At 39.2% G+C, this 124,933-nt stretch overlaps 1 protein-coding gene and 1 pseudogene across 1 annotated transcript; one reads left to right on the plus strand and one right to left on the minus strand.

Annotated features, from left to right (window-relative positions):
* The first annotated feature begins 22,239 nt into the window (after window positions 1–22,239).
* On the plus strand, window positions 22,240–22,388 carry LOC118704049 (annotated as a pseudogene).
* A 15,470-nt stretch (window positions 22,389–37,858) lies between these two features.
* On the minus strand, window positions 37,859–120,370 carry MARCHF11 (membrane associated ring-CH-type finger 11). Its single transcript, XM_036410828.2, has 4 exons — window positions 119,765–120,370; window positions 118,392–118,547; window positions 58,121–58,313; window positions 37,859–38,517 (listed from the first exon to the last, which is right to left on the minus strand). The coding sequence occupies exons 1-4, from the start codon at window positions 120,299–120,301 to the stop codon at window positions 38,195–38,197; spliced, it is 1,209 nt and encodes a 402-aa protein (XP_036266721.1). The 5' UTR covers window positions 120,302–120,370; the 3' UTR covers window positions 37,859–38,194.
* Window positions 120,371–124,933: the final 4,563 nt, after the last annotated feature.

Consider the following 124,933-nt stretch of genomic DNA (forward strand, 5'->3'; position numbering starts at 1 on the left):
TATTTGAATATTTTCATATTTTCCTGCCAATACTTTAAGCTTCCCATCCCCTTATCTTTTCTGTTATCTATAGTTTTAATAAATTCTTTAATCCTAAGGTGTTAATAACTTAACATATTAATCTGCATCTGGGCTATTTGATAAAGGGGACTAGAGGAAAAGGACAATATTTAAGGCAAATAAATGAATTTGTAACAGTAGAGTTTCAGGTACTGGTCCCTAAAAACAACCCATGCTTTGGGTTCAGGTATTTTCTTCTCAGCCTTCCAAGAGGTTGGTTGTATCCTTGTGGCTGGTTAAATTATAGTAACTGGTATTCAAAATGTTGTGATTGGCATTATAGTTCAGAAGTCCTCATGGTATAGACACAATTCAGTGAAAAAATTCAGCTTCCTTGGATTTGCCACTCAATACATGTCATTTGGGAGGTTACCATTCAGTGTCATGGCAGCAGTTTACTAAGTGAGACTGTGGAGGACCAAAGACTAAAAGTCAACTTCTAAGAAATTGTCTTTCTGTCCACAGAGAAACACATGTGCCTCTGAAGTTTATGACAGAGCAGAGTTTTATAAAAACATAGCCAGACTTTTCTGTCCTAATTGTGAACTATGAATGAAACTTTGAAGCCTTATGCTCAGCATTGTCACAACCTCAGGTGCTCTCAGGGACCAAGTCCTGCCCCATGCAGAGGAATCTTTGTCCCAGATGCAAAGCCCACAGGCACTCACTCCAGGGAACCCCACTCTAGCCACACTACTTCTAAGAAAAGGAAAGGGTTAACCCACTTGCCTGTGAGGATAAGGCTCTCTCTTGTGTCTCTCTGCCCCTTGCTAATGACCAAGCATTAAAACTAATCTCATCAACTACTAAGCACCTACAATATACTGTGTGCAGCACCAAGCCATGGGAATGTAGAGATGAATATGAAGGAGTCCTAGTTCATGAGATGTCCCAGCAAATGTGTCGTACCTGCATTCCCTGGCTTCATTCAATTTTTTCACCTGGCATGGCGTCTGGCTCTGGCTAACACAGTGAAAGGAAAACAAGCATTCTTAAAATGTATCTGCTCTTCTATTCTGTCATTAGCAACAGCAGGACAAGTACTAATCCCTGAAAATCACTAGGAAATTGCCTGTATTTTCTATACAATATCTACATTTCTACACTATGCTGGTACTAGGCAAAGTATGTAGTAAGAAGTATTAGAGGATTCTAAAAATTCATATTAAATGAGTAATGATTTAATAACTTTCTCCTTCAAGTGCCAACAGCAAGAAATTGTACAGTTTTATGGGAACCCCTGATTTATTCGTACTGAAGATTGCCTCAGCACAGCCAGTTTGCCTCATAATTTGTGGGAAAGAAATAAGATTAAAAAGAAATGTGAAGGGGAAAATGTGAGTTGAGAAAAATTGGCAACAGGGCTCATGTAATATTGATTGTAATTAAGAAGAGGCCATCCCTGCCAAATGTAGGGATCATGTGCTCTAATAGGACTAGTGTCCCCTAAACTGTCTGAAGTATGATCATTGCTTTTAGTCAGATGGATATGATGAGTAGTATATGTTAACATGATATTCTCAGTAATTATAAAATTAAGCAAAAAAGATGAAAAAAATAATAATGCAACACCTATAAACACCATAAACTCTGAAAGGTGTTGAGTTGTTTTCTTTCCAAGTAGGACTTGGCGAGATGGTGTGTGAGATGATGGAGGAAAATGAATACAAATGTACATAAATAAAATAAAATATTGAAACATTTTATCATCTTACATGTTGACAAGGACAAGAACTTTCCAGAATATGGAAACACTCAATCTATGACCTATACATAGTAAACAAAGACAAAGAACAAGACAACTGGCCAGAACTGCATATATTCCTAGATCAGTTGATAGCAATTCAATCAAGAATTATGGGGTTTAAAAAAGATGACAAGTCTGAGTTATATACTCATAGCTCTGTGTAACAATATTATCTGCTAATCAAAATGCTGCTGAATTTTAGCTTGCTGGAAAAAAGTAGTTCACTTCATTTTTTGCTATATAGAAAATTTATTTTAATAAATACTAATACTTTGCCTAGATAGGACTTATATTACCAAGAATATGTAATTGCTTTTGTTACCAATAGATTCATATTAATAATTAGACAGTTTGAAGCAATTGCTTAGATTTCTCAGGTTCTATTTAAAAAAGTAAAGTTGTTAAATTATGACCCATTTGCTATGAGTTTATGAAGCACTACAGTTTCAATAACATACCCTATGTACTTCAAACATAGGCCAGATTTTCTACTTAGACTCTTTAAGAGCAGCATGGATGATCAAGGTTCTAAGAAGTTAAGGCTTTTGCAATCATTGCTGCAGAACTTGGGGCTAGAAAAAGCCAAAAATCATCAGATCAGCTTACACAAGTGGAAGGTAGCCATGATGTGCCAGAACTCTCCAGTGCTGTCTATTCCCTGTTGGTTCAACTCCCATGCCATTTCTTAATTATCTTTAACCTAATATATTCACTAAGCATTTATCTAATTGCAGATTTTAAGACTTTCTAAAAATTGTCCAATCTATTTGAGGGCAGATTTAACTATTAAAATGATATTTTCTTACACCAAGCTCAAATGTTTATCTTTCAGCAATTATCATGGTCAACATTGGTCCTAGACTACCACATTAAAAACATTTGATGTGTGTGTGTGTGTGTGTGTGTGTGTGTGTGTATACTCACTTCAGAGACAACCCTCGCAATATCTGTACACAGCTAACCAGCTTTCATTGTCCAAGACTTGAGATATTTCTCAATAGACTAAATGATTCCATTTCTTCACATAACTTAGAATTAAATCTTTTCTCTAGCAGAGGATTAACTTTGATAATGGGCTGTTCCTCTGTTCCAACTATATTCCTCATTGTCCATATGCATTTAAATGATGACATTCAGAATGCCAGCAATAACCACTGTCAGCTGATCTAGTAAACAGAGACATTACCACCTCTTTCATTCATATTTTTAATTCAACAAATTTTACTGAGCAGCCACTATGTGTTGGACACTGTTCTGGGTGTTGGAGGTACAACAATAAACCACAAGATACAGCCACCACTGTGGTTACATATGAGCTTCAAATGAATACACACTAATAGGCATGTGTGTGATAAGTAAAATGAAGACAAAGGATCTGGGTGCTTTAAACAATGATGAAAAGAAGTAAGATTTTTCTAAGGAAGAGACATTGAATCTGAGATCAGAAAATGAATGAGATCATTGTTGCTACTGTATCAATTAAATCAGGCGTCTTCAAACTACGGCCCGCGGGCCACATGCGGCCCGCAGAGGAGTCTGATCCGGCCCGCCAGGTTTTTTGGGCAGTGAGCGCAGCCGAGGTGTTACAGTAGGAATTAGTAGTTCATATAGTCCGGCCCTCCAGCTCTCTGAGGGAGCGTGATCTGGCCCCCACTTTAAAAAGTTTGAGGACGCCTGAATTAATTGATTCTTTGGCCAAACTAATTTTCAAATGAGCTATATCAATGTGAGATTCATTTTGACCTTATTCTCAGATTATGCATTTACTCATTTAAAAAAATATATTTCTTGAGCACCTATTATCTTAAAACAAATAAACATACACATATATGTATTTTAAACCTTCATGCTAAGCACATATAAGACTCCCTCTACCAGGGTGGTTATATATCCTAATGTAATGCCTGCTCTTAACTTTTCAAAAATATACCTCAGACAAGCAAGGCAGTGGAAGATAAATCATTCACTTAATAAGCCTTCTCAGAAATCTGCCCCAGGTAGAAGTCATCTGATTGGCTGCTTGTTTTAAAAAACTACAGTGTTTATCATGTTGCCAATGGCATTAACATTTCCTCTCTCTTTTTTTCTCTCAAATTCATTTCTTTATTGACTGATTCCACTTTTCATTCTGGAGCACAAACCTCTTTTGTGTGAATGAGGATGTTTCCACTTCTAGGCAGAGGAATTGCAAATGGACCCTCTCTGGTAGACCAGAAAGAGAGAGGAGCCCCTTCCTCAGAGCTGTCACAATACCACTGCAGGGACAAGGCCTACCCATGAGCAGAGATGCTACTTCCTTGCTGACACTTTTTTTCTGCCACCCTTGTGCTCTATTCCTATCCTAAAAAGTACCATTCTTTTTCTTCATAATACCTCAGAGAGCATGAGAAATGATTTACCATTTTCATTTGCAAGCTTTCATTACAACAGTCTGGAACACTGGCTTTGTCTTAACTTTGCTTTTTGCCCCTTGGAACAGGTCATCCAATCTCTCCAAGCTGACTTATATCACATGTAAAATAAGGATACTAATGAATACCTACTTACAAAGAATTTAAGTAACAATTACATGAGATAATTCACATGAAGAACTTAGCACAATGCCTGGAACTTTGTAAGTATCCAATAAATCACAGCTATTATTACTTCTGGTCCTTGGAAGGCAGTGGTCAGAGCCAAGAAAGTACAACAGCCAAAGTTTCATTTTCATTTATTCATACATCTTATATTTCAGTCTCCACATAGCAGTGAAGGTTCTTCATGTTTAAACTACAAATAAAAGATAAAAAAAACTCATCGAGGGTTGTGATTTTACTACTAGATGGTCATCCAGCAATCTAACACGATTACATTGGGTGTGTTCAAACTATAAAACCATCCCTACTATGGTCATTCTCTTCTAAAGAGAATTTAGAAAGCCACTGTTGCTGTCATTAGGGTCCTCTTAGTCTATTCAGGCTGCTATGACAAAAACTTCCTAGACCAGACCAGTGATCGGCAAACTGTGGCTCTCAAGCCACATGCAGCATTTTGGCCCCTTGAGTGTGGCTCTTCCACAAAATACCACACCCTGGGCAGGTCAATTTTGAAGAAGTGGTGTTAGAAGAAGTTTAAGTTTAAAAAAGTTGGCTCTCAAAAGAAATTTCAATCATTGTACTGTTGATATTTGGCTCTGTTGACTAAAGAGTTTGCCGATCACTGTCCTAGACTGTACAGCTTATAAACAACAGAAATGTATTTCTAACCATTCTGGAGGCTAGGAAGTCCAAGATCTAGGTGGGGACAGATTTCCTATCTAGTGAGGATCTGCTTCCTGATTCTTCTCAGGAGAAAGAAAGGACAAAGAAGCTCTCAAAATCTCTTTTTAATAGAAACTAATCCCCTTTATAAGAGTTCTAGCTTTATGACTTAATGACATCCCAAAGACCCCACCTCACAATGCCATCATATTGAGAATTAGATTCCAACATATGACTTCAGGACGGGGCAAATATTCAGTCTAAGGCAAGGGTTTTAGTCTCACTGACACAATTCTGAAAGGTTATATTTACCTTGGGAATATAACCTTTCTTCTTTTCTATTTCCTACTGGTTTAGGGCTACATACTCAGAATTTGAGTGTTAGTAGTATCCCAACTCTCTTGAACCCTTTCCCAACCAATTATCATACATGCAATTATCCATTTATTTAAACCTAGATTCCACTCCTACCAAGTCTTTTCTTCCCAAACTATAAAAGCATATCCAAAGTAATGTAGGCATGTTCGATAATGAGTTCTCAAACTTTTTTTTAAATCTGCAATCAAATCCTTTTGTTCACCAGAATTGAAGCTATAGAAGCAATTCTACTATTTATTTCTTCTATCTTTGGGAAACCTCAACTTGTAAGATAAGCTGATAAAAATTGTATCAGACATTCTACTTACACCCCAATAATACTCCAGTAGATGATTATGAGATTGCATTCTCACAAAGAATCCTCCTCTGGAAACCTAGTACACTGTTGATGGGAAGGCTGATTGGAAAATAGTATGGAGTTTCCTCAAAAGATTAAAAATAAGCCTGTCTTATGACCCAATGATTACACTTCTGGGGATTTATCTGAAGAAACCCCAAACATTAATTCAGGAGACCATAGGCATCTCTATGTTCATTGCAGTATTATTTACAATAGCCAAGCTATAGAAGCAATCCAAGTGCCACTGTATATATGTTATACATATATACAATGGAATATTACTGGGCCATTAAAAATAAAATTATACCATTTGCAACAGCATGGATAAACCTATAGGGTATTTTGCTCAGTGAAAAAAAATCTCAGGATCTACTTCCCAGGGTGCTCAATCTTCAATAGACTCCCATATTTTACATTTACAAAAAATGTGACTAAAATATTTGCCAACTTTATTTCAACAAATGCTAAAAGAACTTTTCATATGCTCTAATAAGTCCAATAGTCTGGCCCAAACTGCCCAGTGCAACCATATTGGACAGCACAGCTTTGTACCAGTCACTGTGGCTTTGGTCCTGAAATAACGATTGGCTCACTTTGATGTAGGTATCCACTCTTATACCTAGGTCTTGGTCAGTGAGACGAGATTATGTACCTTCCATTTGCATCTCAAGAGTAGAATAGGGAGAAATGATTTCCATAACTAAGTGAAGAGAATAGCACAGAAAAATGACACTGGGAAGACCCATGGGAGTCTGACACTGTTCTGCCTCCTGCTGTATACCTCTGTTTCTGTTGAATGTATAGGCCCATATTCCAGTTTTGAATTGTATTCTATGCAGAGTTTAGACCATGCCCCTGTGTTCTCAAGCTCATGTTGTTTGTATTAGTAGTCCCTGTATTGCCACTGAAGCATATGTGTATATGTTATTGGCTACTATTTAAAAGGTATGGAAATTTTATCTTGATTATATTGTACTAGTAAAGAAATACATATTCTCCAGAAGGAAATCTGCCTCAGCCATACAGACTCATCCTGGCCAGGCCCATGAATGCTTGTTAGTAGATCTATGCCCATGAGTTATGATGGACAGCCTAGGAAGAATGACTGTCTTCTGCCTGATGGTGCCACAGGACTAATTATTATTGCAAACTCTGACCTGCCGCCCTTCCCAGACCAGGCGTCTTCAAACTACGGCCCGCGGGCCACATGCGGCCCGCAGAGGAGTCTGATCCGGCCCGCCAGGTTTTTTGGGCAGTGAGCGCAGCCGAGGTGTTACAGTAGGAATTAGTAGTTCATATAGTCCGGCCCTCCAGCTCTCTGAGGGACTGTGATCTGGCCCCCACTTTAAAAAGTTTGAGGACGCCTGGAACTTTAACTGAATTACGTACACCTCAAAACCTTTCAAACAAATGCACTCAGGATCTAGGTATAATCTCTTGATTTACACTGGGGAAATGACAAAGGAAATGGGCTTACGAGTGTCCTGGACATTGAAATGTCACTGTCCACACAGGGAGTCAGATGGGGACTGAAGGGAACTTTAAAACCATGACAGGTATTATGTTCTCTGACCCCACTGTAGTGGGTGCTCCTTTCTAAATTCAAAAGGATATCCCAAAGCCAAGGCATTCAAAATTGGCCCATAACTCAAATCTAAAGAAAATAAAATTGCTTCTAATCTTCTTGCATTATTTTACTCAATGTATATATTCCTCCTGCCAACTTATCCTTATTCTTCCTGCCCATTTGTCAAATTTTGTTCTTCTAAATCCCAATGTGCTGTACATTATTAATGGCTGTTAAATTATATAAAGGTTAAATTTATCTTAATAGATCTCAAAGGTGTAGTAAGGGGGATGTATATATTATCTTAGAAATTTGGCCGTTTGCTTCTGAAATTACAAAGAATGGCACTAGCTGTGAGGAAAGCAACAGAAAGAAAAAAAAAAACTGCCATCAAAAGCTACAAAAATCCCAAATCTGCTTCCAATAGGCCCATCTTTCCAATAATAATAATAATAATAATAATAATAATAATAATAATAAAAATACCAAACAGCTCATGTTTATAGAGTTCTTACTATGTGTCAAGGATTATATGAGGCACTTAACATGTATGATTGCATTTTTCCCTTAAAATGATCCTATGAGGTGGGTAGATCCTTTACTAGTAGCTAGCTCCATTTTGCAAATAAGAAATCCAGTAAATTGAAGTACCCCACCCTATCCCCCAAGAGTTAAGAGCAGGGGCAGGAATTAAATGACTCCAAATAGGAGCTGGGCTTTCTTTTGCCTGCCCAGGGCACATAGTCATTTGCTAGCTTTTCTACAGAATTACACATTTGAAAGGCTTTTGTTCTGTTTGGAAAAAATTCAGATCTAGTCACTCAAGAATCTTATTCATTAAAGCGGTCAGAAGTTACTCTTCAGGCTGTGTGAAGCAGATTAAAGGAGCATGTGTCCTTGAATGGACAGCTGTTCATGAAGTTTATGTTATGTTTATGTTATGCTCATGGGACCATAACAATCGAAGGGAAATAAAGAACAAGTTTCTTATCATATTTTTTCTTCCCTTTTGTGTTTATTGGTTTAATCCTTAAATTACAGGCATTTTACCCTTTTGGTGTTACAGACCCTTTGAGACTAGTGGAAGATATGAAATCATTTTCTTAAAAGAAATTCTATATTCATGTGCTTAATTAAGGCTACTTAAATATTTAAAAATGTAGAGAAGCCCTAAAAAAGCCTGTCTGAATGCTCACTAACCTAAACAACTCATTTTTAAGTTTAGTAAAATAAGCTCAAATTCCTCTCTTATATCCACAAAAACACCAGAGTGAGAGAGCCAGAAATCTTATCTTCTCTTTCCATCTCCTTGGTCTCTCAGGATGAACCCAGAGAAGCATCAGCCCCAACATTAGGGTCACCATAGCTGAGCCCTATGCAAGGGTGACAGACCAGGTTGATGAGTGGGGACTGAGAATAGCTCATGTCCTGAGTGCCAGAACTATGTATTTTAACACTGGGCTGCATCCATCGTGACTGGGCTTCTTCCTAATGTTTATGACATTGTTTGTATATAAGCCAGTCAGTGTCTTACATATCCACTCCTACCATGGACTACATATGAGCCAGAAATGCCCTGACTTATGGAGAAAGGCCCCCAGTCACAACATCAAAAACTCCTAATTCCTCACAAAAATTACCTTGAAATTGATTAAAGACTTAAATATAAAATCTGAAGGCATAAAAACTCTTAGAAAAAAAAAAAACATGTGGGGAGAGGAAGCTCCTTGACATTGGTCTTGACAATGATTTTTTTGGATATTACACCTAATATTCAAGCAATGTAAGCAAAAATAAGCAAGTGAGACTACAAGTTTATGCACAGCAAAAGAAACACTAAAAAGACAAAAAGGTGGAAACCCCATCCCATCTGTAACTGCGAAATGCAACAACAAAATAGATCACAAACGAAAGAAATGGAGGACAAAAAGCGTCTGGATATAGAATTCAAATCTACGCTTATAAGGTTTTTCAAGAATTTCCTAGAAAAGATGGATAAGGCCTATGAGGATATGAAAAGAGATCAACTAGAATTAATAAGGAGTCAACAAGAAATGATAAGGGATCAACAAGAAATAAAGAATACATTGTCTGAAATAAAAAAACATTTTACAGAGTCCTAAAAACAGAAGGAAAGATCACAAGAATCAAGTCAAAGATTTGGAACATAAAGAGCCAGAAGACACTCCTCCACAGAAGCTAGAAGGCAAGAGAATCCAGAAAATTGAAGATAATGTAAGAAACCTCTGGGACAACTTCAAGAGAACCAACATCAGAATTATGGGGGTCCCAGAAGATGAGAGAGAGCAAGATATCGAAAACATACTGAGAGAAATAGTGACAGAAAACTTCCCCCACCTGGTGAAAGAATTAGACTTACAAGTCCAGGAAGCGCACAGAACTCCAAACAAAAGGAATCCAAAGAGGACCACACAGAGACACATCGTTATTAAAATTCCAAGAGCAAAAGACAAAGAGAGAATATTAAAAGAAGCAAGAGCAAAGAAGGTAGTAACCTATAAAGGAGCACCTATACGATTGTCAGCTGACTTCTCAACAAAAACCATGCAGGCCAGAAGGGAATGGCAAGAAATATTCAAGGTAATGAATAGCAAGGACCTACAGCCAAAAATAATCTACCCAGCAAAGCTATCACTCAGAATCGAAGGCCAGATAAAGAGCTTCACTAATAAAAAAAAACTAAAGGAGTTCATCACCACCAAACCAGAATTATATGAATTGCTGAAGGGGGTTCTTTCAGAAGAGAAAGTAAACAAAGGTAAAAATTATGAACAACAAATATGTAACTATCAACAAGTGAATCTAAAAACCAAGGAAATTAAAAAAATCTGATGAACAATATTAACTGTTGAATATAATAGAATCAGAGGTATGGAAGGGGAGTGAACTGACGATTCTTGGGGAAAAGGGGAGAGGGGGGCGTGGGAAGAGACTGAACATAAACTGTGCACCTATGGATGAGGACAATGGGGAGAGGGGAAAGGGCAGAGGATGGGGTGGGAACCTGGTGGAGGAGAGCAATGGTGGGGGGGAAAAAGAAACATTTGTAATAATATGAACAATAAAAACATTAAAAAAAAAAAGACAAAAAGAGTAGCCGACCTACAAAATGAGAAGAAACATTTCCAAACCACATATCTGATAGTGAACTCATACAACTTAAAAGCAAAATAAGTAAGTAAATAAATAAATAATAAAATTAAAAATGAACAGAGGGATTGAATAGACATTTTTCCCAATGAAAACATACAAATGTTATATTTTTTTCTATTTTAACATTAGTTATTTTTATTAATCTCTTACTGTGCATAATTCATAAATTAAACTTACTCATAAGTACTTATAGGAATAAACATAATATATTTAGGGCTCAGCACTACCCTTGGTTTTAGGCATTTATTGAGTGTCTTGAAACATATCTCCCACAGGTAAGGGAATACTACTGTACTGTATGATCTCTCTTACATGTGGAACTAAAAGAACTTCACTTATAAAGACAGAGTACAGATTGGTGGTTGCAGGAGTGGGGTGCAGGGAAGTGGGGAAAATGGGTATAGGTGGTTAAAAGGTACAAACTTCCAGTCATGAGATAAGTAAGTTCTGAAGATACAGTATAATGTACAGCAAGAACGTCAAACTTGTGGCCCGTGGGCTGCATATGGCCCACAATGAATATTTTTGTAGCCCAAACAAATAAAAATATGTAAGAAACATTTTAATAAAAAATTTGTAACTTAACTTTTATAATATCCTGTTATACATAATTATTAATAATGAATTATAATATTCGCTAATGACTGATTACTATAATCATGTTGCATTCATTTTCCTTTACATGCAGGCACACCATTTCTCTCCACTAATACTAGCAGCAAATATTTTAGCAACTGATTACCACATCTTTAGTCTTGTACTGACTTGTTTGTTGTGTGCCACAGAAAATATTTAGCTTTCAGAGAACAAGAAAAATAGGTTTATTTGCTTATTATGCTTATTAATTTGTGCAGTTATTCAGTGTTTGGTAAGTTAATGTTCCAGAAAAAAAATATTAATTTTTATTAAATATTAATTCAGTGTTTGGTAAGTTAATGTTCCAGAAAAAAAATATTAATTTTTATTAAAATTTTTATTTTATGTTAATGATTACTCATTTAGTTCAGCTCTTTGTATTCAGCATGTTTCTATTGAAATAAGCCTATTTTCTATAAAAATTGAAGCTCTTATTTTTTTGTGGCCCACATAAACTTAAACCTTGTTGATTTGGCCCCTGTTAGCCTTTGAGTTTGACATGCTTGATGTACAGCATAATGGTGATGGTCCTTAATACTCTATTGTATATTTGAAAGTTGCTAAGAGAGCAGTTTTCATCATAAGAAAAAAATAAGAAGGTATAACTATGTAAGGTGATGAATTATTATTGTGGTAATTATTTTACAATATACACATATACCAAATCATTACCTTGTAAACCTTAAACTTGCACAATATTATATACAAATTACATCTCAATAAAACTAGAAAAAGTAAAATTAAAATGATTTAAAAACCCAAATTCATCCCTCTCTCCTAGGTCACTTGGCATCTGAAGACAATCTCAGTCCATAGAGCCAGTTACCAGGGCCCAGTCTCCTCCCTGCACTAAGGCAGCATTGAGATGGCTATGTAATATTCTTGTTTATTAACTCATTGTTATGGGCACAATTTGCTAATAGCCATTCTTCAGAATATGTTTGATTTGACCAAGGAGGCTTTGCTCCTTTTTTCCCCCCACCTGCTTATTCACCACAGCTCACATCCATGAAATATTTTTTTCAATGAAAACCACATTTCCTCCTAATGAGGGTCACACTGGATTCCAGCTTCCAGGAGTAGACAGACCCTGCACAGTGAGGTTTTTCATTCCTGGTCTTTTTATTATTATTATTATTTTAATCCTCACTAAAGAATATTTCCCCATTGATTTAGGGAAAGTGGAAAGGAGGGAGAAAGACAGAGAGACACATCAATTGGTTGCCTCCTGCACCCACCCCAACTAGGACAGGGGAGGGAGCCTGCAACTGAGGTACATGCCCTTGACCTGGATAGAACCTGGGACCCTTCAGTCCTCTGATTTCTCTAATCTAGTGGATAGGCTGATGCTCTATCCACTGAGCCAAACTGGCTAGAGAAATGCTTAGTCTTATAACGATCATTAACAGACCTAATCAGCTGTGAAAGTGCCAAGGATCTGGATCTGAGTCTTTTATCCATACCACAAACATTTCTAAAATACCTACTGTGTTCCAAGCATTGGAAAGCTCAGTGAAGGGTAGAGGTATAAATAAGTGCTGTTGTCCACCTTGGAAAGGCTAGCATAGGATCCATGTAATTAAAACGGATAGACAAGACCCAGAAACTTGCTGGTAAGACACTCTCAAGAAGAGATAACCTCCTGACCACATTGTCTGCTGGGACCTTAATCTCTCTGCTTTGACTTATGAAGAGTAATCTTGGATGGTTTAGAGAGATCCGTCTAAAAGCAAGAAAATAATCCAAATGGCCTCTGAGGTCTCTTAGTCATAATGCTGTAAACCAGGCATCGACAGACAAGCCAATCTCTGAAGTTTTGTCACTTGCTGGGAGGAGTAAGCAGGAACAGACTTACTTTTATGGAACCCACTTGTTTAAGTAACCGAATTAAGACATGGAATATGTTTGCTGCCATCTAATTTCAGACCTCCACTTTTGACACACACTTTATACCAAGCTTCAGGGCAGATGAGTGCAGTAGCACAGGATTTCTCTAATCTACCTCATTTTAAACTCAAATTTCATTCCATCTCTGCTTTCTCTGTGTCTTGCCTCTAACCTCTGATATTTTGCAGCCTTTCTTTTATTTTCAGGGTTTTTGTTTTTTGTTTTTGTTTATCCCTCCGGATTCTGACTCTCATGTTTTTATTTCCTTGCACAAAGGGTGTCTTTTATTGACCCAGGATGCTTAGTGCTAATTCCAGTGAAATGCCTCTCTAACTGAAAGGTCCTAAGTCCTATTCAGGTCCCAATTCCCTCACCCCAGTTCCCCCAAGGCCAGCACTAGTAGAAATTATCTCCCAGGCTCCCAGGGTGTGCCTGGGAGATACAATTGGCCTACCAATACAAACGTCAACTTCATCCAAATATATCCTCACAGACACAGCCAGAATAATGTTAGACCAAAGGTCTGGATACATCATGATCTAGTCAAGTTGATATATAAGATAAATCATCCCCTCCAGGCTGTTTTTAACCATGACCTGAAGTTCTCCTAGGGCAGTGGTTGGCAAACTCATTAGTCAACAGAGCCAAATATCAACAGTACAACGATTGAAATTTCTTTTGAGAGCCAATTTTTTTTAAACTTAAACTTCTTCTAATGCCACTTCTTCAAAATAGATTCTTCCAGGCCATGGTATTTTGTGGAAGAGCCACTCAAGGGGCCAAAGAGCCACATGTAATCATGAGCTGCAGTTTGCCGGTCACGGTCCTAAGAGACTAATTCCTATTTGTAGCTCCCTCTTTGAGGAGAAAGGGCATTGTGTATGCAACAGGGAAGTTCTGCCCCTATTCTGAATTTAGGTTAGAATTGGAAGATTGGTCAAACAGGTCCTACCCCTTCCCACTTCTGTCCCTGTGTGGAAGTCCATTATAGTTGTCCCCAATTCTCTTTCTTGATGAATATAGGGTCATTCTCTAAGTCATTTAATGGATAAGATATTTGGGTTCAACAACAGTCAATAGAAGTCAGCATGCAAGATGAAATATTTGCTATCAAGATGCTTAGCCAGGTCCAAGTAGCTCAGAAAACAGATGTTTTATGTGCTGCCTCCAATATTTTTTAAAGGACAAGAAACATATTTATAATCTGCATAAAATTCTAGGTGTTACTTCTCAAGAATCATAAAGTTAAACCATCAGAGATCATTTAATTCAAACTGATCATTTTCCAGAAGAGTAAATGGAATCCTTTTGTAGACAGTCTGTCTGTCTCTGTCTCTGTCTTGGGCATCTGAAACGATCTTACAAATGGATGATTCTTCAGTTCATGAGTCTCAGTGGAAGGCAATGCTTGCCTCTCACTACAAATGCTGAAAACCCCAGGCTTGTAAATTCTCATCCTCTTTTGCAGCTAAGGCATGGGCTTGTGTCCAAGGTTCCCCCAATCAGATGTACTTGCCCCAGATTTGGAATTGGGAGCTTGAGGTATGAAGAGCAGGGAGAGTCCATTCTGCTGGTGGGTGGTAACAGCAGTGTTTTCAGAAACTCCAGGCTCAATGCTGCAGTGGTGGCATTCTTGTTCAGTTCCAGAGGCAGCAATGATATCCTGACTGGTTTTGCCTCATGGTCCTAGTTGCTGCCAGCATTCCATGTTCCTGAGCAAGCCTTACTTTATGGCCCTCCTGGTTATTCTGAGAGCTACCCCATGTCTTCTCAATAAAATTCTTATGTGCTTAAATTAGCCAAAGGTTTTATTCTTGGTTTGTTTTTTAGTTTCTTGCAATTAAAACCAGTAGGTGGTATGTGATCCAACCTGACAAGCACTTAACAGGTCTTGTGACAGAGCTGGGATCGGATCCATGTAACCTCCAGCTCTGTGTGATTTACACGGGGCACAAATCTTCTCTACCTTCCCTTGGGAAGCACCATACTAGTATAGCACATAGGATCCGTTTCACTCAAAATTGTGAGTAACAATTTAAGAGCCTGTATTAGTGAAAAATAGGTTAAACAGCAAGCAACATAAAACTCATAATATCGCCGAAACCGGTTTGGCTCAGTGGATAGAGCGTTAGCCTGCGGACTGAAAGGTCCCGGGTTTGATTCCGGTCAAGGGCATGTGCCTTGGTTGTGGGCACATCCCTGGTGGGGGGTGTGCAAAAGGCAGCTGATTGATGATTCTTTCTCATTGATGTTTCTGGCTCCCTCTCCCTCTCCCTTCCTCTCTGTAAAGAATCAATAAGATATATTAAAAAAAAAAAAAACCCTCATAATATCAATAGCTTAAGTAAGATAGAAATATGTTTCTTTCTTACATAAACTAGAGAAATACTCGTGGGAGCTTTGGGGCTCCAGGCTGTTAGAGATCCAAGCTCCATCCCTCTCATTTCTCCTTCACCCTTATCACCAGGGGACCAGCTTATAGTATGTTGTAGTCAAATCTTCTTCTTAAATGTTTCCAATCCAACCCTTGCTCTTTTTTTTTTTTTTAAAGTATGCAGACACTTGCTAAAATTCTTCTTCAAGCTGCTATAATAAATATCATAGACTGGGTAACTGAAACAGCAAACTTTACTCACAGTTCTGGAGGCCATGACGGCCAAGGTCAAGTCATCAGTCAATTTGGTGTCAGTGAGAACCCACTTCCTGGTTTGCAGATGGTGCCTTCTTGCTGTGTCTTCATGGCAGAGAGAGAAAGAGCTCTAGTCCTTTCTTCTTATAAGGATGCTAATCCCATCATGGGGGCTTCAGCATCGTTACCTGATCTAAATCTAATCATCTCTCAAACAGTCCCACTTCTAATACCATCACTTTGGGAGTGAGGGCTTCAAAATGTACATTTTGAGGGGACAAAAACATTCTGCTCATATACCATCCAAAGCCAACATTTTGCATGGGCTCCTTTCTTGGTTTATATGGACTCAGCATAGGCTCTTATGGCAGCGGGCGGCAGGGCTACAGAGCAGACATCTCTGGACTCAAGGAGCACTGACTATGCGGTTCTGACCCACTAGTGCCAACCAGAGGTGGATGAGTTCGTAGAGCGAGGATCAACTCTCAGTCCAAGGGACAAAGCTAACGCAAAAACAAAGTCCTCTCTCTGAGTGATATGCAGCACAAATATGCCTCTGGGCACAGATGGAAACACTGGGCACAGACGCTGCAGTGCTAGGAAATGGAGGCTTTTATCTTGAACTTTTCCAGCCAAATTTAATCTGATTGTATAAAAGGATTGCATTGTAAATCTTAAGTGCATAAAGAATTCTGACTGTCTTGGCCTTGGTTCCTCTTGAGATCATTATAAATTACTCTGTATTCAGTATCTTCAAAACTCCCAAGAAAAATAAAGGATCTTCAATACTAAGAAGGAGATTATTTAACATCTCAAAGCCAAGATTTTATCTACTAGTAGTTTCATTGATCATTTTCAACTCTTTCCTCATTTACTTGCTTATCACCAATTCAATCCGGCACAGGTAATGGGTGGTATTCATGTTAGTGACTAGTATTTTGTAATGGAATATGGTCTCTCTATCTCATGCCAATGCACATACATGATAATTATAAAAAGCCCTTTGTTGATAGGTTTATTACTGATGCTATCCTGTAAACAGAACAGGTATAACTTAAATTTTAATTATCTTCTCCTCCTTCAGATTATGAAAACAATTATTTTAATCTATGGAATCTCTATGACATCTATCATTTTTAGAGGCAGGCCTCCCCCCTCTTCAAATGCATAAAGAGTGTTTCTTTCCCCCTTAACATTGGTCAGTCAAGGTTAGCTGGTAAGAGTTGAAATCTTTTCACCTCTCAGTAATTACATCTTCCTCAGTCTGGGGAAGGAGTGATAAATAACCGTAATGAGAGCAATAGAGATAGCAGTAACTATTTGCAAAACACTTTAGCAAATACAAAATGGTTTTACCTGACTCATAAAAGTTAACAACCTAAATCTCCCAACCCTACTTTGTGTCCCTTGATCCAGCCAAAATACCAACCCTGAGCAAATAATGTTTATTGCATTCATTTTGTTTAACAGGGAACATAAAAAATCCTATAGTGGTCTCAGTAAAAGTTCAGCAACTATTGTCAAAGAACAAAGAGGAAAATAGCTGCAAGTATGTTTGATGGACATTAATTGACCAAGAAGGATGAGCTGAACAGAAAAGATTACATAATAGGATGCTATGAAAATTGAAAGCATCAATTTTTTTTTAAAGGCAGAGTACGGGCTCCCAATATTGGAAAACAACTGATGCTTCTAGTCTCTGGCTGTGAAACAGGAAGCAAGCTTGGCAGCCACATGAATTTAGGGTGTTACTACTGCTGTGTCTACACAGGGAAAGGACTGTGGGAGGTGATGCAGCTCCCTTCGGAAAAAACACAAGACCAGCCTCTCAGCTGCGGCTCTACATGGCACTATAGCACATCTCTTCCAGCTTTTAGACCTGCTGAAATGCCATGAAAGGCCTTCCGTCCTTTGTTGCATTGGGTTCCTGAGCTTGCGTTAGCTTGTGTCAATGAGAGAAAAGCTGTGTTCCCTGACACTGACACCTTAAGAACTCCCCAGGAGATCGGAGTCTGGAGGACAGGTAAATAAGTGTAAGCCAAAGCTTCCTTCTTCCCATAGTTGACATCACAGACACACAGACAGTTGTCTCCTAGCGACTGGCAGAGCAACTAAGCTGAACTGCTGGAGGAGGGGTGGTCCCTCACACTCTCCTCAGTGATGGTGGCAAGTGGAATGCTGAGGCAGCTGGCTTTTTTTTTTTTTTTTTGGTAACAAAGTTTATTGTGTTTAATTTATAAATGTTGGAAACAAACCAGAAAGATAAACTGAGTTCATTTGAACCCAGAAAAGTTTCTCTAAAATAATATACACATGGTTCCATATAACACTTATAAAATTACTGGTTTATCAATTACCATTACTTTACAAACAAAAGTCACTTTTATGGCTAGAATATCAATCTTAGAGATTGTGAATGGCCTTAGGAAGCGTCATGTGGTTTCTGTCCTACCCTTGGCCTCTGCTCACCTCTCCAGTTTCAATTCTTGCCTCTCCTTCTTCCCTTTCCATGTTGCTCCAGCCACAATGAACTTCCTTTTTCTGTAAACACTGTGCTCATCCTTCCTATCGCAGATTTTGCAGATTCTGTTTCACCTATCCTTAAATCGCCTCACTTTGACTGCCCACCTTCCATTCCATCTTTGGTATCTGCCTAAAGCATAATTTGCCACTCAGTTTCACAGGCCCTTGTACTTCCTTTGTCTTTACCATAATAATGGCAGCACAGGGTTCTAGGCCCTGTCCTAAAATATACATTCACACATAACACACATGTGTGTGCCTCTATGTCTATATGTATCTATCATTTATCTATAACTGGGGTAGGGATCATACAGTCATATAAGGCCTGCAAAATCATTTGGTCTGTTCCCGCCAAGGCATTAAGGGGTGAGTTAATTAAATGTTTGACCAAATAAAGCAGGCTAATTTTTAAGTTGATAATTTTGTATGGCCCGTGAATGATGTCATAAATATCCAAATGACCCTTGGTAGAAAAAAAGGTTCCCCACCCCTGATCTATAGGAACAGTAGTCAGATATAGTAACAGTCAAAGCAGAGGAAATAAGAACATACAAAATATAAAACAAGCAGAGAAGATTTTCAAAGCCTAATAAAATGGAAAGAGAGAAAAAGAGCACCAGCCAAAAGCACAGGTTCTTTTCAAAAGAAGATATCATGAACTTATGATTTGAACTTTTAAAAATTGCTTTATATTTTGTAACTGGAAAAATTATGTAAGTTTTGAACTAGGTCTTTCATATTTCTTCCAAGTCTAAGATTCTCTATGAAATCCCAAATGGCTATGTAGTGATGAATAATTTTGAAAGTAATAAAGTGTTCCACCAGCATTCCACTCTTCATCGTGTAACTAAGTTGAAACATTTATGCTAATAGACTCATCAAATATGTGCACAGATGCACACACAACACACTCATACATGCTCATGTGCTGACATTCATGTACATGTTTTCCTGAAATATCCAGTGAACAGAGATTAAGGACATTTGGAGGATGTGAAATGGGGAGGGGCTGGTTAATCTGTTAATTATTGAACACTCTCCTTTGCAAATGAACTGAATAGAATAAAACATTATATTTGAGAAAATATTGATACATTTGTATGTGTAGAAAATTTTACAGATGTAAGAGAAAAATGTTACAGATATAAGAGAATCAGCGTTACTATAGTGTTTTGAGAGTAGAAGCATGTTTTCAATTATTCCAACCCCCAGAGCAAAATATTTAAATAAAGTATGATGTCACCATTGACCAGTGAAATGCTAGCATTCCTCTGCTGCTCTGCTCTGGGTGGGGCCTGAGAGGGTCTAAATCAAGGGCAGTGAACAGAGCTCAAGGCCAGTAGTGAGACAGGAGAAACTGTTTTGTTTCCAAGTATGTTTATGGAAATGAGGCGCTTCATAGTGTCTCTCTGCAATAAGATTAGGCAAAGTGCTCACAAGATAGAAGCACCCCTGTTAATGCACTGGGATTTTTAATGTACTAAACACAGCACTGAACTTTCCAGGGTTATGTGTGTGAATCCGAGCCTGGATGCCTAAAGCAAACAGGAAACCCAAGGCTTTTGAACGGTTTTACACATCTTTGGCAGAAAAATCAATGGGAAGCCTTTTAAACATACAGATATTGGGTCCCAGTCCAAACACACATGAAGTAGAATCCTCAAACTCCCTGGCACCCACCCACACCTACAAGCCTGACCAGACTGGGTCATCTGACTTTGGCTTTAAAGGTTCTCTACAATTGAGGCAAAATTCTTAGCTGAAGATCAACTCTTTGTTTGACCTTTAGTTACCCTTCTCTCCCCTTCCTTCATCCTAGAAATCTTTTTATTGAGCACAAGTATGGAGAATCACAATTTATATGGATATGAAAGTGGCCTACTTTGACAAGTGTTGTCCATTGTTCTTCAGAGCTAATTGCTTGATCTGGCTGCTCAAGGGGCCCTAACTACATGGAGCGGTCCAAAGATAGATGGTACTTATTTGTAAGGAAAGTGGGGGGAGGGAGTATACTTTTCTCATAGAATCCCCAAAATTTTACCTCTTTAATGTGCAATAATATTTTTGTCCCTTGAAAATGGCACTTTGCAGCTTGAATATATTGTATTCCCTGCAGATTTTCTTGTGTGTGCTTTTTTCTGCAACCAACCCCTACATTAAGATATAGGTTGTGTACTTTAGAAAAGTCATAATTTACCAGTGAAATTTAAAGTGTTTGCCATTTTTTACTCCATGACACATGTAGATGAAGTTAGGTGCATATTTATTATAACTTTGGACCTAAACATTCTGAGTTCAAATCCTGGCCCTGTGCACTTGCTAGTCTGTGACCTTGGACTTCATCTCTTGGTACCTCCGTGTTTTCATCTATGAAAACTATAAGGCTGTTAGGAGAGTTCAGTGAGCTAATATTTATAAAGTGCATAAAACAGCCTGGAAAGAGAAGTAAGGACCTAATATGGGTTAGCTTTTATTATTATTTTCTTTTATATATAAAAAAGTACTTCCTGCCCTGCATCCTTTTCCTTAAAACAGAGCAACAAATAAAGAACTCAATTCCTCCACCTATAGATTGGAAATGGGAGGTCAGCCAACCTTTAGATTGAAACATGGGTAGATCTGGTAGGATATAATAAGCCCTTTTCACAAAACCCTGGGTGGTTGTTTTGTTTGTGTTCTCACTGAGGATGGGAGCAGAAAAGGACTTTACTCTTCACATTATAAGGACCCTCCCACTCAGAGGATATTGGAGCATTAGACGTCAGTTACTCATCTCAGCTGTCAATAAGAAAGCTGAGGAACAGCTCTGTATATCTGTAAGTTCTGAGAAAACTACAGGGAAGACAAGTCAAGGGGAGATGAAGGAAGCAGGAGAGAAAGCAATATTTACTGAGTGCCTAACATATGCCAGGTAACATAATACACTTTTACACATTAGCTTTTTACAGAGCAGGGTCCAGTGCTCATTTGCAACTTAGAGACTACAAGAGAAGACCAAGCTCCTTGAAGATGTCCCCAGTACTCCCTTCACTCCACATGTCAACTGCCTCACTCATAGTATGCTTCCTCCTACCTCCAGACTAGAGGGAAATTTGCCAGCCAGTGAGGGTAGGTTGAAATATTTTATTGGATCAATGAGATATTTGGGGACCATGTGATTCCCAGAGAGAATATTCATTTCTTGGATGAAGAACTATATTTCTGTAGTATATCTCAGCATATTAGATGCTCTCAGGAGTCTCTTTTCAAATTTTAGTAAACACATCTTTTCTTTCTTTTGGGAGGAAGGGCATATAGAATATGATTTAATAATATTAATTATTCATTTTCATATATATTGACCTGTACATAGTCTATAAGTTATTTTTGTACCTTTCAGATCTTCTATTTGTAATAAGAGAATATCTTATAACATAGAACAAATAAAAATGGAGAGAAAAACAAAATTTTGAGTCATGCCAGCCACATATTTGTTCATTGGGAAGCAGCCAAGCCACAGATTAGGGACATAGTCCTGGAATAAAGCCAGGGGACATGATGACAAAGGACTCTTTGTTCTTCCCATGGCCAGATATGTACATAAAGTACATCCTTTTTCCATATATTTACCCAGGGTCCAGGGGGGAAGGTTGATGCCTGAGATATTTGAGTAACCAAGCAATTTTTCTAGTAAGACTGATCACTATTTAAGTGGAATCTTTAATTCATAGAGTTTGATTTAAATTGTTTAAATTATTTTATTTTATATTTATTTTATTAAAATAGTAAGCTACTTAAGTTACTTAAAGTATAATATTACTTAAAAGTGTACAAAGTGATGATTTGATCTAAATATACATTGTTTAAAAATGTATCTTTCTCATAGTGCAAAATGAACAGATTTTAGAGCAGAATAATTGTGAGATATTAAGGCACTATGTGAAGAAAATGGGCATTTTATAGGATAAGAAATGACAGAATTGCCTAACACTGCTAGAGCTATCTTGAGTGACTTGTGCTCATATTTTATGTAGACACCGAGTTGGCCAGTAAGAAGAGTGTTTAAAAATATGAACTTACAGACTTACCTGGCAGCGGAGATACCGTGATCACAGGGCAGGGCTTATCCATTGCACTCTGGATGTGCTGACTCCTGAGATTTCCCCAAATGTGGGAAACTAGACTGCGTAACTTGTGGCAGTGGGGGACTGTGTTCGAGCTCTCCCCTGAAAAAGAACTTTCACCTAAATTCAATACTTCTGCTATCTACTCAGATACCTGGAGGTGACCCAAAGATGGGGCAGAAGAGGAAGCAGCTGAGCATACCTATGTCCTAGGAAATGACCAGTGCCTGATGAAAAACAACTACCAGATTCCCACTTTCACACTAGTTTCCTAAAGGAATCCATATTCAAATTCCTGGAAGTTCTTTGTACACATAAAGAAAATGTCAGGGCAGTATATTATGCTATTGCTAAAAAATAAAAAACAAAAAACAAAAAACAAACAATAAAAAAAAAACACACACACACATTGACTCCAAGTTCTCATCTTCTCTATTTCAATGGTTCACATGTGAGCCTATAAGTACATGTTTGAGTGTTTAGTATAAAGGACCTGGTAATATTCATTTAATATAATTTATCATTATAATTATATCAAATATAATTTATCATTATAAGTGATAGCTACCCTCTTCTCCTGAATAATAAGCCTCACTATCCTGGCCTACACTTAATGGGGAAAAGGCTGCCTTATCCAAAGGGGATATACAATGATATTACAAAGCATTATCCTGCTAACCTACAGTTTTCAACATAATAGTTATGTTTGTTGGCTTCTTGTGGAGTTTTGAAACACAAGAAAACAGCCACAACTGAACACTTAGAAGTTTTACATTTGGAGGAAAATTATGAGCCAATATTGCTTTTCAGATTTCTTAAAGTGACATCGATGTATAGACAAACCAGACTTTCTGCCCACTATCCTGAGAAATATTCCCATTTAACTCTGGATATCCATTGTCCTAAAGGAGTACCTATTTTGGTGATAGTTACCTCATAATTCCCTGTGTTCATAAGACAAAGAGACTCAGGTATTTTACCCACAAATAGATTTTGGAGCATAACAAACACACGAAAGAGCTATTTCTTGGCAGTGGTATCAGACAAATGATGAACAGGGGAAATAACATTTGAAGAAGCCATCCACCTAAAATAAAAGCCAAACTGGAGACATAATTTAGATACCAAAGGCCAGATAAAACTGCTGGTTTCATAGAGAGAGAAAAGTAAGGGGTTTATTGAGGAATACAAACATGATATTTCTTGCCAAAACAAAACAAAATCATTATCACAGAGGTTTGCTTTTGCAAGCAGCCACAGCTGTATACAATATGCAAGTATGTGTCTCAGGCTCAAAGCACACAGGGAAATCAAGTTAAGAGTCTGGCTTATATTCATCAAAGTTTGGATAATGTCAAGGTTACGCCAAGTCTCCCAGCCACAGAATAGGCCGTGAGATGCCACAGCTCCTCAGTCCATCTGGTTCTTTATATTGGGTTGTTTGATCACCAGTCATTTTGGATCCCTCCACACAGAAGGTCTGGAAAGCAGAGACTGGGGTTCAAGAGTCCACTTTGGGTTTTTGCCCTCCACCCTCACAGGAAGTTCTGAATGTAGGAATGAGCCACATGCTTTCTAAGCCTTTGTCTTCAAAAGAATTGCATTTCTAGTAAGAACTTTTTATTTAATTTTTTTTGGGTGACATTCTATACAATAAAAGGCTAATATGCAAATTGACTAAACAGTGGCACAACGGGGTTGCTATGACACATACTAACCACCAAAGGGCAGATGCTCAATGCAGGAGCTGCTTCCTGGTGGCCAGTGTGCTCCCACAAGGCAAGCACAGCTCAGTCAGAAGCCGGACTCATGGCTGGCCAGCACAGCAGTGATTGCAGGAGCCTCTCCCGCCTCCATGGCAGCACTAAGGATGTCCGACTGACAGCTTAGGCCCGCTCCCTGTCAGTCAGACATTCCCTGAGGACTCCTGGACTCTGAGAGGGCACAGGCCAGGCTGAAGGACCCACCCCCTATCCCAAAGCATGAATTTTGTGAACCAGGCCTCTAGTTGGTTAATAAGATTACTATCTGTGTTTCAAGTGTATAAAAAAATCTGAATAAAAAATAACAGTGGTATTCATCACTGTGCCTTGGTGGAAATGAAGAGGGATGTAAGATCAGAACAAAGAAAATCCAGGGAATGACATTATGGGATTCCTGTCCTAGGGTGTAGATTTGGAACAAAAGGAAATCTTCAATGATAGCTAACCAAGTTCTGTCTTTGAAATCGATTTTGGGGTTTTCTGCTGGCTGTGGGGATGAAGAGAGAAAAAGATTTTGTTGTGGAATTGTGCATGAATAAATAGTACAGTTGATGGAGGCTTCAAAGTGAAACTAACACAATAACAATTACATGTTGATTATATAATTGTTCTCTATCTAGGTTTGTCATATACCTTTCCACATAAACAATGTCTGTGCAAGCAGAGGAAACATTGTCTGATCTGACAGATCTTTTAACTGGATGGCAGTGACTGCAGAAGAAATTGAGATATTGAGGCCAAGGAAAGAGATATACCTAGAAGAGAACCTTCCCTTGTGACCATCAGAGGCAACCAACTTGATGGCACCTTGCTTGATCTTGAACTTTAAGAAAATAACTTTCTGATATCTAAACCTCCCATTCTGTAGTGCTTCGCTATGGTAGCCAAGAGATGAGAAGGGTGGGGAGGGAAAAAGGAATGTGTCCATGGAACCATATAGAGGAACTGACATCTTCCCCATGAGTTGACCTCCTTAAACTACCTCAAGTAACTCCATCTTTGTGGCCTCAGAGGGGTATCATTGTCTTCAGAAGTCGGGGAGGAAATTCTGTGAAGAATCGCAGCTACTTGTAGACAGAGGAAAAGGAGAGTGCCCTTCATCAGTATCAATTTATAGACTTATTTTAGGAGACTAGGCTTCAAATTATACCCCAAATAACACAAAACACAAAAGCACTCATTCCCCCCAAGGCTATTCACCATTTGCAAGTATAAATCAATAAGGTGGTTCTAAACACCTTGTTTCTTTTATGAGTGTCTTGATTTCCCCAGCCCAAAGGAGCTTAAAGTTTAGAAAACAATAAAACAAGCTGGGACAATATGTATCTGTATCAATTCCTGGGACCTAATCAGTGCAATCAGTAAACAATATGTTCTGAATATTTAATTACACTGAGTAATATATGAAAACATGTAATCCTCACTACAGCCTGCTATATATATCATTCCCCAGTTAAGTCCCATAGGCTAAGAGGAATAGGGCTTCAAGAAATATGCCTGAGTGTTATCTCAACAAAAACAAAAATTCCACGGAGATCTAATAGTATATTGCTGCCAATATCGGGGTCTTTTATTGCTAAGTGTTCCCTTTCTTTTGCTTGTGGCATAGTTTTAAATCACTAGTGCAGCTTATGCTTAGGAAAAAACCAAATGATTTCTCTATATCCTGAGGTGAGACCCCAACAGCCCATCAATTAGCACTCCACTGCTATGGGCTATGCATGTGATGTTTTAAGTACTCCATTAGTCTGGGGTTTTGTTGCCTGGGGCTTCCAACTAACAAAGGGTATAGTGGGTGCTTTCCAAATGTTCCCCTTGTTTTAAATCATTGTTATTAAATAAAAGCAAGCTGTGTAAGAAAGAGAAGCTTAGGATGTTAGATGCTACCTTTGAAATCTTTCAGTCCAGGGTGGCAAAGAGATTTTAATTGTTAACTCTCATCCATCAATGGGTTATGGCTACCCAGAGCAAGATGTTGGAAATCCGCCAAGGCCAAATGTGGTCTCAACAGGAAACAAGACTGATATTGATGTCTGTTGTGATGTCTGTTGTAACCCTTTTCTCTTACAGATGAGAAGACTGAGCTCCAAAAAGTAAACAATATTAAGATCACAGCCTATATAATAAAAGGCTAATATGCAAATAATCATCACACCCTCACGCTGTAACAACCAATCAGCAGAAGGCTACATGCGAAGCTGGTGTGTGTGGGTGGGCAGGGCTGCGTGCACCGCAAGGCATTTGTGGGGACTTGACATTGCATCCCCATGGGTGCTGGTGGGGACTTGACCAGGAGGTGTCTCAGGGGAGTCCCGTGACGCTTGCCCCATAGGGCAGGACTCCGGGAGTTGGGGCCATCCCTCGGTGCACCAACCCTACAGGGCGGAACTCAGGGCAGTCCAGTGGCGCAGGCAAGGTCTTGGGTTTCACGTGATTTTGCATGCTGGGTCATTAGTAATTACATAACAAAATAGTCACAGTCAGAATCTAGACCACTGAAAAAATCTTAGTAGCTTAATTCTGTCCAACAGATGGTAACACTGGTCTGTCTTCCTACTCCTATGAAACTGTAATCCTAAAAGCCTCCTTTTCCTAACATGCATTTATCCATTTTTGCCTCAAGGACATTTACTTTGTCTTTGCTTAGAATTTTCTCCTGAGGCTCTTTTTATGTTAGAAATTCTGAAATAAACGTTGCCTCTCAGTACTATTTACTCATCTGTAAACCAGGAAAAGTGATACTCAAAGTCTAAATTCTGCATATTGAATTTAAGTCTCTAAAGTCCTTTGAGTTTTTCAGAAAAGGAATTCAAAATTGAGTTTCTTTTGTTACCAATATGCCAAATACAGGGAGGAAAATATTAATGGGTATTTGTGAACATAAAATATTCTGCACTTGAATTGAGCAAATTATAGGGGGTAAGTTTTTTTAAAAAAAGGTAAAAACAATAGTGAACTTTTGTGAAGGACAAAGAGCAAGGAGTTAAATTCTAATTCCTTATAGCCATTACTTACTTCCCCTTGGGGAAGGACATTAAGAACCTTGTGCTGCGATGCCATCTATTTTTTATTGCACCAATGAGCAAGTACATCTTTCCAAACTGCCACTTTTCATTGCTTTTAAATAAGAATAGATGAGTTTGAAAAGATATGAAGATTCATTAGTCCCTGCTCTAAGTGTTGCAGGTGAAATCATTTCCATCCACTACAGCCTACTGCAGGTGAAATCATTCCCAGCCACACAACACCCTTGAAAATTCCATTCCCAAAGAATGGGACCCCTGTGGGGACAAATGCAAAGGCATCAGGGGCAGACTTGTTATCTCAGCCTGATTCTGCCAGATAAAGAATAACATTTTATTTCATAGGACGGAATCCTTTCTGTATGTTAGGAATACCCAGCCCAGCTGGCGTGACTCAGTGGTTGAGCGTCAACCTGTGAACCAGGAAGTCATGGTTTGGATTCCCAGTCAGGACACATGCCTAGGTTGTGGGTTTGATCCCCAGTGTGAGGCGTGCAGGGGGGTGGGGTAGGGGGGAGGCAGGGAGTGGGGGGAGGGAGGGAGGTGCACAATACTTATGTGGAGAGTGACTGACTCATTAGATGAAAGAATGGGTGGATAATAGTTCATTGATGGGTATCCTCAGCTGCCGATCTGTTCCTCTGTTTTCACTCATCTTCTAGCACCTGAACCACTTCCCAAACAAAAGTTCTACCTTCCTCCTTCTACTACTCACCTGATTTGCCTTCCTCTGTGTTACCTCCTGTTGACTTGACACTAAGTAAAGAGGACTCAAGGAGAATGACTCAGCTCAGTACCACATCTAAGTTTTTCATGACCTTTTTCTCCTTCATTTGTTCATTGCCAGTCTGAGTGACTCAACTTCTGGTTTAATGGAAAAGGTTTGTAATATCATATATATGTACATAGTGACTTCTCACCCAAGGTTATTTTTCCATTGATTTTTAGAGAGAGAGGAAGGGAGGAGAAGAAACACAGAGAGAGAAACATTGATGTGAGAGAGACACATCGATTGACTGCCTTCCACATGCATTATGACCAGGGCTGGAGATCGAGCCTACAACTGAGGTACATACTCTTGACTGGAATTGAACCTATGAGCCTTTAGTCTGCAGGCTGATGCTCTAACTGCTGAGCCAAACAGCTAGAGCTATAACATTTTTATATAAAATAAAATTTTAAGGACTCTCCCATAATCACTATCTTATTTGATCAGTGAGAGGTGAAAATGGCAGCATTTCTGATCAGTCCCAGTCTGAGGGTGCTCTAGGTCATGGCTTTCGTGTATAACTAAGACAGAGTAAGAAGTACCTTCCTCAATTTCATGAGGATCACACTAGCCACCAGAAGGATGAACTATATGGACTTGGCATGTGGTCCACTTGGCTATGTAACAGAAGTTTTCTCCTTAAGGTCAAATCCTGCCCAACCCACAGGGAAACTTTCTCCCCGGCTCCTACTAAGGGCATGACCTTAGATGGGAGTCACTCATTGGTAATTATAATGAACTAGAGGCCTGTTGCACAGATTTGTGCACTGGTGGGGTCCCTCAGCCTGACCGGCAGGGATCAGTGGATCTCTGAGCCGCCACAGCCCAGCCTTACCTCCCAGCTGGTCTGGCTCCAGTCTGCTATTTGCGACGATCCCACACAGCACAAAATAGTACAGGAAGCAGCAGGTAACTGGGGAGGAGATTGCTGGGAGTTCTCAACTTCTTAAAGTGAGAAGGCTGGGCTGTGCTGCTCCCACTCATCCTGGCCCCACTGTGCCTGCTACTGCTACTGCTTGGGCACACAGGGGCAGTGTCAGTGAGAGAGGCTCACAAGACTGTAGCTGTGTCTGCCAGCCTCCAGCCATGAGCCCAGCGTCTGGTGCCCACCTGTCAGCTGAGCACCACTCCCACTGTAGAAGCAACTGACCACCAGGAGGCAGCTCCTGCGTTGAGTGTCTGCCCCCTAGTGGTCAGTGCATCTCATAGTTACCAACCAGTCATTCAGTGTCTCGTCACTTAGGCTTTTATACAGAGAGATAAAAAGGGACCCTGGGAAATTTTAAGTGTGAAATTGGGCTTTGTTGAGCAATAAGAGCTGGCACTTTGAGAAGCTGGTAGAGCTTACTGTCCCAGCTCTTGGGTCTACTCCATGCTGTTTATGACTTTTAAGCAGCTCCTTCTCACTTTAAGAAGCAGTTAAGAACTCCCAGCAGTCTCCACTTGAGCCCAGGATGGAATAAACCAGAGTTCCCAAAAGGCCCCAGGGCCTATATTATATTATTTGAAAATGATCTGTGAGACTTGGATGGCAAACCACTGATGCTGAGAGGACCTTTTTGTCCTCATTTGGATTAGACATACTGAGCTCATTTCTTCCTCTTCATTTTGCAGAGGACCCATCACTAAGATGAAGGAGAGGAAGCACGTCGACAGAGAAGGGGATACAGAGAATGTCCCCAAATAGGTTAGCATTCAGGTTGGTGAGGACTGTCGAATCCATGCTTGTAAAGCCCAGCCTTAGTCAACAGCATGCTTGCCCTTTCATCTGACACCCCACTGGCCTTTGCACCACCACTGACCTTGGATAGCTTTTCCTTACAAAATGAGTCCTCATGCCCTCCCCGTGCATTCAGCACAGCAGTACGAACCCATCATTGCCTATTAAATCTTAAAACTCCTCAAAAATGAGAAATACATAAAGCGAGCATGGTAGCAGTGTGGCAGATATGCACCCAGAATCAAACTTTTTGATTTCTGGTAAAAGTAAATCAAAAGCAGACTCTTACTTCCCTTGACTACAGAGGAGGCGATGCCCAGAGCTGGATAACAGCAAGTTGCTGAGCCTAAAAGAGCACATAAAATCCAATTGTAGGTTGGCTGACAACAGAGCACAACTGGATTCACTTACTGTTAATTAGGCAGAATAACAAGAGACGGGGCAATGTGAAGCTGGGGATTATGGGTAGTGAAAGCTACTTGATGGGAGGAAACCAATCTTTCCTGGTATTTTGGAAAATCACTTTATATAGTGTCTGGTCTGACATTTGCATGTAGTAAGAGCCAAGGTATTTCTGATAAAACTACACTCCAGGAATCCCAATCTGAAGGGGCCTAAAGGGTTCCAACCAGGAAGGATGAGTATGTTTGGCTCTCTAATAAAGAATGGCTCTTCTGTTCCTGGCCAGTATGGAAAGACAGTTTGTCTTCTGCCCCTCTTCCCCCACACCAGGTTATAAAATGCATACCACTGAGCAATGCTCTGGATACTGTCTGCTGAGGTTGCTGTGACGCCCAAATAGCCCACTCAATTACCATTTTATTGGTGCCCCCTCGTGCTAACTTCTCTTTCTTTGGGTGAGCTCACTATTCCTTCATTCTATTTTAAAAAGAAGTGAGCTTCTAGGTTCGGGTGAGCTATAATACTAATAGGAGCTAGTATAGGGAGGTGTAAGACCAGAAGAAACCAGTTAGACATAGTGCTGGTTGATGATATAAAGGAAACACTTGTGGAAATTCTTGCTCCAAAATGGTGAAACCTGTCTTTGCCCCACTTTCTGACCAGGAGTGAGATGAGAGACTTATTTTAATCTTAACTCTATTGAGGTCATTGGAGTCTTCCAAAAAGAAGGAGAGTTTTGCTGAATCTTTTGAACATTGATTCCAGATGGACTTTGTTTGTATCATTTTTGGAATTGTTTTCTCTAAATGAGACCTAAAAATAGAATGTACACATTCACCAAAGACTGAAGGATGCTGAAATATTAAGCAAGTAGAATGGCAAATCTAGATGTGTTTAGGTGCCACTGTGGGCAAAAGGCTTCAATTTTCAGTTTGTTCTTAACCCTGGCAAGGTAGGCAAATTCACCCAATGGATTGGCAGAATCTACTCAGGTCCATACTCAGGTGCATATTTTTGCAATAATAAAGAATGAATTTTATTTCCAATTAGTTTTTTTAATATATTTTATTGATTTTACACAGAGAGGAATTGAGAGGGGCAGAGAGTTAGAAACGTCGATGAGAGAGAAACATCGACCAGCTGCTTCTTGCACACCCCCCACTGGGGATGTGCCCGCAACCAAGGTACATGCCCTTGACTGGAATTGAACTCAGGACCTTTCAGTCTGCAGGCCGACGCTCTATCCACTGAGCCAAACCAGTCCCGGCTCCAATTAGTTTTAAGAGTAATTATAATGAGAAGTGTGTGTGTGTGTGTGTGTGTGTGTGTGTGTGTGTGTGTTCGTGTTTGAGAGAAGAGAGGAGCGGGAAGAGAGATTCTACTGAAGAGGCCAATATTAAAACCAGGGTTGAATTCCCGCCCATGTTCTGCTTCTAAATTGCTTCAAATAATCACCATGCAATAGTGAGACTTGAGAGTATTGGTACAGCCCCAACCCTGCTCAGAATGGATGCTAGCTGTAAACTTTCAACTGGGCTGTAACTTGCTTTGGGCGAACATCAGCCATGAATTGATGTTCCAGAGACTCTGCACCCTTGCTACACCTATGGCCGCAGTGGAAGTGCATGTGTTGTTTTGCTCTGTACCATCAAACAATAATATCTTGGCTGCAACAGATTGACTCCTCAGCTACCAGCCACACAACGAATGTAATAGCCCGGTGGCTTACAAGCTGGCCAAGTGCCAAATAAGCGTGCTTCTTTTTGGATTAAGGCCCACCGACTGAGTAAGAGCTTCTCTCTGGATTAGTTGAATGAGTGATATAAGAAGCAGAAGAAAGAAACAGAACAGGACAGCCAGAGAAAACTCAAGACTAGAGAGATAAACAGCCATGGCAAAAGCTGAGTGCTAAGAATGGCAAACTTACTAGAGAAGGCCCCAACAGATGCTGCTGACAGAGAGGACGATAGGGCACTTAAGCTCCTGAGGATCTGGCCTAATGCTTTAGTTCCTGGGACACCTACTGTAGAAACTTAAAATGGTTTTCTGTCTCTCCTCACTTCACCAAGTGTTCCTTGCTAGATCCCTATCATCTGAAATATCTCAAGGATGTCACTTCTTCTTACAAGCCAACGTAATTATAATAATAACTATAATGATCAAATGCTTACTACCGTGTTTCCCCGAAAATAAGACCTAGCGCAGGGAAAGATAAGACATCTTCTGAAAATAAGACCTAGCGCAACTTTGGGAGAAAAAATTAATATAAGACACTGTCTTATTTTCAGGGAAACAGGGTATATACTAAGTGTTTGAAGATTTCATGTTTTGATTATTTCAAAAGCATTTTGAGATAAATATTATAATTGTAATATCCATTTTAAAGATAAATAAACTGAGACAAAAGAGGGTCAAGAGCAATGGAAGCCTTTTTATTAAATGCAGTAAGTACTAATAGTCAGTTCATTGAAAATGCAAACTGAGGCCTTTTCCAGGTAGCTCAGAGCACTGTCCCATTATGCCAAGGTTGTGGGTCCCATTCCTGCTCAGAGCAAATACAAGACCCAACCACTGAATGCATCTAAAAGTAGAACAGCCAATCAGTGTTTCTCTCTCTCTACGTCTCTCCCCTTCTCTCTCTCTCTTCCTTCCTCCATTCTCCTCTTTCTAAAATAAATAGATTTTATAAAAAGAAATATAAATTAAAACAAAGAATTGTTAAAAACTGATTCATGCATAGCTTAGAAATTTTACTTTCTTTGAAACATACTAATAATATATATCAAATTGGCAAGGTTTTTTCTTTCAGTAGAAATTGCTAATTGGAATTTAGCACTGTTTTTCTGGCAGAAACCACACACATAGCATATGCTCAACATTTCCTAGTTTTAGTTTCTTTGATGCAAAAATGAACCTAGAGAAATGTGTGAAGCAATCCAATGCAGAATCCTTCTAGACTTCTTTTTTTTTTTTTTTTTTTTTTTGGTCATCTTTTATAGTTATTCTTCCAACATCCAATTGGCATGGCTCTTACCAAGTCATTCCAAAACATTTAACCTATTTTTCACAGGGTAAAAAAAAAAGCATCTTTTTTCACTCTCAGATTTCATCATTAGTTATATTTAATTAAGTTATGTGATGGCAACTGTACAGGTTTGAGAAATAACTTAGACAAATTACCTAGTAAAAGCAAACATTTTTGGGTCTATTAGAGAGGATTCTATATTTCTAGGTGGTCAAAATTACATATACCACCTCACATTTTCATTTAGCATCTATGCTAGATGATTTTCCCCCAAAGCTGGAGGGGACTTGGTGACCACATATACAGAGTATGGCAAAAAAGGATACTACCTAAAATCCAAGCTAATTCCAAGCTAATCTTCTTAGCCCATAGTCCTTACTGAGCTCCCAGCTGACACCAGCACCAACTTGCCAACCATGTGAATGAACTATCTTGAAATCAGATCCTCAAGTTCCAGTCAAATCACTCTACATTGTACCATGTACAGTGGAGATGAGCCATCCCTGCTGAGCACTTTTTGATTACAGAGTAGTGAGCAAAAGAGAAGATATTTATTTTAAGCCACTAAGTTTGGGTGTTTTTTTATGTAGCAGTAGATAATTGGAATGAGTGCTTTGGATGCAATTGGAATGTTTCACAGAGGGAATGGTGAACATCTATCAACCAGTTAGTCTGTAAATTAAACTTTCCCTGAAACTTCTCTAGTTTAGATTTAAAAGATAAAGCCCAGTTTTGAACTCAGAAGATCGTGACTTTAGGATTATATTACTACGTACCAGAAGCCTGGTGCATGGGATTCATGCACTGGTTGGGGAAAATGGCCTGCAGGGATCAGCCTGCAATGGGAGCGTACATCCTGGTCAGCCAGGTGGCCCTCCCACTGTGGGAGTGCACTGACCACCAGAGGGACAACTCCTGCATTGAGCATCTGCCCCCTGGTGGTCAGTGCATGTCATAGCAACTGGCCGACCAGTCCTGGTTGTTCTGCCATTTGGTTGCTTGGCTTTTATTATATAGAATATGTTTGAAAAAAATGTAGAAACCCTTCAAAACCATACACAGTAGTGGATGATATATAACAATTTTGTTTGATTTCTTAACTCAATGCTTATAGACAACATCTTCATATTTACAGAGTCCAAGGCAGGAATAAAATTTAATACCAAAAGTCTAATACTTAAAGTTAAAAATGAAGTTAAAAACTGTTAAATAAAATAAGCTTTATCCCCTTAACTTTACAGACACCTTTGTGAAATTTAAATTGTCAGGTCTGTGTTCTTGGACTCCATGGCTTTGCCCTTTTTCTTTCTTCCCCTGGATCCTCTCCTCACTATAGGGCCTTTGATTGCATATGTGTAACCTACAACCCAGACATCCAAGCTTTATTCACACATCCTGCTGTCCCCTCAGCTACCCCTTTGCCAGCCCCAGATCCTTGGGATGGCCATGCTGAGCACTGGCCAGCCCCAGAAAAACAAACCTAGAGAAGAAGTTCATGTAGGCTCAGAAAGTGGACTTGAGCCATTTGTGTAGTGCCTATAGCATAGTCTAAATGAAAAGTGGGCTCTGGATAGACTCTGAGTGGACATGTACCCTTGGTCCACAGTCTTTTTGTTCCATGGGGAGTTCAGAGGTAGAGGGGACTAAAGCAGCACCCTGTAGGACATCTTTTCATTTCTAATGACAGTACCACCCCCATGTCCCACTTGGTGTTTCTCTCTAAACCCTCTCCTCAATTGTCCTTCAGTGTCTGGCACATAATTGAGAATCAATAAATATTTACTGGATAAAGAAGCCTTATTCCCAAAGGCAAGTCTTCCATTTTCAATATTGGATGCTGCTGGAGTTTAAGATGACCAGCCCTGAGTTGTGTCACAAAGCTGGGATAGGAGCCAGTCTTTCACACACCTCTGAGCACAGTTAGAAAACTGATTCTAAGTGCTTCCAAGGGGTAAGCACAGTGGATGACAATTTGATTTGGCTCAATGAATGTTGACACAAAGCAAGCATCAGACATTGGAGAATGAAACCAGAGCACTGATTGTCCCAACCTTTTGTCCTGAGAATGACATTTTCCACTGACATTGACAAATTGCTGCCATCTCTCCCCCACACCTGTGCCCATCTCCCTACCCAATATGCATATTCTTCTGGTAATGACAACCAAGTCAAGTGGAAATTATTAGAGCTAAGGGCTACTTTGCTGCTCTGTAGAACGTTACAATTGCACATTTAAGAGATTTATTTGAAGAGAACAACTCACTGTGATTATATCTTCAGAGAAGCCTCTGCAGAACCACAGAATCTTCCAGGTCCAACACAAGTAATGGTAGTAACATTATTATTCACAGATAGTCACAGATCTTGTAAGCTTGTGTGTCCACTTACTATTTTCATGTTGTTTCAAATCCATTCTCTGCTATGTCCATGAAATCACTACCCATGGAGGTAGATGTGTTATTTAATCAGAGCTGCTTTATTTATTTTCAAGTTTTTTACTTTAGAGAGAGGGTGAGAGAAAGAGAAAAGAGAGAGAGAGAGGGAGAGAGAGAGAGAGAGAGAGAGAGAGAGAGAGAGAGAGAAACATCTACTTCTTGTTTCACTTGTTTATGCATTCATTGGTTGTCTTGCATGTGTTCTGACAGAGGATCTAATATGCAACCTTGGCTTATTGGGATGATACTCTAACCAACTGAGCTACCTGGCCAGGGCTGAGAGAAGTGTTTTAATACAATTTTAGTTCAAAACTAAAGAACTTGAATCAAAACATTTTATTTAAAGAAACATTTGCCTGTCATTTTGATTAAACTTAGTCCTACTAGCCTCAGAAAAAGATCAATATGAGTGATAACCTAGGGAATTTTAAGTAAAAAGTGAAACAAAAAGTAAAAGAACATGTTCTTTCTGCAATACTGTCAATAAATATAATTTACTTTTATTTAGAAGAGGGCTAATTCAAATTCTTCATAAACATGGCTGTGGGGAGATTTCTAATGAAACAAATATTGTTGAGGCATAAGTCCCCTGAGGGGGAAATTCATAATTTCACTTAGAATTCTTTTTCCTATAAGGCTATCACATCCAAAGCCAGCACAAAGATTAAACCTGTGAGAAATGAATGTCAACTCCCTCCCTGAACCTTTTTTTGACATTTAAAACGTCCCTCAGCTTCAGAAAATCCATCTTTGCCTGAACTCAGAAGAAGGGCTCTGGGCCTAGATGTTGACCAAGAATTATATAGATTAATGTTTTCATCTTTGTACTTTCATCTTTACAGATTTTTGAGGGTTTCATTAATTTGAGGGAGGTGAAAGTAAACTGAGGGGAAGTAATGTATTAATTATTAACTATTAATTAATTTCCCCCTCTATGACCATGGGAAACTAACACATACAAAAATTATCATCTGAATTTTCTTTACTATAATTTAAATTTTTTCTCTCCTATTTTTTCCATTAACTAAAAATATGCCCAAATAGCATTACAGGAAGCACACCCAAAGGCTGTGTTTGCATCTTTATCTTGTTGTGGACAGTTTTTTTGTTTATTATTATCATTAATATTCCTGAGGATAATTATCCCAGGTCCTGGAAGAGATGGGAGGTGAGGGAAGAGTGGAATAAATGTGTGCTAGGCCAAAGAATGGCCCCACAAATATGTCCTATATTTCCTACGGGGGCAATCTCTTAAAATAACTTTGAAGTCTTTGATTAATTTACCAGATAAATCCACTGCATGTAAAATGGCATCCTCATGAATGCAATGTATTAATCTCTAAGGTTCCACTGGGGCCTGGAACTTTGAGCTTTGCTATAAATTACACCACCTGCTGTAATGCTTTATCTCACACACATGATAGAAATATTTTTTCTGAACTGAAAAATTAGGACTAAAGTAATCTTTAAATCATTGTGACAATTTTTTAACTGGGAAAATATTTCAAGTGTTGGTAGAATTTGCTATGTAAAAATCATGTTACCTGTAAATATTCCTATTCTTTTTTAATCATACAAAGATTATTATTAGAAAGTAGGGTGCAAAGCATTTTGTTTCATATGCTTTAAAATCTGATCAATTACTTTAAATGACCTACATGCTCAACTCATGTTTCTAAGGAAAGCATGACCGCCTGCCTCATCTATTCTGTCTTTGAGATTAAAATGTGCCATTTACTTCCATTAGAAGGATAAAACGGTGGAAAATCTCGAGGTTCCACTAGTTAGAAACCTGATCCTGGGGAGTCAATAGCCTCATTTTTCCTCTTTTCATTTAAAAAATACTTATTTAGTGAAAGAGAAACACTTCTCATTGCTGGTGAGTGTATTTCCCCAGGACTTCATTAAACCAAGTAATGGGATTGGTGTTTAAATGATTAAGTAGGCATATAAGCTTTTGCAAAAAGAAAATCTAATTAAGACAGTGCTCATAGAAATCAAGACACTAACAGTTTGATAGGTCTATGAGAGGTTTATGCAAACGTGAGGCAGTATTATTATCACACACACAGTGATGCAATGTTTTGATGAGCTTTTAGAGTTATAAGTATGCAGGATGTTCTATGTTATAGGTTCTGGAGTAAAACTATTCTACTCAGCTTATCTTTATCTTTTTACAAGCTCTCTGTACTGTTTCAGAAGTTAGAAAACAAGCCATAATTCCTAGAATCTACTTTCCTGTTGACAGGTATATCCCTCCCCCACACCCGGCCCCCCAAATAAAAAAATCATGGTCAAGTTTGGCAACCAGCATGAGGCATGGGGAGGTCAGTGCAGAGCCTCGTGGCCACTCAGTTGATAGGCAGTTTAGAACCAGTCCACAGAATTCTACACTCTTCCCCATCTGTAGCATGTCTGAAAAATAACACATGGAGCACAAAGTTTGATAAAAATATATTTAAAACAAGCAGGAAAAAAATAGTTTGGGCCTTGAGGATAACTTTCATCATTCTTTTAACCAAGTAGAGTTAAATTATACAGATTATGATTTCAAGTATCAACTTATAAAATGTGTGATAAATCAGAAAGCAAACAAGAGGACTCTTTTTTTTTTTCCAGAAAAATGTATTTGCAATTCAAATGTTCATATAAAAAGCATAAATTTTAAAAAGTTCATAGATGTGTGTTTTTAGAAGTGTTATGGTTTTGCCATTCATTGCAATTACATTCCAAAATGTGTAGGATGGTCCACACTGCACCGTCCTATACTCTTGTCACACTGAAGTCACTCTCATCACAACTTCTCCTGAGCTGTTATCTTCTGACAGGTCTTCATGGGGCCTCATTCGATTGAACAGGTGTAATAACATGTAGCCACATTGAAACCTCGGGGAGGTTAGCTGTGTGGGGTGGACCAAGTTCCTGTTTCTCAGAGCCGTCAATGGCAACCATAAAGTCCTGCTTGTAGAAGACTCTCCCCGGCTACTTTCTTCGATGTCTGTGGCTTTGTCATAATTTAGTACATCCCAATGTAAGTTAACAGCTCGCCAGCGCTTAAATACTCTGTAAACTGCAGCTCCTTCGTGGACAATCAGACCTAAAATTCAAAGGAAAAAAAATCAATTTCAAAGACTGGTCATAGCCCAAAGTTGAGAATGTTATTTTGTATGCAATTAGGAATGAAAGAAATAGTCAACTCTTTGTTACTCATCTTCTTTAAAAATATGGTATTCTGACCACTCAAGTATTTTGGCAAATGGCAAACCACTAACCATATTATATGGGAACAATCAATATTCAAAAATTAAGAGTCCAATACCATTCAGAGAATGTAGTTATCGTGGATATAATTGACTTGCTTCATTATGGCTCAGAACATACTCTGGGCATTTCATTGCCTTAGGAGAAACATTGGATTCATTTATTCACTCAACATGTACTTAACATATATTTCTTGAGCCAAATAATATATCTGGCCTTGATCCCAGTAGACAACTAAATTTTTGGAAAAAGGCATATATTAAGGCCAATGCCATCTCCCCAGTTCCTAAAACAATGCCTGACACAAAAGGAGGTATGATATAGCTTTTTGTTATTTTTACTCTCCAGACAGTTCAACAAAAATTTAGTAGGCACCTACTTCAAAGCTTTATGTATATTCTTTCACTTGGTTCTCAACACAGCCTTATGAAATAATTACAAGCATGTTCCCTGTTTCACAAGAACACAAAACCCCAGGCAGGTGAGGGAACTTGCTCAAAAGCAGATGACTAGCAGCGGTGGATCAGAAATTCAAACCCAGCAGGCTGGCTCCAGGGTCCTTGTCCTTCACTGTCCCACAGTGAAGTGGATGTTTTCTGAGATAGACTCTTGGGAGAATAAACTAGGCAATACTAGAACCTTAGAGACCACAAAGTAGTAGTCAGTGAATCAGATATGGTGCCCTGAGACATGGCTTCATGTCCATCATCCACCCAAGGTCTCATCACACCCTGCATTCTTCACCAGTTATATTTCACCATGGGGTGCCAGAGCTTTTGAATTTGTGACCACCTCATAAAAGGAGTCCCAGGGGTGGAGGGATTCAGATAGAAAAGTGCGGAGGAGCTCTTCTCTTTTAGGAGGTGGAAATTCCAGTGAAAGTTGATGGAGAGGCCAATGAACTCTTTTTGTTTTTTTAATGGAATATCACCTGAAAGTAGAATGCTTCAGGTAATAACCATTTTTTTGTTGTTTTTTAAATATATTTTGATTTCTTACAGAGAGGAAGGGAAAGGGATAGAGATTTAGAAACATCGATGAGAGAGAAACATCAGTCATCTGCCTCCTGCACATCTCATGTGCCCCCAACCAACATACACGCCCTTGACCAGAATTGAACCTGGGACCCTTGAGTCTGCAGGCCATGCTCTATCCACTGAGCCAAATCGGGCTAGGCAACAACCATTTCTTAACAATGAGTTTGAAAATGAGTAGATCTACCTCCTCAACATTTAGAATCTTGGGTATATGCCCTCAAGAAACTCTCATAAATGTGAACAAGGAAGCATATTCAAAATGTTTATTTATCTATTTGTTTGTTTTTCAGAAAATAAAATCACCACAATCTCCAAGTCTATCCTTAGAACAGTCTGTGGTGTATGGATCCAAGGGACTTCCACAATGAAATAGTAAGAAACATGGCCATGGTACTAACATGGATACACCTTAAAACAACAGTGCAAATCTCAAAGCCACAGTTTAAAAAGAAAAAGAAAGTTTTAGAAATAAATGATTAAAGATATAATCTACACCTTATGGATACAGATATATATATGGTAAATAAAAGTATAAAACATGCATGAGACTAATAACCATTAAATTCATAGTAGTGGGGAGGGGAAATGAAGTGAGATCAGGTAGAAACTTCAAAGGCTTCTAACTGCATCTCAAATGTGTTTTTTAAACTGTTTGCTGGGGATATGGATGGTCAACACATTAGCCTGTATACTTTTTATGTGACTGAATAATTCATAATTTCAAAAATCACAGAGAATGAGAAAAATTGATGTAAGATGGACTAGGTGAAGTAGGAGAGACAATAAGGAGGTTACCCATATAAATGTGAGAATTAGAGTGGTGGCAGTAAGGAGAATACTGAGGGACTATCATAAACTTGTCAGAAGAAAAATGGACATGAATAGAAATATAAAGAAGGGGGAAATCAGAGTCCCACATTGTTAAGGCTCGAAGAAAAGATGATTGAAAGAATGAGTACAGCCGAAACCGGTTTGGCTCAATGGATGGAGCGTCGGCCTGCGGACTGATGGGTCCCGGGTTCGATTCTGGTCAAAGGCATGTACCTTGGTTGCTGGCACATCCCCAGAGGAAAGTGTGCAGGGGGCAGCTGATCAATGATTCTCTCTCGTCGATGTTTCTAACTCTCTATCCCTCTCTCTTCCTCTCTGAAAAAAATCAATAAAATATATTTTTTTTAAAAAGAAAAAAGAAAGAATGACTATAACAAGTAAGGGTTTTAAACAAGTTTTTGATGGGAGATTCTTTCTTTTTTTTAGACAACTAAAAATGCATACAGTCCAAAAAATAAAAATGTCTTCAACCCAGTGAGTGTACACCAAAATGATATGAGGAAAATTAAATATCCATTAATCACAGCAATTCCAAATCATTGTTATGATCAACTTCTTTTTCCTAAGGAATCATCAGAGTTGGCCCAACTGAATGGATGATTTTGGGAAACAGCCAGAATTAGAAGCACGACTACCAGGCTTTAATGGATGATTCTATTATTAGCTTTCTGAAAGCTCTGTGGCCAGTGATTTAACTTTTATGGTTCTATTTTTCCTCCTTAAAATGCAATTGTAATACATAATCTATATATTCAGCAGAATAGTATGAAGATAAATTGGAATTCATCAACTAGCACTCAGATTTCCTCAGAGATGGTAACTATATAAATACAAGATATGATTATTAATTAAAAAATCAATAGTGAATCTATGTGGTGAGGAACATTCATTCACACTAATCACAAAACCATTATAGCTTGCAGCAGGTTCATTGTAGATAAGTGCCAAATAGGGGGACAGCTTTAGCAGGGAAACCACTCATTTTATAAAATCTTCTTTTTTTTTTTTATTGATTTCCTCTGAAAGGCCAGAAATCAGATCTTTCGCTAGAGCTTAAAGTCACTTTCTTGACATACTCTCCTGGGTAGCCTTTTTCTGAATACATAAATCTTCCCAGTGTGCAGAAATAAAACCCACAGATCTTCATAGAACATTTTGAACCAAATTTAAAGAGAGAGAACTACTCGACGTTTTCATGAAGACACAGCCCTCTTAAATTTCCAGCTCTTTCTTATGTGCTGCTTAATTGCATTTCAATTAAGAATAATGCTTAGATGGTGTTTTATTCTCCATGAGCAGTCAGAATTACTTATTGCCTTCTAGAAGCTTAAATTTTACTGAAATATGAGTAACTCTATCCCACTCCCAGGATTGTCCACTGTAATGGAACATTTTCTTTCTATATATTCTGGAGTTGGAGCAAATGCTCTCTGTACTAGTGGTTATGAGAAGACATGATGACTGTGATCATTTAAATCCAGGGGTAAGCATTCATTCAACTCTAGCTCTTATGTTGGAAAACCCAGCTACTCAAATCCATATTGCCATCCTTTCTTACTGATCGGTCTCCTCTAGTTTCATAATGGGAGCTCACTTTCTCCAGTGGCTGTCACTCTCTGAGTAATACAAGTTAAGCCTTAAAAAGGATTTATCACCTTGACATTTTAGGTCATATGAGAACAGGCTTAAATTTACTTTTCCATCTGAGTCACTAAACCTGAAGGAAAAATCAATAATTTCTATAAAATGCAAAAAGTATTAAATACTTTAGGATACTTGCTACATTGTAAGTGGCATGGATATCAACAAGGTGCGATTTATGGGAATTTGGGGTTTTAAGAGTTGAGCTCTGTGTGTGTGATTGGTTTTTATAATTTTCTTGCCAGTAACATTTAATTGGAGCACCCAGTTATTAATGTGAACATTTTTGTTAGGGAATTATCTTTTAAAACAAAGCAGGACTAAATAGTTTCTGGTTTCATTGAAATAAAAGCAACTGTTTATATAGGTAAAAGATATCCCAGATTTCGATGGTGTATTAGTTGAAATTCTTATATAGTACTGGAAAATGAGCTAATTATGCACAGAAATGATGGGGCAAACTATTAGGTACAAAATTTGTGCATGCACTTGAATACATACATACACACACACACCATATGTCTATGTTTATTTTAAAACAAACAAATGGTGTATTATAATTAACAGAAACTTTCAACATTTTTTAACAAATAAATATTTTGATATTAATGACTAAAGCACTTTTCAAACTTTTATTTCTTATGTTACTAGTCTCAGCTTTTGTCCAAATAAGCTTGGTTATTTTCATAATTTAAAAGCCCAATTTTTATCAAGGATATATTTTGATAGTCAAGCACTGTGCTATGTGCTTTACATGCATGATTTTATATCTTGATGGCGACTTTACAAATAGATACTGTGATTGAACAATTTCATGGTTGAGGAAATTGAGACCGACAGAGATTTAACTGGTCCAACATCATGAAGATATAAAAATTAGAGATGAAATTAAAGCTCAAATCTGACTATAAGCAAACATTGAGTACTATAGTCCTACTCATGTTAAATGTCCAATGTAAGGTAGTCTCTCCTAGTCATACAATGATGACCAACTAAAAGAGATCTTGCTATCAACTGAAAGTAGGTATTTCCCTAAAATTCATGCTGAAGCCCTAATCTGTGATGCAATTGTATTTGGAGGTGGGATCATTGGGAGGTAATAAAGATTATATTAAGTCATAAGAGTGGGGACCTGGTGATGGAATTAATGTCCGTATAAAAAGTGAGAGAAACACGAGTGTTCTCTCTCTCTCTCTCTCTCTCTCTCTCTCTCTCTCTCTCTCTCTCTCTCTCTCTCCCCCCCCCCCCACCCCCTACTCTGTTGTGCATACATGGAATGGCCATGTAAGGACATAAGGAGAAGATAGTTATCTGCAAATCAAGATGAGGCCCTAACCAGATGCTGAATCAGACAGCACCTTGTCCCTAGACTTCCCAGTCTCCAGAACTGTAAGCAATAAATGTTTGTTCTTTAAGTCACCCAAACTGTGGTATTTTATTTTAGTAGCTCAAACAAGCTAAGACAGACCTTGTAGATAAACTACATCACCCTCATTTAAAATATGAGTCAATTAAGTCCTGGAGACTGTGGCTTGGGCAAAGTTATGCAATTAGTTGCCATTTTTAACATCCTTGTGGGTCATTGTCAGTTATATCTCTAGGACTGCCAGTAAAACAACTCCTTTCTTCCCTCCCTCCCACAAGAGGGAAAGGGATGTGAGCCTTATTTGAAGGCAACACTGTAAGTGGTGAGAGCTTCATCTGGTGAGCTACAACCCCCTTGAGCCTTCCCAGGAAGTTCAAGGCCCTGATGAAACCACAGAGAAACACAGGTTAAAGCCCTGTGTGCTGTTCAATCAAAAAGGCTCTTGGAAAAGCGAAAGAACTCGTAACCCCCAACAGATATTTGGCCTGAAAATATCTTTGATTGTGAAAATGTCCAAGATTTATAGATTAATTTTTACTATTCTCCCTTGTCAAAGTTATTCCTCTCTCTCCCTCTCTGAAATTTGCACACAACCAAACTCTACAAATATTACCCTGTGTCATTCCTAGAAGTCAAGGTGCACCAAAGAATGATCACTTTGGGTCCCATTTGATTCCGTTTAAGAACAGTAGTTTATAGTCAATCTCATAAAGTAGCCCCACTGTTGACATCTTAATTTTCATCCCTACTCAGAAGACTACAGCATGCTTAGACCAAAGAGGATTAACTGAATGAGACTTTGGTCCAAGATACCCTTTGTTGCAATCATCTATGCTAGAATGTAATAAAATGCATTAATCCTCCTGGCACATTTTTCCAACTGACCCCAAATTTAAATGCCCAACTATCTGGAAACATAGATGTGAGTATAGAGGTGATGATTTTAAAAGTCACTCCTCCATTATTGAATCTTGTTAATATAAACCTGGGGGGGGGAAACCATAAGTCATTGTTGCTATGTAGATTGAATGTTTTTGTTTGAGTAAACTATGGATGAAGCTTAAAGGAAAAAACAAAAACAAAAAACACCAATGAAAAACATATAAAACTTAAAGAGATAAAGACTGAAAACAATACACAAGTCATCACAGAAGTCACTAAGCTCACAAAAAAAGCAAAGCTATAGTAAACTGATAACTTAAAAGCCAAGTCTCTGGAAATGACAATGTCCTGATTGCATATGGAAATTTTTGTGAACCCCTATCTGAACAAATAATGAAAAGAAAATCCCACATACAATGCACTTCCATCTATAAAATATGGGTTGATTTTTCTATTGTTGAATGTAAATTTTAGATATACATTCAAAGAATCAAGTTGAGAATGGCAGACTGTTCACGGGAGCTTAATGCTTAGAGGCTCAACACTCAAACCACCAGTAATAAAATTTGAGAGAGAGAAAAAAAAAAACATTATAAGGAACACACATTATTCAGAAACATCCCATGACATGAAAATATTTGGCATTAGAGGTTGGGTAATTTCCAAATATTAATGATCTAGCCCCAAAATAGATCACAGAGCACATGAAGAAATGACAATTGAATAGTGAAGACCTTAAATGGCTGTTTCTCCAGAGCACACAAAAGAAAATTCATGGCTGTTGTCCTATGACACTGCCACTCTCTCTCTCTGCCCAATGAAATCTGCCTTCATCAGGTTGATGCAAAGAGCACATTTGTGCTGCATCTTTAATGGTGGTGACATCACTGGCTGGGAATAGAACAAGATGGCAAAGCCAAATTCCAATAAGAAGTGCAATATTTTACTAACTAAAAGGTCTTGATGTAGATTGGAATTGCTCTTGGACCTGCCATCCTTATTTCTCTGAATGACCAACCCCCAGTTCAAGTCAGCTGAAACCTGAGCGTCACCTAGACTCCTCTATTCTTTTGCATTCAATTCTGCTGATTCTGTCTACTTAGTAAATCTGAGGGGGAAAAAACATCAATCAGAGAATCCCCTGAAAGAAGCACTCTCCAACATTTGCATGATGAAGTATTAAACATGCTTCAAGATCCAGATGCTCTCATCATTTTTTTTCTGACTCACTCAAAATTAATTACTCCCTCCTGCCTTCTACCTCTCCACACAAGAGACGCCTGCACTGTTTTACTTATTACCCATATTGGAACAATTTGTTTATATGCCTGTGAACCTCGTCAGCTGTGTGCTTCCAGAGGACAAGGAACCCTATTCCTACTTCAGTGACTAGTACACAGTAGGAATTCAATAAATCTTGACTCAATGAGAGGAAATGAGAGCTAGCCATAATTGGAATTTAAAGGATAACAAGAATTAACTTTATCTAGTTGTGACTGCCATGAAAACAAAGAGAGATCGCAAGTATTATTCTATGAAGCCTGAGTACTATTTTGATCTCAGGAACAAACAGATGCACAGTACAAGATTAGAGATGGAAAAGGTCCATATTTTATGACAGTGGACTTGGGTCATGGGGAGAAGGTGATGATGATGATAGTGAATGTGTGTGTGTATACACACACGGAGGATCTAACAGGAGTAGAAGAGCTATAAAATTCTCTACAAGGATTTGTTTTCAGTCCTAATAAATTATAGCAGCCTCCCCCATAGTTTTGTTGACCTGATCATTAAGTGTTTGCCTGCATCAACTAATCCCCAAGCCACAGAGTTACAAAATAGTTGCAGCTAGGCCTAAAGACTATAAGACAGATATGGATTCCAGACTAAGTGGGAGAATAAAAAAGATGCTGCCTCCTCATCTGACCACTTGCTTTCCTAAAAAGCCAATCTATCACTTAATCATTTTAATGATTTATTTATTCCTTAGTAGATAAGAGACTCCTAACCTTTTGATTACTAGCCCTGGAGCACTAACATACCATTGATATATTTACAGAATATTCATCAAAAGCTTCAAACTTTATCATATATTATAAAACACATGATGTTAATTTTTTTAAATATTAAAAAATTCACTAGAGAGAAATGTTATATCATCATTTCTATCCAAACTTGCTTGTGGTCAAGAAAAACTACAGATATAATCATTTCAAAAACAGTAATAAAGGAACAAGCCCAATACTTTAATAGATAAAAAAGATATCCTAGAGTTCTCATAAAACTAGGAGTGTGGATTAGAATCAGTTTAATTTCAGATGAATGCAACTTCAATCCTGTCCTTTAATTCCAGAACAGACCAAAGAAACCACATGGTTTGGCAAAGGGTCCATGGTTAGTGTCCAAGCCCAGAATGAGAGCCAGAACCTAGACACCTGGTCCAGTGTGCTCACTCCCCAATCACTCAGACTGCAGCAGCCATCCTTGGGCAAACCCAGTCCTCACTGTGTCTCTTCAGCCCAAGGGATATTATACCAACTGTGAAGTAGCGTGAATCAAAATCCCTTTTCAATAAAACCAGATGTGGGGCTGTTAAGTTCTCCTCTGGCCTTTATCCTCTTGGGTACATTGCAGCATTTGGATAGGAGATGGGAAGATTACAGTGACCCTCACAATCCTATATACAATAATAAAAGGGTAATATGCAAAATGACCCTAAAGGAGGGATGACCAGAACAATTGCTGGGCCAGTCACTATGAGGCACAATAACCACCTCTTGATTCCCTTCCCCAGCTGGCAGGCTCTGATTGCCCGATGGTGAAAAGAGAACCAGGGGTGGGTGGTGGGGGGTACAAGTGGTGACAGACCAAGGCCCCTGCCCCACCCATCACCCCACACACAGAGGGTGACCTGCAGCGGGGGCAGGGCTGGTGAGAGGGTGGAAACAGCCAACCTCTCAGTCCCTTTCCCTGGCCATCAGGCACTGATCAACCAATGGCAAAAGGAGAAATGGGGGGAGGGGTTGGCACCAGCTATGGACATCTGGGAAGATGGCCCTGATCACTGGCCAGGCCGAGGGACTGTACTCAGGCATGAATTTCTTGTGCTGGGCCTCTAGTTATAATAACAAATCTCTCTGCAGGCCCAATGTAATAGTATGTGGTTAAAAAAATGATCAAAATCCATCTTGTGTGTTAATTAAATCTATTTGGATCAGTAATCTACTTTGCTATATCTCCATTTACTGCACACACTCTAGTATATGAACCAAAGCCAGTTCTTAGAAGGGAAGTAAAAATAAACACAATGCATTTTCCCTTTTTTTCCAACAATGGACAATCTACTGCAAACTCACAGAGCACTATCTTCAGGGTAAAACCAGACATGTATTGGCTGTTTTATTTTTCAGGGTGAGAATAATATCTTTAAAAATATAAATTGAAGTATCTAATTAAAACCTGCTTATCTTTGTTTCATTTCTTGTGGCCTTATTTTACATTTCTCTTAAATCATATAGGCTGTGTGTAAAAATTCCAAATGTAAATAACATTTCTAACTCTTCCATTTAATTTACAACAGTCAGGTTTATATAATTGCAAATATTGATAAAAATTTTTAACCTGAATATAAAAATGCTCAGACCTCCTTAATATTTTATTCTGTGATCTAGCAACTGAATGTTTACAATTCTCATAACCACTCTCTGGAAAATAGTAGAGTCACAAACATAGTCAAGTTGCACACATACACATATGTCCCCACATGCACCCAAAGTGAGATCACTAGAGCTTTTGTCTCCTGACCTCTCAGCTGCTCTCCATGATCATGGAGGATGCATCCCTGATTCTTGGATGTTGTCAGCTTCCTAGACCCACACACTTCAGGTCCCTGTAGATGATAGCCAAACCTGGTGTGCCTAACCCTTCCCTCTGCTGTTCCTCCCTCACTCCAGCCTAGAACTTTCCTTTCTACAACCCATTCCCAAGTACAAGCTCTGAAACTACCACCCATTGCTGACAACCACCATCTCCAATGCCTCTCACTCACTGACTTTCTTAATTTCAATGTATCCTGTCCCATCTCCTGAAGAGTTTGAGCCCCTGGAGTGTGTAGTCTCTCCCCACTCTCCCAGCTTTTTTCTGGCTATGGCTCCTTTCCAGCAGCTGAGAAAGCACACCCCATTCTGTAATCACACTCCCACCACTGGAGGTAAAAGGCAAGGCTGATCCTGCTGCTGTCTTCTAGCAACTCTGCCTGCAAAATCCCATCATAGCTCAATCTCACCATTTCATGCTCATCCCATTGGGTAAAAATACACAGCCACATAGCCTTGTGGATGGGGACCACTCCTGCTCTCACCTCAGGAGGGCGCTCAATTTTGCCCAACAAAGTCTCTTAGCTCAGCTTCCTCCCCCAAAGCTCACGAGGCTCCCACCAGAGTACTCATTGACAACACATGAATGGATATTTCTGTATTCCAATGAAGCTTTATTTATCAGCACTAACTTTTTTTTTTAACTTTCTTTTTTTTAAAAAAAATATATTTTATTGATTTTTTACAGAGAGGAAGGGAGAGGGATAGAGAGCTAGAAACGTCGATGAGAGAGAAACATCGACCAGCTGCCTCTTGCACACCCCCTACTGGGGATGTGCCTGCAACCAACGTACATGCCCCTGACCAGAATTGAACCTGGGACCTTTCAGTCCGAAGGTCAACGCTCTACCACTGAGCCAAACCGGTTTCGGCTATGAGCACTAACTTTTATATTTGATGTAATTTTCATATGTCATAAAACAAAATTCTTCTTTTGATATTTGTCAACCAATACAATATATAAAACCCATTCTTAAGTCATGGGCTGTACAAAAACATCCCTGTGCTATTTATATTTCTATTCTGCACTCCAGGCTTTCGACACAATAAATGGCCAAAAGATGACTGACACCTCTTTGGCTAAACTGCCCAAATTGAGAGAGATGGCTCAAAGAGTCACACCATGTCCTAGGAAGAAATAGAAGGCAACAATAACAACATATTTGGTGAGCTACGCTGCTGATTATGCTGATATTTCTCCAAAAGAACTTGAACTTTACAAGGCCAAAGGAAAAAAAAGGTATTGGGTTGAGTTTTCTCTTCAGAGGAGGCCCAAAATGTTTATTTGCTTCAAGAGACCATGAAAGACGAGTAACAAAACAAATTCCCTTCCATTTTATTTCCTGGGGTTTTAAAAGCAGCAATATCACCACAACTAACATGATAATAATCTTTAGAAAAATTGGTAAACATCAGTATGACTAAGACATACTATAGCCTGTAATTTGTACCTCCAGAGCAAAGAGATAATAATAGCCTACATCTCAAAACATATAAAGAATACACATTTGTTTCCTCTCTAAGAATTTTGAATTACAAGCAGGCACTCTGCCTCTCCCTCCAAAGGGCCTGACCAGGATGTGCTCAGAAATTAGAAACCTAAAGGACCAAGGCTGAGGCTGGTGTTGAAGAACAGACTTCTGACTGCCTTGCGTCAGAATCTTTGTATAAATGAAATTGTGGCATTTCCTGGGACAAGAAGCTCACTAAGATATTCAGAAATTGAGAAATAATGGCCTGTGCTTATAAAGGAATTCTGTTCTAAGAAGTCGTTCCAAATAAGCTAGCAGAACATGCAACTCTGGGAACAGTCATGGCTGCGAGGTGACAGGCCCCTTCCCTTCAGCATGGCCAACCTCACAACCCAGTCCTCAGCCTGGGACAGACTTTGAAGGGAAGCCCAGAGGGGCACTGGGCCAGAGTGGAAGGTTTCTGTCCACCCTGCACTAACTGGCAGCTGTGCAAAGGCCTCCTAAGTAGCCAAATTATAGCACTGAATGAATGAAGGTCCCTGATCAAATTGTAGGTCAGGACATGGAATCATTTCCTGGAGCAAAGGTGACTGATAGCCTTCTTGTGTCAAGAGGAAAATTATGATAGAAAGATTCAACAAAGAAATACTGGGTGAATCAACTTTCCTAGTTCTTTTGCCCAACAGTGTTTGAGTTTGTGTGTTTGTTTTTCACACCCTTATGATGCTTGCAGACTTATCCATATTAGTGCTTCCCCTTGAAACTCAGAATGAGACAAGGACAACACCTGCTGCAATGCATTTTCTTGCACTGTAATGAAAAGTGCCAACCTCCCATTTAGGCAGCTTTCTGCATCACTCTCTGTGGCTGAATGCTGACCTGTTGACATTCAAAGCTGCTTTTCTGAGTGAGCTCAGTGCTCAGATCCCAGAATTGGTGGCGGTGGTGGCAGCAGCTATGGAGGTAGGAGGGGTGGAGTGTGATGAAAGATTGAATCTGGCTTCCAATATTTTGTGCTTTTAAAATATTGACTGTACACAGATTGGAAGCCTTAGCATAAAACTTGCTGGCAATTTTGAATTGGGTGAGGCAGGTGTGGGGGTGTAAGCAGCTGACAGCTATTGTCTCTACTCCCCACAGGGAAAGTATTTTCAATGTGGAGATGGCTCGAGTCCAGTCACACTGGATTCTGTGGTCCCAGCTCTCCTTAAGGAAGGTAAGGAGAGGCCTTACTCTATCAGACATCCACAAACACCTCTGTGCAGGACAGCACTGGAGCGGGCCCTAAAAAATGCCGCCAACATCCATGTTCTCCTGGTAACCTTATATTTTCACTTGGAATATTTAGTAATTTTGTAGATATCATTTTATATTTATCTATAAATATTTGGCAGCTTAAAAAATGCTCTCTCTCTACAATGACCCAAGGGAGGACATTTTGCAGATATGGCCGACCACCGCCCTTTGAAGCACATTCATCTATGTGGTTGCCGACCCCGTGTGGTGGCTATGCAGGAACTGGGGGCTCTCCTGTGCTCTCCAGCCAACCCATTTTTTTTCTGCTCTAATTTTGGCATTTCCATTCCAACGCTAATCTCTTTCTAACTTTTGCAGTAAATGTATTTTCATCTAAAATACTTTAGAAAATATTGTCAGGTTCTGAATCATGCTGAGTGAGAAGTACCAGAGACTCTGGAAATTTTAAACAGGAGGGAGTCTAGAAGTCATATTTTGCTTGGAATGCGCTAGAATTTTTTTCTTTAGTTGATTTACTTTCTTCATTATGCTTTGCTTAAGCTAATTGCTTTGTGCTTGTGGACAGTGAGCCATGGGAAGAAAGATGGCCTGAAAGCACCATTTCAGGAGGAAACGACCTGGCATCAGGCAGGCAGACAACTGGTCACCCTCAATGGCAAGAACTCATTTGTGGTAACGGAAACTCTGATTATCCTAAAATTATTTGTCACACTTCTTCATCTTTCCTCATCCACTATCAAAGAATTAGGAAATGCACATTTAAAATTTTATGTCCATAAAATGTTAAATAAGGTGTTCCTTTTAGCTGCTTTGCCTGGAGGGGGGGAAAAATAAACGAAGTGAAGTAATATCAAAGGCAAGAGAGAAACATTAACTTGGCTTTTAAAATGTAAACACATATCTGATATCATCAGTCTAAAACCATAGGAATATGTTGTGTTTATTTATTGTCCTGAAGTTCTATAATGAAATGTGAATAAAAGTTACCGACTGGAAACTCTAAATAGTTTTCCTGTGTGTACAAGTTTCTAAGTGTCTTTAGCTAGATATGTTACCAACTATGAGGAACAGATTTTCAACAGGGCTACAATAATAGTGATAAAATTCACATGGATTTTTAAAAATGTATTTAGATTCAATATACAGTAAAATAAAACTTTATTTCGGAGAATATGGCATTTCTGTTGAGGAGCATTTTTTCAGTATTGACTATAATTGATACAGCAAGAAGATATTTTAATCAGATCCTCACTCTGGTACAACTCTATTTTTTTTTTTAATTCCCTAATCATCTCTGCAGCTTTCCAAAGCAAGACAGCATAAACAATCATAATATACTTTATTCCAGTACTTTAAGAGAGCCCTGAGAAATAGTTGTGGTTCCTGATGGGAAAAGTGTGTGTGTGTGTGTGTGTGTGTGTGTGTGAGTTTGTCTGTGTCATGCTTGTTTTAATTTGAGAAATAGAAACATACAGAAAACAAGCATTAACAGAACCAGCACTTTAGCCACAGAGCCAAGTGACTGAAAGAAGCAATTTTTCGTAAAGCAATTTCAGGGATCACTTTCAACAACAAATAGAAAAAGGGATAGATTGAAGCATGAAATCCCTTCAGTGTTACAGTATAACAGAAGAAACTGGCCAGGATCTCCTAAGGGCTCGGGGGAAGGCAGGGTTTGTGAGAGGTGCTGATCTCTGACTTCGATCACCCCTGCTGGGTTTCATTTTTCAGAAAAAAATAAGTGGCGTGTTAACAACACAGATCATTGGTTGTGTCCCTGCATATCACACCCCTGGCATCGAAAGACATCAGGCAGGGTGACCTGCATATTCACATGGCCCAGTGTGGCCACTCTTAGATAAAACTGCCCTATAGACTGAAATAGTCACAGAATTAATTAAGAAAAATACTATAATGGTGTTAAATATAGTTGCAGCTAACAATGGCAACATAAAAAAGTGACATCTAGGCTTGTCAAGGTATGGGGAAATTGGAACTCCCGTGTATTGGGAGTGGGGAGGTATAAACTGGTAAGCCTTTTTAGGGTGCAAAATGTTAACATGTGCACATTACTCAAACCAGACTTTCCACTCCATGGAATCTGGCCTTCAGAAATACACAAGAGGATGTCCTTCACAGCATTGTTCGTAAAGCCAAAAATATCCATCAACAGAAGAAGAAAGTTCAAGTAAATCACATATATTCGTTCTATTGTGAAAAGAGATCGAGATCATATTGTTGAATAAACACGACTATAAATAAGTTTTGATCCTGCTTATATGAAAAATGTGAATGTTAACCTAACGAAAAAGAGCATCAGGATGCTGAGAGGGGATGTTTCTTCAAATGGTCCATCTTAAACTTCAGAATTATAAATACAAAGGTGACTTTTAATTTGAATCTGTATATATTTACATGGACAAGAAAATTTTTAAAAGAACAAAAGTAACCCAAGTTTTTAAATTGTGTAATCATAATTAATTAATTGCTTCCTTTAGTATCTCAGAGAAGACTTTCCAGGCATGGACTTGGCACCACATTGTGGTGTTAATGAGATTAGGTGTAAGCACTGCTGTATCTATTTCAGGAATCCCACTAATAGGGTTTCAGTTTCAGTTCATTGCTTCTACAAGAAACTCAACTGATCTCTACACTACCAGACACTAAGTGATTTGGATACTGCCCTCCCTCTTCAGATGCAAGTGAATCAAATGACTCCCTGTCCTTATGGCCATCACTTAGTCCCTCAGTCTTTGAGTCACTCAGAAGCACATTCCTCTGTGGCCCAAACTTGCTTTGAATCGCAGGACCAATGGAAGTGAGAGCCTTCTACTTTCTCTATGTGCAAAGTGCGGAGTAAAGAACCAGATGCTGTATGTACCCAGTGCCATCTGCCAAGCACTTGCTCTTCATTTCTGAGTTTGCTAACCTTCCTTTGTCCACTGTGCAAATCTTCTTGGGAGGGAATCTGTTTTGCTTATTGCTTCTCCCTAAATTATTGGCCCTGGGCTACCACATTTGGGTGGTTTCAATCTTTTACCCTGTTTCCCCAAAAATAAGACAGTGTCTTATATTAATTTTTTCTCCCAAAGTTATGCTAGGTCTTATTTTCAGGGGATGTCTTATCTTTCCATGTGCTATGTCTTATTTTCAGAGGATGTCTTATTTTCGGGGAAACACAGTAGATCAGTTTTCCTGGTACACAATGATAGTCTGAATGCCACCTATTTAAATATTTCAAAGAGCTCCCCAAATATAATGTAAAGTGTTCTCTTTGTCTACCTCCATTTCCATATGCCATGTCTCCCTCTTATGGCTCTCCATCTACCTCTTCACCACCACCATCTCACCGTAAGTCCCTTTCCTTCTCTTAATCCTCTTGAACTCATTTTCACTTTATTCATCTCTTGTGGAACAGTTTCTTTATCATGTAGGAAACACAACCTACTATATGGACATGATGCAGCTTGTTAATCAAATTTTTATGTATATATCATTCCATTACCTAGACATCTGTCCAATATAGTAGCCACTACCACATTTGGCTATTTAAATTAAATTTAAATTAATTTAAATAACATTAAGTTTAATATTAAATTACTCATTCTCACTAACCACATTTCAAGTGCTTTATAGCCAAATGTAGCCTGTGTCTATGGTACTGGACAGCACAGATGTGCAATGTTTTCATCATTGCAAAATGTTCCATCCATCGGACAGTTCTGATTTAGATATTTCAACTCTAATAGTACCCAGACGCTTGGGAAAATTCAAAACTAAAACAGCAAAAAGAAACTGGGTCTCAGGAAAGCAGAAAACTTATTAATAATGAATGAAAGCAACAACAGGGTGTCTGGAAATAAGTAAATAAATTTCCCATGTCAATAAATTTTCTACAAATACTGACATTTCTATTTAATAATCCAATAAGACTCTCTTCCTAAACATAACATACACTGGCTGGATTATAACAATTTTTTATTGTGGAATAATCTGTAGATTTTCAGAATTACTATTGAAAAAGAACATTTATGAAGCTGCCAACCTGCTCTTCTCACTTAGGTATAAACAAGTCTGAAAGCTTGGATGGATAGGAATGTAGGAATGTTTTCAATTACTTTAAAGCCCTCTGAATGGCGAGCCAGTCTTGCATCCTCCAACAGTGACAGGAGACCATCTCCCCATTTGCCAAGCATCTACTCATCCCTCAGCCTGCTTGGCTCTCACTTCCCTCCATGAAATCAGCCTGCATCCATCCACTCCCTACATACCACACCCCAGCGTTAATCTCTCCCAGCTTTGTCCAACCACCATCTCCTGGGCATACTCCCTACTGTGCACAATTCACTGCATTCTGGTTACTTACTTACACGTCTGACTGTCTTGCCTATGGGCTAGACGCTCCTTGTGGGCAGGAAAGTTACTGAGTCTTACTTTTATTCTCAGTCTCTAGCATGATGTCTGGCACATAGAAAGCGCTCAATATACATTTATTAAACTGAACTGAGCAAACTGGGCTCAGAGCAGTAAACCTGCTTTTCATTCAACTCTGACTTGAAGTCTTGCTGTCAGGAGTATTTGAAGTATAATCAATATAATCTACTTTGTCACTGTCTACACTTAATTAGCAAACATTTGAATGAATCTGAAATGTTAGCTATGATCTATTTGGCTATTGTTAGCCTCCCTGTATTTGTTTTCTTTACTATAGTAGTTTCCTCATTTCTTAGGGGGGAAAAATGAGATTTTCTGTGGGCCCAATCAGACTAAATAATAAGATTTCCAAGTAAAATCAAGAATGTTGTTCAATCTGGATTCTTTCGTATTTTTATTTTTATTTTTTTAATAAATCTTTATAGTTCATATTATTACAAAAGTTCCTCATTTTTTTCCCCTCCACCAGCTTCCCACCCACCTTCTGCCTTTTCCCCATTCCCCATTGTCCTCATCCATAGGTGCACAGTTTATATTCAGTCTCTTTCGTATTTTTAGAATATACAAATAAATAATTGAATAATGGCACTTATATTTGATGAAGCAAAAAGCAACAGTATTATCAATATTTAAAATGTATATAAAAATTTACTCTCCAGGGTATCTCCAGGAAAATGTCCATTGGTTTTTGTTCTTAAGAAATTTGAGTTTATAAAATGGGAGAAGCCTATATTTCAGAACAGAATTCCAAATATGTGATATATTATTGAAAGATCAATTAGTTCAAATATATGTGGTTTTTAAAGCAGAATTCTAATATTCCTGATTAAAAATCTGGCATTAGCAATCAAAATTTGAGGAATAATACACTAAATTCAAGCTGTAGAATTTAGGAAAATAATTTCCTGACCAGAAAACACAGGGCCCTTTTTAGTTAATATCAAGAAAGTCAACTGGAATTCTTTTTCCCCTCTAAGTTGGATTGGGAGCCTAATGGTTCCTTTGCTTTTTACCTCTCCTTTGAATATTAATGGGACACCACATTAATGCGGAAACACAGAAGAAACACTATCTCTGAATATGTTGAGGGAGTTGTAGAATAATTTTGTAATTCTCTTTATTTAGAGCACTACCCTAGAGATTACATTTGTATAGAGATTTAGCATTTCCAAAAGCATGCATAGGCATTATCACACTTAATGCAAACTGTTCATATACATGATTAGCTCAATTATTCAGGCAACATCTGTTCAGCTTACATATTATTCATGACATTTCTCTGCCTTCTTTTTTTCCTTTCTGGACTGAAATTTGATCATTTTCTTTCTTATTAGCTTTGTACTAGTGACAAAGGAGAAAAATAAGATAAGGAGAGGAAATTCAGGCTGATCATATTTTAAAATTTATAGAGTTCTTTTAGAAAAAATGACTTAGAATATAAAACTGTGGCTGAATTAAGGCTCTGGTAGAGGCCATCATTTAAGTTATTTAAATTATTTCAATGTTTGTGATTTACTCAAATGCCCTTAATTTACAACTTGCAATTAATAACATTACTTATTAGTCATTATTTTCCTTATTTAGGCCTGTGAGCTAGGGATGATTGCTCCCATTTTTGTAGGTGAGAAAACAGGGATATGGACAAAGTTGATGTGTCTAAGCAGAGGCCAGGATTAGAGGCCTCATGATCTGATCCACGCTGAGCATCCATTCCCTGAAAGCAGTGCATATGAGAAGGCCTGGGAGGCTCCTACAACACAAATAGGCCTGAAGTTTTTGACTGGGAAGGTCTAGGGTGGGGCCTGAGAGGGTGCAGATGCTGTTACTACTGGTAGTCATCCGACCACACTTTGAGAACCAGTTTTAAAAACCATAGCTGCTCACCTCAGCTCTTTCCACATCCCCCTAACTGTAAACCACATCCGAGCAGGGAAAGTCTCCTTGGTAGAGTGTTGCCCTCCCCATTCCTGCCCCCCGTTGTCGACTGGTCGCCATCAAGGCGCCTGGGGCACCTCACACGCCACATAAACACTGTGTGTATGAGTCTTCTCTCATTTCTCAGGGAAACAACAGATCAGTCAAGCGTGGGTTCTGTTTAAGCTAAAACGTTTGATCCTTTTTCTCTTTTAGGCTACTAAATTTAATAAGCAAAACGAAGAGGCACAGGACAGCAAAGAAAACTGCCCCTGAGTCCCTGCCCCCAGGGGAATCTGAGTCATCATGCCATGAAGTGAGACCTCCAGGAGTGGGTCCTCTCCCCAAATGCACATCATCACCGCTGGCACCCATCAGTGCTATCCCAGCTTTGTGAAGGGCGACTGATTTGCTCTTATTCCTTAGAAACAAATGACTATCCTTCCATAACCCACCCTAAAAAATTTGACTCCTCCTTCCTTTACATTGCAAAATTTGTCACTTAAAATGGGCATTTTCCTGTTCACTTTTTTAAACTACTTGGGAATGTAGATGCTATGCTTTCAGAGAAAGGTGGCCAGGTGGTAAGGCCCCAGGTAGTCATCAGTTCCCTAGAGAACCAAGATTGTGCGAACCACCACATTCTACATCACATCCAACGGGCGCAAATGTAATAGCTGCAAGAAATGGGTTACTGACAGTTTGTTAACGTGTAACGTCATGGTCTTACCTATGCACACTAGATCCATAAAACCATACATTCCATAGCAGATTTGAAAAAGGATGTCCTTCCTCTGCCACACTGCATAGGGGCTGAAGGCGGACCAGAGGAGCCAGGTCACACTCGCTATTAAGAACAGGGATCCTAGGATTACAGCAATCATCTGAACTTTCTCAACCAGTGTTATAGAAATGCTTTGCCACTAAAAGAAAAACAGAGGCATGTAAGAAAAAAGGTGCTGTGTATAATTTGAAAAGCAAAAAAACAAGAAAACAAAAACCATTGTCAGCCCCATGTTTCTCTTTATAATGTTAGACCCTTTTCAATCTGATCGGCCCCCAAAGGAATTTCCCCATTTCATCCAAGCTGTACAAAATAGAGAAGGAGATAAATATTAATGAAGTGCCTTAACTGCATTATTTTCAGTAATTCGCCATTCTGTAAATTTAATCTAGTTTTAGTCCAGATAACAGCACCGACAGCGAATGGCTGAGGAATATTTGGTACCTGGGAATTACATTACCATCTTTCATGCATGCAGAGAATTAAAAACCCTGAAGGAACACAGGGAGGACACCTCGGTGTGGAAGTCTGTTTTACACTTATCTTATTTGGCTACTGCAACAAAAGGAATTTCTTATTTTGTGAGGAAATGTGAAAAAAAAATAACTAGGTGAAATTAGCAAAAGCTGAAAAGGCTGTTTAAGGTAAAATACTAGAATAATTATAAGGGAACTATAAAATGTTATATTATCTGTTATTTATAAATTTCATATACTCCGATATTGATTTTTAATTATAGGTTAATCCACGAGGCCATTTTTGTCAAGATTTAGAATTTGTACACAAATGGAGAATCTTTGAAACTCACAGACTGTATAATGTTACACTACTCAATGGGGAAGGTAATTTGAGAGAATTTACAGTACAAATGATGAAAAAATGTTTAAGGGTTGACTAGAGATAATTAAATAGTCATGTTCTCACTTTTGTATCATTGAAACAGAAACAACACTAAAGTTGCTTCCATGGTTTGCCAGTAAACAGTGAAACACAACCTGTAGAATTGAAAGAGCTCTGGCCGTTGCAACGTATGGCGTGTCAGAATTCCTGAACAGTTTAAATACCTTTAAAGCCAAAGGAGCTTAAGCAACTGGGTGAATCTGGTATTTTCTTAAACTCTTTACTTACCTGAAGTCTGAATATGTGCACCCCCTACTCTATCACTACCCACAACTTCCCTCTCTCCCACTGTGTCACTGTCTCTTCCATCATAAAAATTTTCATATACTATTTACGCATTTGACCAGGCATATTCATGATACTCTTAAATTCTACATTTATGAAAGATTACATATCAAAATGCATGAGAAATATTTAATTTTCTAAAGTCATTTGTGTGTTTTTTCCCCTTTATAAAACAGAACCAATAGACAAAGTTTGGTGGAAATTCTATAAAAAAAGATATTTCTAACCATCTCAAGGCAAAGATGCATTTATTGAAAAATGGTTCTTGCTTTTCACAATTCTGAAGGAATAATAATTAACCTGGATCAACATTATTTGATCATTACCAATCAACCAAAGTTGTATTTCAAGCATGTATTTGAAGTCAGCTTTTCACTTCTTGCCTGACATAATTTTAAGCACATTAATTTCAAACTGCTGGGCATTTGAATTTTAAACCATTTTAACTTTGGTTTCACCAAACAAGTGTGAAGTGTCTGTATCAGCTGCTTTTGTTTAGTTTTGATGCTCACTAAAATTTGCATTGAGTACACATCCACATGGTAAGCAATACAGAAAACTACTTCCAACTTGCACCCACCCTGGAATGGGTACTACCCTGTCTGTATGTATTATGTCACCCTCTATCAATTTATTAAGCACATCAGATAGATGAAAACACAGCATACGTTTGAATCCATGAGGCAAAGGTGTTTGCCAGTAATCCTTTATATCCAAGCTTCATTACAAAATTTTAGTGGAGTTAAATTTGGACAGCTCATTAATATGGTTAATTATATTTAGCTTCAATTAGGCTTACTAATTAATTGACCCAAGACTGCCTGCATGCCAATTCAGTAACAAATGGTGGCGGGAGGCTCTAATAGACACTTGGTGGGGATGATTTGATGGATGCGGCGAAGCTGTCTCCTGGGACACAGGAAATTGTGGTGGCTCAGTCATCAGCAAGACTCTGGGAGTTTATTGGGGGGGAACCTCAGGTGGCAGGCTTCTGACACGTGAGGCTTAGCTGTTCCTTAACAGAAAAGGTGAATGATTAAAGGGACAGACTTACTAGGAAAAAGACGTTGATGGTGATACCAAATTTAAAATGGCTTAAAATTCAACTACCTGGCAGTTTGGAATCAAATTTATGTCAGGAAGCAAAAAAAAAAAAGAACTCAATGACAGTACACTGGGAAAGCTTAATTGTTTACTGTAATAATATCATAAACATAATTTCTCCTTGTGGCTCTAAGAATTTGAGATTTTTGAAGCTTATTTTTAAAAAAAAGAATAAACTGCTCATATCTATAATGAGCTCACTGAAATTTTCGTTTTATATCTCTTTGCTAACAATCCAAATCTGTGTGGAAGTTCATTAATGTTTTTCATAAACCGATAAAATTAACACCATTTCACTGAATAGCCAATAAGAACAAACTATTATTAAAACCAAAATTATTAAACCAATTGTGAAAATAGGCATCTCCCTTTGAACACTGAAAATATCTTGGCAATTTTTTTGCCTGCCAAATAGTGCTCTTTCTTATTTTTGCCCTTATGTGCAAAAAAAGAATGTGTTCACATTCTTCCCTCAGGAAAAATAACACTGCTTCCCACCTCTAGGAAACACCCACCTACATCCTGGCCCTGTATATTATCTACAGGCTCAGCCCAAGGAACTGCGCTAATGGACCGTTAGCTTGGACAACAAAAGCAGAAGGTGAGTCTCTTGAGCCCCTCTCTTTACCCTGACAGTATCCAAAGCCAGGATTTCAGTTTGTAAAACATTTCTGAATCTTAAATTTGCCAACTGTTGAGCACCCGTTCCTCCTCTACAACTTGAGATATGTGTATGCACATATCGATATACTTTTTCCACTTAAATTTCTTCCTAAGATTGAAAAGGGAAACAAAAGAACAATAACCAAGTTGGCTCTAAATAATTGCTGTTATTTTACTTCCATAACATTTAGATATGTGTTGACACTTTTATATTCCTGAAGAGCTGTTCAATTTTACAAAACTATGGGACTTGTTGTTTCTAGCAAAGTGAGGCCATTGGCTCCTCTTTTGGAAGTTCAGCCTCATGTTGTGGACTGGAAGTCATTTAATATTTAAGTAGAGCTGATATATGCCAGGCACTTTTCTAAGAGGTTGCAAGTCTGAGCTAACTTAACCCCCATGACAACTCTGTTAGGGAGGTACCATAATAATCCCCATTTTCAAAATAAATAAACTGAGGCAGAGAAGTTACACAATTTGTCCAAGGTTAATCTTTAACCTAGTGAGAACTGGGAACTGAGATACAAATCCCAGTAGTCTGACTCCTAGGGTCATGCTCTTAACCCTTATACTACATTGTGTGATAACTCCACTGAGCTCTGATAATAATTAATTGTGCACGCTCTGTCTTTACAAGTGCCAAGGCAATTTTCCTGATTAAAAGCATGGAGTCTGTCCTCTCTGTGAATCTACTGAAATAGCTTTCCAGCTGTTCTTCTAACTGTGAATCATTGCCGGGTCCTCTGTGTAACTCCCAAGTCCATGTTGCTAATGAAAGAACTGCCCCTGCTGGGTGGACTCTCAGCTCCATCAAGGAGGGCTCAGTGGTTATGGTTCAGCACACATTCCCAGTGCTGGCACATAGCTGTAGCAGGAAGGATAAAAGAAAGTGTGGAGAACTATTGTATTACGAGGGAGAGAGGGAAGGAGCAGGGAAGGAAGTTGGAAGGAAGAAGCCAAAAGGGTGGGAGGAGAGAGGAAGAGAGGCACACTCTGACTTCTTTGGATTCTCCCAAGTGCTATGTGCTTTTTACTTTGGCCCCTCTCTGCCTCTGAGCATGCTCTGTCCTCAGCGCGCAATGCTCTTCTCCCCTTTTGCACCAGATGAGATCTTGCTTCCATTTGCAACAGGCTCTAGTGCATCTAAAGCTACCTGCCTCGTGCTGCTCCTCTTTCAAGCAGAATCCTTGTCTCTCGGCCCAGCAATCCAATGTTTATACTTCAGTTTACTTCTGATCTCTTTCTCAGTTGGGTCCCGGAGAGGTGTTTAGCTACTGTTGTTCATGGACTGCAGGTTTCATAACAGGAGAAGAGCAGTCTCATCTCCCTTTTTTGTTCACCAAAAACTGAACACACTGCTGGAGCTCAGGGTAGGCTGCCCCAAATGGCATATTGATTACTTTGAATTGAAGTTACTTGATAAGCAACCAGTGCAAGAAGGGCATGCAGATCCTCCCTGCCTTGAATGCAGGATATTAATCTCCCCTGTGAAAGAGGACCTCCATGCCCTAGTGGGAGGGGGGTGGGAGGGGAGAGAGTCCTGAGAGAGACACTTTACCACTGAGTTAAGGAATCCAGGGCTGAGAAACATTGTTACTCCTTTCTACTCAAGCTCAAACTGTGTTTAGATTCCTCCCCAATGAGCATACAACCTGTGTCTCTGTTCTGTCACTTCTTCACAAAGTTATTGTTTCTTGGACTAAAAAGTATTTAAAAAGCTGCTGGCTGGTCAATCTGAGAGTATCGTTTTTTATCTCTTGTGAGCACATACTACATTGTTTTTTCTCCTATTAACCTGGCCTTTTTCAATTTTATTATTAGTCTGGTCATAAGAACTCAAGAAGGGGAAAGGGGAGAACACGGAGTAAATGCTTTAAATACACTGTCTCCTGACTAGTTTCCACCGTCTCGTCTCTCTGACTGCCAGACTGACATCCTCTCCACATCCATTCTATCACTACCCACAGGATCAAGGTACACTCTGGCCAAACCACTAGTAAGTAGAGAATTGAGAATTTAAACCCGGCCAGTCTCCAAAGCCCAGGTTCTTTCTAAAATGCCTTTCTCTCTGTCTGGACATAATTATACCTATCTAAAAGGTAGTTGTAGAAACAGGAAAAAAAAGTTAAATATAAAAAAAAACAGCTACTCAGAGTGCCAACGAAGTCTGACCTATAGCTTTCTAAATGGTATCCCCAAATTTCTTGAATCTGAAAGTTGCAATTTGTTAAATGAGTATTAACATAAAGACAGAAATCTCAAAGAATTCTTTCTTTTTAATTTTAATGATATTTAAGAGGAATTAAATAAACTCATGTTGGAAATTATTTAATAATTTACATACAACTGTTTGAAGATATATCAAGTAAGGTTTACTAGTTATAAAAAGATTCAAGTAATACTCATGGCTAGAATTGAGTACCATTTTGTGTGAGGGCCTGTGAGAAAGTAGACAGGTCTAGGGGTGTCGAACTCAATCAGAGAAGGGGCCAAAATCTAAAATCCAGCCTAAATCGCGGGCCGAATGGTTTACTGAACAGTCATAAACTGTCATTGTGATGGGAACGCAGCGGAGTGCAGTGATGACAGCGCGATGCGGGCCACATTGCAAAGCCTGGCGGGACGGATTTGGCCCGCGGGCCTTGTGTTTGACACATGTGCAATAGACTATAGACTGTGAAACCATGACAAAAATCATTGCCCTTACCAATGAAATCTTACTAATCAACACAGGTTTATTACTACCTTCAGAGAAAAAAAAAGGATAGAAAAGAAAGCTAAGAATTTTTTTTTTTTTTAAATGATGGTAGCCTAAGCCAAGGTAAGACCCACAGTTTCCCCTGTGTATGAATGTATTTCACTCAGTAAGTTAAGAATTGAAGGAAGGCATAACTCAATGAGGCCACCAGGATGCTATTTAGAAAGCTGTACCTGTCACTCCATTGTCTGAAAGAGGTTATATACCTTCTCAATTTAGATCTCAATTTTCTCCCTAAAAATAACAAATGCTCAGAGAGAACGAGGCTGAACTCCGAGAAAGTAGATTCATTCAGTGTGCACTAAATCATTGGGGCTAAAGCACTGTATCCTTTTTGTTTTAACAAGGAAGGCTAGATATGAATCATAAGCTAATAGATTTGTAGTAGGATGATTTATTGTATGCAGGTGACAGGTGGGATTACTCACCATTGTCACAGGAGAGAACACCTGCTCATAAGAAGTGTCTTCCTCAGTAAAATGAGTTTAGCTAAAACCTATTTTCAATCATCTTTAGATGGTTTTTAAATTGAACCACTAAAGTTGGGACTTGAAATGCTGGCAGAAAAAATCTCAGTGTGTAATCAATTTGACATGTGGATACGGCATTCAATTAATTATGTGCCTATTCTTTGTAGAATTGTATTTCTAGGCCGCATGTTAAAAGTGATTTCATGGTGTGGGCTGTGTCCTCTCTGACTGAAAGACATCTTCATAAACTTACCAGAGCTGAGTTAAATGTCAGACATAGGACATTTGCCTTGCCTCTGAGAAAGGTGAAATCTAAACAACCTAGAGAAAATAATTAGAAACACATAAAACTTCTTCTTTAAAATATTAATAAAATTGGTGAGATTCTAGCAAGACTAACCAAGAAATGAAAGATACAATCACTGATCCTACAAATAAAAAGAGGGAAGTTTTATAAAAACTTAATGCCAATCAGTTCAATAATATTGATGAAATAGACACATTCTTTGAAAAGTATAATTTATCAAAATTGACTCAAGAAAAAATAGAATGTATGAATAACCTTATTTAAAATAAACTGAATTTTTCATCAAAAGCCTTCCACAAATGAACAAACACCTCCGGAACAAGATGCTTTCACTGGAGAATTTTATCAGACATTTAGAAAATATAATATTAATCTTATATGAATCATTCAGAAAATAAAGGGCAGAACATTTCCCAACTCATTTTTGGGGGCCAGCATAAACTTGCTACCGAAACCTGACAAAATCATTATGAGGAAATAAAAAATCCAGACCAATATTCTTTATAAGCATAGATTTTTAAAAAGCCTTCCACAATACATTAGCAAAGCAAATCTAGCAAAATACAGTGAGTGAAGTTTATCCTAGGAATGCAAGGTGGAAATAACATTCAAGTGTAAGTCAATGTAACTGACTTCATCAATGAACTAAAAAAATATATATTCTCTCAATAGATGTGGTAAAATTATATGACAAACACCTATTTATGATATTTTTAAAAAACCAAAAAACTATGAGCAGAATAAAAACTCCTTAAGCTGAAAAAAAATTGTCTACAAAACACTTAAAACTAAAATAATACTTATGGTGAAAAAAAAAATGCTCCCATACCTTCCCAAGATCAGGAACTACACAAAGATGTCTACCTTTATTCCTTCTATTATTAAACTAGATGTCCTGGTCAATGGAATAAAGCAAAAATAATAATAATAAGTATAAATATTGTAAAGGAAGAAGTAGAAAAGTGTTTCTATGTGTGGATAACATAATAATCTATATAGAACTTCTTAGGGAATTGATAAGAAAACCTAATAAAATTACGGAATTAATTTAGCAAAGTGTGAAAATATAAGACCAATAAACAATGATCAATAATATTTAAACACCAGTAGCAAAAATGAGTAAAATACAATATAAAAACAATACTACATTAAAAACATCATGAATCAGAAATTAGAGGATTAAAACTTTTAAAAGTTCACCTACAAATCATTGCTAAAAGAAATTGAAGAAGACTCAGATTCCATTTAAGAATTAGAAGAATCACTACTGTTCAGAAACTCACTCTCCCCAAATTTAACTTCCACACTTAAAATAGAAGAAAAATAGTATCAGAAAAACAAAGGTTTCCTACGTGTTTACATTATTTAAGGAAAAAAAAAAAACCTACACCTTTAGAATAATCATCAGTTGACATTATCAGTTGAATTTTAACTCAACAGTGATTTTAAAAGAAAAACATTTCCAAATTGTTGGTTGCCATTTCCACAAGAATTAGGCAAGAAAAAACCCTATGAACCACTTTCTTGTGGGAAACAATCTTCACAAGTGCTCTCCTGGCTGTTGGTAATTTGTATTCTTTGAGGGACAGTGCCTTCGCCACAGATCATTGCTTTATTTAATTAAAATACCTGGAACTAGATCATGTGATCAACAGAAATGCAGAGAGGTAGATGGGCAGCTTCCCATGAGGGGTTCACATTATTGTACAGAACGCAGAACATCAATAATATTTTTTCTTCCAGAAATCCAAAATCCCAAGAGGTTTGATGATCTATGTTTCATGACTATGAAGGTGTGCTCAATGTGGTTTTCACCTCGAGGCCAGGGTCACCTTGTAGGTTCCTGGGGTTAGTGTCTAGGACTGTGGGCCTGAGTCCTAGGATTAAAGGAGAAAATTTGTCTTTTCCCAGAAAGAAGTCCCTGAGGGAAGATGAGCTCCAAGAAGACTACACTCCATTACTGAGATTCTTCCCAGCTTTCCCCACAACAACTGGGCTCAGCTGGGGTGGACATATGAATAGGCAAGGCTACCCTTTGACTTCAGAGCCCAAAGAATAAAATCCCGTTTGAATTCAAACAAAGGTGAAATGGGCCTGAGGCCACATGCAGCCGCAAAGGGACTAAGAACCCAAGGGTGGGCCAATGTGATCCAACAAGCCTGGACAATTTGAAAATTCAATTCCAGAAGGGGAGGAAATTAATTCAAAGTGAAGGCTTATTTACTAAGTGAGAGACAAGACTAGCAGAGCCCAGAGACATGGAGTGGGAGGGATGCTAAATGGGAGAGGCCCGGTGAATGGCCAGGGCCAAGACACTAATTGCACAACTGAGATGAGCTTTTCTAAGAAACATCCGTCCACAAAACCCTTTCCTTTATTATTCAGATGCCAAGTCTGTGGAGATAGGAGCCTGAGTCCTGAAGACTACCTGGCTGTCTCCAGATTCCCAGGAAGTGGTAGACCAAAGGGGTAGAAGATGTGATGGCTTCTTATAAAAGATGAGTATCCTTAGTTAGAAGGTTCCATCTGACAGAGAAAATTTCTCAACTGACTATTAACAAGCACAACAACCTTCCAAACTGACTAACAAGCAAGATTAATTTAGCAACTACGGGGTAAGCCTACATAAGGAATACCAAATTCTGGATCTCCGTTAAGAAAACACGTATTTGCCTAGACCGGTTTGGCTCAATGGATAGAGCGTCGGTCTGTGGACTGAAGGGTCCCAGGTTCAATTCTAGTCAAGGGCATGTACACTGGTTGTGGGCACATCCCCAGTGGTGGATGTGCAGGAGGTGGCTGGTCGATGTTTCTCTCTCATTGATGTTTCTAGCTCTATCCCTCTCCCTTCCTCTCTGTGAAAAATCAATAAAATATATTTAAAAAAAAAAAAAAAGAAAGAAAGAAAGAAGAAGAAAACACGTATTTATTCCTCCATTTTTTTCCCTCCAGAACCATCCATTTCTCATGTCTTACATTTCTTGTTCAACTATTTTGATTGTTATGGATTTTCATACTTCTCTAGGGCTTGTCAGTCCAGATTCAGCAGTGCAAAGCTGAAATACAAACATATTTTAGCTCTTCAGTGTTCAAGAGCTTATATGGTCTTTCCCTCTGTGTGTTAATTTCTATATCAAAAGCAGGTGCTGTGCATTATTTCAAATCAGGGAAATTTAGCTCAAGTGTCAACTGTCTAATATAGTTAATCTTAGTAACTAGATTTTGTCCCAGATGATTTAAAAGTGTGTGTCTGCATAAAATGCATTTTTGTTTCATTACTCTTCCCAATACTCAGTATTAATTATGTTAAACACAGACTCTTCAGGGAATCTCTATCTCAGTAATTAGTAGGTGGTCATAATCCTATTGGTTTCTCTCCATGAGGAGTTGAAAGCTACCTTTGCTAAAGGAGTTTATTAAAACTCTCAATGCTTGGGACTGTTTTCAACCTTGCTTTTAGAGCAGAATTTTCTTAGAAAGCAACTACCTCCACATTTGAAATACTTCAGTTCATTTCCAGGGGTCCTCAAACTTTTTAAAGTGGGGGCCAGATCACGCTCCCTCAGAGAGCTGGAGGGCCGGACTATATGAACTACTAATTCCTACTGTAACACCTCGGCTGCGCTCACTGCCCAAAAAACCTGGCGGGCCGGATCAGACTCCTCTGCGGGCCGCATGTGGCCCGCGGGCCGTAGTTTGAAGACGCCTGAATTTTAGACCAAACACTCTTATTCTCTTGGTGGTCAGAACAGTACACTTTGTAAGGACCACAGCATGAGACATATCACCACCTCCATAGGCTATAACCAGAGTGTTTACAAAATGGCTTTCTCTTGGTGACGGGGAGACAATGAAATGTGCTGAGACAGAGCTGTGAACTGGCTCTACTACCAAATGAGGTATTCTTCTCATGAGGACCTCGGTACGCAATTATTCTGAGATAACTATGCCAAATGTTATTTTATAGAAAAGAACATTGAGGTCCTGTTACTGAATCAGTTACTTGATGGTCTTACAACCACTGGTTCAGTCCCCAGAACCTCATTAAGGAAAGAGAGCAAGGTATGAAGGCAATTCTTCTAAGATAACTATGTCAAGTGTCATTTTACAGAGAAGAGCATGAGCAAACAAGCTGATATGTTTGGGAAGCTGTGAAATTTGTATTGTCACTAACTAGTAGAATCTGTGATGGTTTCCAACTTCAAATAGCCCATAATCTACTTGAGTGATTAGACCAATGCACGGGAAATAGAGGGACCATACAATGAGGCATAAACTGTGTAAAAGAGATTGTGAGTTTAATAATGGGAGTTTGGAGGGTAGGCATCAATACAAGCTAAATGGCTTTCTGGGGGAGGCAGGCCTCCCTGTCAATAGCAGGGAGAATTTGAAAAGTCTGAAATAAGACCTTCTAGGCAGGAACAACCTTAGCAAGGCTCCAAGAAGGGGGACTAAACAAGGCACGCTTCTGTGGTACCCAATTTAAAATAAGACTGTGTCTGCAGAGGCCCAGAGGAACCATTTGAGAAGTGAAACATGTGGTAAGGGTCTGACAGATTTGGCTACATACCTAACATCCAGCAATATGACTAATTTTCTCCCTTTCAGTCCGTGGATGTATGATTATCTGTTTACACAGTGAGGCAGGGATTGTGCCTTATTGATGTCTGAGCCTTTGTTCCTTGGCACAGTGCCACCGCACATTAGCAAAACTTAAGAAATATTAGATCAATGAATTAGGTTTGGTTTTACTTAGTCTCTCTACGTGACTTGTTTTGACAGCATGAAGGGATCCCAAAAGTCACTTTAACTTTCTAGTTCTGGTCCTGGGGTTCTCAACCAAGGCCAATTTTCCCCATTTCCTTCTCAGGGGACATTTGACAATCTCTGGAGACCTCTTCAGTTGCCATGAATGGAGATGGTGCTACTTGCCTCTAGGGCTAAAGGCCAGGGATGCTGCTAAACGTCCCACAATGGACAAGTCAGCCCCCACAACAAAAAAACTGGCCCAAAAAGTCAATTGTGCAGAGGAAGAGAAACCCTGTTCTAGTCTGTCACAGGTAAGACTAGAACAGACGTTGTGTTAGGATTTTTGGGTGCTTTAGTTGTATTCTCTCTGAACTTAAAGCAGGCTTATATTTTAAAATAAATGACGGGGGAAGAGCCCAATTCTTTTCAAGATAATTGCTCTTCGTTTCCTGGGAAACTTAACAGCAGTGATATCCAAAATGTGTCACAGGTCATCTCATCAACCTGAACCCTGCTTTTTGTGGTGACTGTGGCCAGGAAATGCATGAGAAATGGATGGTGCAGAAAGGACAATGTCAGATAGTGACTAATATGCTGATGTATTCAAGGTGCCTAGATAAAAATAAGTTCAAATTCTTTGTGATTCTGCCTGCAATAACCTACATGTATATATTATCACAGCATGCTGGTTTTTTTTTTTTTAAATAATAGCTGATTCAATGCACTTAGATGAATAAGGAAAAAGCATTCTCCTAAAGGAAAATTTTCTTTATAACATAGAGATGGATGGATAAGAACAGAAGGAGGAAGGGAGGAGAGGGAGGAATGGAGAGAGGAAAGAAGGAAGGAAGAATGGATAGATTATTGATAAATCAATAGACAGATGTACAGACAAATGAATAGGCAAGCGAATGGATGGACTGACAGAGAGGTGGATGAATGGACAAACTGAGCTGCCTTCATCCCAGGCCATAGATTAAGATCACTATAACATTTTTCTGTATGGCCATCCTGCATTGTGTCTTCAGACACTATTATCTCTCACATTTAAATAAGTACCGTATTTTTCGGACCATAAGACACACTTTTTTTCCCCCAGAAGTGGGGGGGGAAAGTCCCTGCGTCTTATGGTCCAAATATAGCCTACACATATACTTTTTAAAAAAAAGTTTTTTTTACTTGCCCAGCTCTGTGTGGTCTCTGTGTGCTTGCCCAGCTCTAAAATGGTTCTAAATGCTGCTGTTTACTTTACAGGGTTGATTACATGTGTTTATGACTGTGATGTTGGGTTTTAATGCACATAAAATATTTTAGGACACTATTTGTTTCAGAATCTTTTTTTCTTCATTTCCCTTCTCTAAAAACTGGTGCATCTTATGGTCCGGAGCATCTTATGGTCCGAAAAATACGGTAGTTGGCCTTTTCTGGTTTTGGATGGGAACTGGGAGAAAGCTATCCAAAAAGTTTAAGATGATGCTAACATTCAGTTGCCAAAAAACTTCTGAATCAGCCACCTTTAGGTCTCAGTTAGTTCTGGAGGCTAATTCCAGCAGGTCATAAATGCAAAAAGTTCATCAAAAGGTTGGTGGAACTGAAATCAGTTTGGCTCTGTGGATAGAGTGTTGACCTGTGGACTGAAAGGTCCCAGGTTCAATTCCAGTCAAGGACATGTAACTTGGTTGTGGGCACATCCCCAGTAGGGGGCAAGCAGGAGGTGGCTGATCAATGTTTCTCTCTCATTGATGTTTCTAACTCTCTATCCCTCTCTCTTCCTCTCTGTAAAAAATCAACTATATATATATATATATATATATATATATATATATATTTTTTTTTTTTTTTTTTTTTTAAGTTGGTGGACCTTGAGGCTTCAACAGGGCTGAAGACAAATATTATGGCCTGCTGGAATAGCTGAAAGCATTTCCCCAAACCTGAAAACCTGCTACTGGAATAGCCAAAGGCAGTTCCCCCAACCTGACAATGCTTACTATATGCCAAACCTTACCTCTGATATGTATATATGCTTTGCTTTAGGGCAATTTGTGTTAATAAAAAGCTAGGGGGTCCAGAGATTCAGAGAACTTGGTTACTGAAGCTAGGTCTCCTATGGCTCCCCAAAATGCCTTCCAAGTTAATATTTAATATCTCATCTCTTTATTAATTTACTTGCAGCCCCTGGATTTGGCTCAGTGATCCTGTTACTCTGCCATGATGTCTCTGAATTTACCCTAAAACATCTTTATTAACTGGGGCATCTTCTCAATGCAATGGGCTCATGTAATACTCACTCTCAATTTCGTCTTACCAATGCAAGGGAGCCAGCCCATTACTTATGACAGTGGCAGAAACCTCCTGCCCAGGGACCCAAAACATCAGAGGTGACGGGAGGAAGGCATGGGCCCTCAACTCCAGCAGGGGCCTTGCTGCAGGGGAAGTCTTCACAAAGCTGCACCTGTCCTTCTTATGAAATTTCTGCCTATCTTAAAAAAATTCCAAAATAATGAACATAAGGGGTAAATATGAAATAATGAAATAAGGGGTAAATATGAACTTACCCACTTGACAACTAAACTAGCTTTTAAACTACCTATGAACAAGATTTATCTGATAAACGATGCAAAGAAACATTTTCTACAGTTTTCCCTCCTCCAGGATGCTTAGAGTGAAAAAATAAACTAAGTGGTTTGGAGAAAAAGGGCCTGAGGGAAGCACTATTGATTTTTAAGATAATCTGATCCAGTACTATTGCTTTTTAGGAGGTTATGTCCCTATTCAGGGATAATTGATTCTTCCACAAATTTTGTTGACCAGAGTTTTGTAATCAGAAGTAGGAATGCACAACTAGAACTAAGCATGCTTTGCAATAGAAAACTTGTACCCCCAAATGATCAGTAAATTATTAAATAGCTACAACCATGTGAAATGTGCCCCCACTAAAACGAATGAAGCCTCTATTGGACATTTTGGGGCTAAGAGAGCAAAGAGGGAGGGCAGGCCTGCAATTGCAGTGGGAGCTTAGAATTTGGAAGGTCTTGGGAGGAGGAAGGGGACCTCTGGAGACAGAACCAATCCTAGAGCAGGACAAGGTCCTAGCGGAGAAAAGGAGCAGAAGGTCACATCTGTTCCTTTGTGGAAGCCTCAGCCAGCCTGGGGCAGGGAGGGTGGGGGAAGAGGGGCGCTGCAGAGCAAGAGGTTCAGAAACAGCACAATTGGGAGATGAGGCCAGCTGATCCATCCTTGTTGTTGACAGGAACTTAGAAGAACATGTTTTCTAAGATGGGACTTCACTGATGTGTTCCCCTCAAGATCCTGGGAGGAAAAACATGGCAGAACTGCCTCACTGCCCAACCAGTAGATTGGGGGGATCACATGGTATGTGTACAAGAGCTGACATTCTTGGAAGTCTTTCTTTTATAATCAGGAAAAATGGGAGCCTTCATTATTAACATAAACATGAAATACAATGTGGTTTCTCACATTTTCCCCCTGATTAAATTTACTTTGATTATTTGGATTATTGTTTTAAGAATTAAAAACAAAACAAAAACCTGTGTTGTGAAATCAAAGGCATTTATCTAAGCTTTTCTAGTCGATGATATTTACCCAGCGCCCTTAGCTGCACACCACAGCTCACACTGCTGTGTGTACTTCCTCCTTTGGCAGTGACTGAACGCCTGTCACCGGGGAGGTTCATGAGTAAGATTATGAGTCTTGACGCTGCAGTAACATTTTAACGGAGGCTGAGATGTGACTTTGTAAAGGGCATTTTACAATAAGCATAACTTAAAATGAAAGATTTGGCCCATCAGCTTATTAAGATAAAGTCTGTGGATCTGATTTAAACCATCACTTTGTGAGAAGTGCCATCTCATTCCTTCATTTGACTGCTGCCCTGACCTGTACATTCACATACATGCACTTCTTCCCGTGTCCTCAAATGAAGCACTTCAATCACGTGCAGCTTACTGCCTGTCTGTAGCCACAACATTGAATCTATCTCTATAAGAAGAAACTGATGCACTTCAGCGCCAGGACTTGGGACTCTCTCCCGCTGGGGAATACTCTGCACCCACCCTCTGCCTTCACACACATGCCCCGACGAAAAGGGGGCTGGGATTGCCCACGTTCCCATGCTTCTGGTTTCATCAAACAATTCTGAGCAGCTCAAATGGGTCTGTTCAGTGCAACCCCAGCCCCTGAATTGCAGAGGACAGTTATGACACGTGATTTAGAAAATAGTTCCTGGAAGAAAGCAGTGCTGAGCTATTGACCTCAACTTGTCTACTCTGACGGAGCAAAAGGACTCTATAGCAACTTGAGAAAAGTTCATCTTAGGCTACTGGAATGATAAGAGCTGCTATTTGGAAAAAATAAGTAAAAGCTGCTACTTGGGCCACTGGAATAATCAGTAAAAGTTGCTATCCTCCCATGCGCTATGATAACACATATTGGAATATTTGGAAAGAATATGAAGTATAACCTCAAACAATGGAAAGTTGGCACAGCAGTACCTAAACCTATGAACAAATGTTTAAGAAGCTGAGGTTTGTTACGATTCGCACAGAAGGTGCTTTCTCAGACACAGTCCCACCCCAGTAGTGGGAGGTGCTGAGCCTTTCTTCAGGCACGGAGACTAAAGCTCAAGAGGAAGAGTTGACCTTGACCAGCCTGGACATTTGAGAACAGAGATAACAGGAGAGAACTAAACTCTAACATAATGTCATTCTAGCAATTAGAATCTCAGAGCAATTGTTTAAATTTATTTTATTTTTTTCATAACCATTTATCCCCTTTATGCCCTCTACCTCCTCCTTTCCCATCCAACAATCACCTCAGTGTTGTCCATATCCATGAGTTCTTTCTCTTTTTTCTTTTTTGCTCAATCCTCCACTACCCACCCATCACCCAGTCCCCCACCTATTAGAGCTGCCTGCCTGTTCTCTGTCTATGAGTCTGTCTCTATTTTGCTTGGCAGTTCAGTTTGTTCATTAGATTCCACACCAAGTTAGAAACACACTGAGAAAGGAGATGGGTGAACACTGCAGTAGTAGACTTTATCAGTGGAGGAATAAGAGCATGAGAAAGGAGAAGGGTTTACAACTGCGCCATCTGAAAAGAATGACCGAACTTAACACACTGAGGGGGCGGGGGGGGCAGCTGAGCCCCAGGATTGCTCTGGAAATTTTCTCAAATTGATTTTCTTCAATATGGAGATAAATAAAATATGACTGAATCGGCTGTGCTATAATACGGCTCACTTGGGAGGTTGTGAATTATTTATTCATGAGTATGTATCCATTCGGCTTATTTATTCACCAACCCTTTAAAGCCATCTGATAAAATCATGCAAATTTTTCTTAACTTGACTCATTTGGGTAGGCCTTCTTCCTTTCAAGGGTATGTCCGGGGAAAGGCACTCCACTGGGCAGCAGGGGACAGTCACACCCATGTTTGGACTCAGTCCCTCAAGAAAGCCACAGGCCCACAGAAAGTGGTGACTGCTCTCTTTAAATTCAACTGCTTCCAAAATAAAGTAAGAAATACACTTCACCCGCCCCTCCTGTAACTTTATGCTCACTCCGTGCCTGGCGCTGCACATATGTTGGTGCAAAGCAGGCAAGCTCTTCCTCAAGTTCCTCCTTACAGACTGGCAGAAGGCACCGATGTTAGACCAAAACATGGCAGAGGAAGGTGGCATGCAACTGTAAATTGTGATGAGTACTATGAGAAGGCACTGCTGCTTGAAGAAGCAAAACTGAGAGCACTCCTTTGGGCTTAGCGGGTTCAGGGAAGCCTCTCTGATCAAAGAGCACTTTATCCTGAGACCTGAGGGATGGGTAAGCATGAGCAGAAAAGAGGGGACGGGTGTGCCTGGCAAAGGGAAGAGCATCCAAGGACTTGTGGTGACTCAGAGGAGCACGTGGAGCTGCACATGGAATGTGGCAGGTGAAGGATGAGTGACATGAAAAGAGCTCCAAGACACAGACATGGATGGCCTGGGTTGGGCAGGCCTGTGCATCCTTTTAAGGATTGAAGTTTTCTCCCAAGATCACTGGGGAACCAGCCACTAAGGGAGGCGCTGTACCCTTCACTGCTGTATAGAGAATGGATCTGAGCAGGGGAGAAGTAAAAAATCCAGTTAGAAGGTCACTCAACTGTCCAAATAAAAGGTGGCCATGACTCTGGCCAGACAGTGGCTCAAGAAGGCAAGTGGAGATGTGGTACACTGAGATGGGGAGACAGGAGAAGGAGGAGGTTTGAGGGGAAAGACCATGAGTTCTGTTATAGACACTGGGTTTGAAATTCCCATGAAATCTTCCAGTGAGGATATCAGGTAGATTGTTGGATTTATGGGTGGGAAAGAAAGAACATGTCCAATGAAAAGGACAAAACCAGATAAGAATTAAAACAAAAACAAAACAAAACAAAGAACCCAGCAGTCAGAGAGTTCAATCCCAGAGATAGGAATCAAGAGGAGAGCATTACTGGCTGTGTCGTGTCTGAGATGTCTGAGGACCCCTCTTCCAGGCCATAGCTGGCTTTAGCAAGAACAGCTTTAGCAAAGTAACAGAGGCAGAAACTATCTTAGAGGGGGTTGAAATGACAGGAATTGCAGAAGTAGAAAGAGTTAAGTGTGGGCTACCCGGTTTACCCTTGAACAAGGAGGAATTTAGAAGCACCGAAGCAACACTCAGTTGAAAATCTGCATATAAAGTTTGACTCCCCCAAAACTTTACTGCCAACAGCCTGCTGTTAACATAAACAGTAACCAACACATTTTGTATGCCATATGCATTATTACTCTATTCTTATAACAAAGTTGGAAAAAATGTTAAGAACATCATAAGGAAGAGAAAATACATTTACAGTATTTATTTATTTTTAATCTGCATATAAAAGAACCTGGAAGTTCAAACCTGTGTTGTTCAAGGGTCAGAGTATGGCTCAGCATAAAACAGAGCAGACTGGGTGAGTCAAGGGAAGTTCTGTTTGTTGGCCTTTTGTTTTTCCTCTTCTCTTTTTCAGATTGGGGGAGGGGACTATAGAACTCCACATAGCTACTCCTGGGAATAATCCGACAGAGAGGAGATCCTGAAGAGTCAGAAAAGCTAGGAGAGGCTCAGGAGCAGCAACCCTGAGCTTCTGAGCACTGCCAGGAGAAGAGAGCACTCAGGAAGTATCACCCTGGCACTCTACACAGGACCTGAAAAAAAATTATTTTAATATTTCCAAATTTCCAGGGCCATGAAGACGGGAAGCCTTGAGAATTTAAAATGTTAAAGGATGCCTACTACTGAACATTATGTGTTTGGGATGCTGAAGTCCTATCAGCCAGCAAAACAATTTTGCTTACTGACTTGCTGACAATACTATTTAAGAACCCTCAAATTCTGAGTTTATTTGACCAATTATTTCTCTAATTCAAAACAACCCGAGGCTTTGTGTTTTATTACTCCTATTTATAGTAATAAAAATTCAACCCACAGATTCACGTAAGCATGAAGAATGCAATGAAGTAAAATGAACTAGCTTAAAATGCATTACTAAGTAACCCCTTGCAAATGGAGTCCCCCAGGCTTTATGTCCATACATATGCTGCTAAGTGCTTAACTCAAGGACACTCCCATGCCAGCAGCCGTTCCAAGGACAACAAACTCAATTTATAGAGCCTATAAGCAGAGGCCTGCATCTGCACAGCATGCTATGAGCGGCCAGGAGTGAGCAGGGTCCTCTACAGAGATTCTGAAAATGGGGCTATATTTGTTTCTGAACATTCACCTTTTAAGTCTTAAGTACCACTCATTCACTCATTCAATAGATGTATACTGAACATCTACCAAGTGCCAGCCATGGCTCAGTGCTAAGGACTCTGTGTAAAATAGAAAAATTCTTCTTGCCCACAAGAAGCTTTCACTCAAGGTGAGAGGGAGGGTGGAATGAAGGGAGGGAGGGAGAGAGGGAGGGAGGAAGGGAGGGAGGGAAGGAGGGAGGGAGGGAGGGAGAGATTAAGCAGGAGAAGACTGAAGACATTCAATGCATATCTTGAATGTGGCTACTTCTCACCACCCCAGTCCAAATCACCCTCAAGTCCCACTTAGATTATAGCGGCCTCCAAACTGGTCATTCATTCGACTTCTACTTTGCCCCGCTATGATCTCTTCTCCATGGAGTAGCCAGAAAAAAAAAAAAGTACTTTTCAGTTAAGTCAGATCAGGTGTAAGCTCTGCTCCATACTTTCAGATGGCTTTCCAAGTTACATGGTCCTCTTACATTAATGAGTGAAATTTAAACTTGCATTTATAACTTATGAGCCTTTACTTCTCTCTGTAGCTTCATGCCATGCCACTTCCTTTAGGGTAGATTGCAAAATGACCACAATATGCTTTCCAAAAATTTCCACTAAGAGGAGGGGCCAATTCTTCTCCCCTTGAATCTTGTATTAGCTATGAGAATTGCTTTGACCAAAAGAATGCAGCAGAGTGATTATAGTATTACTTGTTGGTGGATGACAGAGCAATATAGACAAGCCATCTTGTCTGAGATTTTTTAAGACCAATCAGCACTCAGCTTCTTGGCTGCAAGAGACACATGAGTGAGCCCAATCAAGAACAACAGAACTGACCAGCTGTGCACAGCCACATTCCTGACCAAGAGGCTACTGAACTAAATAAACAGTAGTTGGTTTAAACTACTAAGCTTTGAGGTAGTTTGTTACGCAGCAAAAGCTAACTGATACATCTCCCTTTATCCATCTTGTTCCTACCTCACCACTTCTTTACTGATACATAAATACAGAAAATACACTTTGCAGCTGGGGCCTTTGCACTTGCTATTTCCAACATACAAGAGCACACCTCACCCAGACAGCCATATATATCACTTCCTTGTGATCTCTGCTCAACTGTGACCTATCAGTGAGGCCTTCTCTGAACATACTGCATGGACTTACAAACTCACCAGTCCCCTTTACACTCTCTTACCTCCCCCTACTCCCCTTTTCCCTCTGGTAATTCTCATACTATTGTCTATGAATTTGGGTGGGGTTTTTGTTGTTGTTTTTTGCTTAATCCTTTACCTTTCTCACAAAGCCCTCAAAGCTATGAGTTTGTTCTCTACATATGTGAGTCTGTTTCTTTTGTTTGTTAGTTTACTTTGTTCATTAGATTCTACATATAAGTGAAATCATATAGTATTTGTGTTTCTCTGACTGGCTTATTTCACTTAGCATAGTGCTCTTCAGGTCCATCCATACTGTTTAAAAAGGTAAGATGAAAGGTCCTTTATAAGACCTTCAAAGAGAGTCAAAGTGCATCAGTAAAAATGGTATGCCCTTTTCAAACCTGTTTTGAAACTATCTTTCAGGAACAATGTAGGAGATCTGTCTCCCTAATTTGACTATTAAGTTTTGAAAAGGTTTTGGTATTTATGGGTTTACAGGTAAAGTTCACAAGTTTCTTGGTTCAAGGAGCCCTTAGTGTCACAGTAAATTTTCTCACATCAATCATATGCCAAAAGAAACAATATACAGTTCTGTTTATTTAGTTGAATTCAGACAATTTCATGAGTACTTATATCCTAACAACTTAACTATTTAAAAAATAATATAGGTAAATGTCATTATTAAATGACCACAATTACTTGTAATGGGACAAGTGGCCCTGTTGGGCACTGCACAGCTTTTCAAATTTTGGACTCAAGTAAGACACTTCCATGTCCAATCCCTGTTCCAACTTGCTTTCCCTGGGGCACTTCATTTTCTCAAACAATCACTGAACATCTGGCTTTCACCAAAGGAACCTGTGAGAACTAATGTTGAAACCTGAAACCCTGAGCTACCTCGAACTAGCAATTCACCCTCTTCCCTACAAATGGTGCTATAATTTCATTGAAAATTTACAATATTCTGGGACACCCCTGGGGAAGTCTCAGGGCATGAATTTCTAGGCCAGGAATTTTCATTAGCTTATTCCTCAGATACAACAATCCACTTCGGGACAAGTTTTATAATTAACAACAGTAGATGAAAACCGACATTTCCAATAATTTCTCAATCATTTCTAAGTTTTTGGTTGACTTCATGGCAGATCTGATATTTGTCAGATTTTTCCCCTGGAAGCATGGCTGCAGTAGTATAGAAAACTAGAGGCCTGGTACATGGACTTGTGCTCCAATGGAGTCCCTCAGCCTGGCCTGCACCCTCTCACAATCTGGGACCCCTCAGGGAATGTTGGACTGCCAGTTTCAGCCCGATCCCCACAGGCCAGACAGAGGGACGCCACCAGTGCACAAATCTATGCACCGGGCCTCTAGTATGCATATAAGGTGTTTGGTTAATCTCTTCCCACCTTTCCCCTTTCCCCTCCTCTCTGAGATTCATCAGTCTGTTACATGTTTCCATGCCTGTGCATTGAGGTCTGCCCCTAGTGGTCATTGTGCATCATAGCTACCAAACAGTCAGATAGTCACTTAGGCATATATATACATATATGTAGATGTCGGGTCTGCCATGTTTTTATCATTTGATTATGTTTGCATTATGATAATTGCCTTTGATCTAAGGTTTTTTTGAATGAATATTTTTCAGCCTCTTGTCAATTATGTGATGGTAAAGTGGAATTTAAACCTCATATTGTATACTATACGTCCAACTCCACAGCCTGATAACTATGACATGTCACATTGAGGTGATGTGCAACAAGAGTAAGGGTGGCGGGGCCAACTGCTCATTGACTGGAACACAGCAGAGAGCACACTATGACCATCTGACACACTGAGCACTGAGCACAAAAGCCAACCTGGATATTAAACACAGGTAAAGCTTCCATTGTGTGCATTGAACTGGGGTGGCACATGGTTCAAGTTTCATAATTCCTGGTATCATCATTGTCCTAGAGCCCATGGTTCTGTGAGGAGTCCCTCAAGTAATCCCCCACCACATGGCTTGTAAAGCATGGAATAACTTCCCAGCAATGCTTCCACTGCCATGAAGAATACAGTCCCAACCCTGGCATCCAGGGAGGTTGTAAACATAGCCAAGCCCTCCACAGACACCACAGCTGGTGAACCCTGACTGCCCTGTTCTTAAGCTTTTTAATGACCATATCAAAGGAACCCATATCAGGAAATACAGAATATGGGGCAATATTACAACAGTTGCTCTATTGGGAGGGGGGAGGGGGGAGAAGAAGCTACACAAATAAGGAGAAATTTAATACTAATCACTTTCAGGATTAGATGATAAACACCACGTAATCCACACTTGTATTTTTCTCTATAATGAGGCACAGCAAAGATGTGTTGGCCCTGAAATCTGTATATACTAAGTCAATATGATGAGAATTTTCTTATTCTGACTTTTGAACATAAATTATTGTTTGCAAATTTTTAGAAAGCAATCAGAATATGTGCTCAATGTAAAGGATTCAAATAAATCCACTAACTGTTATCGTTAGTTTGAGTTTCTTAAATAATATAATTCCAGCAGTTATTAAGCATTGCAACCTGATGCAGTCATGGAGAAATTGTTAATTAAGGAAGAAAGGATTCATCATTGTAATGTGAACCTTGGGTAAGTTGGGGTGGTAGGTGGAAGGGGCCCACAGGGTTTACTTGACAAAGGAAAATAAAAAAGTTAAGATAAACCAGGGCTGGGAGGATAGATGAAAACAATGAAGGGGAATAAAAGATACAAACTTCCAGTTGTAAAATATGTAAATCACAAAAATATAATGTACAGCACTGGGAAAATAGCCAATAATGTTGTAATAACTTTGTATGGTGACAGATGGATACTAGATATGTTGTTGTGATCCAATAGTAAGGTATAATAAATGTCAAATCACTATGTTGTACTCCTGAAACTAAGATAACATTGAATGTCAACTATATCGGAAAATAAATTAAAAATAAAATAAAAAGAATTAAGATAGATAATTTTCTTTTTTGCACAGTGCTCACCATTCCCATAAAGTCAGATACCAAGAATGTATCATGTAAATGCTGCTAATTAAAAATGAAATCATTTACAAGAAAACACTGGCAGACTAATTTTTAACGCATGAATTATTTGCACTTTATTTCAAATTATAATACTTTGCAGAAGGAATGAAACTTAAGTTATTGATTACAAAGTCCTTATTTGATATTGTTATCATTATTGTTACAATAGCTAATTTTTAATGACCTGTATAGACATTTTATGAATAAGAACTAAGTGCTTCTAAGAATATTATAATTAGCATTCTATACTGGTCTTATGTTTCCTAAGGCAAAAAAAAAAAAGCTAACATATATATTCTTCCTTTGAACCTCTGTCTTTGGTCTTAAATATTTGGTTTCAAGTATTTCAAAATATCTCATGTAATGGGACATATAGAGTTATGATTCTAATTGTAGAGTTAAGATTCTAGTAAGTACTGACATTAAATCAATTTACCATTTTAACTGTTCACCATAATATAATTCATTCTTCTAAACTTAACTTAAAGATATGGCATCTTCACAAGTCTTTACAAGTTCTGCTTTGCCAGGCATCTACTTTTAATAGGCATGAATATTTTATAAAGAGTCAGATTAATAACTTGATCAAAGCATTAAAAGTTGAAGGAATATTTTCAATATAAATCTATCTACTTACATAATCTCAACTCAGTCAACAACAACAAAAAAACTAAAAAGCATCTCCCATAGTTCTTATAAATAATGTATGGTCGAGATAATTAAAGTCTCTGATAATTCAATAATTAGATAAAGTAGCATATCTAGAGTAACTGGTTAAACATTCAAATTTCACCAGGTCTGATGGAAATTAATGGGCATGTATAAACATGGGGGACGAGTTTTCAATTCACATGTGTTAAGGAATCCAGCTCACTCTAAGTCATGTCCATTGATGGCTTTCAGGCTCAGAACAGAGACTTTTATACGCTTCAAACACCTGTCTTTCTTTGCAGTTAGGTTGGAGCCATGTGACCAACTGACCAATAGGATGTGAGTGACCAGATGTCAGCCACACCAGCCCAGGCCATAAGGCCCTTTTATGTGATCTTATCTGCTACTCTGGTATCTGAAGACAGATAGTCTATCCTCCATGAAGGAAGGCACTTGATCCCTATTGGACCACAACATTCGTCAGCAGTACTCTCTGCTGTGTTAATGCACTGAGACTTTGGGGTTTTGCCCTCAGAGCACAGCCTCTTTGACTAATACAAGGTGTGCCTGGGCAGTCTGATGAAATGCCGGGGTCAACACAGCAGAAGTTTATTTACATGATTAGACAACCTTCTGGACAACTACTCAAGTGCCACAATTACAATGTGTCATTGTTCCACAGAGAAGAGGAACTGTCCTGAGTGTGGATAAGGCATTGGCTTTGCAGATTTCTACACTGACACAGCTTATAGGACCCATGCTAGTAAGACATGGGAGAGGGCAGAGGGAGTGACAGGCTGGGTGCCAAATTACTCTTCCTTTGATCTTCCAAATCTCACTTGTGTTTGTCTTGCCCTGTTCTTTATAAAATCATTGCATTAGCTCCCCTGCCCTCTGTCTTCTGATTGGATGAGGGCAATGGGAGGGGCCTGCAGAAGGTCAGAGGGAGAGAAGGAGGGAAGTGAAGTCTGGGCATCTGCTCTTTGTGCTCCCTCCCTTCCTGATCATGATCCTGGCAGTGGCTATATTCTTCTACACCCTAATGTATCTCCTTTTCCGCATTACAGCTCTGAACAGACAGGGCTTGATGTCACCACCTATGTAACCCTAAGCTAGAGTGGTCTGGGGAGATCATCTTTCTTAGAGAAGATGATGTGGAAAACTATCTCCTCACCAAAGAAATAAGTAATCCCCTTGAGATGAATTTCAAGAGTTTAAGTCATATACCAAAGTATGTATGTGAAAACATCACTTCAAATATGTATTTCAAAGTCCATAAGAAAACTAATCATATATTTTAAAAATCAGCAAAAGCTTGGTCATCTGTTCATACAAGTAATTCATAAAACATCAGTTCCTGATGAGTATTTAAACCTTATTCACTTGTTCTGCCCTTTTTGTGCCCAGTTCTTTCCATTTTCAAAATTGTCACTTGTTTTGTATATAAGATATCCCTTTTCAGTGTTTATATTTTGACACAAAGATCTACCATTAACCCTTGACTAGCAAGGATTGATTAGAAAATGATTTTATCGATACTGCCCAATGTCCCTGATTCTAACACCATCATTCAACCCTTTATGTGGCAACCAGAACTTAAAAATTGTTCACCACAGTCCATGCAATAGGCATGTAATTGACATGCACTGCTACTCTGCTGCCTGAACACACACTTTTTTCATTTCCGAAGAGTCAGATGTCTTACAAATGTAACAGTAAACATCCAACCATCCAACCATCCAAAGACATTTACAAATTACCTGAAATTGTAAAATAGCTGGGGGTGTTTTCTATCACTTTTGCACTATTGTCGGGATTTCTTTGCTTACACTTTCTGGGCATTGCTCAGGAAAGCTTTTTCTAGCCTATAGTTTGCAAAGTCATAGTACACAATGGGGAAAGAAATTCCTTATTTTTTAAGTTAAGTGCTTTATAATGAAGTAGTATTCAAAGTTGATTTTACTTAATATAAAGATGTCCAAATAAATATATTTAAAATATTTTAGAGTTACTTTATAGTCCCATTATGCTTTAAATAAGTAAATTATTTTTTAAATAACCTGCTGGCTCAGCAATACATATTTCTACAACTGTGTTTCACCAATTCCAAAAAAGACTATCAACGTTAACTGGAGAAATGAGAAAATTATTGTAACAGCCTTCTCAAGTTTGTTTTCAGGAGTTTCTAAAGAGAAATAGTAATTTCCAGTTGACATTCATTTCAATGAGTTACATGAGTCTTTTGTTTGAGGTCATTTCATGTCACCTTCCCAACTTACTTTACACAGAGCTGGGGATATGTTGTTACCAGAGTGATCAAAGCCTACCAGTGAGATGAAGGCCAAAAGAAAAATAAATCAATATATATTAAAAAAAAAAAAGAGTATATAGTCAAATGTCTACTATGAAATACGAATGGATAAAATGTTTATGTCTTCTCATTTTTGTATTTCAAGATATATTTCCTAGAAAATTAATAGAGACAAAATATTACACTACAGGAAAAAAAAAAAGATAGATAATTAGTGCCCTAAGATTTTGTCTAACTGCATTATGTAAATATAGGTAAACTAGTATTTGAATAAATTCAATAATTACATCCTGATTCTATTTTAGAAATTTGGCCCTCTGCTCAGCTAACAATCCATATGAAGGAAGTCAGGAGTGCTTAAGATATACTTCTAACTCATACTGTAATTATTGGGAAAGAAAACAGCCATCATCACAATAAATAAACCCAGTGTCATGGCCTGAGATGGAACCATGGTTGACAGTGCATCTCAGATGTGTTCATATTGCAGGCACATTGTACATTCTCAATGAAATTCGCTCCCTAAATCCTCTCCTATCTGCCACAATTTATTTTAGTCCATACGCCTGAAGACTCATGTTAATTTACCAGGCAAATATGATCTAATAGATCCCTCGTTTTAAATAGATAAAAAAACAATTTTGATATTTACACAGGCTTTTAAATATACATGTTAAAGCCAGCAGTAACTTGACTATTCCACTTAACAGAGGATAGCCTGAAGAAGTAGGTAGAAGGGAAGAGTAATTAACATGAATCCACACAGAATATTAAGGAAAGTGCTACAAGAGTCGAAAGTCATTCATTTTAAAAACCTCAGAAGTCTAATCTTAATGCCAATAACTCCTGATTAATTTGTCAGGAAGAAAATAAACAATCATTCTAAAAGAAACACTACAAAGTAATGTAGCCGGTTCAGTATGCAGTAATGTAATCTCATTAGAATCACCTTCTTTGAAGAAATGGAAGAAGAAAACAGTAAATTTCAGTTTGCTATTTATTATTTCCAATTTTGAAACATAATAAACACACAAATGTGTAATTATTTTAGCAAAAGGGTGGAAAAAATGGACTTGGTAGTAGAAATGGAAGAAAAATGTAATCTAAAACAAAATGTAGCCCAACTGGTGTTGCTCAGTGGTTGAGCATCAACCTACAAACCAGGAGGTCAGGGTTCAATTCAAGGTCAGGGTTCAATTCCCCAGTGAGGGCACATGCCTGGATTGTGGGTTTAATCTCTAGTAGGAGCTGTGCAGGAGACAGCCAATCAACGATTCTCTTTCACCATTGATGTTTCTATCTCTTCCTTTTCCTTCCTCTCTGAAGTCAATAAAAAGATTTTTTTTAAAATAAAACAAAATGTTAGCAAACAATATGAAAAACTGGGGAGAAATAGAGACTAAACACATCAGCAAAGCATTATGAAGAACTGGGGGGAAATGAAGACTAAAAAGGCAGCAGATTGAGAGGATCTGGGTATGAATCTTTTCTTTCAATGAGCCACTCTGGAATCATGAATGAGTCAGTCTAGCCTCTCTGGGGTTCAGTTTCATCCGGTCGAACTACATGATCCCTCAGATCCTTTCCAGCTTAAATATTCTGGGAACATTTCCATTTCACAAAGGACAGCTCAAAAAGTGAGATTAATTTACTTTCTGCTTAGCAATTGGAACACATGTCCTGTTTTTCCCCTAAAATACCAACTCAATTCTAACTGATGCCAACCAGATCTGACTCTGTGACTTGCTTTTGCCAATAGAAATGTTATAAATTGCTGTGTATCAGTTCCAACCCTTTCTTGGAACCCCGTCATTTGAATAAGCCAAAAGCCAAACTAGCCTGGAGGAGGAAAGAGTGCCCAGTTATCCTAGTCCAGGCCAGAGTTCAGCCAGCCTGCCAATGCCCCAAATGTGAGAGTTCTCGGCTAAGATCCAGAGAAGCATTTCTCCACCCTATACAGAGAGGCATTAGCGCGCCCATCCATGACCAGAAGACCAAGTAGACTACCCAAAGATTAACACACAATAACAAAGAATTATTGTTGCAAGCCCCTGAGTTTGAGGGTTTTGTTACACAGCACTAGCTAACTAATTCACTTAAATAGGGACAGAAAATTGTAACATGTATAGATACACACACACACTCACACACACACACACACATATTTGCTAAAGTATGAAAAATGTTAAAATACTTAAAATACCCTTAAAGGAAATAAGCAAGAATTGAGTACTCCAAAAGCCAATTGATTAAACAAAAATTTGTCTCTTTAGACAATTCATAGAAAAATGCAAATGGCTAGTAAATATCACAATCTACTCAACTCTGTAGATAAAATAAACAGCAAAATTTAATAAATGCTGAGGTTGGCACGAGAAGGCAACCATTCAACCTGCTCCTGGTGACAGTGTGAAGTGGCACCGCCATTCTCATAACCTACCTAATATTGTATCTTGATATGAAAAATGCTCAGACTCATGTTTTATACAAGTATTCCATAATAAAATACTTTAAAAAACAAACAAAAAAGACAGAATCAAAAAAATGTCCACTCTCTTTCATATATTAACTCTACTTGGACCTTAACATAATGAAATAGTTATAAATATGAACAAAATTTGATGTCACAATAACTTCAAAAATTAGGAATATATATTCTGGTATAGGCTTTAATTAAGAACTATGTAACTATTACAAAAACCATATGTAATGAGTATTTACAAAAAATGAAATTAAGAACAATACAAAAAGATAAACATGGTTCTAAATTTTAGGTATATAAACCATGTCTACAATTTAAAAAATTGTACGTGTGTGTTTATTTAAGACTAGAAGGAAACACAAAATCATGCTAAGTAATATCTATATATATACAAATATCTCTGGCATACACACACACACACACACACACACAGAGAGAGAGAGAGAGAGAGAGAGAGAGAGAGAGAGAGAGAGAGCTTTCAAATTCCCTTCACTAAGCATACATTAATTTTATAACTATAACCAATAAATTTGCTTTTTAACTATTCAATATAGCATTGGGAGAATTTAGTGATCATTTCCTGGCTCGGCACATTTTATAATCTATTCATCAGTGACTACACATCGGCACAGTATATAAACTTAATAGCTCTGGATCTTTAAGCAAACCAGGAGACTCCATGAACCTGCAACCACATTGTTAAAGGCTGGGGTGATCAGAAATAAACAGGATGAGATTCCAAAGGGACCCCTGCTGGGTCATTACAGAGGATAAGCTAATTACAATTACGCAGTGCACTGTAGAGAACAGTGTAATGTAGAGAACGAGGGCAGGTGGGTCTGAAATAGATCTAGGAGGCAGTGGACCAGAAATTAAACATTAATTAGAAAGCTGTGTAGAAAATCAAGTTCATTATTGAAACGTAAATTGACAAAACATGAGAATGATTCCTCCCCACCCTACTGGCCATGTATAGTGTTTTATGAATATCATCTATATAGTTTTTGGATCCACAATTTGACAAGAGGGGTTCAAAGGAAAACATTATAAAAAATAATATGTCTTTAGAAATGAGATCATGTAGCCAAAAGAAAACACTGTTGAAAAGATTTAAAATCTCAGAATAAATGAAAAGTGATTATTACATAGCTGGCAATGGCCAGGTGGTCTCCATGTCTACTGAAAAAAAAATGCCCCCCAAAATAATAATTGAATCCTTTCTAGGAAACCAGCATAACATCCACACCAACATGTGGCAAATACAGCACACTCACACACAAAGAAACGGCAGACAAATTCCACTTTTTTTCTTAATTCAGAAATCTCAAAGTAAGTATGTGCAAGCCAAAGTCTGCAACAAGTGTGCAAGGACAGTTCGAGTTAGAACATAAGTCACTATAATTCTTCATATAATAAGTGTATGCAGAGCCAAGGTTGCAGGACTCTTGGTTTATTCTGGAAGTTGGAGGAATCACCTAATTGCCAAACCAACAGAAGAAGAACCATCTAAAATCTCCCTCCCAGAGTTCTTTCGACACTCTGGACAGGATGCCTTGACCGAGTATGAAGCACTTTGCTCTACCTACTAGCTGATGTACAACACGTCAGATGCAGACAAATTCTTCTGATGTGCATAGTCACCAGTGGCTGCCAACACTGTCCTGGGTGTTAGAGGTATCCGAGCAGAGATAAGCCTTCCTCATCTAGTTCACTTTCAAGGAATAATTTAGCAGCATGAGTCCTTTTTATTGGTAGTTGACTTTGTTGTCTGGGCACTGAGTAAAATAAAAAGAAAAATGTGGCTCTTCCCTGAGGATCTCACAGCATCCACGAGGACATGAAGGCCATCTGGAAACTGGTGACCCCTAAATAACCGTCATTTGCTACGGGCAAAATAAGAGCAGGAAGACCCTGGAAAGTCTTCAAACTAAGATGTGAGAGAAACACATTCACTGGCAGCTAAGCAGCCTGGGACACCATTGTGTGCACAGCACATTCGCTTTAATATTTTTGAAGAAAATTGACATTTTTTTAAAGCCAATAAAATCTATTTTCCATTCTCTTTCAAAATGTGAATTGAAACTCAAGAGCCCAGAAACATGAGAACAATATATTCTGACCTTGTGCAGAAAGAGTGGCTCTGCCTCCAACACATCTATGCTGCACAAAGTACATTCCATTCTCCAGGTGTGTCAAGTTCATTACCGCACAGCACAAAGACCCCTCAAGGCCTTCAGCAATTAGGATGGTGCTTGATTTTCAGAGAACTTTTTCCCCCTGTTTCTGGTAAATCACTTTAACACAAACATTTTAAAAGGTAAAACAGAGCCCCCCTATGATTTCCACATGACTCACTGCCAAAAATTGAGAAGGAGGCCTTGTGATCATTTCTAAAAGGAAAAATAGCAGATTCTATCTGCATCAAAGCCAACACGACTAAAAGGGGGAGTTGATGTCAAAGATTCTAAAACTAAAATAATTAACAAGTAATTAAAATGGGTGTAAAATATTAAATCATACTCTACTTTACAAAGGCAAGCCGTTTCTAAGAAGAGATCTTTAAGAGGCAAAAGCATCCAAGAACTTACAGTCCTAATATGGTTTTCTGAGTAACCTGGTACCTATGTCATCATCTCCTCCACTCAAGCCCACTTTCCTTGTTAAAATGACGTTAAAAGTAATTCCATTCCAGGACCATTGAGGCGGATGTCAAAATCCCTCATCTGAGCCTGACAGAGTCTTGATCCAAGTAGATGGCTCATAAAGCAACCAGACAACAAAGTCTATCCTAGAGGACTACCAGGCAGCCGATTGTGCTCTGAGGATTCAACCTGTCTACAGTTCTGGTTGCCAACACTTCAGTGGAGCACAGCCTGTGTGCAATCCAGCAATCCCAAGTCACCGTGACTGCTTCCATTGACCTCCTCTCCTCTGTTAGCTCCACTCAAGGGAAAGTGTCCTCTTGACACTTTGTGCATTTTACCTTGGAAGTATAAAAACAAACTATATCATATGTTAAAAGGAGCAAAACACCCTATGTCCGTATCTCCTCCTTCTCCTCTCTCTGTTCCTTAGTGTCTTTACCTGTCCTTGGCTCTTCCTTCTATCAGATGCTATTTAACTGATCACTTTGTGTCTCTATTCCTGACACTCAACACATTGCAAACAGAACACGAGAATTCTCGTGCTTTCTGTTCTAAGGTTTGTGGTCAGTCATACTTTAAAAAGATATTAGCTCATAAGAACATGTAATAAATAACTTCAAAATGCAATAGGTATTTAATTTTAAAGTGTGCCTTTAACATTTAAGTAAAACGTTTTTTGTACTAATTCAATAGAAACTTATCTGGCCACTGGGTAAAGCTAGCAATAAAACTACTGGTCTGCAATAAGATAGCATAGGGAGGTGGAGGGGAAGAGAGCACCATGAAGATGGTGGAGCCAGGGAGGTAAAGTGGGGTGGGAGAAGACAGCTGATGGGGGGGGTGGGTTGGAGGGGACTTGTCTTGACCTGCCTCCTGCTCCTGTTCCCCAGACTTCCTCTCCCTCTCCCTTTAACACTCTATGTTTGGTCCCCTGGGCCAAGGCAGTCTGGTCCACCCTTGCTGAAAGCCAGTTTCAGCATGTCATAATTACAAGAGTTTCATCAAAAGGTTGATGAAGCTTGTGAGGGTTCAACAATGGCTGAGCTACATTTGTAGTTTACCTGTTGGAACAGCTAAAGAGCATCTCCCCCAAACCTGAATAGGATTGTTTACTGCCAGACAGCCCAGGGCATCTTGATCTGCATAATTTTTTGTTTTGTTTTGTTTTGTTTTGTTTTGTTTTTGTTTTTTTTATTTTATTATTTTAAAAAAAAAAATATATATACATATATATATATATATATATATATATATATATATATATTATTGATTTTTTTTACAGAGAGGAAGGGAGAGGAATAGAGAGCTAGAAACATTGATGAGAGAGTCATCAATCAGCTGCCTCCTGCACACCCCCTACTGGGGATGTGCCCGCAACCAATGTACATGCCCTTGACTGGAATCGAACCCGGGACCCTTCAATCCACAGGCTGATGCTCTATCCACTGAGCCAAACCGGATTCGGCAGTTATTGCCTCTTGTTGGCCAAACACCTGAACAGCTGTAGGCTAATCCCCAACCTGACAATGCTTCTGTAAACCCTAACCTTTGAAACCCTACTCTTTGAAGTGCATTATCTCCACCTTGCCTTAGGACAAATTGTGTTAATAAATAGCACAGGATCCTGAGTCAAGGGGAAACCTTTAGCTACTGTAGCTGAAGCTCCTCTGATCCCCAATGCCTTTCAAAACTGTCTTTCGTCTTTGGACTCTTTCTTAATCATCTACACACAGCCTTTCTCTAGCTTGCTGAACCACTTCGTAATGCTGGGACAAGAACCCCAGCATTAAAAGCCACCCACCCAGGGGCACCAATACACCCTGGCTGGCCTGTTCCTCCTCCTGTTTCTCAGGAGCTGGCTCACCATGCTACTGAATGTGGATATTCTCTCCCTACAAAATGAACCCGCCTTACCCTTCGTCTTTAAAGTTCTGGTAATCTCTTGAGCAGCTAATCTGATACACTGTCCAACAAGAAAGTGCCCATGGAATAGAACTGTTCTAAGCAAAAGCAAGCCCAAGGAACACAGGCATTTTCTTCCTCAACTCTAATTCAGTCTTTTTGCTAAGCCAAAGAAACCACTTGCAAAACAGAACAAGACCAGTTGCAAAGAAGGGGAGGCAGGTATTTGAGAGAATTTTGTCTAGGTCTAGGGTAGCAATTTTCACCTTTTTCATCTCATGGCACACATAGACTACTAAAATTCTGTGGCACATTAAAAAAAATGTATTTTTTGCTGATTTGACAAAAAATAGGTATAATTTTGATTCATTCTCACTGGACAGCTATTGTTGTGTTGGCTATTATCATTTTTTTATTTGACAATCTAAAGGAAGAGAGGTCAGTGCCCCTGACTCAGGTATCGCATGTTTTAAAATTTTTGTAAATTAAATTTATTGGGGTGACATTGGTTAATATGATCATATAGGTTTTAGGTGTGGATTTCTATTTATAAGATCTGTATATTGCACTGTGTGCTTGCTACCCAAAGTCAAATCTTCTTGTCACCATATATTAAACCCCCGCTACCCCCAATCCCCTACCCTCTGGCAACTACCACACTTCTGTTTGTGTCCAAAAATTTCAGTTTTATATCCCACATATGAGTGAAAACATATGGTTCTTAGTTTTTTCTGACTGATATATTTCACTCTTGTGGCATCGGTTGAAAATCACTGGTCTAGGGGAATATGGGTGTGAAGGGGGAGCTGCAGTCAAATCCTCAGGCCTGAGTTTGGGTGAGTCCCCCCAAAAAAGAAACCTAGCTTAGACACACAAGTAACAACATACTGGCAGGACTTCAGAAGGCGTTTGATTTAAATGGATTGCAGTGGATTTGGGTGTAAGAGCTGCAGCCTGGAGACCCAAATGCAGGACTCCCTCTGCTCCAGGGTCCCTAGCCGTGAAGGCTGCTCGCTCCATGTTAACAAAACCTAAGTGACTTGAATCAAAACAAGCCGAAATGCCTGGTTCTTTATTTCAGAACAAGAGATCCAGAATGACCTGCCTCAGTCTCAATGTACCCATCTGTAACATGGACTAAAGATAAAATTAACATCAAAGATTTTTCTTAAGAGATTTGGGGGCTAATGCATGTGAAAGCACTTTATAACATGGAAAAACAAGGAAATGTTAATTATTATTTCTCAAAGAAAATCAGAATAAACACTGTAAAATGAGTTTAGTAAATAAAATTGAGGATATGTTCTTAAGTACTCTCTAAATATTCATTAAGATGACTAAATGCCCTTTAAAATGGGGTTTATCAAATTGCTCTGTGATGTCCATAACCAACTCTTCCCAGTGTGTTATTCATCTTGATGTATAAAAATCAGCAGGTCCTCACTGCCCTCTCCATAACAGAACACTTTCTAACCGCATCACCCTATACATGCTTATTCTCTCTTTCCTTAATTTTCTACCACTAACTGTTAAACATGTGCTCACTGACCTTCTCATCCTCTTTATCCCATATCCTACCTCTTGTTTTTCCATCAGCCAGTTTGATTGATTTGGGGGTTTTCACATTTAGCTAAAGTGTGGATTCTGATTATTAATCAAAGCAACACATTGCAATCTATTTATCCAGCACACAGAGGAATGCTCAGAGATGAGTCACATGGCTCCATTCTGCAATGAAATTATATTTTAATTTCATAACAAAGTGAGGAATTCATGGCACCAGAATAAGTATATCACTTAGCACAGCCAAACACTGTGATTAAAAATAATTTTCAGTTCATTACCTGAATTTTTAGGCTATTAAGCAAACATTTAAATTAAATGGAAACATGGGGATTGATAACTAAATTTTTCAAGCTTAATCTTGATTTTTAAATGTCACCTGCCCACCACATAAAAAAAAAGCAAAATTAAGAGTGACAGCTGATGTAAGTGAGAAAGTGAAAAAAATATATAGTACATGGAGCTTGTAGCACTATCATTACAGAATCTTCCCATTCGAGTTAGAATAAGGATTAGAATCAGGATTCACTTAGACATTGAAGGTTAGTAGAAAGGAGCTAAATACATTCATTTAATAAAGTCAAAGATCCATCTTTGGGGTTGCACTTACTGACTTGTTTTCAGAGAGTAGATTATGGAGGAAGGCAGAGGGAGGAAGTAACCTTACAGTAGAGGAACCTAACAACCACTACCTAAACCAGGTGATTGAGGTCAACATCAACAGTGATTTGTACCCTTAATATGTGATGAGAATGGCACTTCACCTCTATAGGTCTTCCTCCCAAAAAAATATCCAGTCTACCTTAGAGAAAAACACCAACAAACCCAAATTGAGGAACATTTTAAAAGACAAAATACTCCTCAAATCTGGAAACTGTCGCACCTAAGGAGACGTGACTAAATGTAATATAGTATCCTAGAGAGATCCTCAAACAGCCAAAGGATAATAGTGGGAAATTAGTAAACATTTAATAGTGTGAAGCTTAATCAATAATAATGTGTCAATATTTCTTTCTCTGTTACAAGAGCATCATAGTAATGATATAAGAAAAACTGGGTGTGAGGTACAAAAACTCTCTGTACTATCTTTGCAACTCTCCTGTAAATATAAAACTATTCTAAAATAATAAGTTTATCAAAATGTCAAACATCACTAACTGTAAAAACTAAACAAATAGATGACTTTTATTTGCAAACATTTGGTAGGGCTAGAATAAATAAGAGGCAGTTATATTTTGTTGTTGTTTCTTCTGTACTTTCAAAATTCCAGATGCCACATCTCTTTCATTTTTTCTTATCTTCCTTTGTGTCCTGGTGCTAGCTGTCTGCCACCAGACTTCTACGGGAAGGCCTCCCTTCCTAGACAGCTCCCTACCACCCGACCTTCAACTCCCTTTCCTGACCCAGACCATGACCTCTTCCTATTCTTCTCTAGAAGAAACTGATCCATTCATTGATGTTAGTGTTATCAACAGCTCCTAAATAATCTACACACCGCCTGGAGTAATGTTTAAAGGCAAATAAGTAAATTTTATTTGAAAGGCCCACAAATCTGGGGGCAACATGAGCTGTTCTGGACTTTTCCATCATGCCAGGCAATGGGAAAGGGCCCATTCTTCACCAAGACACCTGGACAGAATTAGTAAATAAATCTCAGTGTCCTTCCCAGACTTTAAATAAAATGGACACCTAAAATGCTTTCATTTTGTAGTTATCTACTGAAGTCCAGAAGTAAGTTTTTGCTATGGAATGAATTGTGTCCCCTACAAAATCCTTATGTTCAAGCCCTAATCCCAAATGTCACTGTATCTGGAAACACAATCTGTAAAAGTTAATTAATGTTAAATGAGGTAAAAAATGGAGTGCTAATCTGATGATCTGATAAGAAAAACATTCTAGATATGAGGGCACAGAAAGAAGGCAGCACTACAAGCCAGAGAGAGAGCCACACCAAGAATCAATCTGCCAGCACCTTGATCTTGCACTTCTCAGACTCCAGAACTGTGAGACATAAATTTTTGTTGCTTAAACAACCCAATCTGTATTATTTTATTATAGCAGCCAAAGCTGACTAATACAATTCTTTATGAAAGAAAATGTGATTTTAGAATATAAGACCAAACAAAGTTACTCTCTATAAAAAGGATTCATGTGGTGAAAAGATCAGTTTGCTGATACTGGTAGAAGTGTGATTTGTGCCAGGTAAGAAAAAGCTAAAGGAGTTCATCACCATCAAACCAGTGTTATGAAAAGTTAGAAGGACTTATTTAAGAAGAAAGGAAAAAAAGAATGAAAATGTTAATAATAGCCCTGGCTGATTTGGCTCAGTGGATAGAGCATTTGCCTGCAGACTGAAAGGCCCCAGATTCTGGTCAGGGGCATGTACCTTGGTTGCAGACACATCCCCAGTAGGAGACGTGCAAGAGGCAGCTGATCGGTGTTTCTAGCTCTCTATCCCTCTCCCTTCCTCTCTGTAAAATATCAATAATATATATATTTTTAAATGTTAATAATAAAATGGAAATAACTACATATCTATCAATAATTACTTTAAATACAAATGGATTAAATTCTCTAATCAAAAGACTGAATGAAAAGAAAAAAAAAAGACCCATGCATATACTGTACTGCCTACAAGAGACCCATTTCAGATTGAAAGTCACACAGAGATTGAAAGTAAAGAGATGAAAAATGATATTCCATGCAAATAAAAGGAAAAGGAAAGCTTGCATAGCAATACTTATATCAGACATAATAGACTTTAAAACAAAGGCTATAACAAGAGACAAGAAGTTCCCCATCCCCACACACACACCGCCAATTCCACTTCTGAGGAAATTCAAAACACTAATTCAAAAAGACATTTGCATCCCTATGTTAAGTGCAACATTATTTACAATAGCCAAGATATGAAAGCAACCTAAGTGTCCATTGATAGACGAATAGACATGGTACATATATACAATGGGCTATTTATTCAGCCATAAAAAATTTTTAAATGTTACTATTTGCTACAATAAAGATAGACTTAGAGGGTATTAGGCTGAATAAGTCAGAGAAAGACAAATACCATGTGACTTCACTTATATATGGAACCTAAAAAATGAAAAACCAAAACAGAAAAAAATATATATTTTGGAAAAAATATATAAACCATGTTCTTTGGCCTCATTCTAGTTCATGCTTTTATCCAATCAACTGCATAAAGGTGTTTTTAAACATCCTAGTGAATATCATTGGTGCTACTTTTCACAGAATTACTATCTCCATATTTCTATATCCATGCGATACATGACCCTGAGATGGGTGCCCTAATAGTAAATTTCCTTCCATTTCTAGATAAGTTTTGTCCATATTTGCCCAAGGGAAATAATTAGATAAACTTTTATCTTTTTTATGCACTGGATCTTTAAGAAGGTTTTCTGTTGAAGCAATTCAAATTCCTTATGTCAAATTCAATAATACCACCCCTTCAAAAAATGTTCATAAATGGGATGTATCATGCAGTTGTATTCAGTTAGTGGACATTGGAATGCAAAGCTCATGGTAACTTTCAAGGACGGTGGAAACTGCTTGATTTTGAAAATAAAAGAATTGGTACATAAAGTCAACCTCCTCAATCAAGAGCAGGTGATTTTGAGAATCTCCCTGTCTAAAGGCCAAGACCCAATTTGCTTCTATTTTATTAAATTAAAGGGGCTTGCTCTGGCTGGTATGGCTCAGTTGGTTGGGCATCATCCTGTGCACCACTTCAGGGTACATGCTTAATCCCCAGGTGGGGGTGGGGGGTTGCAGGAGGCAAATAATAGATATTTCACTGTCACATCAATGTTTGTCTCTCTCCCCCTCTCTTTTCCTCTCTCCTTAAAAAATTAATTCAAAATCTTAAAAGTAAAAATGTTTTAAGAGGCAGGGAGAGTCCCAGTAAACTCTTCCAGGGGTTTTATTTATATTATACCAAATATTCTAACTCATGAAAGTTGATATCATAAATAAGCAAAAAAAGGTACCATTAAGGAAAGCCTTTACAAAATATTTTTATTGATTTCAGAGAGAAGGGGGGAGAGAGATAGAAACATTAATGATAAGAAAGAATCATTAATTAGCTTCCTCCTGCATGCCTCACACTGGGGATCAAGCCCGAAACCAGGGTATGTGCCCTGAACGGGAATCGAACCATGATCTTTTGGTTCATAGATTGAAGTGCAACCACTGAGCCATGCCAGCTGGGCATACAAAGCCTTTAATTTGCTAAAAGCATTCTCCTTTTTCCTCCTTTAGCTCTGATGGTTGTAATAGTTTTTAAAAGAATATTCAGCCGAGACCGGTTTGGCTCAATGGATAGAGCGTCAGCTTGGGGACTGAAGGGTCCTGGGTTCGATTCCGGTCAAGGGCATGTACCTTGGTTGCGGGCATATCCCCAGTAGGGGGTGTGCAAGAGGCAGCTGATCGATGACTCTCTCATCGATGTTTCTAACTCTCTATCTCTCTCCCTTCCTCTCTGTACAAAATCAATAAAATATATATTAAAAAAAAGAAAAGAATATTCATGCTAAGGGAGAAAACCCTCCACTCAAAATTACAGAATTCTCTCTGGTTCACTTGGAAAAGAGTGAAAAGACCCCTGAACTCAGGACCAGTACGTGTTGGCTCACTCCACCAGCTCTGTGACCACGGAGGCTTAGAGTACATATATGACAGCAAAGTGACCTGTAGCTCCAACAATGAAAACCTGAAACTAATTTGAAGTTCTGATTTGAAAAGCTGAAAGAAGCAGAAAACTGGAATAGGTTGTATTGCAAGTTTTGTGGGGTTTTTTAATTCTGGCACAATAATGGGAGGATAATCAATAATCTCATTTCTACTTCTGCTGTACCACAACTTGAAAGCAGTCCAGCTAAAGCAGAAGCAGAGATACAGGCTGTCAGAGCCACAACTCTTAGCTTCCAGTGTAGTACTTTCTAGGAGGAGGAGTTATCAAGGGGAAAAGTGGAAATTCTAGTTTAGCTATTCTGTGTAAACATCTTAAAAAGACAGAAAAGAGAGGTTGACAGAGACACTAAGATGCTGAGTTAACTGCCAGAGTAAAAATACTGAAGTATCTCAAGAGTTCTCAGATTCATTTTCTTGATGAAGGGGACTTCCCAAAAAGCTCTCTTTCATTTGCTATCCTAGTAGACATCACGTTGGAGAGGACTGTGTTTAGAGTAGGTCACAGCCACTCAGGAAAGGTTTTGATTGGTTCATCTATAGGAAGCATAAGTGAGCCTCTTGGGGATTGATCTGAATAGTAGTTATGCAAGTGTGGATACATATAAAATGTCATCAAACCATAAACTTCAGATGTATGCACTTCATTCTCCAGGAGTCCTTCCTCAGTGAAACAGTACATTATTAGAAATAAATTCTATGATTCTTAGACTTTAGAAGGGTCATGTGTCTGCTTCAAGGACAGCAGAGAGCTATAAGAACCGATTCTGGCTGCAGTCTACCAAGAGAGGCGGCGGTTCTGCTCAGAACCGGTACAGAGTCAAGGAGTTTGGATTTCCCAAGCTCCGGAAGCCAATCATGAAGCTGAAGACACTAAAGATGAGGAGAAATTGTTTCTCCCCTCCCCAAATCCAGAAATCAACTCACCCAAGAAACGTGATATGTGATGTTACAGAGCAACAGGCTAAATGACCAAGGTGGGCAGGCCTGAGGAGCCCACACTGTCGCTGTGAAGGGTTAATGCATTATCTGTTAATGAGCTGGACATGGCCTTTAGTATCAGTGTCATGGTCAAGTCTGAGATCATCATTCATGTTTGTTTCTAGAATTATTTATTCTCCATATAGCTAACTCATTCTTTGATTTTCTACTTACACTCACCTCTTCTAGAAACCTCCTCCAGGCAGCCCTTTGCTCTCTACCCCTGTTCACACATTCAAGGCTTAGGTAGATATCATTTTCAGTAATCTCACAGTGCTCTGGGCACATCTTTATAGATTCATTTTCCATACGGGGTCATAATTTATGTGTTTTTATTCTCCACTGGGCAATAAGCTCCTTGAGTCTCAAGACCATAGCTTACATGTGATTCTTGGCACGTGTCTCCCTGCTAAACACAAACACTGGATGCTTTATGCCTACCTGGAATGCTGTTCCCATCTCTCCATCCATTCAAACCCAACCTCTATTAAATAAATCAACTCAAATGCTTCTCACTGCATCAGATTCTCTGTAATTTCTCTTGCTATACTGACTGGCTCCTTCTCTGAAACTCTGTGACCTTAAGAGTACATGGTACATATCTTCTATTATTCCCCAACAGTTTCATGTTTGCAGGTATTACTCCAGTTAGATTTTAATTATCAATTCAGTATTTTAACAAATGTTTTTCTATCTCTCTATATTCATCAAAATGTTTAGATATATAGCTATGGGTCTATCTCTCTAGTCAGCTACTAAGTGGAATTGGAACATACATCTGTTCTGTAACCTGTTTTTTTGTCCTCAACTGCTGGAAGCTAATTCCAGCATGTCAGCAGGGCTGAATCATCTGGAATGGTTGAAGATATTTCCCGAAACCTGAAGAGGGTGCAAAAATGATTGCTTGCTGCCAAACAACTGAGGGCATTTCAATCTACATGTTATTGCCTCCTATTGGCCAAACACCTGAACAGCCATAGGCAGTTTCCTCCAATCTAACAATGCCTACTATGTACCAAACCTTGGCCTTTGATATGTATATCTACCTTGCCTTAGAACAATTTGTGTTAATAAAAAGCAAGGGGTCCAGAGAGAGAAGAGAACTTGGTTTCATTAGCTAAGTCTCCTCTGGCCCTCCAAAATGCCTTCCAAAATTATGATTCATCTCTGGACTCTTTATTAATTTACACACAGCGTCTTCTCCAGATTCCTGAACCCCTTCTAAATGCCAAGAAACACACACCGGCATTACTCAACAATAGATTGTGAAAAACTTTCCAAGTCCATAAATGTCATTGGCTTCATAGTGCTCCCTGTACTGAGGTGACATCATTTACATAACCATTCACCAGCCCTTATGCATAAGCATTTAGGTCTTTTCCAAGATTCCACTGTCACAAATAAGGTTGAAATCAATATCCACGTACATACATCATTTCAGACTTGTATAATTATATCCTTAGAATAGACCTCTTGAGGAGTGATTGCCAGTCATGAAGTGAAAGATTTTATATTCAGAGAAATGGTCCCATAACGACTCTATAAGAACATTCTATCAGCTTATAGACCCCAGTCCTTTTTCCAAAACCAATCCCCTGCCACATCCCACTTTTAAGACTGATAAGTTATTTTGTCTCCTAGTACAAAAATATGGCAGCCTTGTGTCTTTGCTTTAGATTGTGTGTGATGGGAGCTACTGAAAGACAATGCCAATCAGGACTCTTCCTTCCATGTGTCTAGCTATTACCACAAGTAAATGTTTTGTATCTCACTCTTAACATTGCCAATAAACATATAAAAAGATACCCAATCTCCCTACTAAACAAAAATATGTGAATAAAATGAAAATAACTTGTTTTCTGCTTGCTGTCCTTTTGGGGTGAAAACAAAGGGTAACATTCTCTGTTGATGTGAATGTAGAGAAATGGCATTTATGTCCATTTTTTGTTCTCTTTCCTAAATGCATCAGTTAGCACCTCCTGAACAATTTTAATAATAGTAGTGATAACAGGCACTCATGTTTTGATCCGGACATTAATAGTTGTATTTTCAGTATCTCAGTCATTACCCATGAAGAGGTTTTTAGTTGAGATTTATTTATTTTTATATTTTACTCACAATTCTATTATGAATATATGACCTCTACCAAATGCATTTTTGTGCATCCATCAATATGAAGACACAGTGATTGATATACTTACAATGGGTGTCATATAAACCAGACAGTTTCTATCAGCATATTCATTTTTCTAACAAAGGAGTATTCACTGTCTATCCAAAAATGAGATTTGCTCAAAGTTTCTGGACCAACATGCAAAAGTATAGTGAAAACACATGTTCTGAGTATATGTTTGGCAAAAGAGTAATAACAGTGCTATCAAGATCCATGTCACAAGCTCTTTCAAGCCATTTCTTAATTCGTCTTAGGAAAACTAAAGCAAATATCGGCAGGATCCAGTCTTGTGCAACGGAATCCTGATTGAGACACGATAGGTAAGACCACAGAATAAGATTATCCACAAAGAGATTTCACAGCAAAATCAGACATCCATTTCTTACCCTCAGTCAGAGACACAAATGAAGCTCAAGGTATTTCATCCCTCCTTCCCAAAGTTTATAAAATAATTGCCCCTGGATGAATCCAATTGTTTCTAATTCTGCTTCCTCTATCTGGAATAATAAAATATTAAAATATGCCAGTAAGTGACATCCTGTTTTTCTCACCTGTAGCTAGTTGTGCTATCTTTGAACTAAATGCATCTCTCTGCTTATTACTATGATCAAGCACCAAAGGTGTCATTTGAACCACAGAGACTCAATTACGCTAAGGTAATATGATAATTTATAGTTGTATAAAATAAACATGATGACCCTAAATGCACAGATTTTATACACAATCAATCATTCACTTATTAAACTTGCTTTATTGATGTATTGTCCAAAGATATACACCTGGCCAGGCACCAATCCTGCCCGTGGGCCCCCACAGTGGAGTGAGGAGACCAAAATGTGTACACATCTGCAAAAGCACAGAAAAGATCAAATGCCATGGAAACTCCCACAGGGGGAGGTTTGCGCACAGGTTGGAGGGATCAGAGATGTCTTAGTGGACAAGTGGCGTTTGGATTAGACTTGGAAAGTGAGAGGTGATTTCTCCATGTAGAAAAAACATTAATTCGAATGTCAGCAATTGTTGAAAGAATTAATTCAAACAAAGTATGTTTTCTAATCAAGACTATTAAGCTAGAAATCAGTAACACAATGATAATCCTCCCATGTTTAAAAATTAATTGCATGATAATTTGTTAATGTCTACGTCCCAATTAGGTAAGTTATGTAACAAACTGACAGATCAAGTTGGCCAAAAAAGTTGCTTTACTTTGTAATGATGTCGAGTATAAATTTTTAAAACTAATAAATTTTATCTCAATCAAAAACACACAAAAGTTAGGAACACACAGTTCACACACATACACACACTCACAGAAATTCCAGTGGTCAGTAAACATAGAAAACTGGCACCTAAGAGTAAGAATCTAGAAGTGGCCATTGTAGTTCAATACAAACTTTGAACAAGCATGCTGATTTTCAGAGTTCATCAAAGAGTCAGCCTCAGTTAGCCAGGAGACAACCAAGCACACTCTTAACTTCCTGCTCCAGATCACTGTCAACCATGCTTCCTATTGACAATCCTGGAAATGACACATTGGGATTTGCTTAAACATTTACCCAATCTATATCCCTTTCTACTGCTGCTTGATTTGCAATCAGGTTAGTTTTAATCCATAAATATCTGTTAATATGTAAAAAGCAATATGTTCTTTGTACTGAGTTCTGAATTGATTTAGCAAATACTTAAAAGATGATAATTATAGAGTTTAGTCTCAGTAGAGTCACTTTGCTGGCACGGTTTGGCCTTTGTGATCAGACATCTAAAAGAAATTCCATTTCAGACTGATTCCATACGAGAAATGAGCCCGCTTACTTATGAAGCACAGGCCAAATTCTGACTCACAATTGATAAGGAGCTCTGTATGACTTTTTATATCACAGGCCTGTCACCCGCATATACCTGACACCTTATTCAAAGTAAGGGCCTTATCTTCAGACTATAAAGTAAAACTGCCTTCAACAATGACCAATATTCTCTTAGTTCTTTACAGGAATACTAGTTGTGAAGCAGCTAGGAAATGATTAAATGATAATATGTTAATGCAGATTATGCAATGTAGATATGTTATTAATGTTAGCATGTCTCTTCTTACTCTCAATGAAACTTTATGTTATTTCATTGAAAAATGTCCTAGTTTTTTATCAACCCTTCATTGACATAACAAGTAATATGCTCTGTATTTTGCTAAAGGTCTTACTTGCTAAAAACATGTTATTGTCCATGCAAAATAATTTTAATTTATTGTGTGTGTGTGTGTCATTTAGTACCCTAGGGTTTGCTGCTGAGAGAAAAAGTCACTAAGTAGCATAGGTCACTTTTCTTACTGTATCAACATCTGATGAAGAATATTTTTCTAGCTGTACAAACTAAAACATTTGGTACCAAGATATTCAATTTATAAATGAAGCACCATCACTTAGTCAATTCTTTTTTAAAAAATATATTGCATTGATTTCTACAGAGAGGAAGGGGGAGGGATAGAGAGTCAGAAACATGGATGAGAGAGAAACATTGATCAGTTGCCTCCTGCACACCCCCCACTGGGGATGTGTCCGCAATCAAAGCACATGCCCTTGAACCCCTGTCCACAGGCCGACACTCTATCTACTGAGCTAAACCAGCCAGGGCGATTTAGTTAATTCTTATTATGGTTAGCCTTTAAAAGGTTCTCCAACATCCCCTGGGGGGTCCTGGATTGCAAGAGGGTGCAGGCCAGGTTGAGGGACCCCATCGGTGAACTATCTAGGCTGGAGAGGGATGCAAGAGGTTGGCTAGACAGGAAGGGACCATGGTAGGGCTTCAGGGCATGTCAGGCTCCTGTTGTTCAGTCCCGATAGGGCAGAGCCCAGCAGCAAGCTAACCTACCAGTTGGAGTGACTGCCCCTTGGTGGTCAGTACACTCATATCAAATAGTTGATCGGCCTTAGCATATCATTAACATATTATGCTTTGATTGGTTGAACAGATGACCAGACAACCAGACACTTAGCATATTAGGCTTTTATTATATAGGACATATATCCTTGTCCCTCCTGTTATTCCCAGTTATTTCCAAGGTACAGAGCTTTTCCTAGGAACTCACAATCAGCAAGAGACTGATTCTCCACACCTTCCACCAGCATGAATCTCAGCAGATGGCCAGTGGGTACCTCAATAGTTGTTACTTAATTGAGGTTCCTCTAGTTGTTAACAAAGAACTTAAGCTGCTTGGAAATTTTCCCCCCTTCAAGTGAGATGGCTTGCCATTAGTAAAACAATCAGCAATTAAAAATCTCATTTTTAAATATTGTCTATAAAATTTTACATCATGAAAATTACTTCTCATTTAATTCTCCTTAAAAATGTTGTCCTAAGCAAAATAAAAATCGCTCTTAGAGAAAACTAAAGCCAAATAAAAGCCAAAATGTAATTGCTATTTCTGTTTCAAATATCCAAACTGCCACGATATTTGGTCAATGGTTATTTTTAGTTACATGAAATCAAATCAGGGGTATTCTTTTTATCTCAGTTAACAAAAATATCTAAAATACTTAATTTTCAATATATTGCAAATATTTTGGCAGAAATGACTAGATGTTACAATTGTCTTCTATTTAAACTTGTTGCTCCCAGATATTCAATGGGCAATCAAAATTTGAATGCAATCCCTAAAATAACTTTAAATGGATTTAACATTCTGCTGGAGTTCACACACTTTATATTCTTAAACTATTTAAGAGGTAGCTTTTCAAAATCTCTGAACAGACTAAGATCAAGCCCTCTAAAATTGCAAAGTACAACAAAGAAAACAGAAAATGTTTGATTTAATCAAAAGCTAAGTAGACTTTTTTTAAAAGGCATCTTTTTTGAAACAAATTATATGAACAACAACAGATATCAAAGCCTTTTAAGTAAGTGGAGCCTAGACTAAATTTATTTTCAAACAAGATAAAATATATATAGAAATATCTCTAACCTAGAGCACCATGGGACAAATTTCAAGGACATGACTCTAGTTAACCGGAAACACTAGAGGGCAGAGTTGCATAGTGAAGCTCTTCTGACATCTAATTGGAGAAAGGGATACCACCAATATATAAACCCTCAAGATCTGCTGCTACTGACTGAAAGTCTTTGACCTTTTTGAGAGTGTTTGAACCTTTAACAGTTGATTTAAATAAGTCCACTGCTAAGGCAATAAAGCAAATACTGGGAACTCAGACAGGGGCCCCATGAATAACACCCTAAGCATGATCTATTTCATTCCTGTGTATGTTCATCAATAAAACACCTCACTCCCCATGATATCATCATCATCTGTCTCCTGAATAAAAGATACTTAATAACCTGCTTATGCTTATGGCCTTTGAGAGCTAAAGGTTTTCAGTTATGGATGACATTTCCCATCAAATTTGGGGAACTGATTACTCCATTTTGGTTAACTAAGTACCATAAACCCAAGCAAAATGTCCCCATATTACTAAACGTTTTCTGAGAGGAGGAAGGAGTCTTCTTCACCCTTCAAAACTCCTTTATGTTCATCTTCTCTATCAATGATGGAGATGCAAAAAAGATGGGCTGCATAGCATCTTAGTGCACTGATTAATGGAAGTCGTTTATTTCAAATAGATTTTGGAAGTCCAAATGTCAATTTCCATAGCTCCGGGAGCAACATAAAAAGTCATTTCCCCTCTATAAGTCATTGCATGACTTTCATAGTGGCCATGTCATGTACAAGACCAATTACATTACCTTGAAAATTACAGCCTGAAACATTCATTCTCCAAATAGCCAACTTTCCTAGATGACATCCAGTAAGATGATAGGGCTTCTCTTAAAAACAATCCTTCTTATAAAATGTGTTTTTTAACAGGAAAAAAAGTGTACTTCTCCAAGAAAAAAATAAGCCCACTATTAGTTTTCTACTTGTTTTATTATTATTATATTAACAAAAAATCAATATAAAATTAATTAAAATCCAAAATAGGCCAAATTTCTCATGTGGAATAGCTTTTATTTCAACCCTAACCTCTTGATAATTCCGTACATTGAACAGTGAATGTGGCAACATAAATAATTTAAATAACTCAGGAAGAACAAATTGAGCATCTGTCATTCTTAGGATCTAGAATACATTTCTCACTAGTCTTTTCCCCTTAATCTGGTGACTGTATTTTTAAAAACCAATGTCTTGAATATTCACAATAATATCCAGGATATACAAATGGGTGAAGGAAATTGGGCCCCCTATTGAGACATTTAGTATATTGAAGCAAATTATAAAACTGAGGCTGTCAATAGTGATCTCTCCAGTTCACTCACAGAAAACTCAAAATGAAATGTACTTCATTGGGAAAACCAATCATCATAAACATTCACCAACATACCTTATTTCTAAAAAGCCACAGATGAATAATTTCTGCCAATGTCAAAGATCATAGATTGTCAGGCTTACCTAACTACATTAAGCTAAAAATTTTTCCACCATTCTTGACATTTCCTGTCCCCTTTTTTGTCCAATGTTTTTTTCTTAGGACTTACTACTAATTAATTTATTAATTCTTTTACAGTAGTCTCTCCTTATCTTCAGAGGATATGTTCCAAGATCTGGTGCTAGCTGAGCTTTTTATTAGTGGAGTGTCACTCTAAGGCCTAAGAAATGGATGCTTGTATACTAGCCCATGCATAATCACATCTCTATAAATATTTTTATATTAAGCAAAACATGAGTTTACTCTGATGTTTCACACTCTGATCAAATATCACATGATTCATTCTAGCATATCCTTTGTTAATCACTCAGTTATTAACACAATCTACTTATTTACTATCTCACTGTCAACAATTTAAATTTAGAAGCAGAGGTCCCCTTTTAACAAACTTTGTAGTTATCACTTCTGCAACAGTGTCTGCTAAATAGTACTGGTGAATTTGTTCAATGAGCAAAAAAAAATAACCAATAATAAAGTATTGTTTATATAATTCACAGTAGAAAAACAAAGATAAAGTATTTTGTGGCTACCCCTGGATATGAAGAAAATAATTTTCTAGACCAAAAATAAACACATATTAATCCATCACTATGCCATTATGTTATTCATCTTCATGCATTCATCATCACTCAGCATTGAAATTTTCCCACAGGCAATTCAAAGGATGGTGAGTATTTTTCTCCAAAAGTTTACTCTAGGGGAGCTTAATCATGTGCAAAATGAAGCAACATATTTCTCTCTCAAATTTCCTCTTCTGCTACTGATACTACCTTTAGTCATAGTAGGATGCAGAAGAGATTGAATAGACAGACAGGAGGTAGAGAAACTCATCTCCTATTCTTACATGTTTCATTAAACTACTCATAAAGGTTTCAAAATCTTTTTCCATTACCTACGAACCATGTGTCACTCAAAGTTACCCAAAAAAATTTGGTAAAATTCATTCTACTCTTTTTGGCTTCACATTTTTCTACTTCTTATTAGTACTTTTCAAATTGCTAGAAAGTATTGTCTATATGTGAAGTGACTTTAATAGAAGCAATGGCAGTATCACCCAAAGTCTACCATGAAAGATAAAGAAAGACAATTTGAGAGAGCAGTGAAAGATGGTTTTGCTTTCAAGATTTTCCTTCCACTTCCAGATTTGAGCTTGGGCACGCTGGAGAACACAATGTAGGTAAGGACGATCACCCTTATTTATTGTTACTTTCTCTCCAAAGGACTGAAGTTTCCTCCTGGAAACCTTCCATCTGCTTGCCGATCCCCCCAAAAATGAGGGTGCGATGTTGTCAAAACAAGAAAGAGGTGAAAGTCGGAGGATAAAAAAAATATTTACTGAGTGCCCAATAGATGCCAGGGAAATCCTGTGCTCTTTTCTATTCTATAAGCTTTTCATTTTCTATATTTTTCCTTTAAATTAATAGAGGGCACCTACATGCATATTTGTGTTAAAAATCTGCAAATGTAACATAGAAAATAAATTAATATGGGAGATTGGAGGCAGAGAGCAAAGCAAAACTAGTTCATGTGGTTTCTGGAATGTTATTCCACACAAATTAAGTAAAATCCACTGATAGTTGTGAGAGAAGTTGTGCTTTTGAACATCTTTTTTTTTTTTTTTTAATGGGCTGAACAAACCAAGACATGTACATTTCTTGAAATAGTCCCTTGTTTATGTGAACTATTCTGTAACTCGGAGTCATGACACAAATGAGTCACAGCACAACTGCAAGTCCATATATAACAAAGGAGTGCTCGGGGAGGAGAGGGCTCCTGTAATAAGAGCTACATGCACATGGGGAGGGCCCCCTGTGCCCAAATTAAGCCTTGGCCACTTGCACATAATTAGCATACCAACATGAGAAACAAATCAAAAAGGCACAGGAAGGCCATGGAATTCTGTTACTAAGATAGAGAGACATGGTCCAGGTGTCATTAGTCACAATGAACTATTTCAAAGAGATAAAAACTGGAAAAGAGTAGGTTTTTAGATGGTAATTTTCAGAGCATGCCAGACCTAAAGTAAGGATGAATAAGAAATGCCTCCCCACTAACTTTTCTTATCGACTCTGTCCAGGTAGTAATGCTTCCAGGTTTCTTCATGTCTTCCCACATGACTTCTCCCAGTCCACCTCTACTTCTGTGGGATTTAATTTGGTAAATCACATAGAACAGCTATCGAACCATGACTTATGCTCACAGGGAAGACGCTGTCAAATATCCAAGGAGACAGAAAGCACAAGTCACAGGCCGTTTTTCTTGGCCGAGTCCTCAGTGTCAGCCATCCATTTACTCGTAATTGTAGGTGATTATCTCCTCATCAGTCCACTCCCCGCCGCTCAGAAAGGTCGGAAGTACTCTTGCTTGGCTCTGAGAGTCATCCTAGTCTACTCTTAGAAGAGGTCCAAAAATAGAAGGAAGCCGAGTTTCCTTTGTTCCAACCTTTTCAGTAAACATCAGTCTCATCACAGCAAAGCCACACGCCAGGCAAAGCAGGAAATGAGCAAGGAGGAAACAGTCTATTCTCTGGCTGCATCTCCGTGTGCTAGAGTATTGCATTCACCAGTGGAGAATCATGTTTGAAGTTATGTTACAACTGTACAAACAAACCACTCATCAGAAAACACATCACCTTGTTCTCAGTCTGGTGGCAGATTTCACACCAAAAAAATGGTTCCCGGTAGACATTCTTAGCAGCTCCACCTATACCCATGATTATACAGTAAAATTTCCAACAAATTATCCGAACTCTATGAATAAGCACTAAATTAAATCCTTCAACCAGTGACCACCTCAAGAAAGCAGCCGTGTCACATGTGGGTAATTTCACAGTCACTGACATTTTTTGAAAGGAGCAGATATGTATCACCAGAAACTTCTGTTTTTTAATTCTAGGTTTTTAAAAAATAGGTCCCACTCTTAAGGCTTTTTCCTGTGGTCTAAGAACTGAATATATACCGAGTGGCCAGATTATTATGACCACCTGACATTTGTAGGCAAATTAGCTGTACACTGCATCCTATGGGATATGGAAGCCGAAGTCCTGTTCGAACACCTTTGCTGTCTGCAGTTACCAAGATGAAACATCTCCAATTCGCACAGGAAAAAAGGGTTGGACAGTTGAGCATTGTAAAAAAAAATCACGTGGTCTGATGAATCACGTTTCCAGTTGCATCATGCAGATGGCAGAGTGAGAATTTCGTGGAAACAGCATTAAAGCATGCACCCCACATGCATGAGTACAACCCTTCAAGCTGGTGGGGGCAGTGTTATGGTTTGGGACATGTTTTCCTGGCATGATGTGGGTCCTTTAATTGGTGTGGAACAAAGTCTGAATAACACAACATATCTAAGTATCATTGCTGACCAAGTTCATCCTATCATGTTGATGGTGTATCCCATTGGAGATGTCTTCTTCCAACAGGACAATGTGCCATGCCACGGTGCTCGTATTGTGCGTGGTGGTTTCAAAACATGAGGGAGACTTTACCTTGCTTAGGTGGCCCCCACAATCACTAGATCTCAATCCAATTGAGCATTTGTGGGGCGAAGTTAAAAGAGCCATCAGGCAGCTGGTTCCACAACCATCAAATCTTACAGAACGAACAGTGCTATTCATCAGGCATGGTGTCAGATTCTTCCCATCACCTTTCAACATCTCATGGAGTCAATGCCAAGAAGAATAGCCACAGTATTGAAGGCAAAAGGTGGCCCAACAAAGTACTGATGGGGTGGTCATAATAATCTGGCCACTCAGTGTATTTGCCCAGGCAGAGTCACAATAGCATTATTAAAAGATCAACTTAGGAGTAAGTTGAAAATTGACAGCCAGTAGAAAGGAAAATGTGTGCGCAATTAATGTAACTTGATTTCCTTAAGTTTTTTTCTCACTGAAGAAATAGGAACATGATCCCCTTGATTCTTTCTACCTTATGAAAACATTCATTCATGCATTCACGCCACAAGAATTCACTAAATGCCCACAAAGTGACCAAGAAAGTGAATCTCAAGCTATCCTGACCTGTGTTACATAATTTGTTCTAAAATCTGTCCCACTCACTACTATGCTTGCCTTCTTGAAGGCAAACCTGGAAACCCCAAGAAAACTAAAATAGTACCATTTTACTTTTTAATATATTTTATTGATTTTTTTACAGAGAGGAAGAGAGAGAGATAGAGTTAGAAATATTGATCAGCTGCCTTTTGCACACCCCCTACTGGGGATATGCCCCCAACCAAGGTACATGTTCTTGACCGGAATCAAACCTGGGACCTTTCAGTCTGCAGGCCGACGCTCTATCCACTGAGCCAAATCGGTTTCGGCAATTGTACCATTTTTGACACATTTGAAAAAAGATATTCAGCTGCAGAGAATCTGGGAGCACCTGCTCAAATACATCCCAAAACCCACTGAAATGAGATGGTGGCCTGTTCTGGGGACAACGAGCACTTATTCTGAGATGTCCCTGCCTTCTGTTTCTGAAAAGTAAATACTGGAAATTTCAGATTTCAGGCTGAGACAATCACAAAACTATGTAAAAGACACACTGGTGTAAATATTTAATATTAAGGAATTAATAGCAAGTTGTTATAGAACTACAGTATCACCATTTTGTGAATGACATAAGCTTAAAATTACAAAGAAACATATGAAAATCGAAAACTACGTCACTCATTGAACTTTCTAAGAGGTTAGAAAGCACCTAAGCCCATATCAATAGGCCAGTTGTTTAAATCAGAGGTTGGCAAATTACCACCAAACCCAGGCGGGCCAAACCCAGCTCATCACCTGTTTTTGTGTTGCCCAGCAGCTTTTAAATGTTAAAGGGTTGGGTGAGGGGGGAAGCAAAAGGAGGACTCTAGTTCCTGACACACTGAGGTTATGCGAAATTCAAATGTCAGGTGTACCATTAAAGTTTTATTGGAACACAACCATGTCACTCATTTATATAGTGTCGATGACTGCTTTTCTATTGGGACAGCGGTTAGGGTGGCCCTTAAAACTTAAAATACTTACTGTCCAGAGAAAAGATTTGCTGAGCTCTGGTTTAAATAACAAGATAAATGTTATCCGATGACAAGCTTTGGGAGCCACAAGCAGGTTTCTCTGCCCAATCCCTCCCAAATCTTACCCCTCTAACTTCTTTGCCCAATAAGACTGCCCAGCTCCATCCAGGAAGGGGTTCTTTCTCCTACAGGCAGCTGAGTGAAGGAGCCAAAAGAGCAAAGAGAAAGGTGTCAAAGGGACGTGCACTAAAAAGAGCTAGGAAAACAGATACACGTGGAAAAGCAGGCACACATGGAGAAAAAAGTTCTAGAGAGTATTGTCCATGGGACATCATCCTCAGTCCTCTTTCTCTAAATTATAAAAGCAAACCCCAAACACCCTATACGGACTCCCACTCCTCTTAATGCCATCTCAGAACCATCTGACTTTGAGACAAACTGTAAAATCATGTGGCCTACCCAATAAATAAGTCAGCTCGAAGTAGTAGGCAGAGAATAATTTCCATATTTTATTCAGTAGAGGATCATTAATCTCTCCAGTGAGTAAAATGAACATTTATGTTTTAAAAATTAGTAAGCAAATGAAAACAAAATACTTTCAAAGGCAAGCGAACTGCCATGTGATATGTCCTTTATTTTGACATTTTTAATGCCATAAAATCTGCCAGCACATGCATTTAAATATTACATTTAACATTGTTCCTCAGTTGTTCAGACATGGCAATGAAAAGCTTCCTCTCAGCTTGCCATTTGCTATTAAGCCTACATAGAACATTAGTGGCTGAGAAAAAGTAAAAGCGGTGGCTCGCTGTGTCAACCAGGTTTATGCATACAGGCATTTTAATCCGTAAAATGCAAATGCCTTGAAGTTTTACAAATGACAGCATGCAATGCTGATAAGGTTCATGCTCTGATGTTTTCTTAATACATTTTCTAATCATAGTCAATTTTCAGGGGTAATTTGTCAGCTTCTCCCAGCGCATCAGCTCCGTCATGAGAACAACTTAATCACGCCTGAAGGTGAAAATACCCCTTTCATGACAGAGCCCCATTAGGGAAATAATGACGCCAGAGTCCTCAAGAAGTTAATTAAAGTTCTATAAAGACTTCGCAGATACGTCCAGAAGCTGTACCTTAGAACCTTTGCCAAGATGAACCTACCTGGTGCCAACTTCCTCTCTAATTCAAAACTGTCATGATGAATCCCAGGGCTTTCAGAATATGGGTAAAAATGAAAAATACTCTCCTTCCTAGAAGATGCTCTTGTCATTCTCACTGCTATGAGACCTGTTGCTGACAGCACATGATTAGCGTTCAAAGGAAAAGCAGTAAGAAGACTAATGAAAACGTTAGAGGTTAGTAAAAATGGCCAGGGGCCTAATCACTGCAAGGTACATGGCCTACTTGTGAGTCTCCATCCCTTCGCAGGCAAGTCCCTTCCCAGCCCTTCCTCTGAGCAAAAAAGGAAGAGGAGGGAAATTTGATGGACGCCACTATTAAGGGATGATGCTTGGGCACCTGCCTGTGCTCCTTCATGGTTACCCCCAGGGATCTCTTAGCTCCCCCACCTCCTGCCAAAGTGTAAGCAAACCATGGCTGCTTGAGCATAATGAATAGCACTGCCCTATGCCCAGCCAGATATAAAATCGTCTCATACTCCAGCAGAGACCCACAGGGAGGGACATCTGGAAAGTAAATACATTTCCCTGTGCTGAGACCACTATATTTTATTATACCTGGTTTTTTAAATGCTGCTTCATTCATTATTTACAGTAACAAGTTTGGCCAGAAACTTAGATGGGCTCTTACAGGAAAAGGAAGTAAAAATCCAGGGATAAAGAATGAAATGAAAAGAGGAGTCTTTAACTTCACTTAGGTGACATGAGCCTGAAGAAAACCACAGGGACTGGTGAGCATTGTTGCAGAGAGCAACTGAAGGTCCCCATCTGTTTGAACATACTAATATATAAAAACCAAGGTTTCGTAACAGCTGACCGAAGGCTCGACCAAACACTGGAAATCAGTCCTGCAGTCAGTGCTGGGCTGCCATGGTGACCCAGCACTGATTGCCAAGGGGGCTATGAATCAGGCCTGGAGAGAGGCCCAGAGAGAGAGGCAGGATCTGATCTACAGCCTCCATGGCAGCTGTTGATCATCTATTGTCTCTCTCTCTTCGGGCTTCACCAGCAGCCACACCTGTTTCTCTCTGGGCATCTGTGGGGGCTGCTGATCAGCCCAGCCTCTCTGATCAGGCCAATAGATAAGCCTGGAGATGCTGACTGGCATAGAAAGTGACCAATCAGAAGCAAATTGGCTTGCAGGGGAGGGCAGTTGGGGGCAATCAGGAGGGGAGGGGAGGGAAGTTGGGGGTGAGATCAGGCTGGCAGGGGAGGTCAGTTAGGGGTGATCAGGCAGGCAGTCAGAAAGGTTAGGGAAGATCAGGCAGGCAAGCAGAGGCAGTTAGGGGCAATCAGGCAGGCAGGCAGGTGAGCAGTTAGGAGCCAATGGTCCCATGTTATGAGAGGGATGTTTGTTCGACTGCAGGTTTAGGCCCAATCCCGCACTGGCAGCTGGACATCTCCCAAGCGGTCCCCAACTGGACAGGATGCAGGCTGGGTTAAAGGAACCCCCACTCTGTGCACAAATTTTGTGCACCAAGCCACTAGTGTAATAATAATCACAGCCAACATTATTCTAAGCACTTTACATATGTTCATGTATTTCATTCTCAAAATAATGTATAAAATAGGTGCCATTATTATCTTCTGAAGATTAATTAACTGAGGCACAAAGAGTTAAAGCAACTTTTTCAAGGTAATATAGCTCACCTTCCACTTACATTGTATTTTCTATGTTTAGGAAATACAGTTCATTTCTCACAGAAAGTTTGAAGTTTCCTGTACAATACTTTATCTAGTAAATATTATCTCTTCAAGCACCTATATTTCTTGACAAAGTACTGAAAGCATTCACAAACTTGAATCTAACTTAATTAGCTTACTATGTCATGTCTAAAATATATCTTTGATCTTATGTGTTCTTACATTTTACAAATTTTATGCCACACTATTCTACAATAATATTAATGCATAATCTTGACTATGCTAATCAATAAGATACATTCTAGGAGTAGGTAGCAGGGTGAATGAATGTTAATTACTTCAAATGTCTTAATTAACTCCTACTGCTAGTGATACAGCAATTAACGTTTAAAAATGTTACAGAAGATACATCAGTTTTCCATTGGGTCATGTTGTTGAGCATTACTGAAATCCCATGAAATGGGGAGGTTGAGAATATTCAAAGACTTCTAATCTCAATGAGAAAAACAACTAAAACTAAGGTTGTAGACTCATGGCAGCATATTTCCCTCACACACACCTGCTTCCTGGCTAATTGCTCCTTTCCCTGCTGTCCCCAGGTCTCTTTGCACACCAGGAGGCACAGCATGATAATAATCACTTCTCAAGGCACTTGAGAATATTCATCTAGCACTACTGAGGGAGTCAACCTTTCCTTCACTTTTCTAAACCTTCTGTTTCTGAGCCCTGGGAGAGAAATTATGGTGGGTGCTTATTAACCAGTCTGGACCTTATGAGAACCAAATGCAGAGACCAGAGTAATAAATAGAGCCAATTCAGAAGCTAGCTCCTATGATAAATTAAAGATAGCTACTCTTTTTAAAAAGGGCAGACCCCAGAGGTAGAGTTCATTTCCCCTTCTCTTGAGTCTGAGTTGGTCCTGTGACTTGCTTTAATCAGGAGAAGTCAGCAGACATGAAACAGTCACTCCCAAGGTTGAGCCTTAAAATCTGTGACTTCTGCTTCCTTGGAATCCAACCCAATATTGTGAGATGTCCAAGTCACATATGAAGAGAACTGAAGCACTAGTTGACAACCCCAACTGAGCTCCCAGCCAACTGCCAGCACCAAGAACAAGTGAGACGTGAGGCGAGTAAGCCCTCGTGGATGTCTCAGTCCAGTCAGACCTCTGGATGAAGTCAGCTCCAGACTGATGCCACATGTGCAGAACCTCCCAGCTGACCTCCATCAACCCAGACTCTTAAGGGGCAATTACTGATAGTTGTTTACACCACTAATCGTTTGAGATGGTTTGTTACGCAGCAATAGATAGCCAAAGCCTTTCTAGACCATCTTAGAAACCAGGCTGAAACCAGTTGCTGCTTGCCTCAAAAATGTGAGATTGGCTACAATGGAGCTAAGAAGAACCCTTTCCAGTATAAAGCATGATGGCTAGGACCATGGACCTAGGAACCAGACTAAGTTTGAATCCTGATTTTGCCTTCTACTAGCTATGTATCAAGTGGAAGCTACTTTACTTTTCTGTGCTTCCGTTTCCCTTGGTGTAAAGTACAGATAGTAGTAATATTCCCTATTTCTTGGGTTTGTTATGAAGAATAAATATTAATATTGGTCCATACAAGTAGAACACTTAGAACAGTGCCTGGCACAGAGTAAGAACTCAGAAAATGTTCTCTCTTATTATTATTTATTTTTAGTCGGTTTTACATCCAAGAAACTACCCGCTCAAAGCTATGTGAGGGCTCTATACTTGGGACAAAGGGATATGGAAAGTGAAAGTGAGGGCCACAGCCATGTCACAGTGACTGTAATAAATACTAAAGCTTACTGACCTCACAGCAGCACAGGAGAGAAAAAATAAAAACAAAGTAAATGCTCCGATTATAGGTCATTCATAACAGAAATGTCTGACAATTACTCAAACTTCATCTGAGGATAAACTACTCCCAGGTATAAGGATCCACATTTTGGGAACCTTGTAACTGTTTTCTGTTCCATTAAGAGGACTGAACTTTACATACATACCCTGCAGTCCTTGACAGTTATTTTCTCTGGCATTATCTAAGCTATCATCACACTCATATCAACTTTGTTTTTAAATATTATTTTCTAGGTCACTAAAACAAACAGGTCAGGTTACAGATCACGGCAGTATTTACATAGGTCATAAAATTAATCCTTAATACTGGGTTAGTTCATTGTTTTGGTTGTTTATTGTTTTGTTCGGATTTTTTTGGCTATATCATATACATACTCTGGAAAACTGCTTATTGTTAAATGTTTCTTAAATAAGTGAAATATAGTTGTAATTCATTCATTTTACTATAGGATTAGAATTACTAGTAAGTTATATTTTTGTCCCAGAATATTGTCTCTTTTATAGCTTAAAATTATATAAGGATCTATATCTACTTTCTTCAAAAGTAATCATCCCAAGTGAATTAATACATAGTAGGGTAAGTTTAAGCTTTTAAAATATTGGTATTCTGTCTCAGCTCTTGAACATCCAATTACAGCACTTTTCATAGGATTTTTTCACTAAAGCCCCAAAGCTCTCTATTTGTCATTTCCACATATTAATTCACAAAATTATTATAGATTCAATTATACTACTCATATTCTGACCTTTGGACATGGTTCCATCTGTTTTTCAAGACAACTATGATGGCTCCATAAATTGATACCCAAGGAGCTCAATCAATTAGAAGATCTGGGAAAATGTGTCAGGTTCATGCCTAGCTTCAGCATGATAACATCACTCATCTACATTAGTTATTCTTTTCATATTATTTATAAGCCTTAGGTCAGCTTGAAAGAAATTGATATTTTCATTTCATGCCTGATAATCCTGCCTTAACTGATGACAATCAAGATGCAAATTAATTGCAAATTATGTGAAGGATACATAAATTAAAAACTATGAAATTTAAATTATTAATGCAGTAGTAATTCAGCTTTCAGGTTTCTTCTGAAAACAATAACAAATTCACCTATTTTTATTCTACTCAATGCAAACTAAACTTGATGTTTTTTTAATGTTTTTATTTATATCAGAGGGTAAAAGAGAGGGAGAGAGAGAGAAACATCTATGATATGAGAGAATCATTGATCAGCTGCCTCCTGCACATCCCACACTGGGGATCAAGCCCACAACCTGGGCAAGTGCCCTGACAGGGAATCAAACCATGACCTCTTGGTTCAACCACTGAGCAACACTGGCTGGGCTAAATTTGGTATTTTAAATAGAAGCATGGAACATTAGAGGTTATAATTTTCTTTCCTTCCTAAGTTTTCAATTCCCTCTTTTTTACACTTCCATTATCTCCTTTGTCTCTGTGCTTTGAACCCTACTCTTTTATGTCTGTTTAACTTTGACCCTATGTCACTATAGATCTTGTTAATTACACACTATTCTGCTTCAGTTTAAGATGTCATCCTCACTATTTTGTATTTTATGTTATTTACATCAGTGTTTTCAAAGGACTGAATCAGTTCCACCACAAAAACAACAAAAGTTTGTTTTCCCAAGGGCATTTGCAAGTTTATGGATATTGTGCTATATTTGATTATACACAAAAAATTTTTTAATAATATATACCATTTCAGTAACTTTATTGGGAGTAATTGCTGGGAATACTTCTGCATCTACTATTTAGATGACCACGGCAAAGAATGCAAGAAAATCAAAAGTTAACCGTGGAAGAAAACAAAACAAAACAAAACAAAAAAAACTTCCTATGAAAAAGAAAGCCTAGTGACATGGAAAAAGTATCCAGATTAGGAATAGGTTCTATTCATTATTCTTTGAATAAGAACACAATCAAAGTTTCTAGATTAGTAAAGTTTTGCTTTACTTGCATTTGTTTTACATAACTTGAGCTCATCCAGGTTTTCAGTGCTTAAATTAACAAAGTATTTCTAAAATAAACTGTGAACATTTCTAACTAATAAAATTGATTTAATTGGAATATAAGACATTTTGCCAACTTTTCATTTTAGAAACAACGATGGGTACAATTTCATCAACAAATTACAAATTAATAAAGGAAACCATTTGATAAAATGTATTTTGAGTTTCTCAGATACAAATGTCACGGAAGTCTTAAAGAACATATCTACAAATTCTAAATCTTGATTTTACCATAATTTGTGTAAAACATTTTTAAGTAGCGCATGCAAATAACCCTAGTAATAGCTAAATTTAAGTGAGCATATGTTTAAGCAACATTATTTCAGGGGGGAAAAAATGTCACAAATGTTTACCTGGCAAGGCTGTTTCATTTTAATGGCTATGACATGGTATCTGTAACAGCAGAGCTCACAGGTCCAGGAGCCCCTCTCACTGATCCACTTTAGCAGGCACAGCTGATGTGTATATCGAACTGACCCGTCACATCGGCAGGGATTCAACAGCTCCCCCTGAAAACAAAAGAGCTCAGTGTGAGTATTTGTATTTGTGTCTCGATTTCAAACATCTAACACCTGCTTTCTTCTCTTTCAAAGCCAGAAGGATATCAGCATCAAACTCTACCCTAGAAAATGAAATGAAATGTTTATGCCTCTGATGAGAATGAAACTAAAGTCTTAAAACTCTTTTGAAGATACTGCTTAGGGTTATGATATAAATGTTCTACCCACATACAAACTGTCTGCAAGATGTAGCTCCCGATACTCCTAGGGGAGAGCTGTACTATTAAACCTCTTTAATAACTTTTAAGTGGATGGTCAGATGCATTTCCTCTGCAGTTATTCTTAATCATTGCTAAAGGAGAAATGCATGGCATCCCAGAAAGCAGCCTGCAATAGCATGAGGCTTTTATTTTCTTCTAACGGTAGCATCATAAATATTGACTTGGGGCACCATATTCCAGAAAGCCTTCATAGTCTTATTGCAATTTCCTTACTTTTAAAAATATTAAACCTAATGTTTTCTCAGACCACGCATTTTGTAAGAGTAATATATTATCCCGATGTATCCATGAGTACTCTCATGTAAGTCTGCATGCACCTCTAATGGGGTTTATATTTTAGAACTGATCCTAATAAAATATAAAGTATGAAGTTGTCTAAATAGCCTCTCTTTCACACAGGGCAAAAGTACATTCCTGTTTTTCCTGTGAAAGTGTAACACGCTTGTCACGTCGTGAGATGAAGTCACCAAAATTTGCAAGAAGGAAAGACGCTGCCCTTCTGGTTTTGACATGACTCACCCCAGTTTGTATTCTAAGGCAATCTGCCTCAGGACACATTTGTAGGAAAAGGACATAGGTTTCTATGTATAGACCAAAATCCATTCGGTAAATAAAAGATACTCACGGCGTTATCATTAAAACACCTGAGGAATGTGTAACTGCAAAATCAGATGGGGGTGGGGGGAGTGCAGATCAAATGAAACCCTGAATTCGTCACCGGGACATTTCCATCTGCATTACACAGAAATGGAAAGGGGAACACACAGTACACACCTCTCACTCAGTCCAGGGACCAGACCAGCCACACCGCGGTGCCACCGAGAAGCCGGCGCTGTCCGTGGTGCTGAAAGGTCGGCCGTCGCGAGTGACACCAGACAGGACAGACAGACCATCCTCGCCCGAGCCCCACCGCGGTTGCCGCGGCTCCCTTCCGCCGGGCCCTACCTGCTCGGCGCCCTGGAAGCAGATCTTGCAGATGGGCTGGTGGTGCTGGTGCTGGTGCTCGGCACGCTGGTCGCCACCGCCGCCAACGCCGCCGCCGCTGCTGCTGCTGCTGCTGCGGCTGCTGCACATCGAGCGCGTCTCGGGCTGCTCGCCGGCGCCCTGCCGCTCGCCCTCTCCGGCCTTCGGCTCCCCGGGGCTGCCCTTCCCCGCCGCCGCTCCGGGGACCGCCGCCTCTGGAAGGCTCCTCGGACCTTCCCCGGAGTCGCCAGCCACCGACACCTCCTGGCCCGCGGGTGGCAGGGGCGGCAGCTCGTCCGCGCCCCGGCGCCGCGGGACCACCCCCGCCGGCGGCTCGGCGGGCTCCGCGGGGCGCTCGGGGGACGCGGGCGGCGCGGGCAGCGGCGGCGGGTAGCGCGGGGGCGAGGAGGGCACTGAAGTCGGTTCCCCCGGGGGTGGCGGCGGCGGCGGAGGAGGCTCGGCGTCCCCGCTCTCTGCCCCGCGGCACCAACTGCTGCCCCGGCCGCCCTCCGAGCTCATGGCGGTGCCGCCGCCGCCCTCCGGCAGCCCCGCTGGAGGGCCGGGCTGGGGCCGCCGCCGCAGGGAGAGCGGAGCTGGAGGGGAGGAGGAGGAGGGAGGGAGGGGGACAGGGGCGGGACCGGGAGGGGACGCGGAGGGCCCGGCGGAGGCGGCAGAGGCTGCTGCTCCCGGAGCCGCGGGCTCGGCTCTGGCGGAGGCGGCGCCTGGATTCGGCTGCGCGTGAGAGCCGCGGGGGGCGGAGGCGCCGGGGCGGAGGGCGGAGCAGCGAGCGGAGCGGTGGGCTGGCGAGGAGGTCTGAGGAGGGACCTAGCGTGGAGCCCGTTAGGAGGGGCGGAGGGAGCGTTCCGGACTGGGAGTGAGATGCGGGGAGGACCCGCCTGAATTCAGGGGCGGGGGGATCCCTCAGACCCTCCACCGACCCCGCCCCGAGCGCTCACGTCGGTTCCGGGGCGGACTACCCCTCCGAACCGCGCGCCACTGCGGCTCTGAGAGCCGGGAGGAGTGGGGGGGGGGGGGGGGGGGAGATGGTCGTAGGCCGCCGGACCAGAAACCGTTACCCGGTGGGCGAGTGGGACGCGGGGGCGCTGGGCGGGGGGAGACCGAGCTGGGGTCCCGCGTGGGCGTGGAGACACGTGCGGCGGGCAACCTGGTCGCGCCCGAGCCCGCTGAGCCGAGGGCGCGGGAAAAGGGCGCGTGGAACGGGAATGGTAACGGCCTCCTCCCTGGGACTGCTCCCTGCCCTCCCAGCCCTCTCCCTCAAGGGCACGCTCACTGTGCCACCAGAGTCCTAAAAGCAGAAGTCTCTGGAACCCGTGTCCTCCCTCTGTCTTCTTGGTCTCCCTCCCGGCTGCAGTGAGTATCCGAATTTATTCGTGAATATCTTAGTGACATTGTAAGTATCTTGGGTCGTTCCGTGTAGTGGTTCCTCCTAGTGCCACGGTCTGTGGCGAGTGGTCACTGTTACCCTTGTTGTGTAGAGGACTCAAATGACGCCTCTCCTCCCCTTAAAGTGTCTGCAACCTCGGATCTCAGTTTTACTCACCCCAAAGAAAGCTTCTCTGCAAGTCCGCTCCGCAAAACCTCTCTGGGGCTCATCTTCCGCCAGAACCACAGTCCCCTCTGTTCTTTTCTGAAAATAAACTCAAGCCTGCAGGGAAGTAGATGAGACCCGTGCACATCGTACAGTGTAAAATCACAAAGCATTGGATTTGTGTGCTGCAGTGTGTCTACCAGTGTGACTCTCCAAATCAATGATGACTTTCACCAGTGAAACACTTTTAAGGTCTTGGCCACAGCAGACTCGCATTGGACAGTCATTTTGGCTGCATTGAACAGCTGAAGACCCAGATTGGCAAAGTAACTTGTTCAAGGTCACAGGACTGTTAACAAAGAACTTTTGAGCTCCCTGGCTGCAGATTTTCTGGCTCAAACATAATTATCTCTTCCCCCTCCTCCCCCCAATCTTCTCTCCTGCTTCCTAAAAAACAGTAGTGCAATACATGTGTTTGACAGCGCTGATTCCTGTTAAGTTAGATGTTCTGAAATGGTCGAGATAAACTACCAGCTTAAATTAATAATTGTTCCATTATGCATTTTGGCAGTAAAAAAAAAAAAGTATAGTTGGTTTTAAAATAAATGCCCCAGCTCTTTTGATAGAAATTGGTTTGGTTGGAAAACAGAGAAAGAAAGTAGTAAATAAATAAATAAATAAATAAAGTCAAGAAAGCTGTCACAAATGGTCCCAGACGAAATAGTTGCCAGAACTGTCCTCTAACACTTAGCCCCCCTCAGACTAGCTTATTTTTGGTAGCAAAGTGGCAGGCAGCAAGCACATTTTTAAAATAATAATCCTTGAATGCCCTAGGAATTTATCACATTGAAGAAATGTGGTTGTAGAAATGCTTTCATTTTCCGTCATCACCTGTCAAAATGACATTGCACAAGTCTGTATATTGCCAGTCTTACGCTATCATAAGCCTTGATCTTAAGTTTGTGAGATAAAAGGTGTCTAAATTGGTTCTTTTTTAAAATCCCCTAAATAATTCAGTTTGTGACTAGTAAGCTTCTACCAAGTGTAACAAAGTACATTATTATTTGAAGGACAGCATAAAAGCTGTGGATTCTGGCTAAACAATGCAGAATGACTCACCCAGCAAAGTCACATGGGTAAAGTAGGCAACAGCCACAGCGCTTGATGGTTTTAGAAAAATAACTCTTGTAAGAAAAAATTAACTTTCCTTGATATGATGAGTAACCACATAAAAACATTATCCTTTGACCTCCAGAGTTCATCACTCCCTGAAAAGAGAAATTTGTTCATGATCTTCCATTAGCTCAGTGAGTCTTCAATGGACCAAGGAAAAACACCTTTGTAACTGACCTCACCCTCTTCTGTAAAAATAGAGAATAATGGGGACACAGAACAGATGAACCACACTCAGTTGTTTGCACCCAAGTGGAAGAAATGATAACACACTGACACAGGATGAAGAACAGGGCACCCACGGGACTGGCAGCTATCCAACAGCTGATGTGCATACACCAACTAAAAAAAATAAATAAATAAATAAAAAATAAGGGGCCCAGTGGATGTGGCTCCATAGGTTGAGCATCATCCCCTGCACCAATAGGTTGCTGGTTGGATTCCTGGTCAGTGGGTTGTGGGTTCGATCCCTAGTAGGGAGCCTACAGAAGGCAGCCAATTGATGCTTCTCTCTCATCCATGTTTCGATGGGGGAAGAGCCAATTCTATCAGTTTGAGCAAATACTACAAGTCACATCACTTTAACCTATATAAGTTAGCAGAAAGATATAAATAATACAACAAATCCTTGAAAAGTTTCCATTCCCATGTGTCTCTTCTTCCACCACACACATAGACACACACACACACACACACACACACACACACACACACAAAATAAAATGTACCCTTCACCAAAAGAGGTCTTTTAATGTGAAGATGTAAACCCTTTAAAAACCTGGATTTTCTTGAGTCGAATCCAAGCATAGGTGAAAGGAGGGAGGGGCCCAGGCAAGTATGTCCAAAAAAGTATTTAATGACATTACTAGATATCTATTGTATATTCTCTTTGAACTTCCCTAGTGACTACATCCTGTTGGTGTCCCCTGGAGACACTTCAGAGTTGTTAGATAGGAAACAATTTGGGCTACACTGGGTCAGATTGGTTTCGGAATGACCTTGGAGCTAAATTAGATATAATGACTTTGCAACATCCTCCACAAAGGGAGAGTTAGCCTAGGGAGCTCTTCAGAATTGCTTTTCAATTCTATTAAGTTTAGCCCTTACAGATGCTCCATAATTGTTCACTTGGCACCTTTGTGGGTGCATGAACTTGTCCTTGTGGCCACTGAGTACAATGCATAGAATCCTCAGTTGTTTTTCAAGTAGCTGGGAAGAAAAAAATTAAGAACTGTTACAGAGCAAGAGATTAAGTTGTGTGGGTGGGAGGGTTTGATTTTTAAAGAGGGTGGCAAAGCACAATCTGTGTATTGTGAGTCCTCCATACAGAGTGAACTCAGTTTTACAGCTGAATAGAAGCAGTGTCTACACATAACATAGTGCCATGTGCAGACAAGGCCACCATGTATGTCTCCTATTCTAACCTCTCCACTGAACTCAAGACTTAGGTGTCACATTACCTCCTTGACTGCTCTACTTAGATACCTATCAGTCATTGCGAACTGACCCAGTCCAAAAGCAAACAACGCCCCCAAACTTGCTAGTTTCCCAGTCTTCATTATGCCAGTAAATCAGGTGTTTATCCAGTTGCTTGAACAAAAATCCTTGGAGACATCCTAGACTTGAATTTTTCATATCATATAGTCAGTGTATTAAAAAATTCTTCCAAAGTTCACTACTGCTATTCAGCTTCACCCCCACCATCCCAGTTCAAACCACCATCATGGTGCCCCAACACTATCAAAATAGCCCCCTGTCACCCTGTTTCTTACCCTTGAATCCATCTCCTATAGCAGCCAGGATGGTGCTATTCAAATGTAAGTCTAGTCATGTCATTCCCCTGGCTCAGTACCCAGCAATGGCTTTCCATCCCATTTCATGCAACATCAAAAATCTTAGCATGTCCTACAAGTCTTCACTATCTCCTGGTACATCTCTGAAGACACCTCCATACCTCCTCACCACCCTGTCTCCCATCCCTGTTATTCCTTCCTGCCCTGGGCTGAACTTAACTATTCCTTTTCCCTCTTCTTTCATTAGTTATGGCTCACTCCATCTCTTCACTTAGATTTTTGCTCAGAGAAACCTCATAAAAAAGATGACTCCTCCACTTCAATTTTAACTCTAACCATTGCCCAGTTTTACTCTTTTCCATATTGATTTACTATTAACATTATACATTTATATAGTGTGCATTTTTGTTTGCTCCTTTTCAAATCTAACATCTTTACCAAAACACTGGCTTCATCAAATAATTGGGGGTTTTCGCTCCGCTGTTGCCAGTACCTAGAACAGTGCCTCGTCCTAGTAGTGCACAGCTGGTACTTATTGAACAAATATATGAATGATTCAGGTGATCAAGCTGGTAATTATTAATCAGCCTCTGTGTTGAAGGCATGGTGCAGCTCGTTAAACTGTAGTTTCCAGGT

Source organism: Pipistrellus kuhlii, unplaced genomic scaffold (assembly GCF_014108245.1).
Source record: "Pipistrellus kuhlii isolate mPipKuh1 unplaced genomic scaffold, mPipKuh1.p scaffold_m20_p_4, whole genome shotgun sequence".
Classification (NCBI taxonomy): domain Eukaryota; kingdom Metazoa; phylum Chordata; class Mammalia; order Chiroptera; family Vespertilionidae; genus Pipistrellus; species Pipistrellus kuhlii.

What these genes read in the sequence shown, in the direction of transcription:
- MARCHF11 (XM_036410828.2), bottom strand. Translation starts at nt 120,301, where the DNA reads ATGAGCTCGGAGGGCGGCCGGGGCAGCAGTTGGTGCCGCGGGGCAGAG. An exon ending in GCTTCCAGGGCGCCGAGCAG is followed by an intron (nt 118,548 to 119,764) that starts GTAGGGCCCGGC and finishes TTTTGTTTTCAG; the next exon opens with GGGGAGCTGTTGAATCCCTG. An exon ending in TATGGATCTAGTGTGCATAG is followed by an intron (nt 38,518 to 58,120) that starts GTAAGACCATGA and finishes TTTGAATTTTAG; the next exon opens with GTCTGATTGTCCACGAAGGA.